The sequence below is a fragment of the Nycticebus coucang genome, chromosome 14 (assembly GCF_027406575.1).
Source record: "Nycticebus coucang isolate mNycCou1 chromosome 14, mNycCou1.pri, whole genome shotgun sequence".
Taxonomy (NCBI): Eukaryota; Metazoa; Chordata; class Mammalia; order Primates; family Lorisidae; genus Nycticebus; species Nycticebus coucang.
In genome coordinates this window covers 61,929,365-62,073,543 of record NC_069793.1, presented here as the reverse complement: position 1 = coordinate 62,073,543, position 144,179 = coordinate 61,929,365, and the positions used below count along the sequence as shown (strand labels likewise).

The window sequence follows — 144,179 nt, the reverse complement described above, 5'->3', positions numbered from 1 at the left end:
AGAAGTATTAATTTGAAGACATAAGATCTGGATTCATGATAGAGTCAAGTTATAGGGATAATTATTCAGATGTTAAATGTAAATGTAAAATAAGGATCAAAGGAATATAGACTTATTTCGTGCTATAAGATCGGCAACTTTAATTTTTTTTTTTAATTTTTTTATTAAACCATAGCTGTGTACATTAGTATGATCATGGGGCACCACACACTTGGTTCATAGATCGTTTGACACATTTTCATCACATTAGTTAACATAGCTTTTGTAGCATTTTCTTAGTTATTTTGCTAAGACCTTTACATTCCACATTTACTAGGATTCACATATACCCTTGTAAGATGCACCGCAGGTGTAGTCCCATTAATCCCCCTTCTTCCTCCTCCCTCCCCCCTTCTTCCCCTCCCTTTCCCCTTTCTCCCTATTCTTAGGTTATAACTGGGATATAGCTTTCATGTGAAGGTCCTACATTAGTTTCATAATAAGGGTGAGTACATTGGGTACTTTTTCTTCCATTCTTGAGACACTTTACTAAGAAGAATGTGTTCCAGCTCCATCCATGTAAACATGAAAGAGGTAAAGTCTCCATCTTTCTTTAAGGCTGCATAATATTCCATGGTGTACATATACCACAATTTATTGATCCATTCGTGGATCGATGGGCATTTGGGCTTTTTCCATGACTTAGCAATTATGAATAGGGCTGCAATAAATATTCTGATACAGATATCTTTGTTATGGTGTGATTTTTGGTCTTCTGGGTATATGCCCAGTAGGGGGATTACAGGATTGAATGGCAGATCTATTTTTAGATCTTTAAGTGTTCTCCATATCTCTTTCCAAAAGGAATGTATTTTAATTTTTTATACCCAGATCTGCACCGTGCCTCCATCGATAAAGATACTGAATAAATGGATTCTGATATTTACTAAATTTTGTACTAGTGGTGAATCTCATTCAAAGTGTAAGAAAAAAAGAAAACTTCTATGGGATTACAGTGGTATCGTTTAAATGAGCATTGCAAGAAAAATAATGTATAAATTGGCATATATAACCTTCTGTAGAAGAATGAGTGAAATTGAGGAACAGGAGACTGAGCTGTGTAGTAATAATATTCAAGAGTGGATGGTGTATGAAAAAATAATTTAAAGAGACAAAAAATAATAAAAATAGATGCATTATGACTATGAAAAATGACCACATTTTTATTAAAGGGAAAGTTTAAATAATTTAAATTTACTTCATTATATTAACCCATTGTGTATTATAATACACCCATTTGTGTATTATCTCACCAAGAAAACTTTATCCTTTATTCTCTGCAAAGTGGGTTAGATGAGAACTTAAAGACACTTTATCATACTCTATTGCAGTAAAAAAAAGACTTTTTGTTATGAAATGTATTAATAGGAAATATATAAAATGTGATGATTTTTCATTAAAAAATATATCCTAGGGCAGCACCTGTGGTTCAAAGGGGTAGGGTGCTGGTCCCACATGCCGAAAGTAGTGGGTTCAAACCCAACCCTGGCCAAAAACCAACAACAACAACAAAAATATATATATATATGTATATATATATATTTAGGATATATATACCCTAAAGTAAATCCCACTGAACAAACATAATTACCAATTCAATATTGTTTAAAGTATTTAAATATATTGTTCCTTGTGTTTATATTTGATGATGGATTTTATAAACTAATATTAAGAACAGTTTTTTATATGTATACATTTTAAATTAAAGATATTTATTGAACAGGTTTTTATAATAGAAATTTTTCTAGAAAAAATAAACTGAATAACAACTTTCAATTGGGGCCATTATTTTAACAAGTCAAATTTTCCCAGTACAAACTTTTCCATTCTAAATTTTCATAGAAAGATTTAAATATGTCATCATTTATTATTTACCTCTAAGATCTATAATTTCTTCCAAGTTTCCATAGAAAATTTCCTTAACATACACATTTGACAGAAAGCAGGGTTAAAACCATACGATATTGCATCTGTATGCCTCATCTGTGTGTGTGTGTGTGTGTGTGTGTGTGTGTGTGTGTATGTATATATATATATATATTTTTTTTTTGGCAGTTTTTGGACAGGGCTGGGTTTGAACCCACCTCCTCTGGCATATGGGGCCAGCACCCTGCTCCTTTGAGCCAAAGGTGCCGCCTATGATATGTATAATTTTAAAACAACACCTATAATACAACATCGCCTTTGATGGTAAGGATGGAACTTCACTATTTCCTTGGTTTTCCTTTTCTTAAAATTCAGATTAATATGAGGGTACAAATAATTAGGTTACATTGTTTGAATTTCTTATCCAATGCTGAGTATCCTGAAATAGTGAAAATCCCTTTCATTTTCTTTTCCTTGACCTGTTGATTGACTGAATAAATGCTTCTACTAAGGACACAATGTGAAGATATTAGAATATAGCAGGTAAGTATCCCTAAATTATTATCATATGAAATCAAGCTGGTGTTGTATAGGATGATTTTTAATTGATTATGCACAAACCACATGCCCTTACATTACTAGCAATGTGTCTACCGTCTAGCATGAGTGTATATACACCTTGAGGGTGTGTTTGTGTGTGTGTGTGTGTGTGTGTGTGTGTGTGTGTGTGCGTTACAGAGAGAGAGGCATAGGTACAGGTACAGAGAGAGACAGACAGAGACCGAGAGACAGAAAGAGGGAGGGAGAGAGAGAGAAAAGAATAGATACAACAGAGAACTGAAAACCGAGATAAAACATACGAAGTCGGAAGTCAGACCAGGCTCGGTAGCTCAACCTGTAATCCCAGCACTCTGAAAGGCCAAAGTGTGTTTATTTCTTGAGCTCAGGAATTCGAGAACAACCTGAAGAAGAGTGAGACCCCTAGTCTCTACTAAAAGTGGAGACACTGTCCGGGCATTGTGAAGGGGGCCTGTTGTCTCAGCTACTTGGGAGGCTGAGGAAAGAGGATCTCTTGACCCCACGCGTTTGAGGTTACTGTGAACTATGATGCCACACACTCTACTCAGGACAAGGGAGTGTGAGTGCCTCAAAAAAAAGAAAAAATTATCTATCTATCTATCTAATTTATCTAGGCATTCCTATATCTACTTAGTTAACTCAGCAGTAATTCGATATGTCTGAAAAATTCCGCATGAAACCACATTCAGTCTCTGGTTGTATAAATCTAGGTGAGAACACAAAACAGAAGAGAGGTACCAACAAATACGGCCAGACTGAATCAGAAGTTACCAGCCAAGGATCCTTAAGCCAACATGCTCAAGCAAAATGGGACAGTCTTCAGGCCTCCGGTGTTGACACTTGTTGGCATCCCTGGCTTGGAATCTGTGCAATTCTGGATTGGAATTCCTTTCTGTGCCATGTATATCATTGCTTTGTTTGGTAATTCCCTGCTCCTGGTCGTCATCAAAGCTGAGAGCAGCCTCCATGAACCCATGTACATCTTCCTGGCAATGCTTGGAGCAACAGACATTGTCCTCAGTACCTCCATCCTACCTAAAATGCTAGGAATATTCTGGTTTCATTTGGAACAGATATACTTTGATGCCTGTCTCTTGCAGATGTGGTTCATCCACACATTCCAGTGTATCGAGTCAGGTATTTTGCTGGCCATGGCTCTGGACCGCTATGTGGCAATCTGTGATCCTCTGAGACATGCAGCCATTTTTACTCACCAACTTCTCATTAATATTGGGATTGGGGTGACACTTAGAGCAGGCCTTCTTGCAGCTCCATGTGTTATCCTCATCAAATGCCGACTGAAATTCTACCTGACTACCGTGATCTCCCATTCATACTGCGAGCATATGGCCATTGTGAAGTTGGCAGCAGAAGATGTTCATATCAATAAAATCTATGGTTTGTTTGTAGCTTTCAGTATACTTGGACTGGATATAATATGTATCACTTTGTCCTACATTCGAATATTTATAACTGTCTTTAATCTTCCTCAAAAGGAAGCTAGGCTAAAGGCCTTCAACACCTGCATCGCCCACATTGTTGTCTTCCTTGAGTTTTATGCCCTGGGTTTCTTCTCCTTCTTTACACATAGGTTTAAGTTCCACATTCCATCCTACATTCATATTCTTCTGTCAAACCTTTACCTACTTGTTCCACCTTTGCTCAATCCTATCATATATGGAGTAAAGACCAAACAAATTCGCGATGGAGTATCTAAGATCTTCTTCCCTAAGAGTGTTTCTTGATTTTTCAGTATCCTGCTTAAATAACAAAATGTCACTCTGAAACACTCTTCTTCTTGATGAGAATCTGTGCTTTCCTCCAGTTCACCGTGTGCTAAAATATGAAGTTTTAGTTTTGCATTCAAGGCAATAAGACTTTAACTCCTAGATAATATCTTTTGTTTTGGCTATAAAATTAAAGCACACAGAACTAGTCGTATTTAACCAATTGATAATACCAAGGGAAAAGTTATGAATATTTGTTTACAGTTTTATGTGCTTTCAGTAATAGCCATGATTTATAAGGAAGAGTAAATATTAATGTTTTAGCCTTGGTTTTGTTAATCATAGGGGGCACAAATGTTTTATGTTGCATGGATAACTTTTGTAATGCTTGCATTTCAGTTATAAATGTGTCCATCACACAAATAGTGTTCATTTTACCCTTAGGTTAGGCTTTTTTTCCTTCTTCCCCTTCCCTTTGATTTTCATTGACTTTTACTTCCCTCTTTGTACTGTGTGTTAATTGGTTGGTTCTAAAAATATCAAGAAGTATCAGTGCCATTGCATAAGAAATGTAATCTAACCTATTATAATTCTAATGTATGTGAAACTAAATTATTTGTACTATTTTTATGGATACACTGAAGTATACTGCTTACCATACTAGTGTGCTGACAAAATTTGTTGGTCAATAGATATCATAGAAACAAAAATCCCTAAGAATATCTTTCAATTCCTGAAGACCTTTCTTAATCATTCAGTGTAAATACTTCCTTAAACATACACCAAAATTTAAGTGTTATACTCCAATTAAAAATATTTAGTGCATCAAGTACTTTAACACCACATAAATGAGTTTTAAAGCTTATAATCGCAATGATAATGAACTATCACTAATTTTTTTCTCAAATTTTGAACACTGACATCATTATTATTATCATCACCATTCACATCTTCCACTGGTCTTTGTCCTATGATGATCTGAGCACTGGGAAGTCTCTTTTGTTCTGTGACGTTTGAATGCATTTTACACACTTTATTTTTAGAACATATTTGGAATTACAATCACTTGAATGCATACATCATGTAAAGAGTTGCCATGTTACTATTCTACACGAGGGTGGCATATTGGTTACAATTAACAAATTGACTATTAATAGAATAGAATGGAATAAATTAATAGTCTATAGATTTTAAGAATATTTTCTTAGTTCTTTTCTGAATTTCCTTTTTGCCCCCAATGCAACAGTACATTTATATGAATCTCCTTAGCTTCATCTTGGCTATGAAAAAATCTCATACTTCCCTTTATTCTAATGACCTTAACACTATTGAAGAATACTATTCAAGTATTTTGTATGATTTCCTTGTAATACAATTTATCTTACACCTTTGGTAAAATCAGAGTTTGGTTATGTGTGAGTGGGGGGAAGATGAGAGTTAAAGTGCTATTTTGATCCCCTTGTTTTCAAGGGTACCTGCTATCAACATAATTTAGCACTATGTATGTTTACCTTGATTACTTGAGGGAGGTTGCACATTTTCATATTTCTTTACTGTGGAAATCTTTCCTTTGTTCTTTTTTTTGTTGTTGTTAGTCCCATTTCCAAAGGGGACTCTTTGAAGACATTATATGCAGTTCACATTGAAGGAGTACAAGTTTATGTTCCTCTTGTTTATATTTGGAATAGCTATAAATATATAATTGATAGCTTTTAATAAATAGTGTCAAATTCTTCATGTGGAGGACATTTGTTGTCCCCCTCTGATTAATTTACTTCATCATTTTTCTATCAGTATGACTTTATGGATATTTACATTACTCTTCAGATTATATGTAACAAACCAGTACTCCTCATTTATTTTCTTTTTTTTCCCTTTTTTTATTTTTATTAAATCATAGCTGTGTACATTAATATGATCATGGGGCACCATACACTTGGTTCATAGATCGTTTGACACATTTTCATCACACTAGTTAACATAGCTTTTGTAGCATTTTCTTAGTTATTTTGCTGAGACCTTTACATTCCACATTTACTAGGATTCACATATACCCTTGTAAGATGCACCGCAGGTGTAATCCCATTAATCCCCCTCCCTTCCCCTACCTCTCTCCTCCCTCCCCTCCCTTTCCCCCTTCTCCCTATTCTTAAGTTGTAACTGGGTTATAGCTTTCATGTGAAGGTCCTAAATTAGTTTCATAGTAGGGGTGAGTACATTGGATACTTTTTCTTCCATTCTCGAGATACTTTACTGAGAAGAATATGTTCCAGCTCCATCCATATAAACATGAAAGAGGTAAAGTCTCCATCTTTTTTAAGGCTGCATAATATTCCATGGTGTACATATACCACAATTTATTGATCCATTCGTGGATCGATGGGCACTTGGGCTTTTTCCATGACTTAGCAATTATGAATTGGGCTGCAATAAACATTCTGGTACAAATATGTTTGTTATGGTGTGATTTTTGGTCTTCTGGGTATATGCCCAGTAGAGGGATTACAGGATTGAATGGCAGATCTATTTTTAGATCTCTAAGTGTTCTCCATATCTCTTTCCAAAAGGAATGTATTAATTTGCATTCCCACCAGCAGTGCAAAAGTGTTCCTTTTTCTCCACATCCGCACCAACATCTCTGGTCTTGGGATTTTGTGATATAGGCTAGTCTCACTGGAGTTAGATGATATCTCAAAGTAGTTTTGATTTGCATTTCTCTGATGATTAAAGATGATGAGCATTTTTTCATATGTCTGAAGGCCGTGCACCTGTCTTCTTCAGAGAAGTTTCTCTTCAAGTCCCTTGCCCAGCCTGCGATGGGACCCCTTGTTCTTTTCTTGCCAATGCGTCTGAGTTCTCTGTGGATTCTGTTTATTAAACCTTTGTCAGAGACATAACCTGCAAATATCTTCTCCTATTCTGAGGGCTGTTTGCTTGCTTTACTTACTGTGTTCTTGGCTGTGCAGAGGCTTTTTAGTTTGATCAAGTCCCAATAGTGTATTTTTGAAGCAGCTTCAATTGCCTGGGGGGTCCTTCTCATAAAAAACTCGCCCAACACAATTTCCTCATTTATTTTCTTGCTTAAGTCGTTTCAGTTTGATCACTGGTGGCTCTTTGACTTGCCTTCTGTTCCCATGTGAGTGGTGTGGGTGTGTATGTTTGTGTGTGTATATGAGTTTGTGTGTATTAGCACTGCATACCTCATGGCTCTAAAAGATGCTCCAGGTTCATCTTGGATATTGTCTGTGTCAGTCCTAGAATAAGCCATTTCTGCTTGATAAGTTTATGAAAGAGGAACATTCAACCTACAGTTCCAACAGTGGATTTGTCTGTATCACACTGAATTTTTGTCACTTTTGCCCACATGTTATCATATGATTCTCTGTTGTTAAATTTACACACATGACTAATTTTTATTCATTTTGTGGGGCTGAACTTTTATTATTATATCATGACCATTTTATTTCTCATCATTTTCTTTTAAGTCTGCTTTGTCTAACATTAATATAGACTGTGCAACTTTCTTTTTGTTAGGTAACATTGCCTGCATTTTCTGTACTTTTAATTTTAACATTTATATATTTTTATAATTAAAGTTAATTTGTTTAATAATTTATACACAGTACACATGGGTGTAAACTGAAGTTTTTAATCCGTTACTTTGTATTTTTTTTTTTTTGAGACAGACTCTCAATCTTTTACCTCAGTGTAAACTGCTGTGGCATCAGCCTAGCTCACAGGAAACTCAAACTCCTGGGTTCACGGGATCCTCCTCCTTCATTCTCCCAAGCAACTGGAATTTTAGGCCCTTGCCATGAAGCTTGACTAATTTTTCTAGTTTTAGTGTAGAGGGGGTTTCAGCCTTGCTCAGCCTGGTCTTAAACTCTCGAGATCAAGGAATATTCCCACCTTGGTTTCCCAGAGTGCTAGGATTACAGTAATGAGCTTCCGCATCTGGCCAAAACACCTGAGTTATTAATTGGTGTATTTGGATAACTCAAAGATTAAAGTTTTATTGATATAATTCAATTACTGTATACCACATTTGTAATTGTTTCCCATTAATTGGATTTATTTGTTCTTCCCCCCACCACCCTTTTTTCCCCATTTTCTCGGGATTTAATTGAAAATATTATAAGATTCAATTTCTCTTCTCTCGATATTATCGATTACACTACTTTAAAGGGTTTGGTAGTTGCCCAGAGCTTTCAGTATACATTTAGAGTTAATCCAAACTCATTTTCTTTTTTTCTTCTTAAAATTTTTCCAAGTTTCATATTATAGAGTACTTCATTACCTACTTTTATAAACACTTTAAAGAGTTGTAGCATACATATAAAACATGATTAAACTAGTGAGTCATTATTTACTTTTTTATTACAGATTAATATGACAATATTCATGATTAAGTTACGGTGTTTGCATTTATCAGGGAAGTTCAAGTTGTAGATGAGTTCTTCACCCAGACGGGGGTGCTGTGTACCCTTACATTGTGCACCTAAAATGAGAGCTAAGCTCTATTTCAATTAATACACATACTGGACTGTTCATAGATTGTGCAGTCACCTTAAAATGAAGTTTTCCCAATTCTTTGCTTCCATCCCTTATAGTATTACTTTTCCCTCTTGTGATTTAATTATTTTTTTATTTATTTATTTGAGATACAGTCTCAATTTGCTACCCTTGGTAGAGTGCCATGGCATCATAGCACACAGCAAATAAAATTCATGGACTCAAGTGATCCTCTTGCCTCAGCCTGCCAAATAGTTGGGTCTGTAAGCACCTGCCACAACTCCCAGCTAGCCTTGGATTAAGGGTTTCACTCTTGTGCAGGCTGGTCTCCAACTCCTGAGCTCAATCAATCCAACTGCCTTGGCCTCTGAGAGTCCAAGATTACAGGTGTAAGCCAGCATTCCTGGATCTATTCCATGTTTTATTTATCCATGCCTCTTAATCACCTAGCACCATTTTACTATTATTACTTTGAGTTATCTATTGAATCAACTAATAAAAATATCAAAGTTTTTTTTATGTTTATCCAAATTTATTATTTTCCAGTGATTTTTCTTTCTTTGGTTAGATTTGAGTCTGTAACCTATATCTTTTTTTCTTGTCTCATTTTGATTTCTTCTAACATTATTGCAGAGCAGCATAATTTAAAATTATTCAAGTCATGCCACTTTCAGTTAACTGACATTGACTTTGTTGTCCTGACTTGGCTGATTTAGGGGTAGGAATTGTTCTTATAATCTCATTTCACTGATGAGTTGAAGAAAAGTCGTTAGCTTTTAGGTTTTTTCTTTTGTAATTTTTTCTTAGGTATATGAACTATAATCATGAAACTTCTGAGGATAGTGCATGAAATAATGAATACTTTTGTATTAGGAATTTACATATTTACTTAATTGGAATTAAGATCTGATTAAATGATGGGTTTAAAGGTACTCTGTCATAACCACAACTATTAGTTCAAAGGAAAAAATATTGATTCCTTATTGGACATCATTCATTTCTGAATTATGTAGATGTATGCTCACTTACTTATTGTAATGGTTATAAATTCTTAAAACTACACTATACAATAAATTTTGCATATAAATATGCAAACGCTAGATGAAAATGCTGGATGACTCTGAGTTCTCCATAGATCCTAGTTATCAAGCTTTTGTCTGATTCAAAATATGAAAATATCCTTTCTCATTGTGTAAGTTATTTGCTTTTATTTTGTGTCCTTAGCTGTACAGAAGCTTTTCAGTTTAAGTAAGTCCCATTTGTTTATTTTTGTTGTTGTTGCAATTGCCACAGATGTCTTCTTCATAAAGTTTTTCCCCAGGCCGATACCTTGCATTGTTTTTCCTATCCAACAATTCCATATATCAATGAGCAAGAGAGATGAATAGAACCTTCTCTAAAGAAGACAGACAAATGGCTAGCAAACATATGAAAAAATGCTCATCATCACTAATTATTAGACAAATGCAGATCAAAACCACCCTAATATATCATCTAACCCTAGTGAGAAGGGCTCACATCACAAAAATCTCAAAACTGCAGATGCTGGCGTGGATATGGAGAGAAGGGAACACTTTTATACTGCTGAGGGACTGCAAACTAATACAACCTTTTTGGAAGGAAGTGTGGAGAAACCTCAAAGAACTCAACCTAGACCTCCCATTTTATCCTGCAATCCCACTACTGGGCATCTACTCACAAGTAAAATAATCCTTTTACCATAAGGACACTTGAACTAGACTATTTATCACAGCTCAATTTACAATTGCAAAAATGTTGAAACAGCCTAAATGCCCACCAACCCAGGAATAGATGAACAAGCTATGGTATATAAATCCATGGAATACTATTCAGCCATTAAAAAGATGGAGATTTTATATCCTTTGTATTAACCTGGATGGAAATGGAAAACATTATTCTTAGTAAAGCATCACAAGAATGGAGAAGCATGAATCCTATGCACTCGATTTTGATATGAGGACAATTAATGACACGGTGGGGGTGAGGGAAGGGGAGAGCACAGAGAAGGAAGGAGAGAGGGGCTTGGAGAAGGTAAGAGCACAGAGAGGGAAGGAGGGAGAGGGTAGGACCTCGGTGTGTGACACACATTTTGGAGCAAGACACAGTTGTAAGAGGGACTTTAACTAACAAATGCAATTGGTGTTACCTGGTGTCATGTACCCTCAATGAATTCCCAACAATAAAAAAAATAAAAATAAAAAGGGCAAGAGACATGAATAGAACCTTCTCTAAAGATAACAGACGAATGGCTAACAAACATATGAAAAAATGTTCATCATCTCTATATATTAGAGAAATGCAAATCAAAACAACCCTGAAATATCATCTAACCCCAGTGAGAATGGCCCACATCACAAACTCTCAAAACTGCAGATGCTGGTGTGGATGTGGAGAGAAGGGAACACTTTTACACTGCTGGTGGGACTGCAAACTAGTACAACCTTTCTGGAAGGAAGTATGGAGATACCTCAAAGCACTCAAGCTAGACCTCCCATTTGATCCTGCAATCCCATTATGGGGCATCTACCCAGAAGGAAAAAAATCCTTTTATCATAAGGACACTTGTACTAGACTGTTTATTGCAGCTCAATTTACAATCGCCAAAATGTGGAAACAACCTGAATGCCCACCAACCCAGGAATGGATTAACAAGCTGTGGTACATGTATACCATTCAGCTATTAAAAAAAAATGGAGACTTTACATCCTTCATATTAATCTGGATGGAAGTAGAAGACATTATTCTTAGTAAAGCATCACAAGAATGGAGAAGCATGAATCCTATGTACTTAATTTTTATATGAGGACAATTAATGACAATTAAGGTTATGGGGAGGGGGGAGGAAAAGCAGAAAGAGGGAGAGAGGGAGGGAGGGTGGGGCCTTGGTGTGTGTCACACTTTATGGGGGCAAGACATGATTGCAAGAGGGACTTTGCCTAACAATTGCAAACAGTGTAACCTGGCTTATTGTACCCTCAATGAATCCACAACAATAAAAAAATAATAATAAAAATAAAAAGGAAATGCTTGATAATAAAGTAGAGCATTATCTTACCAAAAGTTTAGATGCAGATGTTTTTATCGATTGTATAATGTAATTATTATAAAAATTTTGATAGAACTTTTATAGTAAACAATAAAGAAAATTATACAGTGATATTAGTAACTTAGATCTTACAATGTATCCAGCTGTTGCTCTAAATTATAGATCAGCAATCTTTTTTAAATAAATCATAAACACATAGATCATATGTACATTAATGAATTTATTTGGTACAATGTACTGATTTCATGTAAAATTAGGAATGGTTACATCGCACTGGGTAATATATAGCTAATCTCATTTAATTAATTTTTTCGATATAAAAGAATAGTTGGTGAATAATATTTCAAGCTTTGTTGTCCAGGCAGTTTCTTCATAATTTTCCAAGTTTACCATGGTAGGGAAAAAGTGTTCATAGATAGCACATAAACTGGTTGATATGGCACTTCTCCAACTAGGCAGCAACCTGTTTTTGGTGTATGAGCTAGTAGATGTCATATGGGCATGAAATTCGTATTCTGTGTGGTTAACCAAATGGAATATAAGCACTATACAAAATATAGTGCTGCCATTTAATTAATAAATTCATGATTGAGGCTAGATTTATTACTTAGATCTAGAGCATCCACGAATACCATATCCTATGGGACTTTCACCATAATTATTCCACTGTCCTTTGTTTGCTTTGACCTTCACAGTGACATATGCTACACTTTTTGTTGCTTTGTTTTTTTATTAGATGTCCTCTACTGCTTTTCTAATTGTATGATTTTCTTTGAAATTTTCTTCTCTTTTTGCTTTTATTAAGTCACTCTCTTCCAGATGTTTTTTCACTTTTCTTACTATGTCTATGTATGTTCATTGTGACGTTACCTCTACTCAGACACAGTTGCTTTGTTTTCTTACCTGGTAAAAACATCATCTTTCTTCAAGACTCAGGTCAGCCTTTCCTTGACACCTCCTCCAAAAGGTCATGATTGATTTTTCCCCCTCTGGCTCATTGTTATTTTTGGTGTTCCATAATCAACTGCACCATTTTTAAGCTTCATTACATTATTTCTCTCAGCAATACCTGATATTCATCTTTTGTCTTTTTTTGTGTGTGTGTGGGTGTTTCAAATTAACTAATTTATTTTTTTACTACTTGGCTTATCGTATCATTTTAGCATGTATTTTACTCTCTTATACTTTATCACATGACAGATTACTAATTTCAGTAACTTGGGTACCTTGACATAAGAAGTTTAGCAGGGGAGTTTTGTTGGGAGAATAAGTGCAAATTGTCCAATTTTAGACACGTTAAGTTAAGGGAATAAGATTTTCTTGTAAATATATCCAGTTTCTAGCTACATTTATGCATCTGGAAATGTACCTATGATTATTGACCTTTATATTTTAATTTCTATTATATCACTAACTCCAGTATGTAGGGAGGCTGAGACGGGTGCACTCCTTGAGCATATCCTATGGGACTTTCATAATAGTAGTTCAAGACAGCTTGAGCAAGAGAGATACCCTATCTCTACTAAAAATAGAAAAACTAGCTGGGCATTGTGTTGGTTGCCTGTAATACCAGCTACCTGGGAGGCTGACTCAAGCAGATCATTTGTGCTCAAGAGTCTGAGGTTGCTGTGAGCTAGGATGCCACAGCACTTTTTTGAGGATGACAAAGTGAAACTCTGAAAGAAAGAAAGAAAGAAAGAAAGAAAGAAAGAAAGAAAGAAAGAAAGAAAGAAAGAAAGAAAGAAAGAAAGAAAGAGGGAGGGAGGGAGGGAGGGTGGGAGGGAGGGAGGGAGGGAGGGAGGGAAGGAAGGAAGGAAGGAAGGAAGGAAGAAAGGAAGAAAGTTATTGTTGACTATTGTGATATTCCTGTCCCATTCACTGCATCATTTAATCCTTACCTTGACCTTATAAAGCACATACATAATTTTTTTCCTTTGACAGATGATAAAACTAATAGTATATAAAGTTAAAAATAAATTTTATTCAAATATTTGTAATGTAATCAGTATTTGAACTTTACTTTTCTCTATTCAGAATCCTAGTTCTTAAGTACTGGATATAAGCATTCAATATACACTCATTGAATAAATGCATAGAAATACACAATTATTGTACAAAAAGAAAGATCACAACTATTTGCTGTACAATTACATACAAAAGTTAATGAAACATATTCAATGATTCAAGAAATAAGAATAAGGCTATAGGAAACAAATACAAAAATCTAATTTTAATAAATTAACTCATTTCAGAACATAAAAATGTTCATCAAATATTTTTAAAATATATAGAAACACTGAAAAAATTCAACAATTTCCATCTCAAGGCCCCTTATCCCATGAAAATGATCTACAAGGAAAAACACATTTTAAATAAAGTACAGAAATGTTTAAAGACACTTTGTGTATTTCATCTAAATTAAAATTAAGGTTCTTACCTAATGGATGATTTTATGTTTTGTCCTTCATAAAAATGCTCCGATTGTTTTATTTCCTGAAGCTAAAGAAAAGGAAACTACATGTGGAAAAGTAGAAGTATCAAACTCCTCAAGTTTTGCTTTGGTTTTGAAAGCATACTTTAAATGTTACGAGACCGCACTGATTGGACATTAGTAAAACAGGAGCAACAATCCTTGTTTGGGGTTTGCCAAAATACTGTAATAGAATTTATCAAATACTGGAGTGAGGAGGTCTCCGGAAATCTACCCCAACATCTAGAATAAGAAGAGCAGACATAGAGGTATAATATATAAAACATCAAGAGTAATAAGCTTCTTGTTCATACAATAAATAAAAAGTTCACGATTTCTGTATAGGAAATGATATTGAATAGAGATATAGATATTGAATAGGTTCCAATTCTGCATTTTTACTTTTTAGGTGAGTTTCCTTGTACAATTGTCATTACCTCTGTGTGCTTACATTTCCTAAATTGTACAAAGAGAGGGTAATAACAGCAATCTCACAGTATAGTTTTGTGGACTAAATAAGTGGATACATATGAAAGGCTTAATACATAGCCAACACACAGTAATCATCAACTGAGTGTTATGCCATTATTGTTAGCTCTATTTTCAGTACAAGGCATCTTGGAAATAATGATGTTTAGTTCAAAATTTTACACCAGGTTGCAGATTTGGAATTGTGAAAAATATGTATTATAAATTTCAGAGCCGAACATAAAATGATTTCAATACTTGGCCTAATCATTTTACATTTTTGAATATAATAGAATATTCTGAATAACATTAAACATAGAAGAAAAATAATAATAACAATATTTGCTAATATTTATCAAAAACACTCTCCAAAAGGTATTCTCTAAAAGAATAAGAAAATGTAAGAAAAAAAGAGAAAAAAAGCACAACATCAAATATTAAACTACAAAAAATTGCTAAATTGAGAAATAACATTTTGGGAGCAAGATTTTGATATTACTAATGCATCATGATTTCATGAGCCACATTGTACCAAAATAAATCTGCATTTTTGCATTTACATATTTTACTATTCATAAATTTTTTTATGTAAGAGAAAGTCACCACTCAGTCACAAATCTGCTAGGTTTTGACACCATACACCAGAGAATTGACCATGGAGGGCACTAGAAGGTACAAACTTGCACAAATTATGTGGATGCTTGGAAGTACCTTCTTACCAATGCGGCGAGTTAGGAAGCTAAACAGCGCATGTGTGTAGAAGATAGGAATACTGTACACATGGGCAGCACCGGTGCCCAGTGCCTTAGAGCGGGCATTCTGGGAAGAGAGCCAGAAGACAGCGTGGAGGAACTGTGAGGTTTTTTTTTTTGGTCCCTTTTCCTATCTATATTATGGTACCTGTCCAGTGCAATCACTCAAGAAGATCCAAGACTAATGGTGGAGATATGTCCAGGCTTGGGAAATGATGTTTGTAATGGATGAGCATGTCTTATTACCTAGACAGACCACATTCTGTTGACTTAATGAATGGTTCACTTTATGGCTATTGAAAGATTCAACCTCCATTACGAAGAATTTTCCCAAATATAAATATGGTTTATTTTCAAAATGGAAATCAACAGAGGAAATAGGTCTGGGGTTTGTCACCCCAAACATAGTCACAAAAAGATTTCCTATCATAGAAGAAAGATTCGATTGTATCTCACAGGTATTTCTGGAATATATGTACTTACTTTCAGCTCGATGGTTAAAACTCTCCTTAGAAAAATTAAAGTCGATGGAGTTTACCTCACATTATCCAAAATAGAAATAAAGATCAAAATAAAGCTAGATGTACTGTGTATGGAATTCAGTTTCTATTAATAGCAAGAGCTAGAATTTTGGAAGGTTCTTATGCTAATATTTGCTTATTGGGTTTCCTCTGTGTTTCTTTTGCTTTTTTCCTTTGTTTGTTTTTCTTCTTTTAAAGTATATATATTCATTTGAGATCAGAAATAGAGTGGTAAGGAATTCAATAGAATAGATTATTATATAAATTAAAAATAAAGCATTTGAGAGAGATACAAATGGATAGAAATGAAGGAAAAACATCAAAGCAGAGCTTCTAGTGATAGTTCATTCTTGGTAAGTAACAAATCCATGAGCCCTGTTGGACTCCATGTGTTGGAAAGGTTCTGGTTATTTCTAAAAAGAGGATTAAAAGTTTCTCAAGTCAGTTTTCACTGATCATTTAAGGATTCTACTTCCAATAGGGTTTGGGGTATAATCCCACAACATCAGCTGAGCATTTCTATGAGTGAGAAAAGCAGTGGTTGTTAGGGAGAAAGGAAAAATATAAGAAATAGAATAAAAAATACTGGGATCTTCGATTCTCAAATCAGAATTGAATTACTAAAAGTGAGATGGACATTTGGACTGTGGACAGTGATGATCGTACCATTTGAGTTGCTATCTAAGTTGGTTTGTGAGCTCACTTTCTTTGTGTGTCCTTCTGAGATTTATGTGAATACACAATTGTGTTTAACATGTAATATCCTTGATAGTTTTGAGAGAAAAATTGATAGATAATGGACATGAGAGAAAATTATATGATGAGCAAGCTCTCAATTTGTTGGTGGCAGAAATAAGGCGACAGCCCAGACACAGTCTAATACCTAGTCCAATTCTCTCTCCAGTACACCATGTGAATTTAAGGTCCCGTGCTAGATTCATTGTCTTAGTTCTTCCAAACACATAGGTTAATGTGATATATTAACCATGTCAAAAGGATTGCATTTTTCTCTCTAAATCCATTTCCTAATATTTTTCTTATGATAGTGACATCGCCCTTTTTTTCAAATAGTATTTCCTAAATAATTTATTGCTTTTTTTCATTCTCAATTAACTTATGCAAGATTCACTATTTTTGATTTATGTATTTGTCCATGTATTGTATATTTATTTATGTATACTTCTGTATTCCATTTTCACTGTTAAGGTCATTTTATCTGATTCTGTTCTGGTCTGTTGTAAAAAACTTTCTACAGCAACTGCAGCTAGCTATCTTCCTCCTTTTTAATAAATATTGCTGCCTTTTAAACCATATTAAATAAAATGTGTATATATATATGTAATATGTATATATGTATATATAGTGTACTAGATATTGAATATATACTTATGGTCATCATGGAATTTAAGATTTATTGACAAATAATAATACAAAATATGTAATTAGAAATTTTATTTGCATATAATTAAAAATAGAGAATGAAAATTAAGTGTATAGCCCATTAGTAAAGAGTTCTCTGAAAAAAGAAAGCTTACATTTTGATCATACGAAATTCTCATTTAAAAATGAGAAATTCATTTAAAATTTTGATAAATAGGGCGGTGCCTGTGGCTCAAAGGGGTAGAGCACCGGTCCCATATGCCGAAGGTGGCGGGTTCAAACCTAGCCCCGGCCAAAAAAAAAAAATTTTGATAAATATTAAAAATACAGTGAATATTTTTGATAATAAATAACCTTATATTATAGAAAACTAAATATAAAGGTTTTGATTTACTTGCAAATCTCTGAATCTTCAAATTACAGCTTACTTGTCCAGGAGTAGTTCTCATGCCCCTAAGCCCTCAATATACTAGATGACTGCTATGTACAGTGATTTACATTCCTTAGTATGAGCCTTTTATTTGTCTTGCTTGTGCTTTTCAATGTTTCTCATTTTAAAACTACCATTTTTTCCTGATAAGACTATTTAATACAACATATCTGAGAATCTTTGCTCCCTCGTCCTCATAAAAAGTGTTGTCTTCTTGGTGTTGCTAATTCCATGTGGTTGAATACCTCCCACCCTAGTCTGCTTTTAGAGGTGGTATTTGAGTCCCTACATCAGAATCCTCACAAGGTTATGACATGCTTGAAATAGAGGTTATTTATGGTTTCTATGTGATTCCTTCTGTTGCATAGTACTGTACAGAGAGTAAACTTAAAAAAACGTTCATTAAGTTATTTAATTCTTGTGTAGATGTGCAACTCATTTATTTTGTTGCTCTGCTATCGATAGGCTGCCTTTTTCCTTTGTCCTGTAATATTATTCAATTTGAGTAGCACAGGAAATGAAGAATGAAAAGAAAGAACCACTACACAAACATAAGCTAGAAGAAACAAATGAAAGAAAGAAGCAGGGTAGGCTGGAGGGAAGGGATGGGAAAACATACTGTGTGTGGATGATGACTGGACACTGTCTCCTGAGTTAGAATAATGCTACAGAAATTCTTGCTTTGCAAAGCACTGTTTTAACCAAAACATATAATACTGTAACCATATAAAATGACAGCATGGTTCAAATACAATAATTTAGTACACCCTGTACAAAGCTATTTATTTTTCTATGTACATTTCCAGAAGGAACAAAAGGCAGTTTGGTTATGAAAATCTTCACATTAAATTAATTACAGGAATAATAACAATACTGATTAAATGGTCCTGAGCTTCCATCAAGACAACAGCAGTATTCCAAACACTATGTTTCTGAACTACCAGAAAAAGAATGTGATTATTAATCAAAAATGATCAGACAAAGGAGAATGCAACGATGTATAATAGGCTACAAAATTTTAATAAGTCAATAATTATAAAGTACTGACCATAGTGCTTAAACCAAAGTATAAAATCAATAAAGTTTATTATTATATCTGGAGAATAAATTGCTTTCTTACATGGCCAATTAATCTCTTTCTTGCTCATCTTTCTTTCTCTCTTTCTTTCTTCTTTCCTTGCCTTCACTCCCTTCCTTCCCCCTCCCTACATTTCCCTCCCCTTTCTCTTCTTTTCTTTTTTTTTTTTCTTTTTCTGTGCCTTGCCTCCTTTTCTTTTCTCCTTTCCTTTCTATAGGCGAAAAGCCTATAAGTAAACCTATAAATGGTTCCATTTTGTGAAGGCAAGCTTAAAGTCTTTTGTGAGTTAGAAAGGAAAAAATCCTGAATAGAACTCCATATGTGCCTTAGAACCTAATCATGTAAAGTGATTTAGGGTGGAGCTTCATGGAGGCAGGTCTGCTGGCAGTCACCTGTATATCTCAGGATTTTCCAGACTACTCCTTAAAGATGATTTACAGCCTCCAGATAGTCAAGCATTCAAACAACTTATTTTACCCAGAATCTTGTTTTGTAGTTTTGTTTTGATTACTTAGCGTAAGAATAACTTTAGTGAAGTAGGTATTAGTTAAACCGGTAAAACTTAGCCCATAAGAAAAGCTTTAGATAATGTTAGGAAAATGGTTATCAGTTAATCTGGTTTATATGTAGGCCCCTAAGTACCAAGCAGTAAAAGTCCTGGGGCCAAGGTTTAAGTCATGTGTTTATTGATTAAGTTATGTGCCTATATAAGCTTTGGTGGAAGAAATAAAGATTGCCACTTGCCATGACAGTGTAAGTGGTCCCCCTTGTTACTCAGACTATTTCATTGTAGGACTCATTTCTCTGCGTCTTCCATCAATTGGGAGACATTCACGCAACACTTTTCCCCAGCCTTGCCTTCCTTCCTTCCTTCCTTCCATCCTTTTTCTATTCCAGTATACAGTTTGAGGATAGAGTGAAAGATGACAACCTCTTCAAATCACACTAACCTCAGAGACCTCTGGTATACCATGATTGGGATCCCAGGGATAGAACATGCCCATGCTTGGATTTCCATCCGTATCTGCTCCATGTACATAATAGCCGTTATGTACGTTATGTACGTTAAATAATAAGAGGCAATGTCCTCTTATTATTTCTAATCTTCACTGAACAAAGTCTTCATGAACCTATGAACCTTTTCTCTCCATGTTGGCCAAAAAGACCTCTTTCTCTCTACAGTCACTACACCAAAGATGCTAGCAATCTTCTGGTTTCAAGCTGGGGGCATTTCTTTCGGTAGCTGTGTATCTCAGATGTTTTTCCCACACTTCATCTTTGTGGCAGAGTCTGCCATATTTCTGGCGATAGCATTTGACCGTTATGTGGCAATATGTTATCCACTAAGATACACTGCCATTCTGACCCCCTCAGTCATTGGAAAGATGGGTGTTGCATCTGTGACTAGAAGTTTTTTTATCTGCTTCTCCTTGGTTTTTCTGGCTTATTGCTGTGGGAATAACATTACTCATCATTCATATTGTGAACATATGGGCATTGCCAAGCTAGCCTGTAACAGCATTAAAGTCAACATCTACTATGTAGTGATTGTTCCCTAAATAAGTATAAATGTAATAATTAATCTTTTGGTCATTGTCAGATTGTGATGGGCACTACAGTTTTGTCAACTTAGGGGCAACAATACTGGTGTTTCTGGCAACAATAAAATATTCTTATTAGAAAATAAAAATAGGGATTTTTTTTCAGCAAACATAATAAACTAATAATTTATAATTACCTAATAAATGGACTCTATATGTTCACTACTACAAGTATGCACATAAACTCACAAGAGTGAGTATATATGCTCACAGCATTGTTCATAGTGAAACATAAAATAATATATATGTTCAGGATAAATGTATTGTATACATCTTAAAAATAAAATACAGTGCAATTATTATACCACTTTACAACTAAGTGCTTATATGGAAATAAATGAAGAATATTTTGAAAAGAACTTGTAGGTTGCAGAATAATGCATATCATGTGATCTCAGTTGTATGGATGCACACACCCACGTTTGTATATGGAAATATACACACATATTTGCATGTAAATTAAGAAAGAATATTTATAATTCTACTAATATTATGTGAATATAACATTTTAAATAATAACAAATTTAAAATTTAAAATAAATAATATCTGTCCTCTTCTGTTCATGATGTGTTACACAGCATTAATAGTAATTTGTGTTATTTGACTTTTTCCATAGATATTTATATTGCTTTCTTTATATGACATATGTTATATCCAAATTAATATTATAGTATATAAGTGCTCATCGAATAACTAGATAAGCATGTAATAACTAGTTATTTATAATAATTAAGGCTTTATTTTTGGTTGCTTTTATTGCCCACTGATTATATTTTTAATACTTTACTCTGTTTTTCTATCACTCAAATGTAGGATATTTTAGCACATTTTGTAGAAGAATTGCAAGAGAATGGCATTATGAACATTCATGAATAATTATTATCAATTCATTGTTAAGAGTGAACAGTACACAATAATAGGAAGCAGCCTTGAATGATTTAAATAATATCATATTTCTTTTTAACAATAAATTGAATTCTGGGAAAATATCCTACTTTTTGTATGAATGTCTTATACACATGAAACATTTCATTTGTGAGGTACAGTTATAGCATTAACTACATGACATCAAGACTTAATGTTCACCATGGCAACCCTAAGTATATTACAAAAAAATACAGTATCATGTACATAAAATCTTTAATAAATATGATAGAAACAAATGTAGATTTCATTCCAGAAGGAGGTAATGAGAAATAGAAATCTAAATTGTTAATGATTTTCAAATTTTCATATTATCACAGATTAGTTTAGATCTACATGTTGCCTTGGGTTTGTTTCTGTGTTTCAATGTTCTGTTTTGGGGATGTGTAGGTACATGTTTATATAAATAATATCATTCTTTAAGTGTTGCATGTTCAACATATCTACTTAGAGTTTAGAATAATAAAATCATTATTTAAAAGATCAAGTAATTAACAAACTTAGACAAATTTTTCAGGAAAAAAATAAACACACAACTAATAGGAAAATAGCTCCAACACAAAAACTGCCAAAATCCTTACATAAAAGATCACAAATCTAAGCATATATACTAGAAAAACTACAATTATAAACATTCCAACAAGGAATTTGCAAGAACCGGATGGATTTAATAGGGGAATACAACGAAATATTTAGGAGTAAAACAATAACAATTCTATGCAAACTTTTCTCAGAAAATGGTGAAGGAGAAAATCTTTCACAAATCAGTTGTAAAGATAGCATTTCATTAATAAAAAATTGAAACTATGTTATGACAAGATAAGAAAACTACTGGCAATATTTATCACAAACAAACCCTTTCCCCATTTGTAGTAATAATTGTTCATAACCTTCTCTTTTTGAGTGCAAAATAATACTAAGAACTTTCCCTCTGATCACTAATTTGGAAAGTTTCTATGTTTCAAGTTGTGGGCAATGTCTTCCTGTGGAAATAGAAATTTATGAGGTCCAATTACTCCCTCATACAATAGGTCAGAAATTTAACTTCTACCCGGGCTTACCCGGGCTATCTGAGACACACATCAACAACTAAAATCACTTCACAAGCACAGGCCTCTGGGCGTCATGTATCAGCTTAAGTTATAGCTTTCCATGGATTTGCAATATTAACCTACATATTGATAGAAAAGTTGTAAAATTATTCCTTTTCTCCAGGAACCTGTGTCAGCAGATCCAGAATCTCCAATACCATTGCATCATAATTCCAAGACCAGAATCTTAGAGATACATGGTATCACTATCCTTAAATATCAAATTAGACAGATAAAGTATGACTCACTGCCAAACACCACATCTATCAGCACTCCCTGGGTATTAACTCTACATTTAGGAAATTCAAAGGTGATTCTTCAGTGATCCTTTGGATTTGTAAGGAAACCTGAAAATCAGCTGATTCACAAATAAGATAGTAAATTGAGAAAGGGAACTAAGAGTACTTTAGGTAAAGGTGAGAGATTCAATTTAAAGAAAAAGAAGTAGTAGCTATAAAGGCAATACTTCTTAAAAGCCTAGTTCACGATCTAATTGTATATCTTTAAAATAATTGAATTAGCATGGCAGAGGGCAAAATAACCAAGAGATACAGAAGTGAGGCTTGTGATAGCCACTGACCGAAGAGGTGAATCCGTCAGGTCTCAACCAATGTGAATCTACATGTGTATCATATTTTTCATTCCAAAAGAAAATGCCAGTCTCAGGAATGTCAGCAGACTCAGAAAACTAAAGTGCCCTACTGTAACAAGAACAGTTAATGAGTCCTGGGACTACATCAGGGTTCTTTTAGGACAAATGACTAAAATAATCTCACTTCCTTGCTTAGGAATCTCAATAAAAGATTCACTGAAACTTTTCCAGATCTCTACATACCCTGTTACTTAAACTTTAATCATTTCCCAAAGAAATTGGGGAAATTTATTTTACAAAATGGACTACTATAATTGTGAGCAGATTTTAAAAGTTATAATAGCACAGTGAGCAATTATGCAAAAACATAGTAAAAACATTAGAAAATCATAGGACTTAAAATAATTTTATTGAGTGCCATCATTGTTATATAATCAAACAGGAAATACATGTATCAGGCTTTAGGACACTATCGTAGCTTATAACTAAGAGGACAATCTCTGGAATCACACTGCCATCAAATCTCTTGTCCACTTGCTTCTAATTACAAAACTTTAGAGAGTTTATTTTATCTTTGCTCATTTTCTTTAAATTGAATAAATATAAAATGGTGCTTATAATATTGTCTGGAACACAATAAAAGTGGAGGGCGAAATTAGAAACATGTCTGTATTACTTTGTCATCAAAACAATCTAGGTTCTGTTTTTAACTGAGACAAGTTATTTAAATTAAATAAGACAAAAAATGTGGACTCAATCATTTTAATATGATTCAGATAGCTTTCAAATAGTAGTTGATATTGGCCTTATTATTTAGATAAAAAATAATCACAAACATGAATTTTTTTCTACTCTGGAAATTACTATCTATATCTCCAGCTTAATTACGTAACATTTATAGGACAAAAGCAAGGAAAGAACCATTTCATTGGTGAACAACTTAGCATCATTTTTTGTTGTTTATTTCATTATTTTGTAAGTAAAATAGTCTAATCTTCCTATGATACTTACTAAAATATATGGCCCTCTGATTAAATCAGATAGCAGGAGCCATAGATAAACAGTAAATATTTGTATTTGCTAGAGTAATAAAAGGACTAAGAGAATGGATGATCTTTTAGTAAACATTTGGAATTTAGTCAGTAAAATTTACCTTTACTCTAATAGGTGAATCTAAAAATAGCCTATGTCAACTGGCCACAACAAAAGTATGAATTCTGTTAGCTAAACTGACTCATACACCAGTATGATTCCTAGCCCACTGCGTATGCATTTTCTAATTCATAAAATTGATCAAAATTTTGCACAAGTCAATTTCACTAATTAGTAATGATTATATAAAAATGAAGAGGAAGTATATATAACATGTGAAATATGAAAATGGATGTTATTAAAATAATTTTTAATACCTTCTGAATCTTGCCTTTTATACTCAACATGTGGACTTCTAAATACATTCACGTTTGCTCTCAAGACTTAGCATCATCCCCAGTAGAACAATTTCTGGACTCTTCTTCGTATCTGTTGAGTCTTGATACTATAAATAATAGGGTTCCTCCGGGGTGGGAAAAGGATATAGATGTTGCCCATGAGGACATGAACCAGTGGTGAGAGGTGTTTTCCAAAATGATGCACCATGGTCAGACCAATAATTGGGATGTAGAAAAATAAAACAGCACAGATGTGAGACACGCAGGTCTGCAAGGACTTGAGTCTCTCCTCCCACGATGCGATGGCTAACACAGCATGCAGGATCAGGACATAAGAGATGATTATGAGCAGAGCATGGATGCTGATTGCCAGGAACAGACCATAAATGCTGTTGAAGTGGATGTCTGTGCAGACAATTCGAATCAAGTCTTGGTGCAGGCAGAAAGAGTGAGAAAGGACGTGAGGACTATAGTAACTTAAGAACTTGGGATGGATGATGACTGGAGCTGTAAGTAAAGAACTTCTATACAACATCACCACCCCAATTTTCACGATCTTGTCATTTGTTAGAATGGAGGAGTAGTGCAGTGGATTGCAAATGGCAATGTATTGGTCAAAAGCGGTAGCCAGGAGGATGGAGGACTCCCTGAAGGACAGACCATGAATGAAATAGGACTGGGCAGTGTAGGAATCCAAGTCGATCTCTCCAATGAACCCCCACAGGATCCCCAGTACTGTGTACATAGTGGACATCCCTATGCACAAGTCGGTGAGGGCAAATTGGCCAGAAAATAGAACATGGGCTGGTGCAGACTTGACTCAGTCCAGATCACATGGAGCACCATGGAACATCATAGCATAGATGGAGGAGAAAGGGATGGAGAGCCAGAGATAGTCAGCTTTGAGGCCAGGGAAGCCGGGAAGAAGAAAACTGGAACTACTGAGATTTGAGATAGAGATAGCAGACATTAAACGGGGATCAGAATTATTTTTAGAAAGGTATAAATTACATACAATTTGGGATAATCTAATTATTTACTAATGTTTATCTGCTTTGAGAAATAATGCAATACAAGTTCTGTAAGTAAACTCATAAACTTGGCACAATAGGAACCTGATTCTTTATTTTTTTAGGTAAAAAATCCTTTCTCTAGACATGAAATTTCCAGTTCTAGTGAGTAAGGATGAAAGAAGACTAGAGTTTTATACAGAAACAATAATGTTACTGGCCATAAGGGATTTAGATTTCAGGTTGAACTTCTGGGAGTCTTTGTTCATCCCTAAAGGAAGATGATGTGTGATCATAGAGGTGCACTGCTTGCATGGGTGGCTTCACTCTTGGGAAAATGTCACATTAAGTTATTTTTTTCCTGGGTTCCTACAGCCATTTCTTTCACTTTCAGAAGGTCACAATATCCTTGAAGGAATAGACTGCTAAAAGTCTGTACTTGGCAGAGCATAAAAATTAGCCATGAGAAAATATGCTCTGTAAGTGGATTCAGAACTTGTTTACACAGTTCACCTTGTTTAGCCCTTCTACAAATTATTTTCCAATTTAAATCAGACTTTCTTTTCTCCTTTTTCCCCCATGGACCTCTTCGTTATTTAGAAGATTTATTCCTTTTCTGAATCTTCATAATATTATCTTGAATGTCTTTCATATGTAAAATAACATAATTGCCATGAATTTTAAACTGAGGAGCACTAAACAAATAGTTCAATGCATTTATTTTATCTATGACTTCGATAGCTATTTATAGATAGAATAAAAACATTTACTTAAAAATACCACATATTTGTACAAACCAAAGAGTCATAAACATAGCCAGTGTGGATTTAGCCTCTTGTAGATCCATGAGTCCATGTTAAATAGATAAGGACACAGGAAGTGAGATTCTTTGATGAAAAGAGTCTATGAATTATTAGAGCCTATGGGAATAATTTTAAGGTTTCGGAGTACAAATGAAGATCTATAAAGTGCCACCAAAATAATTTGTACACTTTGATTGCAACAAACTATTTCAAAGAAGGAGTAGTTTAATGTTTTAGGAAGAAAACTATATTTAAAAATACAAATAAAACATTTAAATCATATGAGCATCTAGGCATTATGCTCAGCATAAAACTGAGTGTTTAAACAAAGCCTAGAAAAAGGGGAATTAATACAGCTAATCAAGATGAGAGAAAAATGACAGTGAGACAGATTACTTTCAAAGTTTTCTATTTCTTATTGATTAGGATTTAGTCAAAATGAATATCAGTGCCTAATGCAATGTGGCCACTTATTTTAGGTCATGTGTGCCCACTTATTTCTCTTAGCAACCAGGCTAATAGAAATAAGTGGGCACATATGCCCTAAAAGTCGCACAGTCCATAGTGCAAGAGGAAATAAATATGGCTTTCAATTTTTCCTTTTTTAAGGATTAAAATGTTCACTTCAAGATAATTGTAAATTCATATTCAATTTTACGAGACATTACGGAAAGACCCTGTGTACCTTTTACCTAGTCATATTTGTTTTTTACGCTCCAATTTCAGTTTACTGTGGTGAATCTCTTCACTTTTCATCCATAGAATTGTGTTAGTAAGACATTGTGCTGTACAACTCCTGAGAACCAGGAAATGACAGACGGTCAAAGATGGCTCATTCTGAAGGACGAGACGGAAAGCCTCTGTGTCTCCTGCTGTCCCTGCAGCTCTTTATTCAGTGGCCTTGTTGACACATTGTACTGTTCTTGACATAGAATTCTTGCAAACTGTTCTAAACCAGAAAAAATGAGATATCAAATATAGAGATAAATAAAATCTATAGTGTGTGTGTGTAAGAGAGAGAGAGATTAGTATATGAGGTATCAATTCAAGGACCAAATGAGTGCTCCTGTCGCTTTTTCTTCTGTTCTTTTTTTGTTTCCTTAGAAATATATCCATTTGGTATCTGAGAACCCCATCCAGGAGAGAACTGCTATGAATATACTAAGTCCACATTTGTTTTGAGAGCAGATGCCGGCCTTGCCAAATGGGCATTTTTTTAGAGTCGACCTTTTAAATTGCCATGATATTTGCAAATATTTTATGGGGTAGAGATATATAATGTCTTTTGATAAGATCAGAGTAATTAGCATATCTATCTTCTCAAACATTTACTATATCTTTTTTTTTTTTTTTTTTTGCAGTTTTTGTCCAGAACTGGATTTGAACCTACCACCTCCAGCATATGGAGCCAGCGCCCTACTCCTTTGAGCCACAGGTGCCGCCCATTTACTATATCTATTTGTTAGAAACATTTACTATCTTGCTTCTAGCTATTTGAATATGTATAAGATATTATTGCCAATGATAGCCATCCAATGGGGATTTATCAATAGAAATAGAATTTGTCTCTCTCAAGTAGATGTAATTTTACATCTGTTAACAAATCTCTCCCAAGATTTTCTTTCTTCCTACCTTATGTAATCTAATAGCCTCTAGTTTACTTTTTATATTTATAAGACCATTTCTTTTAGCTTCCACACACAAATAAGACCAAGTGGTGTTTGTGAGTCTTTCCTAGCCTCCAAGGACACCTTCCTGACTGAATTAATCAGCGAGTGGTACAAGTATTTTTCAATGTGTTTTTTTTGTTTGTTTGTTTTTTTAGTATTAGATCATAGCTGTGTACAGTAATATGACCATGGGGCACCATACACTGGTTTTATGTATTGTGAAGATTTTGTAGTTGTCTTGTAGTTAAGATTTTATAGTTTATATTTATATGCATCTGAATACAGTAACTAACATAAGATCTTCAATACATGTTTACCGAACACATGAAAAAAATTATAGTAAATTCTATAGCCTTTCCAATAATTATTGGCCATGTAACATATTTTGGGTTAGAAATCTTTATAAATGTATAAACCATTGCACACCACATGCATTAAAAATAATCGAGTCTCTGTAAATTTCTCTAGAATCAAGTATGGACGTGGCTCAAAACAAAAAATAAAAAATAGTAGTACCTTATGATCCAGCAATCCCACATTAGAAGTTATATGATAGAAATGAAATATGGATCTCAAAGTGACACTTTCACTCCCATGTTCATTTCAACATTATTCACTATATCCAATCTATGGAAACAACCTCAGTGACCATCAATATGTGAGAGTGTAAAGAATTTATAGTATATAGAATACCATATAATATTATTTAGCCTTAAAAAAAAAGAAATTTTGCCATTTATGACAACATGAATGAAAATGGAAGAGATTATGCTAAGTGAAATAGTCCAAAGAATGAAAGACAAATATTACCTGGTATCACTTATATGTGGACTCATACTTAGAGAAACAGAGTATAGAATAGTTAAGTCCAGGGGCTGTGGAGTAAGGGAAATGGCCAAATATTAGTCAAAGAGTAAAAATATAAGATGAATATATTCTAGATATCTAATGTACAGCATGGTAACTATGGTTACTAGTAATGAATTGTATCTTGAAAATTTGCTAACTGAGTTAATCTAAAATTTCTCACCCCCATAACTATTTAGGGTAAAGGATCTATTATATTAGCTTAATTGTGAGGATTTTTATAGAGGGTATACTTACATCAAAATAGCACTTTGCCATTTTATTTGTCAATTATACCTCAAAAATGTAGAAAATGTGCTGCTGGAAAAAGTAAACATACATAGGCAAAAAATGTGAATTAGATTGCACAAATTTTCAAAATGGATCATAAACCTAAAGGTGAATTACTGAGATAGAAAACAGAGACAAGTATGTGTGATTTTGAGCTTGTGTGATGAAGTTAGTCATGTTTATTTGTTTTTTCTGCAATTATAGGGTTATCATTTTTTACTCACTCTGTGGTGTATTATATTGACTGATATGCGAATGTTAAAATAAGTGGGGTTTTTTTGCTGAGCTTTTTATTTTATATGTTAACAAATATATTCTTGAGTAACTTTAGTTATAGTTTAATTTCATTTTAATGTATTTTCCTAACTTTAAGGATGCCTTCATAATACGTGGATGGAAAATTTTCTATACACATCAATTTTTTGGAGAACTGTAAATAGAATTGGTATTACTTTCTCTTAGAAGTATTGCTCAGTATCACAAGTGCAGCCATCTGTGCCTAAAATGTTCCTTGAAGATTTGTAACTCAAATGTAATGGCTTTAATATATTAGTTCTCTTCAGGTTATATATTTCTTCTATTGTTCAAATTCAGTATGTCTTTAATGAATTTATGTACTTTTTCCAAGTTCTCAAATATATTGACAAAACATCGCTAACAATACTCCATGATTATCCTTTTAATAGGAGTGTAATCTGTAGTGATGTTATCTAACTTTGGATATTGAAAATGTGTGTATTTTACCTTATTTATAACCAATCCTGCAGAATATATATAAACTTTATTGATAGTCTCAAAACAAGCATTTTCACTGATTGACTGCTTTCTATTTTCTGTGTTCTGTGTATGCTTGCTCTGAGATTTTTTATTACCATTGTTCTGCATATTGTGTCTTTAATTTGCTAATTTTATCATTTTTTTGTCTGTATTTAATTTGGTTCATTTTTATTTTCACATATCCAACTTCACTGATCTTCAATGTATAATCTATTTTTAATCTTATTTAGATAATACATATTTCATCTAAGACATTTTGGTTTTCAAATGCTAATACTATGAACCTGGTTTTTATATCTTCCAGGCCTTTACTCAAATACTTCAGTATATGAAATACTATTATTATTACTGTTTTAATTTTTTTTTTTTTTTTGCTATTTCTAAAAGTAGTGCTAATTCTGTTGGGTTCAACTGATAGATTTATTCCTCATGAAGTATCATATTTACTCCTTCTTTGCATACTAATTTTGATTGTAACTAGAAACTGTGGAATTTGCACTCATGGCTATTAAATAAATTTACATCCCTATACACATTTTTGCTATATGTTTTAGAAGAAATTTAGTTAAATGGGAGCAGATTGATCATTTCTTGTCTTGGATTCAAAGCTTATTAGATTGGACTGGGTACTCTTTATTCTAGTGCTAATTTTCCTCAGAAAGTACTATTTTGATGATTGTACCAAACACTATTTGAGTTGTAAGAGTTTTTTTATTCTGACATATAGGAATAAATTCTGTTCATGCTTCCATGTTGAGTATTAGTCACAGTTATTTTTACAACTCTAGGGTGATATATTTTCTCCACTTTCAAGCAATTTTAGCACATGAAAATGCCCCCAGTACTATGGTGAATAGTTAAGGAAGGACACTGCATGTCCCCATAGATCTTATGTTATAGAAAGCTCTCTCCTTTGGATATTCGTTTTTTCATAATGTATATATTTTAGGCATTTGGGCTGCTTCTATGACTTGCCAATTTTGAATTTCACTGCAATAAGAATTCTGGTGCAAATGTCTTTGTTGTAAAATGAGTTTGTTTGTTTTTTTGTAGAATGAGTTTTTTTTTTTTTTTTACATGTACATGTGTTTATTTGGTTTCCACATTTTGCCTTCACAAAATCAAAAAGGCTTCAGATTTAATAACAATAACAATGTTTAAGATAAGGACTAGAAACACAAACCTTGTAAATAATGAACAAAGATAAATACATTCAGAAAAGAAATCAGATGATTGCTGCAATGAAATATTGAGCAATAATAATAATAATGCAAAAAAAGTAATGTTTACATGTAACATGAGTTTTGATCATCTAAATACTCGTAGAAGTATTGCAAGATCGAACAGAAGTCCATATGCCCATCAACCCATAAATGGATTAACAAATTGTGGTATATGTATACCATGGAATACTATGCAACCAGAAAAGAGGATGGAGACTTTATGTGTTTTATGTTTACCTGTATGGAACTAAAACATGTTCTCTTTTTTTGTACATTTTTTAATTAAATCATAGCTGTGTACACTGATGTAAACATGGGGTACAATGTGCTGGTTTTATATACAAGTTGAAATATTTTGAAATATTTTCATCATATTCTTTTTAGTAAAGTATCTCAAGAATGGGAAAAAAGTAGCCAATGTACTCAATACTATTATGAAATCAATATATAATAACCTACACATTCATACAAATGATAAAACACAATTATAGTCCAGAAAGCAAAAGAGAAGAGGAGGGAGGGATGGAGGAGGTAGAGTATTTGGTGGGACCTCACCTACTGTGCACAAGGCAATGGTACATTTCAAATCTATTAAGAATAGAGGATAAAAGTCTTATCACAAAAAAATAAGAGAAGTAATGGTTATGTTAAATAGTTGGATGTAAGCTTTTCATAGTGTATATCAAATCAGCACACTGTACCCCATAATTATACACAGTCATGTTTAAATAAAAAATTTTGCATATTCCCTACACTCAAGCCTTTCTCAACATTTAGTGAGTTCATCAAGGTTCTTTTCAATTGTTTTTCCCCATAGCCTTCTTTTTTTTTTTTTTTTGTAGAGACAGAATCTCACTTTACCACCCTTGGTAGAGTGAGATGACATCACAGGACTCACAGCAACCTCTACCTCTTGGGCTTACACAATTCTCTTGCCTCAGCCTCCCAACAGCTGGGACTACAGGCGCCTGCCACAATGTCCGGCTGTTTTTTGGTTGCAGTTTGGCCAGGGCTGGGCTTGAACCTGCCACCCTTGGTATGTAGGGCTGGCACCCTACTCACTGAGCCACAGGCATTGCCCCCTGTAGCCTTCTTTAATGCAACACTGGAAATGGTATCTGAAAACTGGAATTGACCTCTTCCCAGAGTTGCTACATCGAATTCTAAGTCCGTCTAAACCAGAGTAAGTATTTTATGGTTTGTGATGTTACTTTTGATTTCCTCCTCAACTTTATCAAATCAAAGGTTAAAGGCATCCCAGGACTGAGATTACTCTCATTATACTTTATGGGGAGAATTGGAGTTGCTGAGATTCAGGTTAGGAATACCATAAAGACTTATAATTCATCAAGGATGTTTCCTCATAAAAACAACATAAAATAATAAGAATAAGAGGGAGTGGGTAAAAGTTTTGACCTGAGAAAACATAATTTCATTCCTTGTTCTTAAGTAAGAAGAATTATGGCATAGCCCTTGTCCAATTCTTTGTACTATGTTTTTTATTGGCCTCTGAAAATGGATTTCTTTATCTGTATGGAATGTTTCTACCTTAGCATGAGTAAGTGCATGAGACCCTTGCATAAGAAAGTTGGAATGTTAAGCTGGTGAGTACGTTTTTCCATAGGTGCCTATGAGAATTCAAGAAATATATTTAAATGAGACCCAAAGGGAGTAGAGGGAATTCAGCATGTAATGATATATTAGGAGTTGAATCTAATTAAGTGTCAACTCTTAGTAAGCATTCTAAAAAGGAGATTCATACTTTGTATGTGATTTTATCTGGAACATGAGAAGTATTAAAAAGTAATATGGATTTCCTCATGATCTAAGGGGAATTTCCTCTTTCTTTTCTTCCCTCATCAAAAATAAAATTCTTCAAATTTTCAAATAAGGAAGGTATGTATTCTTTCTGTGGTCAGCAAAACAGAAATAAAAACTGATGAAACTTAAATGTTGAGATAATTAACAATTTTAGCATTACTCTGAAATTCATTCTCTAACTTTCCTAATCTTTGTCTTTCATTCCTGCTGCAAATGTATACCTGAAAACAAGGCAAGTGGATTTGCATTTGTACTAAAATTTGTATAGTTTTGATATGTAAACTCAGAAAAAAATAAATTCTAATTGAGCCATTAATTACCAATGAGTTGTATTTATTAAATAGTCAATCTTTCATTCAGGTTGAGTCAAAAAGACAAATATCAACTTCTGTTTAAGGATATTAGTAGTTATTTCCTGGAAATGATGCTTGGGCTGAGAATTGAATGTTAAACACGGGTGCAGGAAAAAAATGAAAGAAGCAGGTGGTGAGCCATAGGAAAGTGTTCAATACAAGTTGCACTATTTAAAAATATTTTATAGAATTCCAAAGTATCATTACTAATGACCGGTAAGACGTTTGTAAAGAATGTTGAAGTAAATGACAAACAAAAAGAATAGCTAATTCTCAACTGGATCACCTTGATGTGTCTGTAAAGAATTTTACACAAACTGTCGAAAGAACAAATTCTGTGAGCATTTAACACCTGGGAAAATGGCAATCATCAAATGTGGGTGGAAAGTAAACACCTCTGTTAAGGTATGGACAGTTGAAAATGAGAACAGATGATGGAGATGTAAACTGCCAGCCAGATGTGCGGGTAACTTAGTCTCAAAAGTGCATAGTGACTGTAAAAAACACACCAAAATCAGTTAAGAAATATGGCACACATTTGATTACATACTTTTTCACATAATAATTTATGTGTCTGTGAGTGTGTGTGATGTGTGTGGTGTTGGTTTGTAATGGGATGAGAGTGGAGTTGTTGAGATTAAGGAGCCAAGAATAAGTGGGGAAATAAAGAACTGAGGATCAATTATTGTGTCTTATTGTATCAGTCTCAAGACTCCTCATAGGGTTCCTGTCCATAAAGTACCAAAGAGGATCTGAGAACTACACTGATGGCCCAGATGCTTCTCAGTGATTACAGATTTATTACAGTTCTTGATTACCCTGTAAACAAACTAAGAAAATGGTTAGATTATCAGAGAAGGAAGGTTTTCAGTTCATTCTTTTTTTTTTTGAGACACAGTCTCACTGTCACTCTCTGTTGAGTGCTGTAGTGTCCTAGCTCATCACAAACTCAAACTTTTGGGCTGAAGTGATTCTTTTGCCTCAGCCTCCCATGTAGCTGGGACTTCAGGCACTGGCTACATCACCTGGCTATTTTTAGAGACGGGTTCTCACTGTTGCTCAGGCTGGTCTCAAACTCATGAGCTCAGGCAATTCACACACCTCGGCCTTCCAGAGTACTGGGAGTGCAGATGTGAGCCACCGCATGTGCTCAGTTAATTCTTTAATGAAGATAACATTAGAGGAAACCGTATAGTGCAGTGTATGTGCAACTCTCGTCATGTCAAGGGAATATGCTTTGTGTTTACATTGAAATTCAACAAATGATTGGATAATATGTGTTGAAAGCATCATATTCTTACTGGCCCTGAGCTTGTTGGAGTAAAACTAAATTGACTGAGAAAAATTACTAGAACTAGTTATTATGAATGTGAAAAAAAAATAAGACTAGTATTATATATATGTATATATACGAGAGGCAACAGTAGTATTAATTTGAAGACATAAGATCTGGATTCATGACAGAGTGAAGTTATAGGGACAATTATTCATATATTAAATCTAAAATAAAGGACTTAAAAGAATGTAGACTTATTTTGTGCTACAAGTAAGCTCTGCAACTTTAGTTTTCTATACCCAGACCTGCACGGTTCCTCCATCTATAAAGGTACTGAATAAATGCATTCTGATATTTACTAAATTTTGTACTAGTGGTGACTCTCTTTCAATATGTAAAAAAAAAAAAAAAAAAAACTTCTATGGGATTACAATGATATCTTTTAAATGAGTATTACAAGAAAAAAATGTATAAATTGGCATATATAACCTTCCATAGAAGAATGAATGAAACTGAGGAACAGGAGACTGAGCTGTGTAGTAATATTCAAGGGTAGATGGTGTATGAAAAAATAATTTAAAGAGACAAAATCATTAATAATAGATGTATTAGAACTATGAAAATGATCACATTTTTATTAAAGAGAAAAATTTATGTAATTTAAATTTACTTCATTTTTTTTAACCCATTTGTGTATTATCTTGCCAAGGAAAACTTTATTCTTTATTCTCTCCAAAGTCGGGTTAGATGAGAATTTAAAGACACTTTAACATAATCTAGTTCGCAAAGAATAAGATTTCTTATTAAACATATTAATAGGAAATATATAAAAGTGTTTATTTTTATTTTTTTTTTTATTTTTTTTTTTTTTTTAATTTTTTTATTAAATCATAAGTGTATACAATGATATGATTATGGGGCATCATACACTCACTTCATAAACCATTTGACACATTTTTATCCCAGTGGTTAACATAGCCTTTCCGGCGTTATCTCAGTTACTGTGCCAAAACATTTATATTCTACATTTACCAAGTTTCGCAAATACCCCTGTAATACGCACCACAGGTGTGATCCCACCGATTCCCCTCCCTCTACCCACCCCCCCCTTTCCCACTTCCCCCTATTGTTAAGTTGTAGCTGGGTTATAGCTTTCATGTGAGAGTCCCAAATTAGTTTCATAGTAGGGCTGTGTACATTGGATATTTTTTAACAAAGATATTTGTACCAGAATGTTTATTGCAGCCCAATTCATAATTGCTAAGTCATGGAAAAAGCCGAAGTGCCCATCGATCCACGAATGGATTAATAAATTGTGGTATATGTATACCATGGAATACTATGCAGCCTTAAAGAAAGATGGAGACTTTACCTCTTTCATGTTTACATGGATGGAGCTGGAACATATTCTCCTTAGTAAAGTATCCCAAAAGTGTTTATTTTTAATTAAAAAACATATTCTATAGTAAATCACACTGAACAAACATAATTACCAATTCAATATTGTTTAATGTACTTAAGTATTTTTTCCTTGTGTTGATAATTTATAATGAATTTTATAAGCTAATATTGATTAAGAACTGTTGTCTGTATTTATAATTTTAAATTAAATATATTTATTAATCAGGTTTTTATAATATAAATTTTTCTAGAAAAAATAAACTACATAACAACTTTACATTTGGGGCCATTATTTTAACAAGTCAAATTTTTCCCAGTACAAAATTTTCCATTCTGAATTTTCATAGATAGTTTTAAATATGTTATTGTTTATTATTTACCTATAAGTTCTATGAATTCTTCTAATTTTCTATAGAAAATTTCCTTAACATATACCTTTGAGTTAAAACCATCCCATATTGCATCTGTATGCCTCATATGTATATTTTTTAAGTGACACTATAATACAACATTACCCTTGATAACAAGGATGCTACTTTACTATTCTTTTGTTTTTCTTTATTTTTTAATTTCAGATTAATATGAAGATACAAATGATTAGGTTACATTGTTTGCATTTCTTACCCAATGCTTAGTATAGCTCCTGAAATAGTGAAATTCCCTCTTATTTTCTTTTCCTTGACCTGTTGATTGACTGAATAAATGCTTCTAGTAAGGACACAAATGTGAAGATATTATTATAATGTACCAGTTAAGTATCTGTAACTTATTATCATATAAAACAAAGCTGGTTTTCTATAGGATGATTTTAATTAATTATACACAAACCACATGCCCTTACATTACTAACAATGTGTCTTCTCTCTAGCACGAGTGTATGTACACCTTTAGGATGTGTGTGTGTGTGTGTGTGTGTTACAGAGAGAAAGGTAAAGAAGTATAGACACAAGTACAGAGAGAGACTGAGAGATGGAGGAAGAAAGAGAGAAAAGAATAGAACAGAGAACTGAAAACTGAGATAAAATGTAAGAAGCCAGGAGTCAGATGAGGCTCGATGGCTCACACCTCTAATCCTAGTACTCTGAGAGGCCAAGACATGTGGATTTCGTGAGCTCAGGAGTTTGAGACCAACCTGAAGAAGAGTGAGACCCCTGGTCTCTACTAAAAGTAGAGACACTGTCCAGGCATTGTGAAGGGGGCCTGTGGTCTCAGCTACTGGGGGCTGAGATAAGAGGATCTCTTGAGCCCAAGCGTTTGAAGTTACTGTGAGCTATGATGCCCCACACTCCACTCAGGACAAGGGAGTGTGACTGCCTCAAAAAAAATTATCTATCTATCCAGTCTATCTAGGCATTCCTGTACCTACTTAGTTAACTCAGCAATAATTGGGTATGCCTGAAAAATTCCCCATGAAACCACATTCAGTCTCTGGTTGTATAAATCTAGGTGAGAACACAAAACAGAAGAGAGTTACCAACAAATACGGCCAGACTGAATCAGAAGTTACCAGCCAAGGATCCTTAAGCCAACATGCTCAAGCAAAATGGGACAGTCTTCAGGCCTCCGGTGATGATGCTTGTTGGCATCCCTGGCTTGGAATCTGTGCAATTCTGGATTGGAATTCCTTTCTGTGCCATGTATATCATTGCTTTGTTTGGTAATTCCCTGCTCCTGGTCGTCATCAAAGCTGAGAGCAGCCTCCATGAACCCATGTACATCTTCCTGGCAATGCTTGGAGCAACAGACATTGTCCTCAGTACCTCCATCCTACCTAAAATGCTAGGAATATTCTGGTTTCATTTGGAACAGATATACTTTGATGCCTGTCTCTTGCAGATGTGGTTCATCCACACATTCCAGTGTATCGAGTCAGGTATTTTGCTGGCCATGGCTCTGGACCGCTATGTGGCAATCTGTGATCCTCTGAGACATGTAACCATTTTTACCCATAAACTTCTTAATAAGATTGGAGTAGGGGTGACACTTAGAGCAGGGCTTCTTGTAGCTCCATGTCTCATCCTCATCAAATGCCGACTGAAATTCTACAAGACTACTGTGATCTCCCATTCATACTGCGAGCATATGGCCATTGTGAAGTTGGCAGCAGAAGATGTTCATATCAATAAAATCTATGGTTTGTTTGTAGCTTTCAGTATACTTGGACTAGACATAATATGTATCACTTTGTCCTACATTCGAATATTTATAACTGTCTTTAATCTTCCTCAAAAGGAAGCTAGGCTAAAGGCCTTCAACACCTGCATCGCCCACATTGTTGTCTTCCTTGAGTTTTATGCCCTGGGTTTCTTCTCTTTCTTTACACATAGGTTTAAATTCCACATTCCATCCTACATTCATATTCTTCTGTCAAACCTTTACCTACTTGTCCCACCTTTGCTCAATCCTATCATATATGGAGTGAAGACCAAACAAATTCGCAATGGAATGTCTAAGATATTCTTCCCTAAGGGTGTTTCTTGATTTTTCATTATCCTACTTAAATAACAAAATGTTGCTATGAAACAACCTTGTTCTTGATGAGAATCTGTGCTTTCTGTAGTTCACCGAGTGCTAAAGTATGAAGTTTTAGTTTTGCATTCAAGGCAGTAAGACTTTGACTCTTTAATATCTTTTATTTTGGCTATAGAATTGGAGCACAAAGAGCTAGTCATTTTTAACCAATTGATGACACTAAGGCAAAAATTACGAACATTTGTTTATAGTTTTATGAGCTTTCAGTAATAGACATGATTTATAAGGAAGAATAAATGTTAATGTTTTAGCCTCGGTTTTATTTATCACAGAGGGCACAAATGTTTTATGTTACATGGATCACCTTTGTAATGCTTGCATTTCAGTTATAAATGTGTCCACCACCCAAATAGTGTTCATTTTACCCTTAGGTTAGTTTTTTTTTTTTTTCCCTTCTTCCCCCCTCCCATTGATTTCCACTGACTTTTACTTCCCTCTGTGTACTGTGTGCTCATTGGTTGGTTCCAAAATATACCAAGTATTATCAATGCCATTGCATAAGAAATGTAATCTAACATATTATAATTCTAATGTATATGAAACTAAATATTTGTACTATTTTTATGGACACCCTGAAGTATACTACTTACTGTACTAATGTGCTGACAAAATTTATTCATCAATAGATACCATAAAAAAAATCACTAAGCTTGTCTTTCAATTACTGAAGAACTTTCTTCATTCAGTGTAAGAACTTCCTTAAATATACACCAAAATTTAAGTTTATCCTCCAATCAAAAATATTTAGTGTATAAAATACATTAACACCAACTAAATCTAGTCTTAAAGCTTATAATTGCAATGATAATGAACCATCACTACTTTTCTTCTCAAATTTTGATCACTGTCATTATTATTATTATATGAACATTCACATCTTACACTGGTCTTTGTCCTATGATGATCTGAGCACTGGGAAGTCTCTTATTTTCAATGATGAATGAATGTATTTTATGCACTTTTTTGGAACAGATTTGGAATTACATTAACTTGAATGTATATATCATGTAAAAAGTTGCCATGTTACCATTCTACATAAGGGTGGCATATTGGTTGCAATTAATAAATTGACTATTAATAGAATAGAATGGAATAAATTAATAGTCTATAGATTTTAAGAATATTTTCTTTGTTTTTTTCTGAATTTCCTCTTGCCCCCAGTGCAACAGTACATTTATTTGAATCTCCTTAGCTTCATCTTGGCTATGAAAATTTCTCATATTTTCCTTTATTCTAATGACCTTAACACTATTGAAGAATACTATTCAAGTATTTTGTATGATTTCCCTGTAATAGAATTTATCTTACATCTTTGGTAAGATCAGAGTTGGATTATGTGTGAATGGGTGGAAGATGAGCTTTAAAGTGCTATTTTGATCCCCTTGTTATCAAGGGTACCTGCTATCAACATAATTTATCACTGTGTATGTTTACCTTGATTACTTGGCTGAGGTAGTACATTTTCATATTTCTTTACTGTAGAGGTCTTTTCTTTTTTCTTTTTTTCTTTTTAAATCCCATTTCCATAGAATATGCTTTGAAGTCATTGTATGCAGTTCACATTGAAGGAGTACAAGTTTATGTTCCTCTTCTTCGTATATGGAATAGCTGTAAATATATAATTTAATAAATAGTGTCAAATTCTTCACCTGGAGGACTTTTGTTACCCTCTGATTAACTTACTTCATCATTTTTCTATCAGTATGGCTTTATGGATATTTACATTACTCTTCAGATTATATGTAACAATCCAGTGTCTCCTTATTTATTTTCTTGCTTAAGTTGTTTCAGTTTGATCACTGGTAGCTCTTTGACTTGCCTTCTGTTCCCCTGTAAGTAGTGTGGGTGTGTATGTTCGTGTGTGTGCATGAGTTTGTGTCTATTAGCACTGCATACCTCATGGCTCTAAAAGATGCTCCAGGTTCATCTTGGATATTGTCTGTATCAGTCCTAGAATAAGCCATTTCAGCTTGATCAGTTTATAAAAGAGGGACGTTCAACCTCCCATTCCAACAGTGGATTTGTCTGTACCCCATTGAATTTTTGTCAGTTTTGCCCACATATTATCATATGATTCTCTGTTGTTAAGTTTATACACATGACCAATTTTTATGCATTTTGTGGAGCTGAACTTTTATTATTAGATCATAACAATTTTATTTCTCATCATTTTCTTTTATCTGAAGTCTGCTTTGTCTAACATTAACATAGACTGTCCAACTTGCTTTTGGTTAGGTAGTATTGACTGCATTTTTTATACTTTTAACATTTATATATTTTTATATTTATAGTTGATTTCTTTAACAATTTATATACGATACACGTAGGTGTAAACTGGATTATTTTTTATCCATTATGATATTTTTTTTTGAGACAGAGTCTCAATCTTTTGCCCCAATCTAGACTGCTGTGGCATCAGCCTAACTCACAGCAAATGCAAACTCCTGGGCTTACGGGGTCCTCCTCCTTCATTCTCCCAAGCAACTGGGACTACAGGCTCTTGCCATGAAGCTTGACTAATTTTTCTATTTTTAGTATAGAGGGGGTTTCAGTCTTGCTCAGCCTGGTCTTAAACTCCCAAGATCAAGGCATATTCCCACCTCGGTTTCCCAGAGTGCTAGGATTACAGTAATGAGCGATGGCATCTGGCCAAAACACCTGAATTATTAATTGGTGTATTTGGATAACTCAATGATTAAAGATTTATTGATATAATTCGATTACTGTATACCACATTTGTAATTGTTTGTTCATCCCCCCCACCATCTTTTTCCCCCAGTTTTCTCTGGATTTATTGAAAACATTAAATGATTTCAGTTTCTCTTCTCTCATGTATTATCAATTACACTACTTTAAAGTGTTTGGCGGTTTCCCTGAGCTGTATACACTTACAATTAATCCAACCTCATTTTTTTTATTTCTTTTTAATTTTTTTCCAAGTTTCTTATTATAGAGGACTTACATTACCTATTTTTATAAACACTTTACTGAGTTGTAGCATACATGTAAAACATGCTTAAATTAGTGAGTCATTATTTTCTTTTTTATTACAGATTAATATGACAATATTCTTGACTAGGTTACAGTGTTTGCATTTTTAGGTAAAGTTCAGTTGTAGATGAGCCCTTCACCTGGACAGGTGTGCTGTATACCCTTACATTGTACCCCTAAAGTGAGAGCTAAGCTCTATTTAAATTAATACACATACTGGGCTGTTCATAGATAATGCAGGTACCTTAAAATGGAGTTTTTTCAATCTTTTCTCCCATTCTTTATAATATTACTGCTCTCTGGCTCTGCGCCTGTGGCTCAAGAGGCTAAGGCACCAGCCACATACACCTGAGCTGGCGGGTTTGAATCCAGCCCGGGCCCATCAAACAACAATGATGGCTGCAACCAAAGAATAGCCAGGCGTTATGGTGGGTGTCTGTAGTCCCAGTTACTTGGGAGGTGGAGGCAAGAGAATTGCTTGAGCTCAGGAGCTGGAGGTTGCTGTGAGCTGTGATGCTACAACACTCTACCCAGGGTGACAGCTTGAGGCTCTGTCTCAAAAAAAAAAAAAAAAAATTACTTCTCTCTACCAATTTGTGTATTTATTTATTTAAGATACAATCTCAATTTGTCACCCTTGGTAGAACGCTGTGGTGTGATAGCTCACAGAAACTCAAATTCTTGGGTTCAAGCGATCCTCTTGCCTCAGCCTCCCAAATAGCTGGGAATATAAGCATCTGCCACAATGCCCAGCTGACCTTGGAGTAGGGGTCCCACTCTTGCTCAGGCTGGTCTCCAACTCCTGAGCTCAAGCAATACAGTTGCCTTGGACACCCAGAGTGCTAAGATTATAGGTGTGAGCCACCACACCTGGCTCTACACTGTTTTGTTTATCCACAACCTTTAATCACCTAGCACCATTTTACTATTATTACTTTGAGTCATCTATTGAATCAACTAATAAAATATCACAGTATCTTTATGTTTATCCAAATTTATTATTTTCAAGTGATTTTTCTTTCTTTGCTTAGATTTGTGTCTGTGACCTATATATTTTTTCTTGTCTCATTTGGATTTCTTCTAACATTATTGCAGAGCAGCATAATTTAAAATCATTCAAGTACTGCCACTTTCAGTAAAATGACATTGACTTTGTTGTCCTGACTTGGCAGTTCTAGGGGTAGGAATTGCTCTTCTAATCTCATTTCGCTGATGAGTTAAACAAAAGTCATTAGCTTTGAGGTTTTTCTTTTATAATATTTTCTTTATATTTGAACTATGATCATGAAACTTCTGAGGTCAGTGCATAAAATAATGAATACTTTTGTATAATTAATTTACGTATTTACTTAATTAGAACTAAGATCTGATTAAATGAATGATTTTAAGGTACTCTGTCATAACCCCAACTATTAGTTCAAAGGAAAAAATATTAATTCCTTAAGGGAAATCCCTTATGTATATGTATGCTCACTTACTTACTCATTGTAATGGTTATGAATACCTAAGACTAAACTACACAATAAATTTTACATACAAATATATATATTTAGAAAATTCTGGATGAATTTGAGTTCTCTATAGATCCTAGTTATCAAGCTTTTGTCTGATTCAAAATATGCAAATATCATTTACCATTGTGTAGGTTGTCTATTTGCTTTGGATGTTGTCTCCTTAGCTGTACAGAAGCTTTTTAGTTTTACAGCCTAATGCCCACCAACCCAGAAATAGATTACCAATCTGTGGTATGTATATACCATGGAATACTATTCAGCTATTATAAAAGATAGAGACTCTACATCATTTGTATTAACCTGAATGGAAATGGAAGACATTATTCTTAGTAAAGCATCACAAGAATGGAGAAACATGAATCCTGTGTACTCAATGTTGATATGAGGACAATTAATGACTTAGTACGTGGTCGGGGGTGGGGAAAAGTGAGAACAGAGAGAGCAAGAAGGAGGGAGGGGTTGGGGAAAGGAAGAACAGAGAGAGGGAAGGAGGTAGTGGGTGGGAGAAGGGAGGAGTAGAGAGAGGAGGAAGGGGATGGAGTCTTTGTGTGTGACACACCTTTTGGAGGCAAGACACAATTACAAGAGAGACTTTACCTAACAAATGCAATCAGTGTTACCTGGTTTCTTGTACCCTCAATGAATTCCCAACAATAAAAAAAAAGAAAAGAAAAAGCTAGATGATAAAGTAGAGCATTATCTTACCAAAAGTTTAGCTGTAAATGTTTTTATTAGCTGTATAATGTAATTATTGTAAAATTTTTGATATAACTCTTATAGTAAAAGATAGTTAATAAAGACAATTATACAATGATATAAGTAATTTATATCTTACAATGTATCCAGCCATTGCTCTAAATTATAGATCAGCAATCTTTTCTATATAAAGGGATAATTGGTGAATAATATTTCAAGCTTTGTTGTCCATGGAGTAACATTATCCAACTTTTACCAGTTGGTAAAATTATCAATTTTACCATTACAATTACAATTATTACAATTTTACCATTGTAGGGGAAAAGCATTCACTTTTGGATATGGCACTTCTCCGATGAGGCAGCAACCTGTTTTTGGTGTATGAGCTATTAGTTATAATATGGGCTTGAAATTCATATTCTTTGTGGTTGATCAAATGGAATATAAGCACTATCAAAACAAAATATTGTGTTGCCATGTATTGATAGGTTTGTGTTCGAGGCTAGATTTGTTATTTGTATCCAGACCATCCATCTTATACCATGTTGTATGGGACTTTCACCATAATTACTCCACTGTCCTTTGTTTTCTTTGATCTTCACAGTGACACAAGCCAGACTTTATTGTTTGTTCGTTTTTTAATTAGATGTCCTCTACTGCTTTTCTAATTGTATGATTTTCTTTGAAATTTTCTTCTCTTTTTGCTTTTATTAAGTCACTCTCTTCCAAATGTGTTTTCACTTTTCTTACTATGTCTGTATATGTTCATTGTGATGTTACCGCTACTAGACACAGTTGCTTTGTTTACTTACATGGTAAAAACCTCATCTTTCTTCAAGACTCAGGTCAGCCTTTCTTTGGCACCTCCTCCAAAAGGTCATGATGGATTTTTGCCCCTCTGGCTGAGTGTTATTTTTGGTGTTCCATAATCAATTGCACAATTTTTAAGCTGTATTACCTTGAGCTTATTTCTCTCAGCAATACCTGATATTGATGTTTATTTTGTTGTTATTGTGGGTGTTTCAAATTAATTAATTTTTTTAATACTTGGCTTATCATAACATTTTAGCATGTATTTTACTCACTAATACTTTATGACATGACAGACTACTAATTTCAGCAATTTCGGTAACTTGTAACAAGATGCTTAGTTGTGTATTTTTGGGGGAAGAATAAGTGAAAATTGTCCAATTTTAGAAATGTTAAGTTAAGGGAATAAGATTTTCTTGTAAAGATATCCAGTTTCTAGCTACATTTATACATCTGGAAAAATACCTTTGATTATTGATCTTCATATTTTAATTTCTATTATATCACTAACCCCAGTATGTAGAGAGGCTGAGACGGGTGTACTGCTTAAGCTCAGTAGTTCAAGATAGCTTGAGCAAGTGTGAGACCTCATCTCTACTAAAAATAGAAAAACTATCTGGGCATTGTGGTGGTTGTCTGTAATAGCAGCTACCTGGAGGCTGAGGCAAGCAAATCACTTTTGCCCAAGAGTTTGAGGTTGCTATGAGCTAAGATGCCACAGCACTTTATTGAGGGTGACAAAATGAGACAAAGAAAGGAATGAATGAAGGAAGGAAGGAAGAAAGTTATTGTTGACTATTGTGATATTCCTGTCCCATTCACTGCATCATTTAATCCTTACCTTGACCTTATAAAGCACATACATAATTTTTTTCATTTGACAGATGATAAAACTAATAATATATAAAGTTAAAAATAAATTTTATTAAAATATTAGTGATGCAAGCAATGTTGGAACTTGACGTTTTTCTCTCTGGAATCCTAGTTCTGAAGTACTGGATATAAGCATTGCGCGTTGAATAAATGGATAGAAGTACATGATTATTGTACAAAAAGGAAGATCACAACTGTTTGCTGTGAAATTACATACAAAAGTTAATGAAACACATTCAATGATTCAACAAATAAGAATAAGGCTATAGGAAACAAATACAAAAATCAAAATTTTAATGAATTAATTCATTTCAGAACACAAAAGTGTTCATCAAATATTTTAAAAATACATAAAACTATTGAAAAAAATTAACAATTTCCAGAAAATGATCTACAAGGTAAAATATGTTTTAAATAGAGAATGTACAGAAATGTTTAAAGACGCTCTCTGTATTCCTTCTAAATTAAAAATAAGGGTCTTACCTAATGGATTGTTTTATGTTTTAGTCCTTCATAAAAATGCTCCATTTTTTTTATTTCTTGAAGCTAAAGAAAAGGAAACTACAGGTGGAAAGGTAGAAGTATCAAACTCTTCAATTTTTGCTTTGGTTTTGAAAGGATAATTTAAATGTTACGAGACCGCTCTGATTAGACATTAGTAAAACGGAATAAACAATCCTTGTTTGAGTTTTGCCAAAATATTGAAATAGAATTTATCAAGTACTAGAGTGAGCAGGTCCCTGGAAATTTACCCCAACATCTAGAATAAAAAGAGGAATAATATATAAAACATCAAAAGGAATAAGCTAGTTCATACCATAAATAAAAAGTCCACAATTTCTGTGTAGGAAATGATACTGAGTAGAGATTAACACCATGAATTATAAACCCAGCATTGGGGGGTTCAAATTCTGCGTTTTTACTTTTTAGATGAGTTTCCTTGTACAATTGTCATCAACTCTGTGTGCATAGATTTCCTAATTTGTACAAAGAAAATGGTAATAACACCAATCTCACAGTATAATTTTGTGGGCCAGACAAGTGGATACATGTGAAAGGCTTAATAAATAGCCAAACATACAGTAATCATCAACTGAGTGGTATGCCATTATTGTTAGCAATATTTTCAGTACAAAGCATCTTGGAAATAATTATTTTTACTCCATACTTATCCATCAGGATGTGCAGATTTGGAATTGGGAAAAATATATATTATAAATTTCAGAGCCCAATATATTGAGAAGATTTAAATGATTTCAATAATTTGGCCTAACCATTTTCCATTTTTGAATACTATAGAATATTCTGGAAAACATTGAATATACAATAAAAAATAATAACAATATTTGTTAATATTTATCAAAAACACTCCTCAAATGGCATTCTCTAAAAGAGAGAAGAAATGTACAAAAAAAAAGAGAGATAGAAAAAAAAGCACAACATCAAATATTACACTACAAAATATTACTAAATTGAGAAATAAAATTTTGGGAGCAAGATTTTAATATTGTTAACACCTCATGATTTCATGAGCCACATTGTACCAAAATGAATCTGCATTTTTGCATTTACATATTTTACTGTTCAGAAATTTTCTTATGTGAGAGAAAGAGACTCACCACTCGGTCACGAATCTGCTTGGTCTTGACCCCATACACCAGGGGATTGACCGCGGGGGGCACTAGAAGGTACAAACTTGCAAAAATTATGTGGACACTTGGAGGTACCTTCTTGCCAATGCGGTGAGTTAGGAAGCTAAACAGCGCAGGTGTGTAGGAGACAAGAATAGTGCAGACATGGGCAGCACAGGTGCTCAGTGCCTTAGAGCGGGCATTCTGGGAAGAGAGCCGGAAGACAGCCTGGAGGATTTTGATGTAGGATGTGGCTATAAGTCCTAGGTCCAATATCATCACTGAAAGGGCCACAGAGATTCCATAAACTCTGTTAATGAAGGTGTTGGCACTGGCCAACTTCACCACAGCCATATGCTCACAGTAAGCATGATTGATGATGTATTTGGTATAATATGGTAGCCTCTTAATGAGAAGAGGACAGGGCAAAACCATAAGGATAGCTCGGACTGCACCAACTAAAAACAGTTTAATGACCATTGGTGTTGTCAGGATGTTTGTATGACGCAGTGGGATGCAAATAGCTACATAGCGGTCAAAAGCCATGGCAACTAGAAGTGCAGACTCAATAATGCAAAATGTGTGGATGAAATACAATTGTGCCAGGCATACATTAAAGTCAATCCAATGTGCATCAAACCAGAAGATGCCAAGCATCTTGGGTGCTGTGGAAGAGGCAAGAGCCATGTCATTCATTGCCAACATGCAAAGGAAGAAATACATAGGTTGGTGAAGGCTTGGCTCTAGCTTGACAGTGACAATGATTACACTGTTCCCCAGCAAGGTCAGAGCAAACAGGAGGCAGACAGGGATGCCAATCCAGCAGTGAAAATATTCCAAACTGGGAATACCAACCAGGAAGAAAGATGAGATGTAAGATGTTGCATTGTCTCCCATGTTAAAACTTGAGAGGTTGCACGTTTAGCATGAAGTCTCTAGGAAAAGCAGGATCACAAAGTGACTTTTCCATAATCTTCCCTATTAGAGATCTAGGCACATGTATTAAAGGCTAGCTGAAAGGCTAATTCTTTTCCTGCATCTTCATAAATCACTCAACAACCCACATCATCATTCTGAGCTCCAGCATACTTTTCTGTAAAAGACAAGTACAATTTTATTTTCTGAGTTTTGCTATTTTATTGACTTATTCTACAATATTTTTATTCTCTGTAAGAGTAACAGTTAGCAAAAAAATAACTTCATCTTTATGCCAAACTCAGTATCTATGATATAAATATTCTTGATTAAAGTGAGATTTTTCTCAAGGAAATTGGGACAAAATTTGGAGATGCAAACACATGCCCAACAAATAAGAAGTATTTCAAGAAGCAATTTTTTTTATAGTACTGTTAATCTTGGCAAAGTAACTTAATCAGGAATTCAGAATAAGATCTAAAAATGCTGAGCTATAAGAATAAACATATCAAAATTAAAGACAATAAAATGTTTTATCAAAAATCATAGGTAAATTTATTCTGATTTTAAAATAACTCTTTAAGAATATTTGAAGATGGACAGAGTAGCACCACTATATAAAAATAATGGAAGATTGTATTTCTTTGTGCTTTCAAATAATTTAAAATAACTATTATACATACAATCACATTACTTGTTATTAAATCCAAACTGTTTCTTGGAATCCATTTGTAGCCTCAGCCCTGCCTCTGACTCCTACATTTATCTGCATAATTAGGACAAAGACCAAAAGTACTATGATTCAGTCTTTGGGATCTCAGCAATAAGATAGCTGCTGTGACTATGTTTCTCAGTAGTAAATTGGAAAACAAATCTATGAGTCATAAAATATTTCAGAAAAATTCAGAGGTTAAACTTTCACCAGAATATACAAAACTAGAGAGATTACTACATAGCAGAGTAATCCAATAACCGCAAACTTAATACAAAATCAACAAATAGTAAAATTTCAAGGCAGCAGTGTTTTTAAGTATTTACTAAGCTTATCTCTTTGCAAATCTTAAATGAGTGCTTTACATTTGGGAGCTTGGATAACCTTGGATATCCTTGGATAACCATTCATATAATTGTTTCTGGAGGAAGCAAATATGTAAGAGGCTGATGGAAAATGACGGGGCATAATTAAGCAGAGAGTTTTGATTTTAAAAAGTAGCTGAACCCACTTGGAGCTATATACATAAATAAACCAAGAAGCGTTGCTTAGGTTTACAAACAGGCATAATAATAATGGCAAATGAGTATAAATGCTTTAAAACAATTCTCTCCTTATTTCCAATAAACGAGCTTATAAAATGGAAAAATGTCTAATCTATACTAAAAGAAGTGAAGTGACTTCCACTTGCATAAGAGAAGCTCCAGTCAGCATCCCAGAAGGGAAACATTGAGAAATTTTCAGAGATCGCACTGAAGTTATGATCTGCATATACAGTCAACCCCTCCTTCCTAGAAAGTCTTCATCTTCTCTCAGACTTGGTTTGGAGACATCTATCTATTTCTGTAAGGTCAGTAGGTAGTTCACCAGAACATTCGGAATATCTTCCCAGACCTCTCTAACTCCCCCTTGGCACTATTATTCCATCTGTTTCTAAACCAAGTGAACAATTCATTCCTTCTGACAGGCTGGGCTTTGAAATTTTGTTTGTTTCTGGGTCAAGCAAAACCCTTTGCCTGAATCTGCCACTTTATATGGTACAACTATCAGAACACCGTGGAACCGTTTACAGCGTGTTCTTTGAATGCACTACAAATTTATATTAATATATCATGATAGCAATGTGTAAAGATCGTGATACCGATTTTAATAAATTCTTCCATTATCTTCCTTTGGACAGTATTTTATTTGATGGCAACAAGAATCATCCATCCACCCATTAAAGTTAGAAATCTCAGATCCATCCTTGCCTTCTCTCTCTGTTCAACTCTAACACTTCAGTCAAGCACTCATTCAGTCTCTTACTTACCGTGGAGCTCTTGCCATATTCTTTGCATTTGCTCGCCATCATATTGTTCTCCTTCACAACCGAATTCCAGGAAACTCACAATAAAAGTTCAGAGAATATCTGATGTTTCTTCTACAGTCCTTTAAGAATTTCAGAGATTTTTATTATTGTTAGTGAAACATTTGCCCTTTCAGAGATGATGTAGGTATTTATAACTCTTTTTACCCTTTGAACACTTCAGCTGCCTTCTTAGAATTTGTTCTTTCAAAATTGTTTCTAGCAAGAATGGCATAACTAGTAATAAACATTTAGTAGAAATTTATAATATCCTTCCATTGAAAGTATGCTACTGAATGTATATACACACACATACGTATCTATTCTCTAGGATTATTTTGCCCCTCTTTGCCACTACCAAATTATATTATTCAAATGTCTGTGTTATTAATATGTAAAATTATTTATATGTTTTCAAATCTTCTTCTACTATTTATTTCCACCAAATTTATCTTGATAATATCTTACAATTCATTATGTATTGCAGTTGATAATAAAAAATAGTTCCTTGCTCTCTGCAAATTTTTAAATGATTATTTTCAACTGCAGCATCTCAGCCAAAAAGCATATGTGCAAATCATTATAAAATATGACAATATTTGTCAGTGAAGCACTTGAGTGTCTATGTCAAGTTGGTAGTTATGGAGCTTTGTAATGGGCTATTCCAAGCTCAGGAGGTATCTCAGGTCTAGAAGGCAGAAAGGACCTTTGGGCACATAGTATCAAAGCAAAAAGGGGACTGGGCCAGGAATAAACAGAAAGTAATAGCTATAGCTATGTCCCTGTGGAACAGCCAAGTTAATATTGCAGACTCACGGGAGTGGATATGTGCTTGACATTCAAGTGTTTCTCCTCTGGAGACCATAGTTATAAAAGGCTGTCCCAGGGTGCACAGTCAAATGAGATACCTGAGATGCCAGTCAAATATAGTGGGGCCTCAGTAGCTGACCACCCAAGGGAGTGTAAGAAAGTGGTCCACAAACAGAGGTGGTTCTCAAAAGGAACTAGACTTTTATACTGAAACATACAGGTGGTACGGGTGTACAAAAATTAAGTTGACTTAAGAAGGTGGTCAATGAAGGGAAGTGGTCGACTATGGACGTTCTAAGTTGTAGTTCACTGGAGAAATCTGTAAGAACACTAAAAAGACCAAACCAAGTTAGTGTGCAATGTTTCTGAAAATTAAGAGAAGCACATTATAAACTCTAGTTCCAGAATTCAGACTATCACTGAATTCTCACTTAGTCTTCAGGAGAAAATTAAATACATCTGAAAGTGTAAAGTTGCATAGGATATTTCATAATCTCTATTCTTTTTTTTGTACAATTTTTTCTGAGATACAATTTTTATACAGCCAACAACTTTATGTTCCTTCTCCCTAATTAACATGTGCTCACATGCACTTACAAGTTCTTATGCAGAGGCAATCTGTCAAATTTTTTCTCTCTGCTATGACTGAACATGTCTATTTTCTTTCTTTTTTGTGTGTGTGTGTGATTTTTGGCCGGGGCTGGGTTTGACCCGCCACATCCGGCATATGGGACTGGCGCCCTAATCCTTGAGCCACAGGCGCCACCCAAAACATGTCTATTTTCTAAAGGAACTCAGGAAATTTCACCAAAAAATATGGTTCCTTGGTATGACTATTTTCAATTCAAGACCCCTTGAGAGCTACCTGAGTAAAACCTCAAGTACCCATAAAAAGAACAATTGTCTTTCCTCCTCAACCCAATCCTAATACATTGCAGGAAAGAAGATAAAGAATGCAACCAGACCTGGCCCAAGTCATTTAAAATGTAATATCTGTCTCTTAGGTTAATTTCATTTTCAGAAAGAATTTCTCCCAAGTCAATCTGCTTCACATTATCCATTCATTCTGCCAAGTATATATTTATCTTCCTTATTAACCACTTATTACCCTTACACAAAATTACTTATATTTCTCTTCTTCCCCTCCACTCTAAAATAAGGGCCTATAAATTTATAGACATGATTGGGGTATGTATAATTCATCCGTGATCCCTCCCATATTCACAGTAAATAAATGTATTTCTCTTTTAATCTTCCTTGTTTAGTTGATGTTATTTATTTCAAAAATAATCCATATTTTTGAAATAAAATTGAAAATATGAAAACTATATTATTTTTGAAATAAAATTGAAATAAAACATAAATAATCCATATTTTTGAAATAAAATTGAAAACTATTTATTTAACAATAATCCAGTGTCCCTACAATGATGAGGTCAGTTATTGCCTATCAACAAATGAGAGTATCACTAGATTACTGAAATTTTTGTATCCATTTATTTCCATATTTACATTATTCATGAAACTGTTAGTGTCATAAGAAATATAGTAACAAACCCAGTAACCTCTCAATAAATTTTAAAAGAACACTATATATTTTTGTATACCTGCCACAACTTAAGTATTTTATAGATTTGTTTTTGTTTTCTTTTAGAGACAGAGTCTCACTTTGTCACCCTAGGTAGAGTGCTGTGGCATCATAGCTCACAGCAACCTCCAGCTCTTGGGCTTAGGCAATTCTCTTGCCTCCCGAGTAGCTGTGACTACAGGCACTCACCTCAATGCCTATTTTTTGCTGCTGTTTGGCAGGGGCTGGGTTCGAACCCAGCACCCTCAATATATGGGGCCAGTGCCCTACTCGCTGCGCCACAGATGGCACCCTATTTTATAGATTTTTATACTCCTACTCAAGTTTTTAATCCCTCAGAGATGGTCATTATTTCCATAATGTTTTTCTTCCCTTTGTTTTCTTCAACTCTTTTTGGAAAATATTCTTTATGTTTCTATTTTGGAAAACATAGTCCCTAGAGACAATCTCATGGTGTCTAGCTTACACTAGTGAAAATAAAATGTTTAGAAAACGCTGCATTTAGTGTAGATATGCAGTCTGGAAATGGATGTTGCAAACCTTACCCTGGATCAGTAGCATTCAATTCTAATATAGGGCACAGGAAAAAGGAAGGCGTAGTTTATTCTGAACTGGTGAGTAGCTAGATGCTCTCTAGAATAGTAACACTAATCTCTTCTCCTATCATCAGTTCAAAAATCATTATATTACATCTTTGAATTTTTAATCTCTGATATTTTCTAATCTAATATGGTAAATAAATGATACTTGAGTTATTCATGTTTTAGATATTACATTTCTGCTATTATTAATGCATCCAAACATCTTGTCTTATCCTGAAGTGTCCTTTGTGATTTTTCTCTCATATAAGGTAGTTGATTTAATTGATTAAAAAAAAATATTGATCCTGAGTTTTCCTTGTTGACTTGCAGATGCCTCTCAGGCAGTTTAAACTAACACTTGTCATGGTAAACATTACCAATGACTTCTCATAACTGGATGCCTATTAATGTTTTTTCTGATGCCTTTGTTGATAAAAAACTGCCATACTGAAATCATCCAAATTTAGCCACTATTTTTTTGCTTTAGAATTTTCCCTTCCTCCTTCCCTTCTTTCCTCCCTCTTCCCTTCTTTCCCTCTCTCTCTTTTTTTTTTTTTTTTTTTTTTGTAGAGACAGAGTCTCACTTTATGGCCCTCGGTAGAGTGCCGTAGCCTCACACAGCTCACAGCAACCTCCAACTCCTGGGCTTAAGCGATTCTCTTGCCTCAGCCTCCCGAGTAGCTGGGACTACAGGCGCCCGCCACAATACCCGGCTATTTTTTTTTTTTGGTTGCCATTTGGCCGGGGCTGGGTTTGAACCCGCCACCCTCGGCATATGGGGCTGGTGCCTACTGACTGAGCCACAGGCGCCGCCCCTCTCTCTCTCTTTCATTTTAGTTTTTTTTTTTCCTTACATATATATTACAAAGTCATGTTGCTGCATTATCTTCTAACTTTATATTTTTATCTTTCTCATATTGGTCTTGTATTTATCTAGAATCCTCCTTTATATACAATGTTTGATAAAGACTCAGTTTTACTCTGTAAATAAAAACTCTTTTTTGTAGAACCATCTAAAACAAGTCTCTTCTATATTTTTGATATTATCTTAAATGTATATTAATGCCTACTATGCAATGAGTCTATCCTTGTTATCTTCAGTTGATTTTAGTGCTCTGATTACCTGTCTCCACATCCATGCATAACTCCACTTATTACTAAACTCTGCAATATGAATTAAATTAGTAGACAGTTTGATCCTGAATGTTCCTTATGTGTCTGGCATAATCCTTGCTTGATCATGATATTTTGCTGATGTGATATCTGATGATTTTTATTAACTAATACTTAAATGGTATCTTCATAATAATATTATAAAATCATGTGAATCTAAGCTTTGTTTTCTAGTATAGCCATGTTCATTAAAAAAATCTACTGGCCATATAAAATATTACATTTTTATTATAATTCATATATGTAATTTATTATAAAATATTATCTAGTTCATCTTGTGGATTTTTTGAGCCACTTATTATTTAAAAGCATTTTGTTTAACTTGCAAATGTTTGAATGATATTAAATTTTGTTATTGATTTATGATTATATTCTGTTCCAGTATGAGTAAATAGTTTAGATAATATTTATAAGTTTTAAGTCCTTTGAACTTGATGAAGTGTTTCTTTTTGGACTAGAAAATGATCTATTTTGTTAAATGCTCTTTTGTGAGTGGAATATTAATACATTTATATTCTGCACATAGTTATTTTTGTTTTCTCCAAATGTCCAATAGGCTAAGTTGTTTTTCATTGTTCAGGACTTCAATATCCTGTCTGATTTATCTGTTTAATAAATTATTGAAAGAGAAGTATTAAAATGCCAGCATGAGGCATTGATTTTTAATTCCCCCTTTATTCTTATATGTTTGACTTGCATATATTTTGACAATCTACTATTACATGTGAGTAGTTTTAGGATTATTTCATCTTCTTCATAGTATGTAGACATTTTTATCAATATAAAAATCCCTCTTTAGTACTCATATTACTCCTTTTTGAGTATCATTTGGTATTCATGTTATAACTAGCTCATCTTTCTTATGATTAATATTTGTAGGTTATAAATTTTTCTATCTTTTTATTTATCCTATCAGTATCTGTATTTTGGAATGGCTACCTTCTCTAAGTCAAAAACTGCTGTTGATTTTTCTTTTTAATTACGTGTGACAATCTGTATCTTTAAATTGAAATATTTAACTATTTTACTTTTAGTGTACTTAATATGGTTGGATTAAATTCTACCACCTTAATTTTTTTTTCTTTTACTATTCTTTTTACCCCTGTCTTACCCCTTTTGGATTAAAAAATATTTTTAATATTTCATTTTGAATTTCTTTATTGTCTTTTTACACACTTTTATTTCATATCCCTTTTTCTGCGTTGCTGGAGATTGTTCTAAAATCTCAATATTGCTCTAAAATTCTTCATTCTACCTTCTCCTTCTTAGAGGGTGGCCATGAAGTTCGTTGCACTTTAAAATAATGTGCAATTTTAAATTTCACATGAACTTTGTGGACACCCTTTGTACTATAGTCATAATTTAATTAAAAATTAACCTTCCTTAAAAAATTAAGTAATAAATTATATGTTCTATAATTCCATTTTAAAGTTCTTTATTTCCTAATATAGATTAGTATCTATCAAATTACAACCTTCAGGCCATTTATGCCTGTCTATAGCCTGTTTCTTCACTCTTAGAAGTTAAGAAATGTGTTTTGTGTGTGTGTGTGTGTGTGTGTTTTGTTTTCAAAAATGATTATCTAAAACACAAACACAAATATACACACACAAACACTGCACAAAAAGGAATATATGACAAAGGGCATATGTAACTTGCAAAGCCTGAAGTATTCACTACCTGACTCTTAACCAAAACTGCTTGCCAATCCCTGGTGCAAATAACATTGTTTCAATTTAATATTATTGGAGTTTGGGCCAAAAAATTTTTTTTGGAATTTCTTCTATTACAAGTGTCCTGTGAATAATTCAATCACCTTCATGTATATTTTAAAATTTTAATTTTAATTTTAAAATTTTAATTTTAAATTTTAATTTCACCTCCATTCTTGAAGGACATTGTGTTATATATATGTGTGTATAGAAGGTGTATATGTGGCATTCTATTACGTTTCCTTTCAGCAGCTTAAAGCTTGTCTGTTGTTATTAATTTACATTGTTTCTGATGAGCAACGAGTAGAAAATTCTTTTCATTATTGGCATATATACAAGGTACTTTTTTCCATAGGTGCTTTTAAGTTATTCTAAGTATATTTTCTTCTTAGGAATGTCAATAGTATGTACTGATATAGAGTTTTCTGTAGGTTTATCTTTAATGTAGGTCAACATTTTAAAATTAAGCATAAGACTTTTTAAATTTATTTTTTCCTTTATTTTTTCAATTTATTGATACATAATATTTTACATATTTATTCAGTACCATTATTTCTATGTGTTGAGAATATTTCAAGTTCTCTCTTCTAGTTTCTTTGAAATGCACGATACACTGTTACTAACTATAGTCACTCTCTTCTGCTATTGAACATGAGAACTTATTTCTTCTATATAACTGTATATTTGTACCTAATAATTGGTCTCTCTTCCTCCTCCTCATTTTACCCATACACACTTCACAACTTCTGGTATCTATCCTTCTATGCTTTACCTCCAGGAGATCAACTATTTTAACTTGTACATATAAGTGCAAACATATGACAGTTGTCTTGTTGTGCCTGGCTTATTTCACTTAAAATAATGACCATCAAATAGTTTTGTATGAAATTTTTCTCTCTCTGTGCCTACTGAGAATCAAATTGCGTTATAGTACTCAATATTATTCAAGAGGTCAATTAAACAATATCAAAATTTTATTTTGATTTTTCAGCCTTTTTTCTCTGTGTTTAAGTTTATAGAGTTTGAATGATCCCATGTCCCAGTTTACTAATCTTTTTCTTTAGTGTCCTGTATGATGTTAAGACTGTTAAGATTTTCATTTCAGATTTATATTATTTAGTTCTAATATTTCAATTTGTTTTCTTTTTATATTCAACATGGCTCTGCTGAGATTATCATCTGCTTTGTAAGAATACTATTTTTTTCTTTATAGTCTTGAGCATATTACTAATATATATCTATTGAGTCCCACATTTTTTGATTGCTAATTCCAATATCTTAGTTACTCTGGGAAACTTTTTAGATTGATCTTTTTTTCCCTACTATTATGAGTCTCACATCCTGGTTCTTTGCATATGTAATGATTTTTTATTATATCCTGGTTATTATTGATGTTAAACTTTGAAAGTCTGGATTTTGTTCTCTTCTTTAAAATATTATTGCCTGTTCAATGAATGTGTTGTTACATTAACAAGATGATTACCTGGATCATTTTGAGGCATGTCTTAGGTTTGTTTTAATATGCACCTAGGACTTCCATTATTCTAGTGTTTTTATAGCTTTGTTCCTAACATAAGGGCATTGTCTTGTCTCAGCTGAATGTCCAATATTTGCAATACACACTCCTCAGGCTTTTTTGATGAACAGAGCACATCTGTAACTCTTGGAGAAGGCACAATTCAAAGGCAGTTCCATGTTGCCCAGTGAAACTACGGTGCCAACTGAAGAACTCAGGAAATTTCACTCCAAAACATGACTCCTTGGTGTAAATGGCGTTTGGGTTAAATGGTTTTAGAGAACACAGGCCTTTGAAAGGGGCAGTCCTTCTACTGTATAAACCAGACAGATCAATCAAAAAGAGTTTTCGTTTTGCTTTTATCTGATGATTAAAGATGATGAGCATTTTTTCATATATCTGAAGGCCGTGCGCCTGTCTTCTTCAGAGAAGTTTCTCTTCAAATCCCTTGCCCAGCCTGCGGATGGGATCCCTTGTTCTATTCTTGCTAATGCGTTTGAGTTCTCTGTGGATTCTGGTTATTAAACCTTTGTCAGAGACATAACCTACAAATATCTTCTCCCATTCTGTGGGCTGTTTGCTTGCTTTACTTACTGTGTTCTTGGCTGTGCAGAAGCTTTTTAGTTTGATCAAGTCCCAATAGTGTATTTTTGAAGCTGCTTCAGTTGCCCGGGGGGTCCTTCTCATAAAATACTCGCCCAACCCAATTTCTTCAAGGGTTTTCCCTACACTCTCTTCTAGTATTTTTATAGTTTCATGTCTTAAGTTTAAATCTTTAATCCAGTAAGAGTCTATCTTGGTTAATGATGAAAGGTGTGGATCCACTTTCAGTCTTTTACAAGTTACCAGCCAGTTCACCCAGCACCATTTGTTAAATAGGGAATCTTTTCCCCACTGAATGTTTTTAACTGGCTTGTCAAAGATTAAATAACAGTAAGTAGCTGGATTCATCTCTTGGTTCTCTATTCTGTTCCAGACATCTACTTCTCTGTTTTTGTGCCAGTACCATGCTGTTTTGATCATGATCAATTTGTAGTATAGTCTGAGGTCTGGTAGAGTAATTCCTCCTACTTTGTTTTTATTTTTGAGTAATGTCTTGGCTATTCGAGGTTTTCTCTGATTCCATATAAAACGAAGTATTGTTTTTTCAAGATCTTTAAAGTATGACAGTGGAACTTTAATAGGGATTGCGTTGAAGTTGTATATTGCTTTGGGTAGTATGGACATGTTAACAATGTTGATTCTTCCCAGCCATGAGCATGGTATGTTTTTCCATTTATTAACTCTAGGGAGGCTAGCCTATATCACAAAATCTCAAGACCAGAGATGTTGGCGTGAATGTGGAGAAAAGGGAACACTTTTGCACTGCTGGTAGGAATGCAAATTAATACATTCCTTTTGGAAAGAGATATGGAGAACACTTTGAGATCTAAAAATAGATCTGCCATTCAATCCTGTAATCCCTCTACTGGGCATATACCCAGATGACCAAAAATCACATCATAACAAAGATATTTGTGCCAGAATGTTTATTGCAGCCCTATTCATAATTGCTGAGTCATGGAAAAAACCCAAATGCCCATCCATCCACGAATGGATTAATAAATTGTAGTATATGTACACCATGGAATACTATGCAGCCTTGAGGAAAGATGGGAAAGATGGAGACTTTACCTCTTTCATGGTTACTTGGATGGAGCTGGAACATATTCTTCTCAGTAAAGTATCTTGAGAATGGAAGAAAAAGTATCCAATATACTCACCCCTACTACGAAACTAATTTAGGACCTTCACATGAAAGCTATAACCCAGTTACAACCTAAGAATAGAGGGAAGGGGGAAAGGGTGGGGAGGGATGTGGGAGGGGGGTAGAGGGAGGGGCATTGAAAGGATCACACCTGTGGTGCATCTTACAAGGGTATATGTGAGGCTTGGTAAATGTGGAATGTAAATGTCTTAGCAAAGAAACTAAGAAAATGCCAGGAGGGCTATGTCAACTAATGTGATGAAAATGCGTCAAATGGTCTATGAACCAAGTGTATGGTGCCCCATGATCATATTTATGTACACAGCTATGATTTAATAAAAAAAAAAAAAAGAGTTTTCGACTTCCCTTCCTTACCTTGTTATCTCACTACATTTCAGGAAAGAAGATATAGAATATGACCAGACCTGGTCCAAATTATTGTAAATATTAGTATAATACGGATCTCTCAGGTTAATTTATAAGTCAGTCTGTTTCCCCTCACCCATTCATTCTCCAAGTATCATTTCATCCTCCCTGGCAACCATTTTTTGCCTGTAAGCAGACTTAATATTCCTCATCTCCACCAGCCCTTTAAAATGGGACCCCACCAGGATATTGAGTAATCACTGTGTGATTCTCCCCCATGTGGGCAGCAAACAAATCTCTTTCTATTATTAATCTGCTTTGTTGTGAATTGATCTGTCAGCAAAATTTTGGGAGAAAGGGAAATTTTCTCCTCATTCCTACATAACAAATATTGTTGAAAAAAAATTGTGAAAAATTCAAGCAAGAGAGATGAACTCTGAGCAGATTTACAGAAACTACTAACTTTAATGATACAATGACCAGTGTATTTATGGCTCAAAACATGATTGGGAACACAGAGTGGAAATTATATAGACACATTTCGGGCATTTCTTTTTCTTCTTTTCTCTGAGCACCTATTTTATCTGAATTTTGCTCTGCTTTTCTGATTTTTTTACTTTCTCTTGAGAAATTCCCTTTGCAAACACAGCCAAGTGATAGGTAGCAATGGTCTTCTTACACTTAGAATGGCCTGCTCTCAAAGTGTTTTCACTACATGTGCTATATTGGTATAAAGACAAACTGGGCTCTTTGGAAAGAACGTAGACACAGTTAAAAGTGAGAGTGACAATGTTGTTAGAAGAAAACTGGTATCACTGTCACCTTCAAGACACAATAATCATAATAAAAATAATCAGTAGTAGTAGTAATCATTATTCAGAAAACATTTTAAACATTTTATATACACTAACCTGTTTAATCTTTGCAATAGCCTTAAATCAGGTCCTATTGGTTTAATAGATAAGAACATTGATCCACACTAACACTTATGAATGACCTAAACACACATTACTAGCAAGTGATGGTGCCAGATTTTAAATAAAGACTATGTAATTTTTTTTATTGCTACCTTATGCTCTTTCTATCTGGGTATACGTATCCCTTCTGGGAATAATGTGAATGTCCTTTGAAATTAAATATATGTGTCTTTAGGATAGCAGTTCTCAACCTGTGGGTCATGACCCACAGGAACTGTATTAAGGGCCACGGCATTAGTAAGGTTGAGAACCACTGCTTTAAGAACTTCTAATTGTTTGATTGTAAATAAAAATAATTACCTAATTTTAAACACATGGCACTAACATTATTTTCTATAAGTAATATGTGATCTTATGTTTTGATAGGAATTAAGATAAATTTTGGGAGATTATCATATAATAATTGTGAAATTATTAATTGGGAAATTGCTTTTGATTATATTAAATACTGAGTCTGTTTTACATAAGACACCACGTAATTGACTTTCTTGGAAAAACCAATCATTAAAAAGTGAACTAACAAATTTTTCTAGTTAGTAGTTTTCTCAGTCTAAGGCTACAAAAAGCCATGAGACATTTTAATTATTACTATGAAGTGATTAAATATTAGCTGACAAAACCACAAAGTATAAAAAGTTTATAATAGCATTTCAATAATAATTCCCCACTGTATCTAAGTACGGGATTTCAGAATTAGTGTAAGTGATGACATAATATTTTGGTAGCATCAATATATTTATCTCTAAAAATCTTCTACTAATTTGTATCTGTATTAAAAAGCATGCAAGAGTCTCTATGGACTCAACAACACTCAATACCATTGTATACAAAATATGCAATTTTATTTGACTAATTTTTTTGAAAATTTTGATTATTTAATTTTAAATAAGGTTTAGCCTCACTTAACATCAAACATTTTACTCTCTTTTTTTGGTCTTTGCTTTGTTTATTTGTAAGAAGGATGTTTTTCCTAAGTAAACTAATTGATGTGTTGAATTGCAAGTATTTGTAGTTTGTTATTCTTTGGCCTTGTGCATGTGTGTTGTCAATGCAAAAAGCCTCACCTTATGAATTCTCATTTCCTGTGCTCATTTAGAAGGTATATCTTATGCAAAAAACAAACAAAAAAAAAAACCCTCTTATTTAAAGGAAAGTTTTTCCTTCATTTTACAGTTTAATTTGAATGCCTACAAATTCGATCAGGCTAGAAATGATTTTGGTATATTGAAATGTTCGTATTTGGGGTAAGAAGTTAGGTATACATTCTGTTTTAAAATTTCTCATATGGCTTTTAAATAATCTCTACTTTCCCAATTGATATGTCAATAAATATTCATTAAATTTATTCATCATTTTTTCTATGTATCTACTGTTATTTACGTCCATAATATTCTATTATGTTGAATTGTTTACATATTCTTTCCTCATATATGTTGCTTCAAAGACAATGCTGTTTTATGTTTTATTATTCTTAAAATACAGTCCAAGGTATTACTTTAAAAGGCTTTTAATTTTTCAAATTTTTGGTTTCTCTGATTTTTAACTTTCCTTAAGAGGCTATAAACATTTAAAATTGAGTTAAATGTTGTCATTTTTTAATGCCGTGTAATTATAGAATTGTTTTAGGGGAGTCACTATAGTAACAAGAGTAATGTGTTTCTATGTGCTCCTCTGCCAGTGTGTGCTCATGGAAACCCATTATCACAATGACAATGGTTTCTACACGTGTTATGCACATTTACATTTACATCTACAGTTGCTGTATTTTGAACAGAATTCAGCATTCTATTTTAATTTCTAATGGTATTTATAATCTCAACAAATTGTAAAAAAAATTGCATTGTAAATATGTCTATAGTAAATTCTTTTTTCTAGTAGTCTTCTTTTTTTTATTTATTTTTTCATTAAATCATAGCTGTGTACATTAATATGATCATGGGGCACCATACACTTGGTTCATAGACCGTTTGACACATTTTCATCACACTAGTTAACATAGCTTTCATGGCATTTTCTTAGTTAATTTGCTAAGACCTTTACATTCCACATTTACTAGTAAATTTGAAGTAAATAATTACATTTATTTCTTTCATCGTTTTCTTCTATCATCCCCAAATAACTTAATTTCTTAACTCATTTCATTGACTAGTAAATAAGTGTATTATATTACTATGCTATTAAGTATTTTTGAATTTTTCCTATTTAAACAAAATTATTATAGCAATCTATGAAAAAATCCATTTTTGTAAGCAAAATAATCATTACTATTTTAAACTCCATCTCTTTGATTATAAGTTAGATGGAGCTAAAACTATTTCCCTAATTAGATTCTTGTTGATGGTTATACAAGATATCTTGTAAATCAAGTTGTATACCTTAAATATACACAGTGACCTGTATTGAAAAGGATAATGATAAAAGCTTCTCTAAGAAGCAAGAAACAATGTTATCTAGTGACAGATTACTGACAAGAGAAGAATGATGATGTTTTGGAATGGCTCAAGAGTGACCTAATATTAACCAGTCTGAAGTTGAGGTTGAAGATTAACAATAGCTTCTGTGTTGATCAAGGCAAACATACCAACTAGTGATTAAAACATGTCTCCTTTGATAGGAGACACAATAAACAGTGTGTTTAGATGAATTCCTTATGGATGTTTCTTGCAAGATAAATGCTTATGGACAATAAAAACATTTTTTCTTGGCAGAAATTATGAAGACATGGGATGAATAAATCTACTATCAAAATTTTCAACACTATGTATGAATTTAAAAGCATATGTGATAAAACAATTCTTGATGCATATAAACTGTCTACCAATTGTCATGGTATATACAGTATTAATGCCTAATTGCTTTATTTTGTATTCCTTAAAAAAACTAATTTTTACTTTTTCCTATCAATTTCTTCTGCATATAAGATACTAACCTCTTTAAAGTGTTTTATTTTATCTTTATAGAGAACAACTTTTGGATCCTACTACGGATTTGCTGGGTCTTGACACTATAGATGATGGGGTTCATCAGAGGTGGGAACATGATGTAGATGTTGCCCATGAGGACATGGACCACAGGAGAGAGATGCTTCCCAAAGCGGTGCACCATGGTCAGACCGATGATTGGGATGTAGAAAACCAGGACAGCACTGATGTGGGAGACACAGGTCTGCAAAGTCTTGAGTCGCTCCTCCCGGGATGCAATAGCCAAAACAGAGCGCAGGATCAGAATGTAGGATATAAGAATTAACACAGAATCAGACAAAAGTACACAAATCACCAGAGCCAAGGCATAGAAACTGTTGAAGCGGATGTCAGAGCAGGCTAGTCTTAGTAGATCTTGGTGTAGACAGAAAGAGTGGGAGAGGACACGGGAATGGCAGTAATGAAAAAACTTTAGGCGGACTATGGGAGCAATGATGAACGCGAAACTCCTAACTAAAATCCCCAGCCCAATTTTGATGATCCTGGCACTGGTTAGTATAGATGTATACCTCAGAGGGTTACAGATTGCTGTAAAACGATCAAAAGCCATGGCGAGAAGGACTCCAGACTCCATGAGTGATAGACCATGAACAAAGAAGGTCTGAGCAATGCAGGCATCCAGACTAATCTCCTGGCTGAGGCCCCATAGGATCCCCAACACAGTGTGTACTGTGGACAGCCCCATGCACAGGTCGGTGAGAGCCAGCATGGCCAGGAAGTAGAACATGGGCTCATGCAGGCTTGGCTCTGTACGGATCACATGCAGCACTAGGCAGTTCCCAGAGAGTACAATCACATAAATGCAGGAGAAAGGGATGGAGAGCAAAGGGTACTCCTTTTCTAGGCCGGGGAAGCCTGTAAGGAGAAAGTCTGAGGAGTTGGTGTCAAGAGCAAGATAAGCAGGCATTTAAATGTCAGTTTTTATTCTATGAGTCAGAAATTATTTCCGTTTGATAGATAAGATTCATTTAACTTTAGTTCTTCATATAGACATATTTGAGGCAAGGTGTGGAATTAGGTATTTTGAAGTTCTTTTGATTAAATCAGAAAGTCACAATTGCTGTTCATTGTTCACGTCCTCTATCCAAGCACATCTGCACATTAAGAATCTTATTCTATTTCTACCTAGAAAAACATTGAAGGAAAGAATTGAAAAAGTTATTTAAGTAGATTTTCTTTTTCTAAGTAACTGAAGATTATGATAGGAGTTTATTTCCGAATGTGTATTAATATTTAAGCATCATTGTGAAAAATAATTACCCATCAGTTTCCATAGCTGCTGAAATTTAGTCTATCTCTTCTATCCAGCAATGCTGGCTCAAATCTCAACCGAGCTGCAAAACCTCAAGGATATATTCACTTCTCCAATTCTACTAAAGTAGTTTATATATTCTTAAGTCCTTTCAAAACAGGAGAGTTACAGTGCTGGGCGTTACATCCTGAGGGAGGAAAATAATGGGTATAAATTGAGACTAATGAGTAAAAATTTATTCTATGTCCTCAGGGACATTCTATTCTTATTTTGAAGAGAATTACAAAAAGAACTATTATTTCACAGAACTCAAAAATTATCTACAGGGTGTGCTTTTATATTATTTACCAAACACTTAACATACTCCATTAGATGTTCCAATTACTAGTCCAGATACATAAAATATATTAGAGTTTGTAATCCTCATGTCAACACTAAGCAATAGCTGATATTATGGGTAATGGTTTATGGAGAGTAATTTGAGTTATGACAGGTTAACACAGAGTTTTTCAACTTTTTGATCTCATAGCACACTTGAACCTGTAGTTAAAACTCCATGGGACACTTAAATTAATTTGATCAAAAAGAAGAGTAAAAAAAGAATATACTTACTGAATTTGAACTTTTGAAAATAATTTAATTAATGATACTTAAAATTTTTCATGGCACACCTAAGCTCTTCCGATGGCACTCTAGTTGGGAATCACTGGGTCAATAGCTTACCAACACTATGCAGCTAGTAAATGGTCAATATTTGAACCTGGAAAGTTTGACTGCAGTGCCTATGTTCCTAACCACTCTGATCTGGCTTAAGTTTTTATCTTCACTGACACTTTGTCAGCCCACATTAAATTCTCACATATTGAGCTTCATACTATTCCAATATTCATTTGAAAGTATTTTCCTTCTTTCTGCATCTAACACATTCTATCTTTAAAAAAAAAAATTATGGGGCGGCGCTTGTGGCTCAGTGAGTAGGGCGCCGGTCCCATATGCCGGAGGTGGTGGGTTCAAACCCAGCCCCGGCCAAAAACCACAAAAAAAAAAAAAAAAAAAAAAAAAAATTATGGAATGCTTCACGAATTTGCGTGTCATTCTTGCGAACTGGCCATGGTAATCTTCTCTGTATCGTTCCAATTTTAGTATATACGCTCCTGAAGCAAGCACACATTCTACCTTTTGTATAACAGATGTAACAGTGGTGTGTATGCAAATTTGGGTAAACAATTATTATAGACTAAAGGATGCTATAAACAAATTAAGTATTTGCTTTCTACAGATAATTATTATTAGATTTGTATATGTCTTCTTGCAATTTCCAAAGCAAGGATTTTTTCCAACCATGCAAGAGACTTGGATAATTGTCATTCTGCTTGATTTTTTTGTCTATGTGTATATAACTATCAAAATATGTTAACATCATCAAAGGCATTGAATATTACCCTACTGGAAAAAAATGTGGCATACATGGTCCTAATCTGATTATGACTTCACATTCTCTTTATTCCATACTCATAAAAACACTAAGTAAACATTAACAGTTATAATTACACAATAGTACACTTTTATGAAGAGTAATAATAAAATTATAGCAATACATATTATTGTAAATTATTCACTTTGTAGTAATTTTGCTATACAATGTCACTTCAGAATGTAATACGAAAGATAAGAATAGAAATAATCAGTAGAAAATATTTATACATTATTAAATCATAAATTCAATTCTCTCCTAAGTTTACATTACACAAAATTGAATAAAATATTACCTCGATGTTTAGTAACCAATACTAATCAGTAAATGATATCAATAAATCTCATTATGAATTTTTATTATATATATCAAAGAATAATAGAGACAACGATTGTGTTTTGCCAACTGGCAGTATTTCTAATAGTAACAAAAGTAGAAATTTTGATTTACTTTATTTTCCAGCACTTAAAAGTTCTTAAAACACAAGTTTTAAGTGCTGGAAAATGCAAGTTTTAAGCACTTAAAACACATATACAACATTAAAAATAATATAAAAGTCATGTACAATAGATTCGGATTCGGATTCAGTTAATTCAATTGATCTCCCCCTTGTTGGAAATCAATTTATTTAAAGATGCCTAGTGGATGCATCTGCTAATAGTACCTAAGTATATGTATACTCCAATTTCTCCTATACAGATGTATCTATGGGAAAATTTAATTTGAACCTAGTCACAGAAAGATATTAACTACAATAACTAATAATAAAATAAAACACATAATGACATAGTGTAATAAAAGTTAAACTATAATAAAATGTAGTTTCTCTCTCTCCCTTTGTTTCCCTATCTCTTTCTCAGAACATCTTACTGTACAAAACTCACTTATCTTTTTCACCGTAGTTGACCATTGACTAAACATGACAGAAAGCAACATTGGGGACAAATGTCTCTGCTTATCTTTGCCTACCCAACAAATAACCTGTAATATAACTTCATTTTTCCACTATTGATTCCTCCCAGTTAAAAAAAATGTCCAAAGTAGTAAAATAAGAAAATAATCCCCAATATTCATCATTCTACTTCATTTATTTATTTATTTTTTTAGTGGGGAACATCCTTCATAGACCAATGCTTTAGAAAAACAAGCAAATAACTGAACAAGCAAATGTGTATGGCTTATATAATGAATAAGGCATCTACATTGAAAACTATAAAATATTAAAAGCAATTAGAGAATACTTGAATAAATGATTGAGTATACCACACTCACAACTGAATTAAGACTCCATATGGTACATAATGCAATTCTCACCGTAAAGATGGTTAGCATCAATGAGTAGTCAACTCAATTTACAATCACCAAGACGTGGAAACAATCTGAGTGCCATCAGGTCAGTTAATTAACATGCTGTAGTGTATGTATAGCATGGAATAGTATTCAGCTATTAACATCTTTTGTATTAACCTGGATGGAGTTGAAACACATTCTTCTCAGTAAAATATCACAAGAATAGAAAAGTAAGTATCAAATGTACTCAATACTAATATGAAGTCAGTAGATGATCTAATTAATGCCCACATAGGAGAAAAACTCATTTCAATTGAAGTTGGGAAGAGGGGGAACAAAGAAAGAGGTAAAGAGAAGGGGTGCTTGGGATGCTCTTACTGAATGGGCACAATGTAGGGGTGTATGGCACACCTTTCAGGTGCATGACATAACTATAAGAGGGACTCTACCTAACGAATTCAAATATTGTGACTTTGTTGTTTGTACCCTCACATTAACCTGAAATTAAATATATATATATGAATTATATATTGAATTCATATATAATATATGTATATGTGTATATATATATATATATGTACACACAGAAAAAGTAGCTATTTAGGAAATAGTAAAAAAAAAAAGAAGAAAAGAGAAAGAAAACCTAAAAGTGATTTAGTTATTTTGTGGAAACTTACAAGTAGCTTTGAAAGTTTATTGTAAAGGTCGTAGAATAGTCAAGGCTTTCCTAAAAATTACAGAGAAAAATAAAAATAAAAATCATTAAAAGATGAATGCAACAAGTTACAAGATTAATACTTGCAAAAGTAATTTTTTTTTTTTTTTTTTTTTTTTGAGAGAGAGCCTCAAGCTGTTGCCCTGGGTAGCATGCAGTGGCATCACGGCTTACAGCAACCTCCCACTCTTGGGCTCAAGTGATTCTCCTGCCTCCATCTCCTAAGCAGCTGGGACTACAGGCACCCACCACAACACCTGGCTATTTTTTGGTTGCAGCCGTCATTGTTGTTTGGCAGCTCCGGCTGGATTTGAACCCGCCAGCTCAGGTGTATGTGGCTGGCGCCTTAGCCACTTGAGCCATAGGCGCCGAGCCATAAAATTATTTTATAATAAAATCAATTGTAGACAAAAATCAAAACGCAGATTTGTCTACTCACACATTTAAGCTATATTAATTTCTGAGTAAAATTATCAATTACACGGGGTATATTTCAAGGAAATAACTATTTTAAACTGAAAAAAACTCACTCTTCCACAAGAAGGGAACACAATCACTGTGTGTCTTTATAGACTGTCTTTCAGCTTCCTATATCTCCTCCTTAATATACAGTAACTTAAAGGCTGAAATATTTGAATGACTATTATTATCACAGCTTTCCTCTTATGGTAACACATTGACAATGAGACAAGAGAAATAGTCTATATACTGGATGACCAACATCATGGGGGCAACCACCACCACAATATCTGTGGTTTCAGTTAATCACGATCAACCACAGTGAAAAAATAGGTGAGTACCTCAAGAGAGGCATAGATGATACCTGCTTGTCTGTACTCAAGCTTCTGAACCTATAAACAGGAACTCTAAAATCGTAAACTTCATGAATTTCTGTAAGCTGAGAGAAAGAGACTTCTAGAAGCCACATCTTGGACTGATTGTGCACAATACTTTAATAAGCAGTATTTCCCGAAATCCAATCAGGTTTTCACAAGGGGTAGCTGAGAAAGATTCACTCAAAGTCCTGAAAGGCGGAGGGTAAGGATAAACATTATTCAGAGGCTTGTCCATGACAAAGTCCTATTCTGCCTGATAAAAGACTTTGCCAAACTTTTATTCCATCCAGTTGGAAAGGGGGACTTCCTTAATATCACCAGCCTTCCTAACAGACTGAACAGGGAAGAAATAAGTTAATAGGTAACAGGGCTTCAAAGAAAGAGATTGATTACAAACATTGATGTCAAGAAAGAGAACAGTGACTAGCGGGGAAAGCTATACAACTGGTGAAATCCTTATATAGGCAAAGCCTTAAGCCAAAGGGCCACAGGAAGATTACAGAATGCTTTCCTTCCTCCACATCCCACCACCCCACTGACAGTGTTACAGGGATTACAGTTAAAAGAGCAGTTAAAGAGTCTCTAGGATGCATACTGTCAAGTGTTGCTCAATGATAATGATGTTTTCTGAGATGTGTGACTTGGTGATTTCATTATTGTGCAAACACTGTAGAAGGTACTTACACAAAACTCGTCTGTACAGCATACTACACACCTATGATGTCTGGTACAGCCTTTGGATCTTAGACTATATGCCTGAACTGCATGTTACTATTCTGGACATTGGAGGCAATTGTAACAAAATAGTAAGTATTTGTGCATCTAAGTACACAAATGGTACAATAAAAGACATTATAACCAGATTGGTCTGGATGCCTCCATTGCCGAGAGCTTCTTTGTTAATGTTTTATCACTCATGGAGTCTAGAGTCCTTCTAGCCATGGCTTTTGATCATTTTATAGCAATCTATAACCCTCTGAGGTATACATCTATCAAAATTGGGCTGGGGATTTTAGTTAGGAGTTTCACGTTCATCATTGCTCCTATAGTCAGCTTAAAGTTTTTTCATTACTGTCATTCCCGTGTCCTCTCTCACTCTGTCTACACCAAGACCTTCTGAGACTAGCCTGCTCTGACATCTGCTTCAACAGTTTCTATGCCTTGGTTCTGGTGATTTGTATACTTTTGTCTGATTCTCTGTTAATTCTCATATCCTACATTCTGATCCTGCGCTCGGTTTTGGCTATTGCATCCTGGGAGGAGCAACTCCCAGACTTTGCAGACCTGTGTCTCCCTCATCAGTTCAGTCCTGGTTTTCTACATCCCAATCATTAGTTTGACCATGGTGCACCACTTTGGGAAGCACCTCTCCCCTGTGGTCCATGCCCTCATGATCAACATCTATATCATCTTCCCTCCTCTGAAGAACCCCATCATCTATAGTGTCAGGAGCCAGAAAATCCATAGTAGAATCCAAGGTTGGTTCACTAAGAAATTCTGAAGTTAATTATGGTTTAGAGAATGTTAAGTAGTAATTTGAAGAGCAATGACTAATAAATGATTTATACCAAAAATAACTTTTCCATAGTGCTTCACTGAATAAGGTATATTTACAGTCATTTTCTAATTTAGTTCTCTATGACCAGAGGAAAAGGCTGAGAAACTTTTACTTTCTTTATTTCCTTATTTTTAAATTAACTATAATATTAAACAAAGTGGATTATGTTTAATAGTGGGTTAACGAGCACTTGTCTAGGAAGTGAATACATTTGTAGTACAGTTCTTGCTTTCTGAATTCTATTTTTTTGTGTTTTTATTTTTGTACATAACCATTTTATGTGCACATTCACTACACATGAGACAAACAGTTTGTACATATTGTTATTGCATGTCATAAATTGACTCTCTTAAGGTCCTTCAGATATTTTCTACCTTTACTGAGCAAAACTACCCCTAAAGCCCATTCTGTCTTGTCTACTAGAGTAAATGATGTTGTGAGAATGAATTAAATGGTTAAGTGCAAATAATTTGGTAAATAACAACACAGAAGCTATGACATTTCTAAATTTTCTACCTCTTTCTACCAAATACACAGATTTATTCATTGTAGTGAATACAGTATAGTTTAGAACAGCAGTTCTCAACCTGTGGGTCACGGACCCTTTGTAACAATGAAAATAGATCCTGCATATCAGATATTTACATTACGATTCATAACAGTAGTAAAATTACAGTTATGAAGTAGCAATGAAAATAATTTATGGTTGGAGGTCACCACAACATGAGGAACTGTATTAAAAGATCGTGGCATTAGGAAGGTTGAGAACCACTGGTTTAGAATGTTCACAAAACTTGGCAATTGACTTTAAATCTTGGTGTCAGCATACATAAAATTTTAAGGACAGTTTTATCAATGCCTTCATTTTACAGAGAGGATGCTGAGACAAAAATATATTAAGTAAAATTCAGTAACTAAGTTGGAGATAGGATTGTGGTATGTAGAATCTTTTGAACATACATTTCGTTTAAGTCCTATCCTCTTCATGTATAACATTAGCAGGGTCAACTCAATCATCAAATCTAAGAATCTGGTTCCTGCTTTTAAAATAGATGTTGACCTCGTTATTCAAAATCAAAATTTAAAACCATTTATCAGCCTCAAGGTTTTCATATATTGTTACATCACCATGGCTATGCACTGGCCAGTTCTGACTGGGACAGAAGAGTAATCAGTTATCAGTAGAGCTTCAGTGCAGCTAAGCTTTTCAGGTAGGTGGAAATAAAGTTGTCATGCAGTAATAATAAGTATATAAGTTCTATTAGCAATAGTCCAAAGAATGTGAAAATATTTAATTTTGGATACTAATATTAGGTATATAGCCCATTAGTTTATCTTTTTTTGAGAAAACACTCAAAATATTCCTGAGCAAAAATTTATTACTATAATTTTTGATTAAAGTCTCAGAGCTCTTATTTGTGACACTTCCCTTTCTATGTTGTCACCACTCATCCCCAGGAACATTCCCACAGCTCTGTTGGACTACAAAGCTCTTCCTTTGTTTATTTTCCTTGTCTTGATTTCTTTCTTTTTAGCTCTCAGTAAGGCTATTTCCTTATTCTAGAATTTCTGTCTATCCTCTGAGAATCCTTGTCTTCACCTAGCTGACTTCTTAAAGATCTTACTTGCAAATCATCACTAATTGGCTTTTACCCACTATAGCCCTGGAGAATGTAATGCATTTTCTCTTGCTTTTAGGAGAAGTTGATAAATAAAAGCAGGAAGTATATTTCCCATCCATATATGATATTGATTAGTGACATAGGACGATCCCTGTCACATAGACACATCAATGTTTATGTTAAACATGTTTAATGTATAGCAGAACTGTGATTCTTAGGTCACAATAACTCTGAGTTATCCAAGGACAAGAGTATTGTCCTTTTTTTTTTAACACCCAAGTGAGTTTTGATAAATTTAAATTTTGTGTAAGTTTTTTTTCTTCCTATGTATTTCTTGATTTTCATTGTTATCTTTTTTCTTTTAGTTTCTCTACTTCAGTGTTTCTAAGAAAAGTGTAAGTTTCTAATATTGAAGCATATATATATAAAAAGTATCAGATTATGAGATTTTCCCTCTTAATTTTTCTATCAAAATAACTGAAAGGTACATCAGGCTGAAATGAGCTTATGTGTTATTAAGAAAAGTAAAAATTTGAATAAGTCTGACTCATAATATTCCTTGCTTTTATATTAACAATTTAATAATTTTATAATTTATTTATAACATTATTAGATATTAACTATTTTCTAATTTATTATGTTTGATGTATATGGATAATATGGATACATAGATACATATATGTATATGTGTACATGTATATTTGTTTGTATTTATATCCATATATGTATATATAGTCAATCATCATTATACACAAATTCTATAGTATAACTTTGCTTACATACTAAAATTTATACATAACACCAAAATCAATATTGACAGTGCTTTCATAACTACTCCTGGATATGCACAAAGAAGTAAAGTGTTTGAGTTGCTAAAGTGCACATTCTAAGCTGAGGAACAGCAATGAGATGCTCCACCATCTTGTTACAGTTATCATACTGTTGTAGAAGGTATTGAGTCTGGAAGTTTATCCAATCCGACTGTATATCTTCATCATCACTTATTAGAGATCACAAGCATTATAGTTATTTATTATTATTTTAACTTTGCTTTCAAAATGTTGCCAGTAGTGACTAAGAATAATACAAATAATAAACATGGCTTAGAAAGCACTGCCTTGGATGGTAGGGTCAAATGGATTAATAAATTATGGTGTATATACACTACGAAATATTATGCAGCCTTAAAATAATGGAGACTTTACCTCTTTCATGTTTGCATGGGTGGAGCTGGAACATATTCTTCTTAGTAAAGTATCTCAAGAATGGAAGAAAAAGTATCCAATGTACTCAGCCCTACTATGAAATCAATTTACAGCTTTTATATGAAAGCTATAACCCAATTATAGCTCAAAAAAATTATAGCTCAAAAAAAATGTGTTGAGAGAGGGGAGGGGAGTCGAGGATGGGTGGAGGGAAGGTAATTGGTGGGACCACACCTATGGTGCATCTTACAAGGGTACATGTGAAATTTACTAATGTAGAATATAAATGTTTTAACACAATAACTAAGAAAATGCTGTGAAAGCTATGTTAACTAGTTTGATGAAAATATTTCAAATTGTATATAAAACCAGCACATTGTACCACATGATTGCATTAATGTACATAACTGTGATTCAATAAAAAAGAAAAAAATACAGTTTTCTTCTTACTGCTGCATTTAGAACATCTACATAACATCTATACAATAATTGATATATTAAATGAAAACATTAAAATAAATTTATCCAAAATAATAAAATTCATGCAGATCCAAGAATTTTGAGGATGTAAGAGATAAATGAATTGATAAGAACATGCCTTTTATTATCAAGTTCTACTGTAAGTTTCATTTTCCATTTATTTGATTTAATTGCTTAAAATGTCCTTGGTTAATTTCCCAGCATCATACAACAGTCAGGGGGAATGCTGACATTCCAAACTACTACAGTCAAACGTGTGTTTGACTCCAAAGTTGCTTTTCTAAATTCTATATTTCTTCCTCTTATCCAGCATTTAACATTTTGACTTTTTTGTTTCTACATTAATATATACTCTTTCACATGTCCAAAGTGCCAAAATTTATAGTTTTTTTAACAAAAATGATGTATTTCTTTGTTATTCTTTGAAGCCTTGCCAGAGTTCTTACTTCAGAAATCTTCTTTAGAGAAAATATTCCTATTTTTTAAAAATCCATTATTCAAAGACCATCTCAAATACTTAATTATCTTCCCCAAACCCAGAACCTCAATATGAATGAGACCATATGCCTTGGTATTTTGCATGATTCTGGTAACATACATCAAAGTCATATTTTACACTCTTGTTATTTTGATGTATGGAATCTTTTCAAAATTACTAAAGTTACTTTATAGTATAGAGTGTGTCTTGCATTTTTTTTTTTATTGTTGGGGATTCATTGAGGGTACAATAAGCCAGGTTACACTGATTGCAATTGTTAGGTTAAGTCCCTCTTGCAATCATGTCTTGCCCCCATAAAGTGTGACACACACCAAGGCCCCACCCCCCTCCCTCCGTCCCTCTTTCTGCTCCCGCCCCATAACCTTAATTGTCATTAATTGTCCTCATATCAAAATTGAGTACATAGGATTCATGCCTCTCCATTCTTGTGATGCTTTACTAAGAATAATGTCTTCCACGTCCATCCAGGTTAATACGAAGGATGTAAAGTCTCCATTTTTTTTAATGGCTGAATAGTATTCCATGGTATACATATACCACAGCTTGTTAATCCATTCCTGGGTTAGTGGGCATTTAGGCTGTTTCCACATTTTGGCAATTGTAAATTGAGCTGCAATAAACAGTCTAGTACAAGTGTCCTTATGATAAAAGGATTTTTTTCCTTCTGGATAGATGCCCAGTAATGGGATTGCAGGATCAAATGGGAGGTCTAGCTTGAGTGCTTTGAGGTTTCTCCATACTTCCTTCCAGAAAGGTTGTACTAGTTTGCAGTCCCACCAGCAGTGTAAAAGTGTTCCCTTCTCTCCACATCCATGCCAGCATCTGCAGTTTTGAGATTTTTGTGATGGGGGCCGTTCTCACTGGGGTTAGATGATATCTCAGGGTTTTTTTTATTTGCGTTTATCTAATATATAGAGATGAACATTTTTTCATGTGTTTGTTAGCCATTCGTCTGTCATCTTTAGAGAAAGTTCTATTCATGTCTCTTGCCCATTGATATATGGGATTGTTGGCTTTTTTCATGTGGATTAATTTGAGTTCTCTATAGATCCTAGTTATCAAGCTTTTGTCTGATTCAAAATATGCAAATATCTTTTCCCATTGTGTAGGTTATCTCTTTGCTTTGGTTATTGTCTCCTTAGCTGTACAGAAGGTTTTCCGTTTAATGAAGTCCCATTTGTTAATTTTTGTTATTGTTGAAGTCTTTCCCCAGGCCAATATCTTCCAGTGTTTTTCCTATGCTTTCTTTGAGGATTTTTATTGTTTCATGCCTTAAATTAAAGTCCTTTATCCATCTTGAATCAATTTTTGTGAGTGGGGAAAGGTGTGGGTCCAGTTTCAGTCTTTTACATGTAGACAGCCAGTTCTCCCAACACCATTTATTGAATAGGGAGTCTTTTCCCCAAGGGATGTTCTTGTTTGGTTTATCAAAGATGAGGTGGTTGTAAGATGTTAGTTTCATTTCTTGGTTTTCTATTCAATTCCAAGTGTCTATGTCTCTGTTTTTGTGCTAATACCATGCTGTCTGGACCACTATGGCTTTGTAGTACAGACTAAAATCTGATATGCTGATGCATCCAGCTTTATTTTCGTTACAAAGGACTGCCTTAGCTATACGGGTTTTTTTCCGATTCCATACAAAACGCAGAATAATTTTTTTCCAAATCTTGAAAGTACGATGTTGGTATTTTGATAGGAATGGCATTGAATAGGTAGATTGCTTTGGGAAGTATAGACATTTCAACAATGTTGATTCTTCCTGTCCATGAGCATGGTATGTTCTTCCATTTGTTAATATCCTCTGCTATTTCCTTTCTGAGGATTTCATAGTTTTCTTTATGGAGTTCCTTCACCTCCTTCGTTAGGTATATTTCTAGGTATTTCATTTTCTTTGAAACTAGGGTGAAGGGAGTTGTGTCCTTCATTAGCTTCTCATCTTGACTGTTATTGGTGTATACAAAGGCTACTGACTTGTGGACATTGATTTTATATCCTGAAACATTACTGTATTTTTTGATGACTTCTAGGAGTCTTGTGGTTGAGTCTTTGGGGTTCTCTAAGTATAAGATCATGTCGTCAGCAAAGAGGGAGAGTTTGACCTCCTCTGCTCCCATTTGGATTCCCTTTATTTCCTTGTCTTGCCTAATTGTATTGGCTAGAACTTCCAGCACTATGTTGAATACTAAAGGTGACAGAGGACAACCTTGTCTGGTTCCAGTTCTAAGAGGAAAAGCTTTGAGTTTTACTCCATTCAGTAAAATATTGGCCGTGGGTTTGTCATAGAGAGCTTTAATCAGTTTTAGAAATGTGCCACTTATGCCTATACTCTTCAGTGTTCTAATTAGAAAAGGATGCTGGATTTTATCAAATGCTTTTTCTGCATCTATTGAGAGGATCATGTGATCTTTATTTTTGCCTCTGTTAATATGGTGGATAACGTTTATAGACTTGCGTATGTTAAACCAGCCTTGCATCCCTGGGATGAAGCCTACTTCATCATGATGAATGACTTTTTTGATGATAAGCTGTAATCTATTGGCTAGGATTTTGTTGAGAATTTTTGCATCTATATTCATGAGTGAGATTGGTCTGAAATTCTCCTTTTTGTTTGGGTCTTTTCCTGGTTTTGGTATCAGGGTGATGTTTGCTTCATAGAATGTGTTGGGGAAGATTCCTTCTTCCTCAATTTTTTGGAATAATTTCTGCAGTGCAGGAATAAGCTCTTCCTTGAAGGTTTGATAGAATTCTGGAGTGAAGCCATCTGGACCAGGGCATTTTTTGGTTTGAAGATTTTTTATTGTTTCTTTGATCTCAGTGCTTGAAATTAGTCTGTTCAGGAGGTCTATTTCTTCATGGCTGAGTCTAGGGAGAGGGTGTGATTCCAAATATTGATCCATTTCCTTCACATTGTCAAATTTCTGGGCATAGAGTTTCTAGTAGTATTCAGAGATGATCTCTTGTATCTCTGTGGGATCAGTTGTTATTTCCCCTTTATCATTTCTGATTGAGGTTACTAGAGATTTTACTTTTCTATTCCTTGTTATTCTGGCCAATGGTTTATCTATTTTATTTATTTTTTCAAAATACCAACTCCTTGTTTCATTAATTTTCTGAATGATCCTTTTGTTTTCAATTTCATTGATCTCTGATTTGATTTTGGATATTTCTTTTCTTCTACTGAGTTTAGGCTTAGATTGTTCTTCTTTTTCCAATTTCATAAGATCTCTTGTAAGATTGTTGCTGCGCTCTCTTTCTGTTTTTCAAATGTAGCCATCTAAAGCGATGAATTTTCCTTTCAAAACTGCTTTTGCAGTATCCCACAGGTTTGGTAGCTTGTGTCTTCATTGTTGTTATGCTCAAGGAAGTTAATGATTTCCTGTTTTATTTCTTCCTGCACCCATCTGTTATTCAACAGAAGATTGTTTAATTTCCATGCCTTTGGGTGGGGTCAAGCATTTTTGTTAGAGTTGAATTCCACCTTTAGTACCTTGGTCTGAGAAGACACAAGGTAAAATTTCAATTCTTTTGATTCTGTTGATATTTGTTTTGTGTCCTAGGATATGATCAATTTTGGAGAATGTTCCATGGGGTGATGAGAAGAATGTATATTCTTTATCTTTGGGATGGAGTGTTGTATATGCATCTATCAAGCACAGTTGTTCTAGGGTCTCATTTAAATCTCTTATATCTTTGTTTATTTTCTATTTAGAGGATCTGTCCAGCTCTGTAAGAGGATTGTTAAAGTCCCCTGTTATTACTGTGTTATCAGGTATCATATTTCTCAGACTGAGTAAGGTCTGTTTTAAGAATCTGGGGGCATTTAAATTGGGTGAATAAATATTTAGAATTGAAACATCTTCTTGTTGTATTTTTCCCTTGACCAATATAAAGTGACCATCTTTGTCTTTTTTGACTTTAGTTGCTTTAAATTCACATGAATCTGAATATAAGATTGCAACTCCTCTTTTCTTTTGAATGCCACTTGCCTGAAAAATTATCTTCCAGCCCTTGAATCGGAGCTTTAATTTGTCTTTTGAAGCCAGGTGTGTTTCTTGCAGACAGCAAATGGATGGCTTGTGTTTTTTAATCCAGTCAGCCAATCTATGTCTCTTCAGTGGGGAATTCAAGCCATTAACATTTATTGAGATAATTGATAAGTGTGGCAGTATTCTATTCATCTTATTTTGTGAGACTCCATTGCTTAGTTTTATCTTTTGCATCAGTGTGGAGGTTAGGTTCTGTCCTTTAATTTCTGAGTTCTTACTTTGCTGCTGATTCATTGTGGTGGTCAGTGTGCAGAACAGGTTGAAGTATTTCCTGTAGAGCGGGTCTTGTTGTGGCAAATTTCCTCAATGTTTGTATATCCATAAATTATTTGATTTCTCTGTCAATTTTTAAGCTTATCTTAGCAGGGTACAGAATTCTTGGCTGGAAATTGTTCTGTTTAAGTATATTAAGTTAGATTACCATTGTCTTGTTGCTTGGAAAGTTTTATTAGAGAAGTCTGCAGTAACTCTGATGGATTTGCCCCTGTAGGTCAACTGGCGCTTACTCCTGGCAGCTTGCAGAATCGTTTCTTTTGTCTTGACTTTGGACAGGTTCATCACAATGTGTGTTGGAGAAGCTCGGTTAGAGTTGAAGCAACCTGGGGTCCGATATCTCTCTGAAAGCAGTGTGTCAGAATCTTTGGTGATATTTGGGAAATTTTCTTTTATAATATCTCTAGTATGGCTTCCATTCCTCTGGAGCATTCTCTTCCCCTTCTGGGATTCCTATAACTTGTATGTTATAATGCTTCATAAAGTCCCATAATTCTGATAGTGGACGTTCTGCTTTCTCTCTCTTCTTTTCTGCCTCTTTTACTATCTGAGTTATCTCAAGAATTTGTCTCCGACCTCTGAAATTCTTTCTTCTGCATGGTCTAACCTGTTACTGATACTTTCCATTGCATGTTTACATTCCCTAATTGACTGTTTCAGTTCCTTCAGCTCTGCTATATCCTTTTTATATTCTTCATATCGTTCATCTCTTATTTGATTCTGTTTTTTGGATTTCCTTTTGGTTATTTTCCCCTTTATTAGCAGTTTCCTTCATTATTTCCATCATTTGTTTCATTGTTTTCATCATGTGTATTCTAAATTCCCTTTCTGTCATTCCTAACATTTCTTTGTAGATGTAATCCTCTGCAGTAGCTACCTCATGGTCCCTTGGCAGGGTTGTTCTGGACTGGTTCTTCATGTTGCCTGGGGTTTTCTGCTGATTCTTCCTCATGAGTGATTTCTTTTATCTGTTTCCTTGCCCTAATTTTCCTTTCACTTCCTCTTGATCTTTAAGTTCTCGTGCCTGTGGACTAAGGGTTAGATGAGTCCTTTTGGTACAGGACCAGAAGGTTGAGAAAGTTGAAGAGCAAGAAAGGGATGAAAGAAAAGAGGACCAAGTTAAAAGAAAAAAAAAAAAAAAAACTAGAGAAAGGAGAGGGGGTGGGTAAAAGGAATATTGACAAAAAGAAGAGAGGCACAGAAAGAGGGAGACAGAGCAATATAGGTGTACAGTAGGGTACTTTGACACAACCTTAAAAAAACCACCTTCTGTGGGTGCCCAGTTGGGATGTTCCCTTGAGGTCAGCAGCTCTTTGATAACCTGATCTGACACAGTTCCCCACCTCCACCAAGTAGAGAGGAGAGACAACAATGCTATAAATCAAACCAAAACAGGCAAAGAGAAAACTTTATGGGATAAAATTGGGTGAAAAAGCAAATAATAGTGGTAGAAATACTACTAATAATGAAGTTCTAGTTATTAAAAAAGGCAGCAATGGGAATTTATAATTAAACTAGAAAAATTGAGAAAGAAAAAAGATTTGTACGGAAAAAGTTGAAATTGAAAAACAAAACAACATCGACAACATCAAAATAAACAAAAATACAACGAAACCAAAAAGGAATAAAGAATTTCGCTGTATGCCATCTCACGGTGTATAGTCTGTTTCTTGACTTAATAATTACAGGAGCGAGTTTACACCCACAGCAAAGCTGCTGTTTGTTTATGTCTCCGGTCATGCAACAATAGCCACTTAGTTAAATTTACTGGATAAATGGACAGAAATATATTATTATTGTACAATTGAAACAGCACAACTATTTGCTAGATAATCTCATATAAAAGTTAATGAAACATATTCAATAATTCAAACAATTAAAATTTGGCTATAGAAGACAAATATAAAAATTCTAAGTTTTAATGAGTTAATTCATTTTATAACAAAAGCATATCTATGTAATATTTTAAAAATATGTAGCAATGTTGAACAAAAATAGACAATTTTCAACTCAACAATGCATCGTCCCATGAACATGATCTACAAGCAAAAGCATGTTTTAAATAGAGCATGTAGAGAAATACTTTTAATAAACACTTTTCTGACTCTATGCAAATTAAAGTTAAGGTTCTTAACTGTTGAATTGCTTTAGTTCTAGCACTTAATAAATATAGCCCAAATTTATTATTTACTGAAGCTAAGGAAAAGAGGACTGTAGTCTCTTCAAATTGCACTCAAAGTTTGAAAGTGTAGTCATAATATTACCAGGCTATAATGGTTGGACATTAGTAAATCAAGAGCAACAAGCTTCATTTAGGGTTCTCTCAAAATATTGTAATACAAATTATCAGGTACAGGGAATGAGGTGGACTCAAGAAATCTCCTCCAATATCTATAATAAGAAGACCAAACATGGAGGAATAAAATATAAAATATCAAGAAGAAGGGTTTACTTGATCAAAAAATAAATAAAAATCTCAAGACTTCTATACAAGAAGAAATTAACAATGTGCATTCTAAACCCAGGATTTTGTGTTCAAGTTCTGCATTGCTACCTTTTAAGTGAGTAACCTTTTCCAATTTATATAATATTTCTATGACTTGATTTCCTGATTGTTCAATTAAAATGATAATAACACCAATCACACAGTACAATTTTTTGGATTATAGAGGACTCTAGTCATTATTTGAGGGTTATGCCATTTTTATGACCTCTATGAGCATCTTAGATGTAATGATTTTTACTCCAGACATTTAAATCAATATGTGCAAAGCTGGCATTGGAAAAAATATGTATTATAAATTCCAGAGTCCAATATGTTGGAAAATTTTAAATGACTATAATAACTGACCTCGTCATTTTACACTTTTGAATATAACAACATATACTTGATAACATAGAACATAAAATAATAATAATTAATCATTGCTAATATTTATTAAAAGTACTCTAAAGGGGCATTCCATTATTACTAAAACAAAGAAAAGAAAAATATAAAAAACCAAAATAAGTAGAAAAACATCAAATATCACTGATACAAAGCATAACTAAATCAAAAGATAATATTTTGGAAACAAGGTGGTGACATTGTTCACATACCATAACTTCATGAACCACATTCTGCCAATATGAATTTCTGTTTAAGTGTTTTACTTTTCAGAAATATTCTTATGTGAGAGAAAGAGACTTACCACTCGGTCACGAATCTGCTTGGTTTTGACACCATGCACCAGGGAATTGACCGTGGGGGGCACTAGAAGGTACAAACTTGCAAAAATTATGTGGATGCTTGGAGATACCTTCTTGCCAGTGCGGTGAGTTAGGAAGCTAAAAAGTGCAGGTGTGTAGGAGACAAGACTAGTGCAGACATGGGCAGCACAGGTGCTCAGTGCCTTAGAGCAGGCATTTGGGAAGAAAGCCGGAAGGCAGTCTGGAGCATTTTGATGTAGGCTGTGGCTATGAGTCCTAGGTTCAATATCATCACTAAAAGGGCCATAGAGAGTCCATAAACCCTGTTAATGAAGGTGTTCGCACTCACCAACTTCACCACAGCCATATGCTCACAGTAGGCATGATTGATGATGTATTTGGTATAATATGGTAGCTTGTAAATGAGCATGGGACCAGGCAAAACCAAAAATATTGCTCAAATTGCAACAACCAGACCCATTTAATGACCATTGGTGTTGTCAGGATGGTTGTATGATGCAGTGGTAGCAAATAGCTACATAGTGGTCAAAAGCCATGGCAAGTAGGAGTGAAGATTCAATAATGCAAAATGTGTGGATGAAATACAATTGTGCTAGGCATACATTAAAGTCAATTCAATGTGCATCAAACCAGAAGATGCCAAGCATCTTTGGTGCTGCAGCAGAGGCAAGAGCCATGTCATTCATTGGCAACATGCAAAGGAAGAAATACATAGGCTGGTGAAGGCTTGGCTCTAGCTTGACAGTGACAATGATTACACTGTTCCCCAGCAAGGACAGAGCAAACAGGATGCAGACAGGGATGCCAATCCAGCAGTGAAAATATTCCAAATTGAGAATACCAACCAGGAAGAAAGATGAGATGTGATAGTGTGTTGCATTGTCTCCCATGTTAAAACTTGAGAGGTTGCACGTTTAACATGAAGTCACCAGGAAAAGCAGGATCACAAAGTGACTCTTCCATCATCCTGCATGTGGGGAATGTAGGCATACTGAATAATAGCCTACAGAACAGCTGACTGTTCTCCTACACCTTTGTAAGTCATCCAGTAAACCACTTTATCATTCTGAGCACCAGCATCGTTTCCTGCAAATGCAAAGTTTAAGAGCTTTTTCTGAATTTTGTTATTGTTTATATTTCTGCTATATCATTTTTGTCCCCTATAAGAGGAGCAGTTAGCAACAAGATAATCTCACCTTTGGGCCAAAGCCAGTTTCTATGATATAAACAATTTTATAAATGGTCTTAGAATAAAGATAACTTATTTTTATCAAGAAAATTCAGAAAAAGTTTGGAGACGCAAACACCCCAAAATGAGAAGTATTTCAATATGCAATAATTTTGTAAGAAACATATTCTTAAGCGTCATAACTTAATCAGAAATTCAGAGTAGGATCTCAAAATGTTAAACAATATGAATAAAGCATATCAAAATTAAAAACTTTAAAATGCTTTATCATCAGTTATAGGTACACTTACACTAGTTTCAGATTAACTCATTAAGAATATCTTAAGATGGCTAGGGTAACACAACCATACAAAAATAATGGAAGATTTTATTTCTTTTTGCTGTCAATTTAAAATAACTATATTCACATATAATCACTTCACTTGCCATTAAGTCCAATATATTTCTTGTGAGCTGGGGCTCTTTCTGTAGACTCAGCCTTGCCTCTGCCTCTTAAACCATCTGCATAATTAGCACAAAGAACAAAGGAACTATAATTCTGTCTTTTGGATCTTTGCAGTAAGGTAGCTACTATGACTTCATTGCCTAGTAATTAATTGAAAATCATGTCAAAGAGTCATGTAATATTTCAGAAAAATTCAGAGTTTAAACTCTCAGCAGAATATACAAAATTAGAGATTTGTAGATTAACACATAATAGAGGAAACCAATAATCAAATTAATACAAAATCAACAAAGAATGAAGTTTCAAAGTATAAACATTTTTAAGGATTTATTAAGCTTGATCCCTTTTCAAATCTTAATGACCACTTTTCATTTGAAAGCTTGGTTTTCCATATTCTATTCATAGGTTTCTGGACAAGCAAACTTATAAGCAGAGAGCTATAATTAAAAAAAAATCAACTGAATCCACTTGGAGCTATACACATAGATAAGTCAAGTATCATTGCTTAGGTTTGCAAACAAACATGATAGTATGGATAATTAATGTAAACATTTTTAAATATTTTTAAATTCTCTTATAATTTCCAATGAATTAGCTTGTAAGATGTAAATATGTCTAATCTATACCAAGAGAAAGGAGGTGAAGTGACTTCCACTTAAATAGAAGAAGCTCCCGTCAGCACCCTAGAAGGGAAACACTGAGAAATCTGCAGAGATCACACCCAAATTGTGATCTGCATATACAGTCACTCCTCCCGCCTAGAAAGTCTTCTCCATCTACTCTTAGGCTTGGTTTCAATAAAATTTTGGATACATTGGGGGGTGCCTGTGGCTCAAGGAATAGGGCACCGGTCCCATATGCCAGAGGTGGCGGGTTCAAACCTAGCCCCGGCCAAAAATCCAAAAAAAAAAAAAAATTTTTGGATACATTTATTTATTTCTGTAAGGTCATTCCTAACCTTATCCTCAGTAGGTTGTCTGCCAGAACAACTGGGATATTTTCCCAGATCTCTCTCACTTCCCATTGACACTATTGTTCTATCTGTAATAATTCGTTCCTCCAGAAAGCCTGGCCTTTGACAATTTGCTTGTTTCTGAGTCAGTCAGCATAGTTCCTTTCCTGAAATCTGCTACTTCAGAGGAGATGTCTATGTCAGAACACCATGCTATTTTCTATGGCGTCGTCTTCATTGACTGCATCACATATTATATATTAATGTATTGTAATAACAATTAGTAAAAGATTCCTCCAACCAAATTCAGGAAGTTGTTCCATTATCTTCCAGCATTTTTTTATTTGGTGGCAAGAAGATCCACCCAGCCACACATTAAAGAAGGAAATCGCGTATCCATCCTTGTCTCCTCTGTGTTTAACTCTTAACACTCAGTCAAGCACTCATTGCATCTCTGCCTTACTGCGGGTGCTCTTACCGCAGTCTTTGCATTTGCTCATTGTGTCAGTCTCCTTCACAAGACAGTGAGCACCAAAGGGAAGGTACTGCATTCCAGGAAAGTCATAATAAATTTCAGAGAACATCATATATGGTTGCAAGTCTTCCTTTCCTATTTATTTCCCCAAAATTTATCTTGAACACTATCTGATAATCTATTATGTATTGCATGCAGATGGTAATAAAAACAAGCTGCTTTTTTTCTGAAAAATTTTAAATGGATATTTTCAACTGCAGCATCTCAACAGAAGAGCTTATGTGGGAATCATGGTAAAATATGAAACTGTTGGTCACTGAAGCAGTGAAATCTTTGTGTCCAGCTGGTAGCTACCGATGCTTGGTTAGGGGCTATGCCAATGCTCAGGAGGCATCCCAGCTGTGAACAGTTAACAGGTTTCTTTGGACACATAGGAGCAAAGGAAAAAGAGGACTGGGCCAGAACTAAACACAAAGCTGTAGGAATGTCTCTCTAGAACAGCCAAGTTAGTATTGCAAACTCCCCAGGGTGGATTTGTACTTAATATTCACAAATTTCTCCTCTAGAGACCAAAGTCTAAAGATGCTGTCCCATGGTTCCCAGTCAAATGAGGTGCCTAAGATGACAAACAAATAAATCCAGTAGAAAGTCTGTAGCTGGCCACCCAAGGGGCTGTAGCAAACTAGTCAACATACAAAGGTGGTCAACATAAGGAACTAGATCAACATAAGGATCAGATCTGTACTGATACAGACATGTGCTGCATGTATATAAAATTAGATCAACTTAAGGGTAGTCAATGTAGGGAGGTGGTCAGCTATGGAGGTTCTACTGTATGTAGTTCAGTGGAGAAGTATGTAGTAAAACTAAAAAGAGCAAACCAATTCAGTGAGAGCAAGGTATCTGAAAATGAAGAGAAACACATTGTAAACTCTAATTCACATTGACTGTCAGTGAATTCTTCAGGAGGAGATTAAGTACATCTTTCTGAAAGTGTAGATGTGCATAGGACATTTCACAGTCACCATTCTGTTTTACTTTTTCCCTTGCACAGTTTTTCTGAAATAGAATTTTTATACATCCAGTAACTTCATGTTGCTTCTTACCAAATGAACATGTGCTCACACAACTTACAAGCTCTAAAGCATTGTTTTACAGAGATAGACAATTTTCTTTCTCTCTGCTGCGGTTAAACATCATCTATTTTCTGAAGGAAGTCAGGTGTCACAATGCCTGGCTATTCTTAGAGACAGGGTCTTGGTCTTCGGTAGGCTGGTCTTGAACTCCTGAGCTCACAGAGTCCACCTGCCTTGGCTTCCCAGAGTGTGAAGATTATAGACAGGGGTGAGCCACCATGCCCAACTGCATGCTTTATTTGTATAAGATACCTAGAAAATAAAACTCATAAGACAGAAGATAGATCAATGGATGTTAAGACTTAGGTGGAAAGGGAAACAGAGGTAGTGGGAAGAAACTACATGGGGTTTCATTTTAGGATGATAAAATTATTTTGGTGTGAGATGCTGATGAGCCTTGAGTAGACATTACAATACACTGAAAATCACAGAATTATACACTTTAAAATGACAGATTGCATGGTACATGAATTCTGAATCAAGAAAATGAATAAATGAGTAAAGGATGCAACAGTGCTCCATTGTTTCCCTTGGCAGGCTTTCCAACACGCAGCTCTGCCCAAAGTCATTGAGCTGGTCTGAGGTAGATCTGCTACACAGCTATTCTGGCCCTCTGCTGTATTTGTTTCTGCTTCTCTGAATTTGATCTTGTAATTACTTTTCTATGGACCTTAATTCTCAAAGTATGAGACTTGAGACTGCATGTTTAAAGTATGTTTGGGGAAAATCTGTGCTATGTGGTTGGTGAACATTTTGTCAGTTATTCCTCCCAGCAAATCTCTGAATCTGAAACTATGAGTCTAGTATAAGAAATAATATGTCCATTGCTATACAGGATGCTGAAGGAAGGGTATTGGAGAAATTCAGGCATGCCTTCACGATCATTGCCTTATCCTGAATTCTAATTGTAGTTCTCAAAGCATAAGTTAAACTGAAGAAATATTTGCTAAAAAGTCAAAACACATTAGAAGATATTTTTACTTATATTTATAAAAATACTGTGTATTTTCGGTGAAACTCATTTATTTCCCAAGTTCTGCATCAGAAATTTGTTCACTTATCTTTTACTCTTTTTTGCTAAATATATTTATAATAAAATTTATAAAATAAATAAAGCGTAGTGACTAAAAATTCATGTTACTTATCATTGTGTTTCCTGCAGGAGGGATCAATACAACTAAAACTTCTGCTTAGCTTAACTTTTTTCTACACTTATATAACTGTCAAAACATGCTCACATCATGAAAGATACTGAATATTATATTTCTAGAAAAAAATGGGCATATATAATTCTAATCTGATTATAACCTCCCATTCTCTTTATTAAATACTCATAAAAACACTAAAGAAATATTAACAGTTGTAATTACATAGTAGTACCACTTTTATGAAGGGGAATAAAATTTCAGAATATGTAATATTTTAAAATATTCACCTTGTAGTAATGTTATTACACAATATTCTTTTTAGAGTGTAATAAGGAAGAATGGCAATAGTCAGTAGAAAATAATATTTATACTTTGTTAAATGATAAATTCAATATGCTAAGTTTGTATTATAGAAAATTGAATAAAATATTGTAGGATACCAGCCCTCGTATGTGCCATGGGTATCTCCTGTTATTGGTGGTGATGAGAGAATGAAAGAAATAAACACAAGGGGCAAGGTAGGATTTAAAAAGAGTATGCCTAGGGGACCATTGCTGCCCAAGGCAAAAAACAGCAAAGACCCGTGTTCTGGGTTAACTCAGCATTTATTGTATGCATTCTCTTCACATCAGCAAATTGGTGATCACAATGAGAGCTGAATGCAGCGCTGTACATCATCATCTTTACCCTATTTACCCCTTTAACTTAGCTACTCTTTAACCACTTCAGCTAAGTGGCTCTTTAACTTCTTATACTCTATGTTCTTTATAAACTAAGGAATTGGGATGCAGTCAGTAGAACAAAGCTTAGAAGCAGGATGTGAGAGCAGACAGAAGGATTGACCACGTGCAGTTTCCATAATAGGCAATTAAGTGTCCAGGTCCCTGCAGAGGGACAGGCTAACGCCATACCTATATCGGGGTCAGGGGAGAAAGAAGTTCTCATCTAGCCCAAGGAGGCTGTTCCTCTTATCAGAGAGCCAGCTGTACATATGTTCCCAGTACATCTCACGATGGCTCGTTTGTCCCTAGAAACCTTTGTACAGGCTCTCTCGGGGGGAACGTCAGACCTCAGCAGGATTTATTCTTATTTTTTGTTCCAGGGATTGTGCTGCTCTTCTCCAGCAGAGTTTGGGGCTCGGATATGCATTGAGGTCTCTCTGTGTACATACTTTCTTCAATATCCAAATCTTTGATCTTCCCTTCATCTATTTCTCATAATCTGCATCCCCTAACTGATTCCTGGGAACAAAAGTTTCAGAAAAAGCCAATTTATGTAAGTACTTCAAAAGGATGCTCTCATCTGCCTCAACTCAGCCTTGTCTTCTCACATTTCCACCTACAAAATAATACCACAGTGTTGGCTCGGCACCTGTGGCTCAAGCAGCTAAGGAGCCAGCCACATACACCTGAGCTGGAGGGTTCGAATCCAGCCCAGTCTGCTAAACAACAATGATGACTGCAACCAAAAAATAAGCTGGGCCTTGTTGCTGGCACCTGTAGTCCCAGCTACTTGGGAGGCAGAGGCAGGAGAATCCCTTGAGCCCAGGAGTTGGAGGTTGCTGTGAGCTGTGACGCCAGAGCACCCTACCCAGGGCAACAGCTTGAGGCTCTGTCTCAAAAAAAAAAAAAAAAAAAACCTCAGTGTTTATTAACCAATATTAAGCAGTAAGTAGAATCAATAAATCTGAGTATCTGAGTATGAATTTGTGTTTTATATATACATATACTGATATGTATATACAAATACTGATATGTATTTTGTGTTTAATATATACACATATACTGATATGTATATGTGTATATTTAAAACACAAATTCATACTCAGATTTATTGATTCTACTTACTACTTTATATATATATAATTATATATATCAGTAACAGAGACAACAATTTGTGTTTTGCCAATTGGTAGTATTTCTAATAATAACATAAATAGATATTTTGATTTAATTTTACTTGCCAGCACTTAAAAATTAAGTTTTAAGCAATTAAAACATATATACATCATTAAAATAATATACAAGTCATATACACAATTTCAGATTCAGATTCAGTTTATGTGGAGTAAGTAGTCCTCCTTATAGGGATCAATTTATTTGAACATGTCTAGTTGATGTATGAGACTGCTAATAGGACCTAGGCATATGTATAATCCAATTTTTCTTATATTGACGTATCTATGGGAAAATTTAATTTGTACATACTCAAGAAAGATATTAACTACAATTAACTGATAATAAAATAAAACATATATTGATATTATGTAATAAAATTTAAACTATAATAAAAAGTGGATTTTCTCTCTCTCTTTCTTTTTCTCAAAACATCTTACTGTATTAAACTCACCTATTTTTTTTTCATAGTAGTTGACCATTGACCGAAATGGCAAAAAACAACACAAGGGACAAAGGGAAAGTAGTGTCTCTGCTCACCTTTGCCTACCCAGAAAATGACCTATTATATAATTTTATTTTTCCGCTGATTCATTCTCAGTGAAAAAAATATGTCCAAAGTAGTAAAATAAGAAAATAATCTGAAATAATCACCATTGCACTTTATTTATTTATTTTGGTGGGGAACATCCATTTTACAAAAAAAAATAAATAAAAACAAGTAACTGAACAAGCAATTGTGTGTGGGTTATGTAATCAATGATATAAGACATCCACACTGAAAACTACAAAATATTAGGAAAAATTAGAGAATATTTGAATAAATGATTAAACACTACACTCACAACTGAATTTGAAGACCCAATATAGTACATAATACAATTCTCACTATAAAGATGTTTCAATTCAATGCAAAATCAACTCAATTTAGAATCACCAAGATGTGAAAAGAACCTAAACGCCATCAATTCAAGAGTGGATTAACATCTATGGTATATGTATACCATGGAATGCTATTCAGCCATAAAAAATAGTGACTTTACGTATTTTGTATTAATCTGGATAGAGTTGAAACACATTCTTCTCAGTAAAGTATCACAGGAATGGAAAATAAAGTATCAATATAGTCAATACTAACATGAAGCCACTAGATGAACTAATTCATGCCCACATAGGAGAAAAACTCATTTCAATTCATGTTGGGGAGACAGGGAAAAATTAAACTCAGTTAATTCATGGCAAAAACTGCAGATAAATCCAGATTAGGTAAGATATTGCAAAATATCCCTTCCTCAAATCTGTCACTATCAGCCAAAGCTAGTCAGGTCTGAGAAAATGCCTCAGGCACAAGGAGCCTCAGGGAACATGATGATTACATAAAGTATGGCACCCTGGGCAGGATCAGGAAACCAAAAGCGGGCAGTAACTAAAAACTAAGTAAATCTCAGTAAACTATGGACTTTAGTTGGTAATAATATATCACTATTATTTCATTACTCAAGTGGAATTTACTGCACTAAAATTAGATGTTAATTTTATGGGATTAACAGGAAATGGGATACAGGAAATTTGGATATTATCTATAATTTCTTCAGATCTTTTGTTTCAAGCTGAATTTATTCTTTAATTATAAGTTAATTTAAAAGGTAAAAGCAGAAAAACTACTACCACTTCTATTTTTGCAAATGGTCCCTGGGCTCTAATTATTCCTTTAATTTCTTTCTTCATACTCTCACTTTAACTGCTTTATTTTAGTAAGTAGTGCAACATAGGACCTAGGCATATGTATAATCCAATTTTTCTTATACAGACATATCTATGGCATTCTGAAGTTTTTCAGAGAACATCCTTCCTATCCCTGTTGTGTATTAGAATCTTTCTTTTCCACTGGCCATTAGGATTGATCACTAATTATTGTTCTTTGTTGCCTCTAAGCCATGAGATTTAAAGATTTCAGAAGTTCTAATCTTTAAAATGCTAATAAAAATAACTTATTGGTCATTTCTAATTGTTTCAAGGAGATCATTGTTGTGTTCAAGATACTTTGTCATATCCCTTTCTCAACAAGTCATGCCATTTATTTATGGTCAGCTCCCACGATGTCGAAACTCTGTTTCTTCTATTGCTCCAGTCACTTTTCAATGTGAACACTTGATGCTAATTAATCACAAGCTTCCTTGGGATATTTCTTTCCCAGACAAATGTGTAGAGTATCTGACCCTGATTCTAAAACTTAACTATATGAGGGGAAAAACAAGTCCTCTATATTAAGTACTTGAAGTTTTCTTTGCTTTGCCCCTGTTTGTTCTTCTCTCACATGTTATACACCTTTTAAAAATTGCCAAGGAATAAGAAATTGGGATAATAGTGGGAGAAAAAATATAATAAAGAACTTTTTTAGCTATATTCTTTTCAAAAGCCTAGTTATTGATGTGGGCTATTCTCAGCGGGGTTAGGTGATATCTCAGGGTAGTTTTGATTTGGATTTCACTGCCAGTGATTGTGAGCATGTGGAGAGAAGGGAACACTTTTGCACTGATGGTAGGTATGCAAACTAACCAACCTCTTTGGAAGTAAGTATGGAGAATCCTCAAAGAACTCAAATTAGACCTCCTATTTGATCCTGCAATCCCATTACTAGGCAACAACGCAGAAGAAAAACAATTCCTTTATCAGAACAACATTTGCACTAGACTATTTTTTGGAGTTCAATTTACAATCGCCAAAACGTGGAAACAATCTAAATGCCCACCAATCCAGGAATGGATTAACAAGCTATGGAATACTTTCTAGCCAATAAAAAAGATGAAAACTTTACATCTTGTGTATCAACCTAGGCAGAGGTGGAACACATTCTTCTTAGTAAAGCATCACAAGAATAAAGAAGCAAGAATGTAGTGTACTTATTTCTAATATGAAGGCAATAAATGATCTAACATAAGAAGACGGCTTAGGGAAATGAACGATGGGGAGAAAGGAGGAGGGAAGGGGATGGGGCTTTATGGTTATGCCACACCTCTTGGGAGTGGGACACAATTATAAGAGGGACTTTATCTAACAACTGTAATCAGTGTAACCTAATTCTTTGAACCCTCAATGAATCCCAAACAATAAAAAGAAAAAATTCTAGTTTTTTCCCAACAAAACAGTAATTTTTTGGTATCCCTCATTTTTCTGAATTATATCCAGTCAATATTTCAGTTTTACATTGGGACTCAGTTACAATTTTTCCATCATCTTGGCTCTGTTATCTAACTGTGTGGGGGAAAAGAATTTTTTTTAGACAGAGTCTCACTTTGTCACCCTTCGTAGAGTGTCTCGGTATCATAGCTCACAGCAGCTTCACACTTCTGGGTTTAAACAATTCTCCTGCTTCAGCCTCTCAAGTAGCTGGAACTAAAGGTGCCCACCACAATGCCCAGCTATTTTTAGAGACATGGTCTCACTCTGTCTCATCTTGGTCTCAAACCTGTGAGCTCAGAAAATCCACCAACCTCAGCTTCACAGTTGCTGGAATTACAAGTGTGAGCCACTGCAATGATGGGAACGGAAAATTCTTGTACTGCCAAGATCAATCAGCAATGATATTCAAAGCAAACTCAATGTCAATTCTACCTTGTAGCCCTATGGTTTTTATTCTTCCTTTAAATCTTCACTGCTTACAATTTTAAAAAAGGTTTTTAAGAAATCTGTCCAGGGGTGATGCCTGTGGCTCAAAGGTGTACCGCACTGGCCCCATATGCTGGAGGTGGTAGGTTCAAACCCAACCCTGGCCAAAAACTGCAAAAAATAAATAGAAATAAATAAAAACATCTGTCCAGTTTTTCTAGGTATTTATAACAGATTTTCATGCCATCAATATTGAAATAACTCAAAGTTTCTCCATGGGCTTCCTAAACTATATTTCTACATACTGTGGATGATCAAGTTGAATGATTTGAATATTCTCAATAATATATACCTTGAAGTTGTTTTCTTGGATGGAGATATTTCAAAGTTGGAAGATTCAAAAAAGCATTTGGAATTATACTAATACCACTATATCTGTGTATTCTTGGAAAAATGTTCAAGCATCTATTTTCAGACCAATGCTACCTACAAGAAATGCGATCTTAGACACTCATGTTGTTTTAAAGGCTCTAAATAAAGACAAACAAGTCGAATTAATTTTAATATTTTTCTTAACCTAATACATTTAAAATAGTATGTCAAAAAGTAATCAATGTAAGCATTAATTAAGAAACATTTTAGATTTATTTTTCTCTACTAAGTCTTTGATCATGAATGTATTTTGTATTCACAAAACCCATCAATCTGGCTTGCTATATTTCAGGTGCTCAAGAATCACTTTATTACTTGTCTCATGGGGTATCATGTTGAATATGCAGATCTAAACCTTAGTTTCTACATTTTGAAAATAGAAATGATAACAATTTACTTTTATTGAGTATTTGCTATATATTCTTCGGTCTTCCAAATACTTTAACTGTCTATCTAATTTTATTTCTAGGACAGTCCTAAGAAATAGGTAATGATATTATCCTTACCTTTGATAAGAAAACTTATGTAAGGTTAAATATATTGTTCAAGGACACATTGCTTAGAATAGTTGATGAAGGGCAGCTAACTCAGAAAGTCTGACTTTATAAGCTTTATATTCTATTGCCTACCAAAATAAAAGGTATGATCTGCAAATATTTTTATTATAAAAATAGAGCATCTGATTAAAAGCAGTTTATAAGGATTGCAAATTTAATATAAAACCATATGACTTCTAAACAATGTTTTATCTTGAATAGCAGATAATTTTTTTTGTATATTTAGACTATGTATTCCAAAATTAGGAGGACTTCTTATATGTGAAATGAAGGCAAATAAAATCAAATTTCATATTAACAGCAAATAATAACTTCTATAGGATATATTTGACAACCTTCAAAGGTAATGTGAAGAATGCTCAGACAGAAGTGAACTAACAGAGGTTTCTAGATCTCTCTGTCCAAAGCTTGTTTTCTGGTGTCCTTGGATGAAGCAGTTATTTCTGCAAACATATACTTGTAGGAATATCCAAAACCTGATGTATGGAAAAGTTGACCATGAGGACACTGCCTAGGTGTTTTCTCTAATTCTCTCTAAGGAGCAGTCATCCTAAGTGTTGCATCACTTATTCTCAGCATCTCACAGGATCCAGAATTTACTCCACTGGCTACCATCGTTCTTGCATCTGCATAAATCTCACCTTTCCTACGATGTCAGAGTGGCTGTGACAAAAGAAAGAACAAGATCCATTTTCAAGATTGGTGAGAACATAACTATCATGAGTGACACTTTGTTAAGTCCCTGAAATAGATGTCAACATGATTGAAAAATGACTTCTACAAATGATTTAGTATCTTCTGTGAAACCACACATTAATTTTACACACAAAGGACCAATTTGGAATTTATTTCACCAAACTTCCGATATGAACAGCCAAATGTGATTTTCTTTTCGGCTTTGTATTCTCTAAGTTTGCTATCAGAGCATCATAAGCCAACAATCATTTTTCTCTGATATTACTAAAATGAAGCACTGAGATGAGAAGTGATGGTATTATTGGGGATATGGACACCAATTAACTGGTGAAGTCAAAGTTCTAATAACAAGGACATGTTCCTGGAAAGACGTAACTTAGTAAATGCACAAAGAAAATTTGCCTTCTAAAAAAAATACAAAGAGTGGTTTCACATCTAATAAGAAATTGTACAAACCTATAACAGTCTTGGGATAGTCATTAATTAATACTTTTCACACCTGCATCTCAATTAACTGTTATATACATTTTTCTTACAGAACATTCTATCTTTGTGGATAAATGTCTGTTCGACCTGCTTCCAAAATCAGTAACTCCACTTTTCTTCTTACGGCTTTTTCTGGTCTGGAAAAGGAGTACCCTTGGCTCTCCATCCCTTTCTCCTGTGCCTATGCGATGGTATTCTCTGGGAACTGCCTGGTGCTGCATGTGATCCGTACAGAGTCAAGCCTGCATGAGCCCATGTTCTACTTCCTGGCCATGCTGGCTCTCACAGACCTGTGCATGGGGCTGTCCACAGTATACACAGTGTTGGGAATCTTATGGGGCCTCAGCCAGGAGATTAGTCTGGATGCCTGCATTGTTCAGACTGTTTTTATTCATGGTCTATCATTCATGGAGTCTGGAGTCCTTCTCGCCATGGCTTTTGATCGTTTTACAGCAATCTGTAACCCTCTGAGGTATACATCTATACTAACCAGTGCCAGGATCATCAAAATTGGGCTGGGGATTTTAGTTAGGAGTTTCGTGTTAATCATTGCTCCTATAGTCCGCCTAAAGTTTTTTCATTACTGCCATTCCCATGTCCTCTCTCACTCTTTCTGTCTACACCAAGACCTACTGAGACTAGCCTGCTCTGACATCCGCTTCAACAGTTTCTATGCCTTAGCTCTGGTGATTTGTACACTCTTGTGTGATTCTGTGTTAATTCTCATATCCTACATTCTGATCCTGCGCTCTGTTTTGGCTATTGCTTCCCGGGAGGAGCGACTCAAGACTTTGCAGACCTGTGTCTCCCACATCAGTGCTGTCCTGGTTTTCTACATCCCAATCATTGGTCTGACCATGGTGCACCGCTTCGGGAAGCATCTCTCTCCTGTTGTTCCTGTTCTCATGGGCAACATCTACATTATCTTCCCACCTCTGATGAACCCCATCATCTATAGTGTCAAGACCCAGCAAATCCGAGGCAGAATCCAGAAGTGGTTCACTAAGAAATCCTGCAGATAAATGAATTTAGGGAAGATAAGTAGTAGTTTCAAGAGACATTCCCAATAGATAAATAATTTGTAACAATAATCACTAAAGTTATGTAAGAACTTCACTGATTAAGGCATATTTATATTCATTTTCTGATTTAGTTCTTCCAATTCAGAGAATTAGACAGAAAAACTTTCCATTACCTTATTTTCTTATTTTATAATGAAGTGTAAAGTTAAATAAAGTGAACTATGTTTAGTATTATGCCAGTGAACACTTGCATAGGAAATGACTAAATTTACATTTTAATCCATTCCTTTTGAATTCTCAATGTGTTATTTTGTTTTTGAATGAAGTGTTATAAGTCTGCATTTAGTATGTATGGACAGACAGTCTTTATATATTTTTATTTATGTCATGAATTTACTCTATTAAGGCTATAGTACTTTTCTACTTTTACAGGTCTTTTGTATGTTTACAGAGCAATACTACTCCCAAGTCCCATCCTGTCTCATCTAACAGAATGTGTGATGTTGTTAGATGAAATCAAATGTTGAATGCAAAACATTTGGTAAATAACAACACTGAACCAGTTATCACATTTCTACATATTCTACCCCTTACTTCCAAATGCACATATTTGTACACAGTAGTGAATACAGAATAATTTATAATGTCCAAAAAATCAGGCAATTGCTTTTAATCTTTCTGTCAGCATACATGAAATTTGTTAGGACAATTTGATCAACTTCTTCATTTTACAGAAAAGGATGCTGAGACAAAAAGATATTTAGTAAGACTAAGCAGCCAAATTGGGGATAAATGGCAGTATTGTGAATATTTTGAACATAAATTTCATTTTTCAGTCAAAGTATAAAAGTATACTTAATCATCAAATATCAGAATCATGTCTTTTCTTATTGAAAGTACAAAAATTAGAAAGCATTTCTCACCTTCAAGATTTTTCTTACATTGTCATGTCAGCATGGATATGTACTGGCTATTCTTGAGTGGGACAGAAGAGTTATCAGTTATCAACAGAGCCACAATGCAGTTAAGCTTTTCAGGTGAGTAGAAAAAAGTTGTTACACAATTGACTTAGCAAGGGTCAAGAATGTGAAAATATTTAATTTTGGATACCAATATTGGGTTTATTGCCTTTTGGATTATATTTTATTGATTTAATACTCAAAATATTCCTGAATACACATTTATTATTTTGTTGATTAAAGATTCAGAGCTCACATTTGTGACACGTCCCTTTCTAAGCTATCACCATGCCCATGGCTTTTGCATTTCTCTTCTCTTGTCTATTGTCCTTTGATTGATTTCTTTTTAGCTCCCTGTTAGGCTACTTCTTTATCTTAGAATGTCTGTTTCTCCAGTGAGAGTCCTTGCCTCCGCCTAACCCACTTTTTAAAGATCCTAGTTGTAAATCATTGCTAATTAGCTCTTATTAGCTATAGTCCTGGAGCATGTAATGTATTTTTTTCTTGGTGTTAGGAGAATTTGAGAAACAAAAGGTAGAAGGATGTTTCCATTCAAATGTTTTGAATTCTGAGGTGTCTATTGTTATGTCACCTTTGTCATTTCTGACTGATGAAATTAGGGATTTTAATTTTCTATTTCTGGTTAGGCTAGCCAAGGGTTTACAAATTTAAACTTTTCAAAAAACCAACTTTTTGATTCATTGATCTTTGAATAATTATTTTGTTTTTGATTCCATTCAATTCAGCTCTAATTTTGGTTATTTCTTTTCTTCTGGTGGGTTTGGGGTTGAAGTGTTCTTTCTTTTCCAGTTGCTTGAGATGTCTCATTAAGTTGCTGACTTCCTCTCTTTCCATTCTCTTAAGGAAGGCTTGGAGCAGTATAAATTTCCCTTTTAGGACTGCCTTTGCAGTATCTCAGAGGTTCTGATAATTCATGTCTTCATTATCATTCTGTTCCAAAAACTTTGTAATTTCCTTCTTAATCTCATCTTTGACCCAGCTATCTTTCTGCATAAGGTTATTTAGTTTCCATGTCTTTGTATGAGTATGCAGATTCCTGTTACTGGTGAGTTCAAATTTTATTCCATGATGATCTGAGAAAATACATAGAATAATTTCTATTCCTCTAAATTTGTTAACATTAGCCTTGTGACCTAAGATGTGATCAATTTTGGAGGATGTTCCATGGGTTGAGAAGAATGTGTATTCAATTTTGTAAGGATGAAATGTTCTATAGATGTCTATTAAATTAAACTGTTGTATGGTGAAGTTTAAGTCCAGAATTTCTTTGCTTAGTTTCTTCTTGAAGGATCTATCCAACACTGCCAAAGAGGTGTTAAAATCTCTGAGTATTATGATGCTGGAAGATATCAAATTGTTCATGTCTGTTAAGGGTCTTGGTTATAAATTGAGGATCATTTTGGTTGCATACATAAATGTTAATAATTGATATCTCATCATGTTGACTGTTTCCCTTCACAAATATGAAGTGATAATCCTTATTTTTGTGGTGGTCTTTATGGAGGATGGGTCTGAGAATATCTTGAAGAGCTGGTTTAGTTATGGCAAATTTCTTCCATGTGTGAATGTCATTAAAGAATTTGACTTCTCCATCATAAATGAAACACAGTAGAGCTGCATACAGAATCCTGAGCTGAAAGTTGTTTTGTTTTAGGAGATTGAAGGTTGATGACCATCCTCTTCTGGCTTGAAAAGTTTCAGTGGAAAGATCTTCAGTCATTCTTATATTCTTCCCCTTATAGGTTATGATTTTCTTACATCTGGCTGCTTGCATATTAACTTTGGCGAAGTTAATTACAATGTGTCTAGGGGATGCTTTATTTGGATTGAGTTTTGCTGGGGTTCTGAAAATGTCTGCCATCTGAATTTCAGAATCTCTTGCCATGTTTGGAAAGTTTTTCTCTAAAATCTCTTGAAGTATAGTATATGTGCCTTTCAGATCATTCTCATCACCTCAGGAATTCCAATAAGGCAAATGTTTGCTTTTTAGGAATGGTCTCACAACTCTCTCAGGGAATGATTCATCTTTACTCCTCATTTCTCTTCATCTTTGAGTGTTTGGGAGCATTCAAAAGCTTTATCTTCAATGTCCAAGATCCTTGAACATTATCCTGCCTGCTCCCTCCTATTACTGAGAGATTCTATTGTATTTCTCAGGTATTTGAGGGATGCAAATTCTTGCCTCAATTTGTCAAAATCTTTGGTGATTTTAGGGCAGTGCCTGTGGCTCAAAGGAGTAGGGCGCCAGCCCCATATGCTGGAGGTGGCCAGTTCAAACCCAACCCCAGCCAAAAACTGCAAAAAAAAAAAAAAAAAATCTTTGGTGATTTTATCTTTGAATTCATTGAATTCTTGAGACAACTTTTGAATTGCTTCTTGAACTTCTAATTCCAATTTTACTTCAATTCTTTTAATCTTATTTGCTATCCAAATTCTGGACTCAACTTCTGGCATCTCACCCATTTGTTTATGAATGGGATCTTCTGTTGCATTTCCTTTGTCGTACCTTGGGGGAGTTGATCTACTCTGGTTATTCATGTTGCCTGAGTTTTTCCGCTGATTCTGCCCCATCGTTATTTTTCACCATTTGTTTACAGAAGCTGGTAAGGTGGAATTAAATTGAGGGCTCCTGGAGATGTAGTTAACGAGTCCTTTACCAGAGTGCTGGGACTGGTGACTGTGGCTTTTCTCCTACAGCTTTACCAAGGTCTTGTTCAGTATTACAGCCTGAGACACTGGGGACCCCCTTGGTATGATGGGGCTAGGTGGGTCTTATCCTCTATTTAGCTAGACTTTAAGCAATTCTAGTGGATCAGTGACTTCAGGTTGAAATCTCAGCTATGAAGGAATACAAGCAATTAAGACACTCTGCCTCCCACTGGCAATAACTGGGAGAGGAGAATCAGATCTTCCCTCTACAACACAACCAGGGTATAACCTTGGAGCATCCCTGGATGATCAGCCCAGATCAAAAGTTCCAAACCAATTGTCCCAGTGAACACAAACTCAGATCAAGTGGGAGAGTTTAAAAGGTCTCCAGCAACTGGACAGCAAGGGTCCACTGGCAGCTCAAGTGTAACTCACTCTGGTGATCCATGGAGTCAGAAAGGCCCACCCAGCAACAGAATTATTCCAAGGGGGCTGGTACCACTTTTGCCACTTTGTGTCACTGTCATCCCCAGTCACTGGTTACCCCTCAGGGCTGCAGCCCAACTCTCTCTAATACTCAAGTAGACTAGGTATTTGCACCTAAGTCAAAGAGGAGATGCTGCCTCCCTGACTGGGCCATCTCACTGTGTGACCTGCAGGCGGGAGGAGTTCAGGCCTGATTCCCTCTGGTGATCATTGGAGACTGGGGAGTATTCCACCTGCGTCTGTACCCAGCTGGGGGTATGGTGGAGGATTATGGTTCTCTCCTTCAGAGATCATGCCTCTGCCTTGGCCACACTCCACCTCAGGAACCCCTGCAGGTAGGGTCAGATTCCTTCTATGTTCCACACAATTGGGGAGGTGTTTCTCTCAAATTTGATCCAGTGGGAGGAACTGTGGGGCCACCACCACTGTCAGGGTGGTGCTCCCACTGTCTGGGGTGGTGCCACAGGTCTGGAATACTACTGTGTGCAGGTTGCAGGGGCCAGCAAGGAGCCAGAGGGCAGAGTTGCTGGTCATGACCACAGGTTGCTGCAGCTGGGCAGGGAGCCAGAGGGCAGAGCCGTTGCCATGGCTGCAGGTTGCAGGAACTGGGTAGGGAGTGCCCATAGGGGAGAGTCCGAGGTCCCCAGTGTTCGGTGGTGCAGGTCCTGTGCTATGATCCTTCTAACATGGGGCAAGTCTTTCTCCCCTTGTGACTCCCCATCTCTATTAAAGTTATAGTTTCAGTGCAACTACCCCACAGTCCATGAGATGCCCTGCCCCAGCCAAAATCCTCCAGACACTCCCGATTCTGCAGAGGGTAGTCTTCCAGACCATCAGGAGAGGGGCAAGGGTGATTTGAGAGTTCAGAAAGGTAGGGAGAATATTAGATCGACTTTTTCCCCAGGCAAGAGACTGTCTGGGCTTGCATCAGTATCTCTCTGTGGAGGGAGTGCCAACCCTCAGTTGTTCTCGTTCTCTACCCTTTGATGAAATAAAGTCCTCTCTTCACTACTTGCCTCCAGCAGCTCTCATGGGAGGGGAGAAAAGGATGCCCATCCTCTTATGGATGGGTTTTGTACCTGAAATTTGTTTCCTTGGAGTCCTAGCTTGCCTCAGCAGGGGTGATGCGAACCAATTAATCCTTTCTCTCAGCTCAGTTTCCAATCTTCTGCCTTATTGGGTTGGTTGTGCCATTATTGCTCGCTCTGGACAGGAACCTCTGTTGAAAGCTAGCTTCAGTTGGCCATCTTACCTCCCTCCTCCCAAATTAATCTTCTTAATTTAATTGTCTAATTTTTTAAAGGATAAATTTTAGAACAATAAGCTTTCTATAAACTACCAATTTTTGATTGACCCTAAAATTATTATCTGCAATTAAAAATATCAAAAAAGGAATGGTGCCTGTACCTCAAAGGAGTAGGGCACTGGTCCCATATACAGGAGGTGGTGGGTTCACATCCAGCCTCAGCTAAAAACTGAAAAAAAAAAGAAAAAAAATATATATATATCAAAAAAATAAAATACTTGCTTTTTTATTATACAAAATAGTCTATGAACCTTTCATAATTAAACCAATAAAGCATAGTAACAAAAATACTCAGAAAATAAAAACAAGAGCAAACACATACAGCTCTAGTAACAAAAGTGATAAAACTGGCATAACTTGGAAAAATAATACAGTGCTTAATTCAAGATTTATTGAACAAAGAGTAAGTTGAGTAACTAAATTTTTGCACAAACCAAAAATCCATATGTATTAGAAATAACTAAAAACAAAGCCATGTGATTTAAAATAATAATATTTATTTTTTTCTCTTTAAGGTTTGATAATATAATATGGGGAAACAGGTACTTAAATTTTTCATTAAAATGTAAGCTAATGAAGTTGTCTTAAATTAAATTCAAAAATTAATAGGAAAATCCTTTTATACTGCAATTTTAGTTCTGTTTATATAGCCAGCAAAAATGCATGAACCCTATAGATAATGGGGTTGAAGGGTGCTCAAGGTTAGACAAGGTGATATGTACATTTGATGGGATATAAGATCCAGATCTGTGGAAAAAAAGGGAAGAAAAGGCGAGAAGATAGATTTGGAAGAAGACACATATAGAGAGAATACATGTATTAAATGCTTTAAACCATGCCTCTTTCTGGGGCAGATGGAAAACAGTGATAAACATAGAAGAGGATGATGAAAATGAAGTCAAGTACACCAACAATAAAAGCTCCAAGGAAAACATAGAACTTATTGATGTTTCTATTGACTTAGAAACATTTCCAATGGTAAGTGTCACCAGAGTCATGTGCTCACAGTAAGTGTGAAATATTAACATGGTTTGGTAAAATTATAAGTGGCATGTTATGAGCAATAGGCAAAGGATTGCCAGAACTGCAGACCACAATGTAACCTCAAAATCAATCCAAGTGACTACTTGTTCTGTGAATACGGTAGCATACCTCAGAGGATAGCAGTTCAAAGCCATGGCCAGCAGGACTCCTGATTCAATACCTGAATGTGTGGATGAGCCACATCTGATAGAGGCAAGCATCAAAATAGGTCTCTGGCAAGTGGAACCAAAAAATTCCAAGCATTTGGGCATAATGTTGGTGCTAAGTGCGATGTCTCTTTTTCCCAACATGTCTAGGAGGATATACATGGACTCCTGGCGGCTGGGCTCATTTGATAATAATCAAAAGTAGAGAATCTCCAATCAAACCAATGATGTACATAGCACAAAATGGAATCCCAATAAAACATTTTACAGGTTCCAGACTGGGGATCCCAATGAATGTCAGCACAGAGGGCATGAATACTGTGTTATTTCGAAGTCCACAGGTCTTATAAAGAGAAAAAAGCTTGCCAAACCATAAATATCTATACTGTTATAGGTCTTATACTAATCCAGTCACATCCAAATTTTCCAGAATTAGAAGAATCAACTTCACCAGCATATTTATTATTATCTTAAGTGAAGAAAATTTTCCAACGGACCTACATTAAGAGTATGCACCTGAACAAAATCAGCCATCCACATTCAGTAATTTCTGTAGTGAATATTGAGTATTTGAATCTCATTTCTATAATTATACTTTGATGACCACCCTACTTAAATGTGCTCTACTTCCCCTAATCCATTTTCTTGTTCATCTTCTCTATGTAAAGTAGAAAATAGTACACACACATATTCATACACACACACACACACACACACACACATTCTGAGTGATAATTTAGACCAAAAACCCCATCAAATCAAAATGTACCTTAATCCCAAGTTTTCAAACACAATTTTGCTGCAAGACTCAGACTCCACCCTGTAGACAGTAGAAAACACATGATAGATGCATAATTTTGGTGCATTGCCAATGCATTTCTGACTCAAGAGACAGAATCTTATGCAAAAATTCTTCAGTTCAGAAAAGTACCTCAAGCCCCTTGCTCCATGCTTTCCACAAACTAGAGGGTAAAGACATTAAAATTATTATTTGATAAAATTAAGATAATTTAAGAATCTCTGGTATAGGAGAAAATATTCCTAGTATGATATCACCAAAAGAGTCATAAAAATGTTGAAGTGGTCAGTGGTAAAGATAAATTAATGAGCTTGAAACCCTAAGAACATGATGATAGCAGTCATAACCCATTCTCAGAAATCAACCAATTTATTATTAAAGAAGGAAGTAGAAAATTCTATTTTTTTATTTTCTGGAAAAATTCAACTGATAAAAATATGAGGAGATTGGTATTTATTAGAATCATTTAAGAAATTCATGTGGAATAATTGACCGATAGGTACGTTCAGGTGAAAGAACATTGGGAGAAACAGAGAGAAAAGTCTCAAACACAAAAGTCTTATTGTAACATAAAAACTATGGCTGGGGACCTGTCACATTTTTCATTAACTATATGTCAGCCAAATAATACAGTTTAATTTTATACCTAACAAAAGTATGGCTCCATGAGGATTACTAAGTAAAAGCAGAGAGGTTAGCTAGTTGTCTAAATAAAGGTGATCTCTCAATTTTGCATAAGTGTTGTTTTCCTAAGCATTTCTGAATATTATTCCATAATTTAAGTCTTCACAAATACTGTTCTGGAGTTTTCCACAGTTCCTATGGATGATAATAATTACAGATGTTAAACTTAGCGTGATTTGGAGGTTATTCTACTGTTGGGCTCAGAAAATAATACCCCTAAGAATTGAGCTTTGACAAGTCAGACTAAGGTCTTTTTGGTTTCTCTTCCTCCCTTCCTGTTTTTTAATACCTCTGCCTTTCCCTAAACATGGGAGGAGGCTGCTCTATAATTTTTCCTTATCTACCTAGAAACTGCACTCACAGAGAGGAACACAATTGACTCCAATCCCTTCCTTGATATTTAGTTAACCAAAGAAATGACCATCTTTGTCTTTTTTAAATTTAATTGCTTTAAATACACTTACATTTGAAAATAAGATTGCAACCCCTTCCTCTTTCTTACTTCCATTTGCTTGAAATACTGTTTCCTATCCCTTAACCCTGTGTCTTGATTTGTCCCTCAAGGTGAGGTATGTTTTCTGAAGGCAGCATATGCATGGCCTATGCTTTTTGATCCAATCAGCCAGCCTGTGCTGCTTCAGTGGAGAATTTAAGCCATTAATATTTATTGAGATAATTGGTAACTGAGGTGGCATTTATCTTATTTTGTGAAAGTCCATTGCTTAGTTTTATCCTTTGCACCATATAGAAGAAAAAGTTAACCTTTAGCTTCTGGGTATTTACTTCGCTGTTGCTTCATTGTGATAGTCAGTGTTGAGAATAGGTCTAAGTATTTCCTGTATAGCTGGTCTTGTGGCAAATTTCCTCATTTTTTTTGAGTATCTGCAAAATATTTTATTTCTCCATCAATTTTGAAGCTTATTTTAGCAAATATAGAATTATGGTCTGAAAATTCTTTTGTTTGAGAAGGTTAAAGGTTATATAAACATTCTCTCCTGGCTTGTAAAATTTCAGTTGAAAAGTATGCTATCACCCTGATGGCTTTGCCCCTGTAGGTCAATTAGTACTTGTTCCTGGCTACTTGCAGAATTTTTTCTTGTGTCTTGACTTTGTACATGCTCATCTTAATATGTCTCAGAGAATCTCTGTTTGTGTTGAGATGACCTGGGGTGTGATATCCCTCTAAAAGGAATATGTTGGAACCTTTAGTGTCATTTCCAGGAACTTTAATACCCATTGACAGAACTATACAGATCCTCTAAACAGTTACTAAATAAACATAGAAAGGACCTAAATGAGACCCTAGAACAAATGAACTTAATATACACATACAGAGCACACCTAATAAAAAACCATGAGATGAAATGAAAATATTACAGCCCCCTGATCTTTGATAAATCAAACAAAAAATTTATTTTATCATAAGGATATTTGAGACAACTGAGAAAAGAATTCTTATTCAATAAATAGTGTTGGGACAACTGGATATCCATATGTAAAAAAATGAAACTGGACTTGCAGCATTTGACACTCACAAATATTGATATCATATGGATGAAAGAATAAAATCTAATGTATGACACACAAAAAAAATCCTCAAAGAAAGTGTGGGGAAAACATTGGAAGATATAGGCATGGGAAAGATTTTATGAAGACTTCTGTAGTAGTTGAAACAGCAACACAAATAAACAAATGGGACTTAATTAAACTAAAAAGCTTCTGTATAGCTAAGGAGGCAACAACCAAAGAAAATAGACAACCTTAAGAATGGGAAAAGATATTTGCATATTATGAATCAGACAAAGGCTCGATAGCTAGGATTTACAGAGAACTCAAATTAATCGACAGAAAAAGAACTAATAATACCATAAATCACTGGGCAAGAGATATGAATAGAACCTTCTCTAAGGAAGATATACAAAATGATTAACAAACATGAAATAATGATCATTGTCCACACTGAGATATCACCTAACCTCACTGAGATTGGCCCACATCACAGAGTTCCAAAGCTGCAAATGTTTGCTTGGATGTGGAGAGAGGGGAACATTCTTACAGTGTTGATGGGAATGCAAATTAACATAGCCTCTTTGGAAATAAGTATGGAGAATCCTCAAAGAACTCAAATTAGATCTCCCATTTGACCCTGCAATTATACTACTAGTCATCTACCCAAAAGAAAAAAATTAATTTTATCACAAGGACATTTGCACCAGATTGTATATTGCAGCTCAACATACAATCTCCAAGATGTGGAAATAGCCTAAATGCCCATCACGTCAGGAAAGGATTAACAAATTGTGGTACATGCACACTGTGGAATAATATTCAGCCATAAAAAAGATAATGACTTCACATCTTTTGTAATAGCTTGTATGGGGTTGAAACACACTCTTCTTAGTAAAAGATCACAAGAATGAACAAACAATTATTCAGTGTACCTCAATAGTAATATGAAGCCAGTAGATGATCTGATGCATCCCCACATAGGAGAAAAAATCATTTCAATTCAATTTAGGGGGAGGCATAATGACAGGTGGAGAGGGAAAGGGTAGGAGTTGGGATGATCTCACTGAATGGGTGCAGGCTGGGGGTGTTTGGCACATCTTTTGTGTGTGGGATATAACCAGAAGAGGGCCTCTACCTAACAAAATCAAACATTTTGATTGGTTGTTTGTACCCTCATATGCCCAACCTAAAATAAACTTACTTAAAAAAAATAATTAACCAAAGAAAATTAAAACTCATGTTGCAGAGGATGAGAGTGAAGAAAATTAAACACTACACCGACATAGAGATGAACATCAACTATTGCCTGTTCTCAGGTCCTATTCACCTCTACTCTGCCCTATGAAGAACAGTACATAGGGTCTGTACCCCATTTGGTATTGATTAATCACTCTCTTGTGATTCCCCATGATTGTACATGTTAATAAAATTGTATGCTTTTTATCCTGTTAATTTGTCTATTTTTTTCAATTCATCTAAAGGGGCTTAGACTGCAATCTTACACACTCATTGTCCTTCTTTCTTTCATGTAAAACATTAGCAAGATTAAATTACTTCTCCAATGACATGATGCTAACTATCTTTAATATCATGTTCTTCCAGAGAAGATTCTCCAATGTATCATTATTGTTCTTAAATTGTATTTCATAGAAATTCAAAATCAGACTCTAGGAAAAATAGATTTATACTCTTCACTTTTATGATTTGAATTTTATTTTCACATCTACTTTTATTGACTGTACTTGTTTCTGTACTTCAAGATATATCATTTGACTTTTACTTGACTTTGTACACATTCCTACCTATAACTTAGTACCCATAAGCAGCAGTGGGAAGTGACTGCCACAAGGGAAAGATTGTTCTCTGATAATTTCAGTTGTGAAAGATTTGCATTTTCTAACATGTTTTTCCCTGATGACCAAGCTACTCCCAAGGTCTAAGATGGAGGCTCAGGCCAGAAAAAGAGGTGCCCTTTCTTAGAGCTAGCTTCTTGCTCCATTCCCAGGGGAGCTGGCATATCTTGTGTGGCCAGGAGATGGCAGTGGTGTTTCTCACATAATGGGAGATTGGGTTTTATCTTGTTCTTCCTTGTGACAGAGAAAATGGACACTAAAATGGGGGGATAACATAGATCAGAAATCCATTTCTTGCTTGGAAAAAATTGGATAGTTTTATTCTACATTTTTTAAGGAATGAGAATTGAAAACAAGCAACATTGCCTCATATTTCCTCTTGATTGTCTCTTGGAAATTAAAAGGATTTTCATATAGTACTTCAGTGACTCACAGGATAAGGAATATGTTTGGCAGTGGTATGCAGAATAGGATTAATAATGCTGTGGTCATGGTAGGGAGTAAGACTTGCTAAAAACAAGGGAAGAAAATCAGCTATGCACAGATGATTTATTTCTTATTAAGAAAGAGGATGAGGATAGTCCTTCCTAGACAAGAAGATCTTGAAGAATTTCTCAAGAAATTACCTCCTGTCATATATATTTAATATAGACCTTAATTTAAGGGTATATGTGAATCCTAGTAAATGTGGAATGTAAAGGTCTTAGCAAAATAACTAAGAAAATGCTATGAAAGCTATGTTAACTAGTGTGATGAAAATGTGTCAAACGATCTATGAACCAAGTGTATGGTGCCCCATGATCATATTAAGGTATGCAGCTATGATTTAATAAAAATTAAAAAAAAGAAAAAAATAAATAAATAAAATAAAACCATCCCTGTGGAAAAAAATAAATAAATAAAATACATACATGTTTTGACTCTTACTTTCTCATTATGTAAACATAATTAATGCATAAAAGTGGGAAAAATACCTATAATCCTATCATTGAAAGTTATTCCTTTGGCCCACTACTCTTTAATAGCTTCCTATTACAAACTATAGTTACTTTTGATATATAATTTTTACTTTATATTATAATTATTTTCACAGTTTATAAAAAAATTAAAAATATATTAATTTCCTATTTTGTCAAGAAGAATGTTTAGTTAACATTGCACATATAAATGTTGGGCATACTATTACGTTAAATTAGCTTAAAAATTCTACAGAGACCATAGTTAGACACCGACTGTACACTTGATTGTAAGAATCTGGGCTGTACCATTATGGTCATTACTTTCATTGTCTGATCCTGAATTCTAATCGTAGTTCTCAAACCATAGCTTCATCTGAAGAAATACTTGCTAAAGAAATCAAAACACATTAGGAGAGATTTTTACTAAGAATATCAAAATACTATGTATCTTCTGTTAAATTAATTTATTTCTAAAGTACTACATCAGGAACTTGTTCACTTATCATTTTCTCTGGGGGGGGGTTGCAAATATATTTATAATAAAATTTTAAAAACTAAATAAAACGTAGTAGCTAAAAATTCATGCTATCTATCATTCTCTTTCCTAAGAGAAGCATCAATACAACTGAATCTCTTCTCTCTGTTTCAAGAGCATTTTCTACCTTTCCAGAAATGGTCAATATCCTATACCTGAAGACTATTGCTTCCTACATGTTTATTTATATTTTTCCTAACTCACTTTTCCTTATTCTTATAATATTCCAACAAAACTTCGATGCAATCATGTACATCTAATGTGTTGATCTCACTTTATTTCCACTAATCTTATTTGTTTGTTTGTTTGTTTTCTGGGTTTTTTTTTTTTTTTTTTGGCTGGGGTTGGGTTTGAACCTGCCACCTCTGGCATATGGGACAAGTTCCCTACTCCTGTCAGCCACGGGTACCTCCCTATTTCCACTAACCTTTATCTCTTTCATAACTCATATAGCATCTTAGTTTAATTACTTGTATTCAACTTTTTATACCATCTGATCTCATAATATCTCAGTTAATCTTTGACAGAATCCAAACGTGTATTTCGTTTATTTATTCTCCCCTACAAATAAATATGAATAAAGAAAAAAATACATACACAAGGGTAATGGGACTTATTTTAAATATATGACAAATGATATCAAGTTAGTCTTTAGTGAGGTTAGTATGTGAAAGCTAATGATATCCACTATCTAACAACTGAAGAGATAATAAAAATGTGGCACATCCATAAGATAGAATATTGTTCAGTCTTAAAAAGAAATGCATTATTTGTATAAAGTACATGATGATCCCTTAATATATTACATTAATATGAAAATCAATTGAAAATGTTTTAAGGAAGACAAAACAAGAGGTCACATATTGCATGCTTAAATTAATTAATTAATTGATTGATTTATTGAGACACAGTCTCATTCAGTCACCCTGGGGTTGAGTGTCATGGCATCACAGATCACAGCAATCTCAAACTCTTGGGCTAAGCAATCCTCTCGCCTCAGCCTCCTGAGTAGCTGGGACAACAGGCTCCTGCTTCAACACCTGGCTTTTCTTAGAGACAGGGTCTTGAGCTTGCTGAGGCTAGTCTTGAACTTCTGAGTGTAAGCAATCCACCCACCTCACCCTCCAAGAATGTTAGGACTATTGGTGTGAGCCACCATGCCTGACTGAATGCTTTATTTATATAAAATATCCAGAAAAGAAAGTTCATAAGATGCCCCCTCCCTCCAGTCCTTCCTTTCTCCTTCACTTAAAGAAAAATAAATAAATAAATAAACAACGAAAAGAGAAAAGTCATAAGATGGAAAATAGATCAACAGTTGCTAAGACTTGGTGGAAAGTGAAGCAGAAGCAGTGGGAAGAAACTTGGGTTTAATCATTTTAGGTTGATAAATTATTCTGGTATTAGATGCTGAAGAGCCTTGCATAGCCATTACAATACAAAAGAAATCACAGAATTGTACACTTTGAAAAGACAATTGAATGAATTCTGTCTCAATAAAAACTGAATAAATCGATAAAGGATAGAGGAGTGTTTCATTATTTCACTTAGCAGGCTTCCTTCCCAACGCACAGCTCTGCCCAAAGTCATTGAACTGGTCTCAGCTAGAGGATCACCAGTTATACAGTACAGCTATTCTGGCCCCCTGCTGTATTTGTTTCTGCCTCTCTGCATTTGATCCTGTGATTACTTTTCTCTGGGCCTTAATTCACAAAGTATGAGACTTGAGACTGCATGCTTAAGTTATGTTTTAGGTCAGATCTGTGTTATGTGGCTGGTGAGTACTTTGGCAGTTATTCCTCCCAGCAAGTCTCTGAATCTGAAACTATGAATCTCACACAAGACATATTGTGTCTATTGTTATACAGGATGTTGAAGGCAGGGTGCTGGAAAAATTCAGGCATGCCTTCATGATCATTGCCTTATCTTGAATTCTGATTGTAGTTCTCAAAGCATAACTTAATATGAAGAAATATTTGCTAAAATCTCAAAACACATTAGAAGATATTTTTACTAAGATGATCAAAATACTGTGTATTTTCTGTTAAATTAATTTATTTCCCAAGTAGTACATCAGGAATTTGTTAAATTATCTTTTACTCTTATTTGTAAAACAATTTAAAAAATAAAGCATAATGAAGTTTAAAAAATTCATGTTACTTACCATTCTGTTTCTTGAAGGAAGAATCAATACATTGAAACTTCTGGTTAATTTTTTGTCTATACTTATATAACCATCAAAATATGCTCATATCATCAAAGACACTAAATATTATCTTACTGGAAAAAACTTGGCATACATAGCCCTAATCTTATTGTAACCTCCCATTTTCTTTATTCCATATGCTTAAAAACACTAAATAAACATTACCAGTTATAATTACATAATAATGCTGCTGTTTTGAATGGTAATAAAATTGCAGCAATATATAATATTTCAAATTGTTCACTCTATAGTAATTTTGCTGCACAGTATTCTTTTCCAAATGTAGTATGAATATAAGAATGGCAATAATCAATAGGAAATAATATTTATACTTTATTAAATCATAAATTCCATACTCTAAGTTTGCATAAAATATTGTAGGATGCCAGCTCCTACACAACCTATGGGTATGTCCCGTGCTTGGCAGTGACAAGAGAATGAAAGAAATAAAGACAAGGGACCAGGTGGGATTTAAAAAGAACGGGCCTGGGGCACCAGAGCCACCTAATGCAAGGAACAGTGAAATCCCCATGTTCTGGGTTAACTCAGTATTTATTGTATAAATTGTCTTCAAATCAGCAAATCACAAATCACAATGAAAGCTGGAAGCAATGCTATATGTCATCGTTCTTACAGTATTTACCACTTAGCTACATTTTATTTCAGATAAGGTGCTCTTTAACTACTTACACTCTAGTGTATGTTATTTATAACTAAAGAATTAGGAAGCAATCAGTAGAACAAAGAACAAAGATTAGAATCAGGATGTGAGAGCAGACAGCAGGATTGACCATGCACGCAGTTACCACAGGAGGTGATTAAGCCTCAGGGTCTCTGTTGGCAGACAGGCTAATGCCATAACCGTATCGGGATCAGGGGAGAAAGAAGTTGTACTTCTTGTCTAGCTCCAGGAGTATGTTCCTCTTATCAAGAAGCCAGCTGAACTTATGTTCACCATACATCTCTTAACAACTCGTTTGTCCCTAGAGAACTTTGTACAGGCTCTCCGTGGGGGAAAATAAGACCTCAGCAAGACTTTTCTTGTCTTTTGTTCCAAGGACTGTGCTGCTGTTGTCCAGCATATTTTTGGGGCTCCTGACACACATTGTGGTCTGTGTACATAGACTTTTCAATATCCACGACATCTATCTTTTCTTTATCCTATTTCTCATAATCTGCATCTCCTGATTCTTCTCAAAAAAATTTTCATGAAAATCTAATTTATGTAAGTACTTCAAAAGGGTGCCCTCATCTGCCTCAACTCACTCAGCCTGTCCTTCCACATTTCCACCCACAGAATAATACCTCAATGTTTAGGAACCAATGCTAATCAGTAAATCTCAGTATGAATTTGTTTTTAAATATAACAGAGGTTTCTAGATCTCTCTGTCTAAAGCTCATTTTCTAGTGTCCTTTGATAAAACAATTATTTCTGTAAATGCGCACTTGTAAGAATATCCAAAACCTGAAGGAGTTAAGAAGTGGACTATGAGGGCACTGCCTAGGTCAGTGGTTCTCAATCTTCCTAATGCCACAGCCCTTAATGCCACAGCCCTTTAATATAGTGAAAAGGGTTCGCCACCCACAGGTTGAGAACTGCTGGCCTAGGTGTTTTCCCACGTTCTCTCTAAGGAGCAGTCATCCTAAGTGTTGAATCACTTATACTCAGCATCTCCTGGGATCCAGGATTAATTCCACTGGCTACCATAATTTTGCACCTGCATAAGTCTCACCTCTCCTACAATTTCAGAGTGACTGTGACAAAAGAAAGAAGAGCAAATCCATTTTCCAGATTGGTAAGAACATAACTATTGTGAATCACAGTTCTTTATTAAGTCCCTGAAACATAGATATCAACATGACTATGAAATGACCTCTACAAATGACTTAATGTCTTCTGTGATAACCAGGCATTGATTTTACACATACAGGCATGATTTGGAATTTATTTCACCACAATTTCAACATGAACAACCAGAATGTGATTTTCTTTTCTACCTTGTTTTCTCAAGCTTTGTTATTAGAGCATCATAAGCCAACAATCACTCTTATCTGATATTAATAATATGAAGCACTGAAGCAGAAAGTGATGGTGGTACTGTGGATATGGACACTAATGTGTCTGGTGAAGTCAAAGGTCTAATAACAAGGACACGTCCTATAAAGGCATAACTTAGTAAATGCACAGAGAAAAATTGACTTCTGAAAAAATACAAAGAGTGGTTTCACATCTAATAAGCAATTGTACTAACCTAATCAGTCTTGGGATAGTCATTACCTCAGGCTTTTCACACATGAATCTTAATTAACTGTTCCATACATCTTTCCTACAGAATGTTCTATCTTTGTAGATTGATGTCTGTTCGATCTGCTTTCAAAATGAATAACTCTACATTTCTTCTTATGGCATTTTCTGGCCTGGAAAAAGAGTACCCTTGGCTCTCCATCTCTTTCTCCTGCATTTATGTGATTGTACTCTCTGGGAACTGCCTGGTACTGCACCTAATCCGTACAGAGCCAAGCCTGCATAAGCCCATGTTCTACTTCCTGGTCATGCTGGCTCTTGCTGACCTGTGCATGGGGCTGTCCACAGTATCCACAGTGTTGGGGATCCTATGGGGCCTCAGCCAGGAGATTAGTCTAGATGCCTGCATTGCTCAGGCCTTTTTTGTTAACGGTCTGTCTGGCATGGAGTCTGGAGTACTCGCCATGGCTTTTGATCATTTTACAGCAATCTGTAACCCTCTGAGGTATGCATCTGTACTTACCGGTGCCACAGTCATCAAAATTGGGCTGGGGGTTTTAGTTGGGAGTTTTGTGTTAATCATTGCTCCCATAGTCCGCCTAAAGTTTTTTTCATTACTGCTATTCCCATGTCCTTTCCCATTCTTTCTGTCTACACCAAGATCTACTAAGACTAGCCTGCTCTGACATCCGCTTCAACAGTTTCTATGCCTTGGCTCTAGTGATTTTTACACTTTTGTGTGATTCTGTGTTGATTCTCCTACCCTGCATTCTGATCCTGCACTCTGTTTTGGCTACTGCATCCCAGGAGGAGCGACTCGAAGACTTTGCAGACCTGTGTCTTCCATATCAGTGCTGTCCTGGTTTTCTACATCCCAATCATTTGGGGGTCTGACCATGATATACTGTTTTGGGAAGCACCTCTCTCCTGTGATCCACATCCTCATGGGCAAGATCTATATCATCTTCCCACCTCTGATGAACCCCATCATCTATATTGTCAAGACCCAACAAATCCATAGCAGGATCCAGTGGTGGTTCACTAAGAATTCTGAGAGTTAATTGTGGTTTAGATAAGGTAATTAGTAATTTGAGGAAAAATGACTAATACATAAATGATTTCTACCAATAATAATTTGTTTTTCTGTAATGCTATATATGTTAAAAGCATGTATACAGTCATTTTTTTATTTAGTCCACCAAGGCCAGAGAAATAGACAGAAAAACATCTACTTTCCTATTTCCTTATTTTTAAATTGACTATAATCTTAAATAAAGTGAAGTATGTACAATGGTGAGTCAATTACCACTGCCTAGGAAGTGAATATATTTGTAGTACAGTCCTTGCTTTCTAAATTCTATTTCAGTTTGTTTTTATTTTTGGCTATAACCATTATATGTGTACATTTACTGTGCATGAGATAAGCAGTTTTTATGTATTTTTAATACATATCATAAATTGACTCTTTTGAGGTCCTTCAGATCTTTTCTACCTTTACTGAGAAAAACTACCCCTAAAGACCATTCTATCTTGTATAATAGAATAAATGATGTTATGAGACTCAATTAAATGTTTAAGTGCAAAAGATTTGGTGAATAACAACACAGCACTTATAACATTTCTACATTTTCTACCTCTTACTACCAAATACACAGATTTGTTCTTTGTAGTGAATACAGCATAGTTTAGAATGTGCATAAGACTTGGCAATTGACTTTTAATCTTGGTGTCAGCATACATAAAATTTTAAGGATAGTTTATTAACCCCTTCATTTTTACAGAATGTGTACTAAGGCAAATGATATTAAGTAAGACTCAGCTGCCATGTTGGGGATAGAATTAGAATCATTTTATGTAGAATCTTTTGAACACCCATTTCATCCTCAAGTCTTATCCTCCTGATGTATAAAATTAGCAGGGTTAACTTGATCATCAAATCTGAGAATCTGATTCTTACTTTTTGAACAGATACTGACCCAGTTATTGAAAAACAAAAATTCAAAACCATTTATCAGCCACAAGTTTTTTCTATACTGTCACATCATCATACTGTGTGCTGGCTAGTCCTGACTGGGACAGACGAGTTATCAGTTATCAGCAGAGCTTCAGTGCAGTTAAGCTTCTCAGGTAGGTGGAAATAAGTTGTACACAGTAACAATAAGTACATAAAATTTCATTAGCAATAGTCCAAAGAATGCTAACATATTTAATTTTAGATTCTAATATTAGGTGTGTAACCTGTTACTTTATCTTTTAATGAGTGAACACTCAAAATATTCATGAACACAAATTTATTATTATATTTTTTGATCAAAAGCTCAAACTCTTGTTTGATCAAACTCTTGTTTGTGATACTTCCCTTTCCATGTTGTCACCACACACACCCAGGAAGATTCCCACAGCTCAGGTGGCCTACAAAGCTCTTCCTTTATTTTGTTTATTCTCCTTGAATTGATTTCTCTCTTTCTTTCTTTCTTCCTTCCTTCCTTCCTTCCTTCCTTCCTTCCTTCCTTCCTTCCTTCCTTCCTTCCTTCCTTCCTTCCTTCCTTCCTTCCTTCCTTCCTTTCTTTCTTTCTTTCTTTCCAGCTCCCTATAAGGCTACTTTGGTTTTCTGGAATGTCTATCTCTCCTGTGAGAGTCCTTGTCCTCTCCTACCCTACTTTTAAAGATCCTACTTACAAATCATTGTCAATTCACTTTTACCTGCAATAGTTCTAGAGAATGTAATGTAGTTTCTCTTGCTGTTGAATTTGAGAAATAAAAGCAGGAAAAATATTTCCCATTCATATATGACAGTGATTAAAGACATATGAGATCCCTATCATATAAACACACTGATGTTTATGTTAAACATGTTTAATGTATAATAGAATTATGATTCCTAGGTCACAATAACTCTCTGAGTTATCCAAGGACAATAGTATTATCTTTTTTCTAACAGTCAAGTGAGTTTTGCTAAAAGTTATTTTTTATAAGTATTTCTTTTTGTATTTTTAACCTTGTTTTTTTTTTTATTTTCTCTACATCAATGTTTCTAAGTATGAGGTTTCTAACATTGAAGCCTATATATAAAAAGTATCATATTATGAGTTTCTCCCTCAATTATTTTGTTATAAAAAATAACTGGAAGATACATTAGGCCGAAATGAGTTCATATATAATTATGAAAAAGAAAATTGTTTAAATAAGTCTGATTCGTAAATTGCTTGCTCTTATATTAACCATTTAATTATTTTATAACTTAATTGATAACATAATTATAAATTAGCTTTTTCTTAAATTATTATGTGTGTATGTATGGATAATAAGGTTAAATCTATACATATATGTATATCAGTACATGTATATATATTTATAACCATATACATATATATAATCATCATTAAATAGATTCTATATTATAATTTACTTACACACTAAAACTTGTATATAGCACCAAAATCAATATTCACAGTGCTTTCATAGCTCCTACTAGACATGCACAAAGTAGTAAAATATTTGGTTTGTCAAAGTGCATGTTCTAAGCTGAGGAACAGCAATGGGACACTTCACCTTCTTGTTACAGTTACATATTGTCGAGAGGGTATTAAGCCGAGAACCCATACACAATCTGACTATATATCTTCATCATCACTTATTAGAGATCACAAACATTATAGTTATTTATTATTCTCACTTTGTTTTCAAAATGTTGGCAGTAGTGAGTAAGAACAACACAAATAATAAATTTATCTAGCTCAGAAAGCACTGACTTAGATAGTAGGGTAAAATTTAGTACAGTATTATTTACAGTTTCTTCCTTACTCTTGCAGTTAGAATATCTATGTTGATGTATTAAATGAATACATTAACAAAATAAATTCATCCAAAATAATAAAATTAACACAGATCCAAGAGTTTTGAGGATATAAGAGACAGAATAAAGGAATAGGGAGAGGGGTGGGGCCTTGGTGTGTGCCACACCTTCTGGGGGCAAGACATGATTGCAAGAGGGACTTTACGTAACAAATGCAATCAGTGCAACCTGGCTTATTGTACCCTCAATGAATCCCCAACAATAAAAAAAAAAAAAAAAAGGAATTGATGATAACATGCTGTTTAGTATCAGAGTCCACTATAAGCTTCATTTCCTATTCATTTCATTTAATTGCTTAAAATATCCTTGGTTAATAACTTTCCAGGTATATATGACAGTCCAGAGGAATTCTGGCATTCCCATTTACTATGTGTGGTTGACTCCAAAGTTGATTTATTGTATCCTATGTTTATTCCTCTTATCCAGCATTCTAAATTTTGAACGTTTTATTTGTATATTAATATGTGCTCTTTCACTCATCCCAGGTGCCAAACTGTATTGCTTTTTGTTGAACAACATGTACTTCTTGGTTATTCTTTGATGCCTTTGCCAGAATTCTTCCTTCAGAAATGCACTTCAGAGGAAATAATCCCACTCCATTTTCCAAAGACCATCTCAAATAATTATCCTACCAAATAACTGAACCTCAATATTGAATGTGAACGTATGGCCTTATGTGACCATAACTCCCTTGGTATTTTCTACAGTTCTACTGACATAAATCAAAGTCATATTTTACACTCTTCTTATTTTGATATATGACATATTTTCAAAAGTATTAAAGTTGCTTAATAATATAGAGTGTGTCTTGTATTTTGTAACAGGAGCATTGCACTGTGCAAAGACTGGCTGTTATCAGTGTGGATTGTAACTATCTTTGTTCCCATGATAAACCCTTCTCCACCTCTACCAGCCTGAACTTTAAGTTTACCTCATGTCTGCTGATCCAGAGACTATACGTGGGTCATTACAAAAATTTTGTGATATACAGAAATCACGAAATGTAAAATCCATGTGAATGGAAGGAAATAAAACCCTCCTAGTAGCAGCAATAAGCTGAGCAAATTGAAACTTGCATAGGTGAATCACAATGGACTATGTTAAGTATGGTGCTTAGAAGTGAAATAATGGACCACAATGCACTGTCTCATAGTGAGCCATATATTTCCCATTCATTTCTTTTTCTTTGTGACCATGTGACTCAATTTAGGCCAATTTGAAAAGGGATGTACATTACTTCTTATTCTTTGCAAGACTAAAACTGTTTAAATTAAATTCTGAATGTGGAATGGAAGAAATTGATAGATTGATGGAAAATACTGGAAAGAATAGGGAGCAAGTAAAATACTCAAAACCTGCTGTACTAGAACTTACTCCTTCTGTCTGTATGATTTTACCCAATAATCAACCTCTTTTTATCCCTCCCCAACACCCAAAGTTCTAGTGTTCTTTATCGTAGTAGAATGACAATAGTTAGTAAGAGTATATTGCATATTTCAAAATAGCTACTGGAGAATATTTGAAATATGCCGAACACAAAGAAATAACAAATATTGAAGGTGATGTATATCTTTAATGACCTCATTTGCTTATTTCACATTGTAAACATATATTAAAATATCGCAGTCCTCCCATGAATATCTACAAATATTATGTATCATTGAAAAAATAAAGAAAAACTATTGTAGTGCTATAAATTACTAAATAACTTTGTTCCAAAATAATTTTCAAAAATATATTTAATGAGATGTGTAATCCAATGCATCTCCTCCAATTACCAATACTATGTAAAATAATGCCCATAATACCTAGCTTCTCACAGAAAGAACATAGAATGAGTCAATGGTGGTATATATTCTCACAATTAAATACTATAACACAATAAGAAGAAAGAGCTAAAGGGGACAAACATATAGATGAGTCTCACAAACATTAAGTTGTGACAGACAAATGAATATTCAGGGAATGCAGCATATGCCTGTGATCCCAACTACTCTGGAGGTGGATCATGTGAACCCAAGAGTTTAAGACCAGTGAGTTAAGAGGATGACACCACTGACACACTGACATTGCATTAAAAAAAAAAAAAAAAAAAGATGGCCTGGCATGGTGGCTCACAACTATAATCCTAGCACTCTTGGAGGCTGAGACAAGCAGATTACTTGAGCTCATGAGTTCTAGACCAGCCTGAGCAAGAGCAAGACCTTGTCTCTAAAAATAGCCATTAGTTGTGGCTGGTGCCTGTAATCCCAGCTACTCGGAAGGCTGAGACAAGAGAATTGCTTGAGCCCAAGAGTTTGAGGTAGCTGTGAGTTGTGAAGTCACAGAACTCTATCTGGGTGATGAAGTGAGACTCTACTTCAAAAAAAAAAAAAAAAAACCTTCAGTATAATAATAATCACTCACACATATATACTACTTCAAAGAGAAGGAAAAAGGTGGAATGGTTAAAGCAAAATAGAAATTTAAATTTAAAGGTTAAAAATTAATAAAAAAATGGGCTAGATTTAAAAGTAAGAGAAAGGACGAAAATAGGAAGGGGGAACATGCAAGCACAGAAGCGCTATTATGTTAACGTAAGAAGCAGATTTGAAAGTAAAAATGAAATAGCTAGTAATTAGAAGGATATATTCTAAGGTAAACATTTTAGCTTAATTAGGAAAAAAAACAACTCCAAATGGCTTAATAATATTTATAGACTTAAAATAGAGAAAACAGGTATTGAACGTGATCAGATGTGATAATATACAAATCTATGATCACCCTTGGGAATATTTACTTATTTCTTCATAGTCGTCCTTCAATAATATGTTTGTCTTATGTACCTTATAGTAACTGTTCATTTGAAGAAATAATTATTTTGTCTGTGTATAATTGGCTGATTATTTCAAAAAATTAACACAAAATGATGTGCTGTGATCGAACATTTTAGAAGTCTTCAAATTGTATTTTGGATAATTGCTATACTTATAAAATCCATTTTCTTTCTTCTTTTTTTATTAAATCATAAAGAAGTAGATCATGTAGACATTTATGCATTTAGGGAGTACAATGTGTTGATTCTATATACAATTTAGAATGCTTACATTATACTGGTTAATATATCCTCACCTCATTTACTTACTAATTCCATGAAAATGCATATATAAATATTAACTAGAGGTTAAAGGTGCATCGTGGGGAGTACTAAATCATATTTAAATATTGGTACATAAGAGAGGGTGAGGAAAATAAAGTCAAGTCCACCAGATCAAGTAGAATGATTTTGATGTGTTTCTTCTTTTTCTATTGTCTATAATATTTAGCATGATCTGTTTTTGAAATTATCTTTTACTTTTATTTATAAATGTTAGTTGTCTATTTTTTATTACTTGAAAAAATCATAAGTTAACTGATGAGTCTATACTGAATCTCAGAGTCAAAGCATTCTATAATAGACATACTCTTATATGACAATGTGAATGTTGCTTTTTTTATTTTATGTTTTTTTAAGTCTGATAATATAACAAGTGGAAACAGGTCCTCAAATGTTGTTTATGAAAGTTTGAGCTATGAAATTATTTTAAAATAAATGACAATATCTATCAAATTTAATAAAATAATCCTTTTATACTATAATTTTATTTCTATTAATATAATTGGGAAAATGCTTGAACACTTATGAATATATATTCATTTGTGTGTGTATTTATGTGTGTATTCCTTAATTTATTCATCAGTCATGAGGATATTCAAAAGCATTAGCTGAATTTCCAGATCATGTTGGTCTAATAGAAGAACCATTACCATTATAGAAAGAACTATTTCAATCAAATGTCATGTCTGAACTTGGGAACAGAAAATTTTTACTACCTTTTCTCGAATGTACTTAGTCTTTACCCCATAGATAAAGGGGTTGAGGAATGGTGGGACTAGTAGGTAAAGGTTGGACAAGGCGATGTGTATATATGATGGGATGTAAGATCCAGCTCTGTGGGTAAAAAAGGAGAAAAAAGCGAGAAGATAGAATTGGAAAAAGACACATATATGAGAAATACATGTATTAAATGCTTTAAGCCGTGCCTCTTTCTGGGGCAGGCGGAAAACAGTAATAAATATCTGTATATAGGAGAGGGTAATGAAAATGAAGTCAAGTCCACCAACAATAAAAGCTCCAAGAAGACCATAAAACTTGTTGATGTAAACATCTCCAGTGGCAAGCTTCACAAGAGCCATGTGCTCACAGTAAGTGTGACATATTAACGTGGTTCGATAAAGTTTCAGACGGCACTTTATAAGCAATAGGCAGGGAATTACTAGAACTGCAGGCCGCAGTATCACTCCAGTTGCAATACAAGTGACTACTTGCTGTGTGAATATTGTAGCATACCTCAGAGGATAACAGATAGCTACATAGCGGTCCAGAGCCATGGCCAGCAGGACTCCTGATTCAATACCTTGAAATGTGTGGATGAGCCACATCTGAAAGAGGCAAATATCAAAATAGATCTCTGGCAAGTGGAACCAAAAAATTCCAAGCATCTTGGGCACAATGCTGGTGCTAAGTGCAATGTCTGTGGCTCCTAACATGGCTAAGAGAATATACATGGGCTCATGGAGACTGGGCTCATACTTGATAATGATCAAAAGTAGAGAATTTCCAATCAAAGCAATGATGTACATAGCACAAAATGGAATCCCAATCCAATGCTGTACAGGTTCCAGACCAGGGATCCCAGTGAATGTCAGCACAGAGGGCATGAACACCGTGTCATTTGGAATTGTCATGGCAGTCCATAGACCTTCATAGATAGGAAACAGAGCTTGCCAAACTGTGAATCTCTTACTGTTATATATGCTATCCCTATCCAGTCACAAAGTTATCAGAATGAGGAGTATCAACCTCATCAACTTATTTGTCACCACTTTAAATGAATGAGAAATGCCAAAAGAGAGGGCAACAGAAAGATTCATCAGTTTGCACTTTAGCAAAGCCATCCACCATATGCAGTGATATCCATCATTCCAGGTGGGGCCATAGGATCCACCTGCTTAGTGCTGGTCTTCTTCCTCTTCCACTTCAACTACTTTTATATCTTCTAATCCATTTGTAAAAGATAGAAAATAAGACACATAAACACACATACACCAACATGTTTGGAGTGACAATTCAGACAGAAAGACTCCAAAGTTTACCTTGAACAAAGTTTTCAAATACTATATCCCTGCAAGATTTAGGCTCTACCCAACAGATAATGGCAGATACATAATTTGGAGGCATTCTCACTGGAATTATTACTAGGGAGACAAGTCTTAGGCAAAAATTCTTCACTTCAGAAAAGTAGTCAAAGCTTCCCACCCCATGTCTTTTACCACACATTGAAGGGTAAGGATATTAAAATTATTATTTAATAACATACGAGAATGTAAGAAAAACCTGATATAGGAAAAAAGATACCTTGGGTGGTATCAGCAGGAGATGAATGATTTTGAAGTGGCCAGAAATAAAGAGAAGTGAATAAACTTAGAAGCCTCGTTTTCCATATAAACACAATGTTAGTGGTCATAACACTTTTACAGAAATCAGGCTACTTAATGATGAAAGGAAGTAGAGAATTCTTCTTTTTTTTTTAATCTTCTGAAAAACTTCCAAAACAAAATGAGAGGATTAACACCTATGAATTCATCCAAGAAATTTAATGAAGAATAATTGACAAATAGGAGCATTCAGGTGGGAGTACACTGGCAGAAACACAGAGAGAGAGCTCTCCAAAAGAAAAGAAAAAGAAAATCTCATTTCAGTGTCACAGTTTGGCACAATATTTTGTGGTTTCCATTAACTGCAGGCCATCAGAGAACTACAATTTAATGTAGGGCTGACAAGAGTATGCACCCACAAGTTTGTAAAGTGACAAAAGAGAGATTACCAAAGTGTTTAGGAGTCTAAATTAAGACAATCTGTAAGTTTTCTAAGTGGTGTTATCCTAAGCATTGCTATATATTTTTCCATAATAAAGTCATCACATCCAAATATTCTGGGTTCTTCTTTGGCCCCCAATGACAGTAATAATAACAGATGCTAAATTTGGAGTTCTATAGAGATCATTCTACTGTTGGAACACGAACAATACCCCTAGATATCATGTGGTAACTTGCTGATTTAAACCAGTAATCTCAAAGTCTTTCTGATTTCTCCTTACTCTTTTCTGTCTTGCATTTCTCTCATGTTCACTAAACATGGGATGAGCCTGTTCCATGAAGTTTCCTTTTCTACCTAGAAACTGGACCCACAAAGAAGAACCCAATTGACTTCAATCCGTTCCCTGAAATTTAATTAGCCAGAAAAAATGAACTCATATTACATAGGAAGAGATTGATAATTAAACACCACACCAAGAGACCAGGCGAACTTCAAACTACTGTCTGTTCTCGGGTCCTATTCCATATCTCCTCTCCCCTAGGAAGAAGGATACACAATACTCATTCAGTTTTGGTTAATCACTCTCTTGTGATTCCTCATGCTCATGTATGTTAATAAAGTCATTTGCTTTTTTCCTGCTAATTTGTCTATGGTCAATTCATCTAAACAGGCTTAGATATCAATCTTCAGGGGGGAAATGTGAACTTACCAATATATCCATTGTCCTTTGTCCCTTCCTGTAAAACATTAGCAAGTTCAAATTACTTCCACACTGATATCAAGCTAACTACCCTTAACGTGGTGTTCTTCCAAAGAAGATTCTCCAGTGTATCATTATTGTTCTTGAATGGTAGCTCAAAGAACTTCAGAGTCACACTCCAAGAAAAATATATTCATAGCCTTCACTTTTATGATTTCAAGTTTTTGTGAAGTCTACATTTATTGTGTGTACTTTTGTTTGTACTTCAGGATATATCATTTGACTTTCACTTGACTTTGTACACATTCCTAACTAAAAATTACTCAGTACCCAGAAACAGTAGTGGAAAGTGACTGGCATAGGCAGAAGTTCTCTGCTGATCCCAGCTGTGAAAGATTTGAATTTTGTAACATAAATTTCCCTGGTGACCAAACTCGAATCAGCCTGTATCAAATCCTGGGAGACAATTTTACTCCCAAGGCCTAGATAGAAGTTCAAGGGCAGAGGAACAGAATAACTTCTTGCTCAATTCCCAAGGGAGCTGGCATATTTTGTGTGGCCAGGAGATAGCAGTGAGGAAACATCTTCTTTTGGTGAAACAGTAGGGTAGTGCCTCTCCCAGCACCAGAGAGGGGGTTTATCTTATTCTCCCAGGTGTGACAGAGAAAGGGGATGAGAAAATGGGGGACAGATCTAGAATCCATTTCTTCCCTGAGAGAAGCTGAAAATTGAAAATGGAACCAATATTGCCTCTTATATTTACTCTTGACCATACTGTGGAGACTAAAAGGACTTTCAGAAGGCAAGTCAGTGATAGAAGGGAGAAGTATGTTCAGAAGTGGTAGGCAGGACAGAGCTTAGGGTACAATAAGACTTGTAAGGAGTAAGACTTGCTAAGGAGAAGGGATGAAAATCAGCTATGACATGATTTATTTCATATTTAGAAACACAAATAATGAACAAGATAGTCCTTTCTAGACAGAGAGATCTTATGTTTAATAATTCTTTGATCCTCAGAAGTTTCCCACTCATGAATATCTTTCATATAGAGCTTATTTTGAGATACATACGTGTGTTGACTTTTACTTTCTCATTACATAAAACTAATTAATCCCCCCAAAAAGGGAAATAACCTATAATCCTATGATCCAAAGTTAAATATTAATTTTGGCCCTCTACCCATTGGTCATTTCTTTTTTTTTTTTTTATTGTTGGGGATTCATTGAGGGTACAATAAGCCAGGTTACACTGATTGCAATTGTTAGGTAAAGTCCCACTTGCAATCATGTCTTGCCCCGATAAAGTGTGACACACACCAGGGCCCCACACCCCTCCCTCCATCCCTCTTTCTACTTCCCCCCCATAACCTTAATTGTCATTAATTGTCCTCATATCAAAATTGAGTACATAGGATTCATGCTTCTCCATTCTTGTGATGCTTTACTAAGAATAATGTCTTCCACTTCCATCCAGGTTAATACGAAGGATGTAAAGTCTCCATTTTTTTAATAGCTGAATAGTATTCCATGGCATACATATACCACAGCTTGTTAATCCATTCCTGGGTTGGTGGGCATTTAGGCTGTTTCCACATTTTGGCGATTGTAAACTGAGCTGCAATAAACAGTCTAGTACAAGTGTCCTTATGATAAAAGGATTTCTTTCCTTCTGGGTAGATGCCCAGTAATGGGATTGCAGGATCAAATGGGAGGTCTAGCTTGAGTGCTTTGAGGTTTCTCCATACTTGCTTCCAGAAAGGTTGTACTAGTTTGCAGTCCCACCAGCAGTGTAAAAGTGTTCCCTTCTCTCCACATCCACACAGCATCTGCAGTTTTGAGATTTTGTGATGTGGGCCATTCTCACTGGGGTTATATAATATCTCAGGGTTGTTTTGATTTGCATTTCTCTAATATATAGAGATGATGAACATTTTTTCATGTGTTTGTTAGCCATTCGTCTGTCGTCTTTAGAGAAAGTTCTATTCATGTCTCTTGCTCATTGATATATGGGATTGTTGGCTTTTTTCACGTGGATTAATTTGAGTTCTCTATAGATCCTAGTTATCAAGCTTTTGTCTGATTGAAAATATGCAAATATCCTTTCCATTGTGTAGGTTGTCTCTTTGCTTTGGTTATTGTCTCCTTAGCTGTACAGAAGCTTTTCAGTTTAATGAAGTCCCATTTGTTTATTTTTGTTGTTGTTGCAATTTCCATGGCAGTCTTCTTCATGAAGTCTTTCCCTAGGCCAATATCTTCCAGTGTTTTTCCTATGCTTTCTTGGAGGATTTTTACTGTTTCATGCCTTAAATTTAAGTCCTTTATCCATCTTGAATCAATTTTTGTGAGTGAGGTGTGGGTCCAGTTTCAGTCTTTTACATGTAGACATCCAGTTCTCCCAACACCATTTATTGAATAGGGAGTCTTTCCCTCAAGCTATGTTCTTGTTTGGTTTATTGAAGATTAGGTGGTTGTAAGATGTTAGTTTCATTTCTTGGTTTTCAATTCGATTCCAAGTGTCTATGTCTCTGTTTTTGTGCCAGTACCATGCTGTCTTGACCACTATGGCTTTGTAGTACAGACTAAAATCTAGTATGCTGCTGCCCCCAGCTTTATTTTTATTACTAAGAACAGCCTTAGCTATACAGAGTTTTTTCTGGTTCCATACAAAATGCAGAATCATTTTTTCCAAATCTTAAAAGTACGATGTTGGTATTTTGATAGGAATGGCATTGAATAGGTAGATTGCTTTCGGAAGTATAGATATTTTAACAATGCTGATTCTTCCCATCCATGAGCATGGTACGTTCTTCCATTTGTTAATATCCTCTGCCATTTCCTTTCCAAGGATTTCATAGTTTTCTTTACAGAGGTCCTTCACCTCCTTCATTAGGTATATCCCTAGGTATTTCATTTTCTTTGAAACTATGGTGAAGGGAGTTGTGACCTTAATTAGCTTCTCATCTTGACTGTTATTGGTGTGTACAAAGGCTACTGACTTGTGGACATTGATTTTATATCCTGAAACATTACTGTATTTTTTGATGACTTGTAGGAGTCTTGAGGTTGAGTCTTTGGGTTCTCTAAGTATAAGATCATGTCGTCAGCAAAGAGGGAGAGTTTGACCTCCTCTGTTCCCATTGGGATTCCCTTTATTTCCTTGTCTTGCCTTATTGTATTGGCTAGAACTTCCAGCACTATGTTGAATAGTAAAGGTGACAGAGGACAACCTTGTCTGGTTCCAGTTCTAAGAGGAAAAGCTTTCAGTTTTACTCCATTCAGTAAAATATTAGCTGTGGGTTTTTCATAGATAGCTTCAATCAGTTTTGGAAATGTGCCACCTATGCCTATACTCTTCAGTGACCCGGCCCGCGGGTCAGTCGACAGGGATACCTGGAGTAGGGGGTGAGAATTGGAAGGGGCAAGGGGCATGAAGAATGGAGACAAGACAGGAGTCTGATCAAGTCTCATTTATTGCAAAGTTCTTCCAGCATATATAAGGGTACGTGAAAGAGGAAGTTTGCGTCACCAGGTATCCAAGCAACCTGGCCGTGGTGGAGATAAGTTCCAAACTGCAAGCTTCCAAGTTTCGCTCACGTGATTTACGAGAAGAGGCCTGGCGTTTGCAAGGAAATAGAAACGTAGGCCTGGCGTTTGCAGGGAAATAGAAACTTAAGTCTGTTAGTACTGGAAATAGCACTTGGCCTATAAAATAAATGCTGTGGTGTCAGCCTTCCATAGGTCCCCCTTTTTTATAATATTTTTGAATGTAGATTTTACTTTTAATGTTTTGCCAGCTCTCGACCGAGGGGCGTGGTGACTGTGTCTGTCTTAGTTTGGGACCGCCTTACCATCTCAGCTGATCCTCCTTACCCGTCATGGGATACACGGTAGCTATCTGACCATGTTCCTGTCTTAGGTTGGTAGGATAAGCAAAGTCTGAGATGAGGGTCCTCATTACCCGTCCTTGACTAGCCAGTCCCCTAAGTAGTTATGGTTATGCGTTCATCTTCCATAGCAAGTCTGTGATAATGAATCTGGAGGGGCTGCATTTTAATAGCATCAATTTGTTGTTTTATAAAGGCCATGACTTTGTTAAAAAGAAAAGGTCCTAGCAACAGCAATATTAGTAAGCCAAGGAGGGGCCCTAAAAATGGAAGGAGATAAGGCAGAAAGCCATCTAGTCCACTCCAAAATGGGTTGTCCATAATTTTTCTTTTTCTTTCCTCTAGATTATTTTGTAATTTTTTTAATTTGTGTCAAACAATTCCTGATTTATTTGCACAAAAGCAGCATTTTTCCTGTAATGCTAAGCAGATGCCTCCTTGGTTGGCCGTTAGAAGATCTAAACCTCTTCTATTCTGTAGTACTACTTCAGCTAAGGAATCTAATTGATCTTGAAGATCTTTAACTGTACCTGATAGGGCTTGTATATCTTCTGCCATAAGTTGAGATAGTTCAGTATATTTATGTACAGCAATGCCCATACTGGCGGTACCAGTGGCCATGCCAGCAGTGATTCCCAGAGTGGCCAAGAGAGGGAGAAATTGGATAGCCCTTTTAGAACGGCCAGATATATAATCAAAGGATGGTATAGGTAAAGATTCATTTCCATTGACTATATCTATATCGGGTAGTAAAAGGGCGATAGTACATAATCCTGTCCAATTAGTGGGCAGAATGGTATATGCCAAGTTATTGCCACAAACAAATACCATATCATTGGGAGCACATGGGGAATAAGTAATATTGATGATGTCATTGCAATTGGTCAAAGAGAGTATGCCAATATCAATAGCATAACTGTCATCTCTATAACGGGAGACAATACAGGGTGCTTCAGAAAAGACAGGTTGTACTGGTAAAGGCATGATGGACATGCAGTTATTAGATGATAATTCAATGGAATTAATATTGATAGCAAGAGGCATAGATAGTCCTAAATGAAGGTATAACCAGCAATTTTGAGCCAAAGAAGGGTTGGATTGATTAAGTAACCTATGTGTGATGTCTAGCATTTTCAGGGTTTGGGGGTCTAGATTCGCATCCCTATTTTCGGGTAAAGCTACTGGATGGTAGTTAAATTTATGAGACATGTGGTTTACAATGTTTTCCAGTTGCTTTTGGACTATATCCTGTCTCACTTGATCTTGGGGTCCACCTCCATCAGAGACATGCACAGGTGGAGTCTTATTCCAGCAAACTGTTTTTCCTACTGTATCGGGACAGCCAGATTTGGCATATTTATTTGAGGTCCCCCAGACCTGAGGGACTGTGTCCCACTCACCTCCAAATGTCCCCAAAAAATGTCTGGTCAAGATTGCTGTAAAATAGGTATTATTATCTGTACCAGTACACAGTTGAACCTGCTCATAGCAGGTATTATGTATGGATGGAATTCTATACAAGGGCATGGTCCAGGCTTGTTATTAAAGGTGGGGATAATTTTAGCCTTTTTGCTACAGACCCATGCCTGTGCTCCATGAACATTTTGTCTCATTACTAAGTATGCTATTTTATCACCACAATCTACATTTAGGAGAGGGGTTGTCTCACCATTCCAGGTGCCACCACGGCACTCGCAAGGAGTACCAGTTAATTTTTGTAACAGTGCCCGAGTCTCATGGGGATTACCGAAACCACCTTCATTTTTTTCGTATCAGGAGAGAGATTCCCAGCAGTAGCCACATCCAGATGCTCATAGTTACCTGCAAAGAAAAGGAAAGAAAGCCTTCTCAGGGGGTCTCTTGCTCCCTGGATTTAGAGGTGATGATGTTATCTACTTGTTTGACCAATCGTTCAGGTAACCATCGTGCTGCTTCCATCTTCTGTGAATATATGCATACGGCACCTCTACCCCAAATTAAAACCGGATCGGGGCCGTGCCATTTATTATCTAATGGATCTTTCCATAGGGCAGTGGCAAAATCCCATTTAGTATCTGGGTGCCAGAAGCGGTCTGCTGCAGACCGGCTGTCTTGGTCCAGGGTAAAAAAATTTTAAATGAGTAATGAATGGGATAAGAGATTTCTTGGGGACCCCTTAACAGGGTACCATTCCCCCTTCTTTATTTTTTCTAGAGTGTTTTTAAGAGATAAATGGGCACGTTCTACTATGCCCTGCCCTTGTGGGTTAAATTGTATACCAGTGACGTGTTTGATACTGAGGTGTTTACAGAAGGCGTTAAATGCATGTCCTGTGTATCCTGGACCATTATCAGTTTTAATTTGTTTAGGGGTGCCTAGTACAGCCATGGTGGCTAGTACATGGGCAATGACATGTTTGCCAGCCTCCCCTGACTGGCCAGTGGCATAAATAAATCCACTGAAGGTATCTATGGTTACATGAACATACTTGAGTTTTCCAAATTCAGGTAGATGAGTAACATCCATTTGCCAGATGGCATTGGGTATGAGACATTGAGGATTTACTCCTAGATGGGGAGTAGGGAGTAGAATTACACAAGAAGGGCATTGCTTTACGATGTGGCGGGCTTGTTCCCGGGTAATTTGAAACATGAGTTTAAGCGTGTGAGCGTTTAGATGATGTAATTGGTGAGCAGCAGAGGCTAATGCGATTCGATCAGGCTCTGTGGTGGCTTGGGCAGTACAGAATAAGTGAGTGGCCTTGTCTGCTCTGCGATTTCCATCAGTTAGGGGGCCAGGTAAATTGGAATGAGCCTTAAGGTGTTCAATGAAAAAGGAGAGGGTCCTTTGGTGTATAAGATTTTGGAATTGTAAGAAAAAGGTAGCAGTTTCTGATACACGTTTGATTTGCACTGCTGTCTCTAATAAGGGAACTGAATGAGCTAAATAAGCACTATCAGTATAAATATTCAAAGCTCGATTGGGAAATGCGGAGAAAACTGCGATAACTGCTTGAAGTTCTACAATTTGTGCAGAATTTGATTTTACTTGAAATTGTACAATCTCTGTATTAAAGGTGTAAGCTGCATGACCAGAAGAGGATCCATCTGTGAAAACTAATAAGGCATTGGGCAATGGGGAATTCGAGGTTCTTGTGGGAAAAACAAAGTCATGTGTACTAATAAATTGTAATAATTTATTGGGTGGATAATGATTGTCAAGTTTACTTGAATAAGAAGCACAAGCAATAGGCCAATGTACTGTAGTTTGAAATAACCAATTAATTTGTGCCTGAGAATAAGGCTGTATAATGATATCTGGTTCTTTACGAAAGTATTTTTTACTATTTTCCCTTCCCATAATGAGGATATCCGCGACAGCCTGATAATAGGGATAAATAACTTTCATGGGAGAAGCAGGTAAGTGGATCCACATTATGGGGGCAGTTTGCCAAAATACTGCTGTGGGTGTAAGAGAAGTTTTACAAATGATGTAGCTCAGGAACTGAGTATAATCTATGTTGTAACAAATGGTGAATGAATAGCTTGTTGTACTAATGCTAAAGCCTGATGGACTTCTTCTGTTAATGTTCTAGGAGAATTGGGGTTGCTATCACCTTGTAAAATAGCAAATAAAGGTTTTAAATCCCCTGTGGTTAGTTTTAAGTAAGGTCTAAGCCAGTTTATATCTCCTAAGAGCTTTTGAAAATCATTTAGTGTTTTTAATTTGTCCAATCTGAGGGCAGCTTGAGTATTAGTAATTCTGGGTCCAGTTAGGTGGAAACCAAGATAAAGGTAGGGATCTTTTAGCTGAACTTATTCTGGGGCTATTTGAAGTCCCTGATTTGTGAGGGAGGATGATAAATCACTGTAACATAGTAAAACCTGCTGAGCATTCTGTCCAGCAATAAGAATATCATCCATATAATGAATGATGTACATGGAGTTCCAGGGAAGCCTAGTTTCCTGAATACCTGTGGCAACAAATTTTTGGCATAAGGTGGGGCTGTTGGCCATGCCCTGTGGTAAAACTTTCCATTGAAATCTTTTCATAGGTTCCTTGAAGTTGATAGAGGGGAGACTGAATGCAAATCTTTTTTTATCTAATGGATGGAGTGGTATAGTGAAAAAACACTTTAAGATAAATGATAATTTTATAGTAACAAAGAGGGATGGCCACAGGAGTGGGTAATCCTGGTTGCAACGCCCCCATGAGGACCATACTGGAGTTTACAGCTCTTAAATCTTGTAATAGTCTCCATCACCCTGATTTCTTTTTTATGATAAAGATTGGAGTGTTCCATGGGGAGTTGCTTTCCTCTATATGCCCAGCTTTTTGTTGTTCCTGCACTAACTGCTGAGCAGCTTCTAATTTTTCTTTTGAGAGGGGCCATTGATCAACCCATACAGGCTCGTCACTTTTCCAAGTGATCCTATCTGCATGGCATGCAGGAATGTCAATAGCCCTTAAGATAAATTTCCTAGCCCTTTTTTGTCTGTTTTTTTGGTAATTTGTAAAGGGCTGGGAATGCCTGATTCCTCTTTTCCTAATCCTTTTCCTGGTCAAAAACCCTGGGCAAGCATTTGCGCTGTCACTACATCATTAGGGCTACACATTATGAGTCCCATTTGGGACAAGAGATCTCATCCCTAAAGGTTGACAGGGATGCCAGGTTTGACAAAAGGCTGTATGGTTCCCTGATTGCCATCTTTATCTTTCCAAGTAAGTATCTTGGTGCTTTTCTCAGGGTTTTGGCTTTGACCGATTCCTGTTAAATAAGTTAAGGATGGGGAAAGGGGCCAATGGCTGGGCCATTGTTCTTTGTTAATTATAGTGACATCAGCTCCAGTGTCCACAAGGCCATGAAATTCCTTGCCATCTAGGCTAAGAGTAAGCATTGGTTTCTGGGGTGAGATAGGCTGAGCCCAGTAAACGTCAGAGGAGCCAAAGCCTCCTGCACCTCGGTGCTTTATTTTAATTTTATTATTATTTGACAAGAAGGGTAATAGTAATAACTGGGCTATTCTTTGGCCATGTGATACGGTGGAGATATTTCAGGGGGAAGCAGCCATTAATTTAATTTCCCCCTCATAATCATTGTCAATTACACCTGGGAAAATTTGGAGTCCTTAGACGGCACTACTGCTGCGTCCAATAATTAGCCCAAAGGTATTTGGGGGTAGAGGACCAAACACACCTGTGAGTAAAATTTGCACTCCCATTTCAGGGGTTAGTACTGTGTGGGAGGTGGAACAGAGGTCCAATCCTGCACTTCCTGGGGTGGCTCTGCAGAGGTCTGAAACAGATTGCTGTTGGCTGGAACAAAGCTGACTGCCCCATAAACTTGTTTGGGTTTTGGGGCCTGGGGCTGGCCCCTCTCCCCGTTTCCCTGCTGAGAGGGGAGGGGATTTCCTTGATTGTCTGTTTTAGATCTGCACTCATTAGCCCAGTGACGGCCCTTGCAGCATTTAGGGCATAAGCCAGGGGGTGGTTTTTTAGGAGTTGAAGATTTTTCCTTTTTGCAGTCTTTAGCAAAGTGCCCTGGTTCCCCACAATTAAAACATTGGCCCTTAGTTTTCTGAGCTAAAAAATCTTTGATAGTATAGCCCTGTAAGGCTGCAGCCATTGCTAGAACTTGCTGATATGCGGTGCCAATGTCAAAGCAAAGGCGAATATATCCAGACAAATCTGTCTTCTTTTTGTATGGTCAAATAGCTGTCTGGCATGCTGCATTGGCATTTTCATAAGCCAATTGTTTAACAAAGTCCATTCCAGCTTCTGTGCTACCAAAAATCATGCCTGCAGCTGTCAAAAGTCTGTGGACAAACTCTGAAAACGGCTCATCAGGGCCCTGCTTCACTGCGGTGAGGGAGGAGCTAAAATCCCCTTTCACTGGGAGTTTCCTCCAAGCCCTGGTTCCTGCGGCTTGGATTTGCACATACAGACCTGGATCATATTGCATTTGAGTATCTGTACTAGCAAAATGCCCCTCGCCAAGAAGCATATCATAAGTCCAGCCATTTCCCGCCTGAGCATTTCTTTTGGCAGTGTCTTTGCAAAATTCAGCATATTCAGATTTCCGTAATAAGTAATCTCCTCCGGATAGGGCAGCTCTGGCTAGAATATACCAGTCGCCAGGAGCGAGCCATTTCTCTGCTTCTGATTCTAATATAGCTAGTGTATAGGGAGCAGTGGCTCCATATTGGGCCACTGCCGTTTTTAATTCCTTAATCATCTGAAAATCAAATCCACTGTGATGTCTCCATGCCTGACTCTGATTGTCTGTGGTCTCTGTGACCGGAAATGCCTCTGTTCTCTCCTGGTTAACAGGGGGCTTCCTCATAACTACACCTCTAACGGAAGATTGGGATAAGGGGCCAGCGGATTCTTGTTCTCGAGTCCTCTGCTCCTTACGGTCCAATTTGCCTGTTTTAACCCTCTCTAATTCACTGATTATCTCCTGATATTCCCTCTCGAGTTTTATTTGTTCTTGTAAATGTGCAATTTTGTTCTCTAGATCCCTTTTTGGGTCTATACTGGCCACTGCCACAGACAGCACAGAGGACCCTGCGCTGTACGGGGGAGGCCGTTTTTCAAGTAGGGGCCCATCTGGATTATGATACTTGGCCACCTCCTCCTCTAACTCATTCCATTCCTCATCTGAAAGCTTATCATCAGGGTTTATTTTGAAAACTTTCAAGTCTGGGTAGAGCCTACGTTTTGGCTCTGGGGCCTTGACCTTGAGCTGCTTTGCTCTCAGTTTGTTCTCAGGCTGAACTTTCTGCCAAACAGTAGAACAGTAGGAGCCTTTTGTTCCTCTCTGTTGGGTTCCTCATCACTCTATAGTGAGATAAGATCATCTTGGTCATTAAGCTGACAGTTAGGAGGAGTGCCTCCAGCAGACGCAAAATCCTGGGATGGATCTTGGGATTTAATATCTCTTTCTTTGTCGTAATGTAACAGTTCTTCTCCCTTTTTTATGACATCCACAACCGCGGGACAAACACTGCGATAGCTAATAATATCAGTAATGACATTCCAGTACGAGGAAGCAGTGACTGGTATTTTTTCAGGTCCAAATATCTGATAAAAATCATTTAAAGCATCACCTACTCTTTTCAATCTTTTCTCATCTATGGTTCCTTCTTGAGGAAACCAAGGACAGACTTCTTTTAAGAACTCAAAAAATTGAAATAGCTGTTTAATTTTGACCTTTACTCCTTGCGTCTTGAGTGTATGTCTCAACTGTTCCACAAATAACTCATGCTGACTGACTTCTTGCCCCATGATCGCTACTACTCACCGAGATCCTCATTCCAGCACAGCAGGCTACTGCGTGGCCAGGTCCCGATGTTTCTCTGAGCCGGCCGGCTTCCTCCAGTAGCTTCTTCACCGTTTACCCTCATATCTAGGTCCCTGTTTGGGCACGACGTGACCTAGACCGCGGGTCAGTCGACAGGGATACCTGGAGGAGGGGGTGAGAACGGGAAGGGGCAAGGGGCGTGAAGAATGGAGACAAGACAGGAGTCTGATCAAGTCTCCTTTATTGAAAAGTTCTTCCAGGGTATATAAGGGTACGTGAAGGAGGAAGGTTGCGTCACCAGGTATCCAAGCAACCTCGCAGTGGAGGAGATAAGTTCCAAACCGCAAGCTTCCAAGTTTCGCTCACGTGATTTACGAGAAGAGGCCTGGCGTTTGCAGGGAAATAGAAACTTAAGTCTGTTAGTACCGGAAATAACACTTGGCATACAAAATAGATGCTGTGGTGTTTGCCTTCCACACTTCAGTGTTCTAATAGAAAAGGATGCTGGATTTTATCAAATGCTTTTTCTGCATCTATTGAGAGGATCATGTGATCTTTATTTTTGCCTCTGTTAATATGGTGGATAATGTTTATGGACCTGCGTATGTTAAACCAGACTTGCATCCCTGGGATGAAGCCTTCTTGATCATGATGAATGACTTTTTTGATGATAAGCTGTAATCTATTGGCTAGGATTTTGTTGAGAATTTTTGCATCTATATTCATGAGTGAGATTGGTCTGAAATTCTCCTTTCTGTTTGGGTCTTTTCCTGGTTTTGGTATCAGGGTGATGTTTGCTTCATAGAATGTGTTGGGGAACATTCCTTCTTCCTCAATTTTTTGGAATTATTTCTGCAGCACATGAATAAGCTCTTCCTTGAAGGCTTGATAGAATTCTGGTGTGAAGCCATCTGGACCAGGGCATTTTTTGGTTGGAAGATTTTGTATTGTTTCTTTGATCTCAGTGCTTGAAATTGGTCTGTTCAGGAGCTCTATTTCTTCCTGGCTGAGTCCAGGGAGAGGATGTGATTCCAAATATTGATCCATTTCCTTCACATTGTCAAATTTCTGGGCATAGATTTTCTCGTAGTATTCAGAGATGATCTCTTATATCTCTGTGGGATCAGTTGTTATTTCCCCTTTATCATTTCTGATTGAGGTTACTAGAGATTTTACTTTTCTAGTCCTCGTTAGTCTGGCCAATGGTTTATCTATTTTATTTATTTTTTCAAAAAAATAACTCCTATTTCATTAATTTTCTGAATGATTCTATCGTTTCCAATTTCATTGATCTCTGATTTGATTTTGGATATTTGTTTTCGTCTACTGAGTTTAGGCTAAGATTGTTCTTCTTTTTCCAATTCCATAAGATGGCTTGTGAAATTATTGATGCGCTCTTTTTCTGTTTTTCGAATCTAGGCATGTAAAGTGGTGAATTTTCCACTCAAAACTGCTTTTGCAGTATCCCACAGGTTTTGGTAGCTTGTGTCTTCATTGTTGTTATGTTCAAGGAAATTGATGATTTCCTGTTTTATTTCTTCCTGCACCCATCTGTTATTCAACAGAAGATTGTTTAATTTCCATGCCTTTGGGTGGGGTCGAGCATTTTTGTTGGAGTTCAGTTCTACCTTTAGTGCCTTATGGTCTGAGAAGATACAAGGTAAAATTTCAATTCTTTTGATTGTGTTGATATTTGTTTTGTGTCCCAGGATATGATCAATTTTGGAGAATGTTCCATGGGGTGATGAGAAGAATATATATTCTTTAACTTTGGGATGGAGTGTTCTATATGCGTCTATCAAGCACAGTTGTTCTAGGATCTCATTTAAATCTCTTATATCTTTGTTTAATTTCTGTTTAGAGGATCTGTCCAGCTCTGTAAGAGGAGTGTTAAGGTCCCCTGTTATGATGGTATTATCAGATATCATGTTGCTCAGACTGAGTAAGGTCTGTTTCAAGAATCTGGGGGCATTTAAATTGGGTGCATAAATATTTAGAATTGAAACATCTTCTTGTTTCATTTTCCCTTGACCAACATAAAGTGACCCTCTTTGTCTTTTTTGACTTTAGTTGCTTTAAATCCACATGTATCTGAAAATAAGATTGCAACTCCTCTTTTCTTCTGAATTCCATTTGCCTGAAAAATTGTCTTCCAACCCTTGACACGGAGCTTTAATTTGTCCTATGAAGCCAGGTGTGTTTCTTGCAGACAGCAAATGGATGGCTTGTGTTTTTTAATCCACTCAGCCAATCTATGTCTCTTCAGTGGGGAATTCAAGCCATTAACATTTATTCAGATAATTGATAATTGTGGTAGTATTCTATTCGTCTTATTCTGTGAGACTCCATTGCTTAGTTTTATCTTTTGCATCAGTGTGGAGGTTAGGTTCTGTCCTTTAATTTTTGAGTTCTTATTTTGCTACTGATCCATTGTGGTGGTCAGTGTGCAGAACAGGTTGAAGTATTTCCTGTAGAGCTGGTCTTGTTGTAGCGAATTTCCTCAATGTTTGTACCAGAAATGATTTGATTTCTCCATCAATTTTTAAGCTTAGCTTAGCAGGGTACAGAATACTGGGCTGGAAATTGTTCTGTTTAAGTAGATTACAGTTAGATGACCATTGTCTTCTTGCTTGGAAAGTTTCATTAGAGAAGTCTGCAGTCACTCTGATGGGTTTGCCCCTGTAGGTCAACTGGTGCTTACTCCTGGCAGCTTGCAGAATCTTTTCCTTTGTCTTGACTTTGGACAGGTTCATCACAATGTGTCTTGGAGAAGCTCAGTTAGAGTTGAGGCGACTTGGGGTGTGATATCGCTTTGAAAGCAGTGTGTCAGAATCTTTGGTGATATTTGGGAAATTTTCTTTTATAATATTCTCTAGTATGGCTTCCATTCCTCTGGGGCATTCTTCTTCCCCTTCTGGAATTACTATGACACATATGTTGGACCACTTCATAAAGTCCCATAATTCTGACAGTGAACGTTCTGCTTTCTCTCTCTTCTTTTCTGCCTTTTTACTATCTGAGTCATCTCCAGAACTTTGTCTTCTCCCTCTGCAATTCTTTCTTCTGCATGGTCTAACCTGTTGCTGATACTTTCCATTGCATCTTTAAGTTCCCTAATTGACTGTTTCAGTTCCTTCAGCTCTGCTATATCCTTTTTATATTCTTCATATCATTCATCTCTTATTTGATTCTGTTTTTGGATTTCCTTTTGGTTATTTTCCACTTTATTAGTAGTTTCCTTCATTGTTTCCATCATTCCTTTCATTGTTTCATCATGTGTATTCTAAATTCCCTTTCTGTCATTCCTAACATTTCTTTATAGGTGGAATCCTCTGCTGTAGCTACCTCATGTTCCCTTGGCGGGGTTGTTCTGGACTGGTTCTTCGTGTTGCCTGGAGTTTTCTGCTGATTCTTCCTCATGAGTGATTTTTTTTATCTGTTTACTTGCCCTAATTTTCCTTTCGTTTCCTCTTGCTCTTGAAGTTCTCGTTCCTGTGGACTAAAGGTTCGGTGAGTTCTTTTGGTACAGGACCAGAAGGGTGAGAAGGTTGAAGAGCAAGAAAGGGATGAAAGAAAGGAGGACTGAGGGATAAGAAACAAAAAAAAAAAAATTGAGAAAAGAGAGGGGGTGGGTAAAATGAATATTGACAAAAAGAAGATAGGCACAGAAAGAGGGCGACAGAGCAATATAGGTGTACAGTAGGGTACTTTGACACAACCTTAAAAAAAACCCACCTTCTGGGGGTGCAGAGTTGGGTGGTTCCCTTGAGGTCAGCAGCTCTTTGCTATCCTGATTCGACACAGTACCCCACCTCCACCAAATAGAGAGGAAAGACAAAAATGCTATAAATCAAACCAAAACAAGCAAACAGAAAACTTTATGGAATAAAATTGGGTGGAAAACCAAATAATAGCAGTAGAAACACTAGCAAAAATGAAGTTCTAGTTATTGAAAGAGGCAGCAATGGGAAATTATAATTAAACTAGAAAAATTGAGAAAGAAAAAGGATCTGTATGGAAAAGGTTGAAATTAAAAAACAAAACAACATCAACATCAAAATAAACAAAAAACAACCAAAACAAAAAATAAAAAAAAAAAACCACAACCAAAAACAAAGCAGTATGTATATGTTGTTGAATATTTTCTGGGCAACGCGTGGTCTGGGTATGAGATGTTAATCACGGTTCTGATATGACTGGAGGCTGCTGATTTCTCAAACCCCAGCAGTTAGACACCTTAAATCTCTCTTCAGCCCCCTTAAAAGGCACTTTGAACTTGTAAACTTGCTGAGCAGAAGCTTTCCCAGGAAAGTGCTTGTCACTGGAATCACTGCTGAAGTGGCTATCCACTTACCCAGTGTGCCAAACCCAGTCTCGCTCTGCCCCTGAGGGTTAGGGCTGCAAGGTGACTCAGACCCAACCCTTTAGCTACTCAGTTGCTAGGTTACCAGCTCCCACCCAGATTCTAGCTCTGGACCCTGAGGGTGGAGCTTGCTGGGGCAGATCACTCACAATGGCTCCCTGTGACCCACAGCCAAACACTATTAGCTCCGTCTGGCTCAGTGGCTCAGACTGGCACCCTAGACAACTGCCAAAGTTCTCCGCTGTCCCGCTCAGGCTCTCCCCAAGGCAGTTCAACTGAGTGCCCAGTCCAAACACACCAAAACAGCTCACAGGTAAGGCCTTTCCAGTTTGCAGTCTTGCTGCTACTGAACTTACAGTTGAGGACGGGTTTAGACCGATTGAACACACGTGACCACTTGCCATTTTTCCACTGTTTTAGTCCTCTTGGGGTCCAGAAGTCTCTCGCTGACTCCCTGTATCCTCACAGGGGTGATGATAGGCAGATCCCACCAGCCAGAGATGCCTGGAGTCCTATCTCCCCAGACTCACGGTGCCCAGATTCAAGGAAGCTGTTACTCATCTGCCATCTTGCTCCAGTCCCCCTTGGTTATTTCTTTTAAAAAATAGTTATATAAGGTATATAATTTTTATATACCTTTATAATTATTTTCTCAGTTTATGAATACATTATTCAAAATATTTTGATGTCAGCATATCAAGGGGAAGGCTTTAATTAACATTGCACGTATAAATGGTGGGCATACTATTATATTGAATTAAGTTTTAAAAATCTACAAAGACCATATTTAGAAACACACATTAAATTTGAATGTAGGAAAAAGAACTGCATCTTTATACTCATTGCTGTCATAATTATTGCCTTAATCTGAATCCTAATCATAGTTCTGAAATCATACACTAATATGAAGAAATGTTTACTATAGAAATCAAAGTGCTTTAGGAGATATTTTTACAACGAATATCAGAATGCTGTGCATCCTTTCCTAAACTAAATTGTTTGTCATGTTCTATATGAAGAATATATTCACTTACCATTTTTGGCAAATTTATCTTAAAATAAAATAAATAAAAAAAAAAATAAAGAATAATAAGTGAAAATTCAGGTTCCTAAGGAAAATTCTGTGTCCTAAGGGAAGCAGCAGTACAATTGAATCACACTTTTGCACCTCAACAGCATTTTCCACACTTTCCAGAAATACTCAATGTCCTATACCTGATGAATATTGTTCCCAACATGTATTTTATGTTTTTACTGAATCACCTTTTCTCATTCTTATAATATTTCAATAATACTTTGACACAATGAGATACATCTAATCTGTTGATCTCACCTTATTTTCACTATCCTTTATCGATATCATAATTCATGTAGCTTCAGACCTTAATTACTTGCCTTTTACTCACTTCTTTTATCTCGTCTTTTCTCATCAGACCTCAATTATCCTTTGACTGGATCCAAATATGCATTTTGTCCATACACAAGTGCTGATGGGACATATTGTAAATTTATGATAAATGATATCAAGAAGTCCTTTAGTGATGCTTTTTATATGAAAGCTAATGATATCCAAAAAGGGGAAGCATTCTGAATGTCTCTCAACTGAAAAAATAAGAAAATAATATATGGTACATGCACATAATGGAATCTTACTCATTCCTTTTAAAGAAATGTATTATTGACAGTAGTACATGGGTGAGCATTTAACATATTATTTTAATGTGATAATAAGTTGGAAATGTTTGAAAGAAACCAAAACAAGATGTCACACCTTGCATACTTTATGCATATGAAACATCCTGAAAATATAATCCATAAAGATGGAAAATAGATCAGTGGTTCTAAGAATGGCGGTGAGAAGGGGCCCTGAGGTAATGGGGAATAAATAGTATGAGTACAGGGTTTGTGTTAGGATGATAAAAACATTCTGGAACTAGATTCTGAAGAAACTTACAGAGTAATTACAGAATTGTAAAGTTTAAAAGACAGATAGTATGGCATGTGAATTATATCTCAATAAAAATAAATGGATAAAGATCACAGGAATATTCATTTTACCTTTTGTCATTGTAGTTTTCATTTCTTAACAAATATAACTCATATTTACATAAATTTTATTAAAAACCAACAGATTGTGACTCAAATTTCTTTCATTTTATTTACAAGAATTTTTCCAAAATTATATGCACTTAATCTTAGCAAAAGGGCCAGGAAGAATTTTCCAAGATTACATTAATCTACATTGTCCTCTTGAATTGTATGATTTTTTGTAGTACAATATTTTCTTGTATTACTTATTTTTTGATCATATATTTGTCCAAAATTTGTGATCCAGATGACTCTTACCATCTACTTGGTTCTTTTTTTAAGTAATCATTTCATTGGTCCTAAGCATTTAAGATGGGTTGAAGAAAATACAGACATGATCTCTATTGCTGCAGCATTCTGTCAGAGGTTGAAGATACGGGGCAGAAGAAGAGTAAGTGTCAAGAGAGATCTCAGTTTCTTGTTTTAGGGGAAAGTTTCTCATATGCCAGTTATAGGTTTGACTTATCTATTATTTCAAGATTACACATGATTCTTTAATATCTTCATCCTTCTTTTATCTTAACAATATCAGAATAAAGTCTCCAGTGTGCAGATTTTCTGTATAACAAATTTGCATACTACCTTAGAACCACTAAATTTGTTGGTTTTGAACACTATTGATTAACAGCAAAAACGTATTTAATTCATTCATCACTCAGTGCCATTTCTACTGATAAGCTTATAAGTTTCCAGCACTGTTTTCTGTTTTGCTAATAAAAAGGTAAATAAGTAACTGTTTCTATAGTCAATGTTCCTTCAGTGGGTGATGTCTAGATGCAGTATATGTTCAATTCTAGAACTTAAACCTCAAAATTTGAATAAAACCCAAATTATGAAAAAAATTGGTAAAATGTGTGCTTCTCAAAGGATATTTAATAATAAATCCAGACAATTACTTTTATTTTCCAAAAAGTATATTTGTGAATAGTCCTAATTTTTCAAATGTTTTTTGCATCCTGAATATTATGTAAATTCTTCAGTGTTTATAGTCTTTTGTTGTGCTACAAATATTATATTAATGATTTTGTATTATTTTTGTATTCTTAAATATTTAGGAAAGTATATAAAACACAGTATATCAATGACTCCAAACTTGTTAAAAGGTAGACTCAGAAGAAATATTAAAAAGTGGAAAATAGACAAAATTGCAGGCATGAGATGGATTAACAGTGTGAAAATATTTATGTGTGAAGTAGTCCTTTGAAGTTACCTGGAATCAAATGCTGTTTTCAGAATTTTTTTTCTGTACATGTGTAAGTGGTGCTGGAGAGGAAATGGATAAGCAAAAAGAAAGAACTTAATGCAACATCTCAGTATAAGATTTAAAATTTATATATATATATATATATATATGTGTGTGTACTAAGCCAAGTTTAATGAGTACTTGAAAATTGTTGACTATCTCTTTTGTTATGAACATTTGAGATGTAAAGATTGTTTTAGACACATATTTCAGGAATGTATCTTTTCAACACTTTCAGGTTGTTACTTAGAATAAATTCCAATTTCTATAGAAAGAGTCCTTATGATTAAGATACTTTAAAAAAAAATGATTTTCAGTACATGGTCATGAATTTGTTTGGTCTTCATTCCATAGGCAATAGGGTTAAGAAAAGGTGAGACTAACAGGTAAAGGTTTGACAGGAGAATATGAACATATGGTTGTATGTGAAACCCAAACATGTGTGTGAAGAAAGAGAAGAAGGCGAGAAGGTAGAACTGTAGGAAAACACAGATGTGGGTAATGCATGTATTGAGGGCCTTGAATCGTGCCTCTTTCTGAGGAAGTTGAAAGACAGTAATAAAAATATGAACACAGGACAAGGTGATAAAGATAATGTCAAACCCTAGGATTGCAAAAGCAACAAAGAGACCATACATCTTGTTGACTCGAATATCTTCAGTAGCCAGCTTCACAACTGCCATGTGCTCACAATAAGAGTGAAAGATGACTGTAGATCGGAAGAGTTTCAGACGACACTTGATAAGCACTATGGAAAATGCTACAAGGATGGAGGCTCTGAATATTACCCCAACTCCAATATGAGTTAAGAGTTGCTGGGAAAAGATGGTGGCATGTCTCAGGGGGTCACAGATGGCCACATAGCGATCCAGGGCCATTGCCAGAAGGATACCTGATTCAGTTGCCTGGAGTGAATGAATAAGCTACATTTGCAGCACACAAGCATCGAAAGAAATCTCTTGCAAATGAAACCAGAAGATGCCTAATATTCTGGGAAGAATACAGGCGCTAAGTGCAATGTCTGTGGCTGCCAACATGGCCAGAAACATGTACATGGGTAGGTGGAGGCTGTTTTCATATTTGATAATAACTAAAATCATGGAATTTCCAATCACAGCAGTAATGTACATGGCACAGAAGAGAATTCTGATCCAACATTGCATGGACTCCAGGCCAGGAATCCCAATTAATATAAATACAGAGGGCATGAAGACTGAGCCATTGAATATGAGCATGGTGATTTGCTCAGTAGAATCAAACAGTGTTATTGCTATTTCATCTTCTATTCCCTGTCAAGGCTTAATGAATTAAAAGTAAAAAGACACTACTTTATGGGAGTTAAATTAGGAGTCTATCATTTTATGTTTTCTATTCTAGCTACTCCTGTCTATCTCCTTTCCCAAAGTCACTGAGATATTTATTGCAGCCACCATCTCATTTCTTTTCTAAATGTATTCATCTTCATTCATTCTTTATGAGGTTTTTGTTTTTAG

General features: G+C 35.2%; 8 protein-coding genes, 1 non-coding gene and 5 pseudogenes across 9 annotated transcripts; 5 read left to right on the top strand and 9 right to left on the bottom strand.

Annotated features, from left to right (window-relative positions):
* The first annotated feature begins 3,278 nt into the window (after positions 1–3,278).
* On the top strand, positions 3,279–4,229 carry LOC128565610 (olfactory receptor 52A5-like). Its single transcript, XM_053562200.1, has one exon. The coding sequence runs from the start codon at positions 3,279–3,281 to the stop codon at positions 4,227–4,229; it is 951 nt and encodes a 316-aa protein (XP_053418175.1).
* A 20,351-nt stretch (positions 4,230–24,580) lies between these two features.
* Positions 24,581–25,498, bottom strand: LOC128564464 (olfactory receptor 51V1-like; annotated as a pseudogene).
* Positions 25,499–37,529: 12,031 nt separating this feature from the next.
* On the top strand, positions 37,530–38,480 carry LOC128565613 (olfactory receptor 52A5-like). Its single transcript, XM_053562203.1, has one exon. It carries the CDS (start codon positions 37,530–37,532, stop codon positions 38,478–38,480), a length of 951 nt encoding a protein of 316 aa, XP_053418178.1.
* Positions 38,481–46,992: 8,512 nt separating this feature from the next.
* Positions 46,993–47,943, bottom strand: LOC128566045 (olfactory receptor 52P1-like). The gene has a single exon (XM_053562949.1). The coding sequence runs from the start codon at positions 47,941–47,943 to the stop codon at positions 46,993–46,995; it is 951 nt and encodes a 316-aa protein (XP_053418924.1).
* Positions 47,944–63,431: 15,488 nt separating this feature from the next.
* On the bottom strand, positions 63,432–64,376 carry LOC128564463 (olfactory receptor 51V1-like). Its single transcript, XM_053559932.1, has one exon. The coding sequence runs from the start codon at positions 64,374–64,376 to the stop codon at positions 63,432–63,434; it is 945 nt and encodes a 314-aa protein (XP_053415907.1).
* Positions 64,377–65,781: 1,405 nt separating this feature from the next.
* LOC128566143 (U6 spliceosomal RNA) lies at positions 65,782–65,888 on the bottom strand. Its single transcript, XR_008374439.1, has one exon. It is a non-coding gene; the product is annotated as a U6 spliceosomal RNA (small nuclear RNA).
* Positions 65,889–67,529: 1,641 nt separating this feature from the next.
* LOC128564462 (olfactory receptor 51V1-like) lies at positions 67,530–70,537 on the top strand (annotated as a pseudogene).
* Positions 70,538–81,868: 11,331 nt separating this feature from the next.
* Positions 81,869–82,819, bottom strand: LOC128564461 (olfactory receptor 52P1-like; annotated as a pseudogene).
* Positions 82,820–95,023: 12,204 nt separating this feature from the next.
* On the top strand, positions 95,024–95,971 carry LOC128564460 (olfactory receptor 51V1-like). Its single transcript, XM_053559930.1, has one exon. It carries the CDS (start codon positions 95,024–95,026, stop codon positions 95,969–95,971), a length of 948 nt encoding a protein of 315 aa, XP_053415905.1.
* Positions 95,972–102,094: 6,123 nt separating this feature from the next.
* LOC128564459 (olfactory receptor 52A4-like) lies at positions 102,095–113,423 on the bottom strand (annotated as a pseudogene).
* An 83-nt stretch (positions 113,424–113,506) lies between these two features.
* On the top strand, positions 113,507–114,433 carry LOC128564457 (olfactory receptor 51V1-like; annotated as a pseudogene).
* Positions 114,434–121,044: 6,611 nt separating this feature from the next.
* LOC128565571 (olfactory receptor 52A1-like) lies at positions 121,045–121,995 on the bottom strand. Its single transcript, XM_053562112.1, has one exon. It carries the CDS (start codon positions 121,993–121,995, stop codon positions 121,045–121,047), a length of 951 nt encoding a protein of 316 aa, XP_053418087.1.
* A 5,311-nt stretch (positions 121,996–127,306) lies between these two features.
* On the bottom strand, positions 127,307–135,050 carry LOC128566040 (syncytin-1-like). The gene is made up of 2 exons (XM_053562944.1): positions 134,993–135,050; positions 127,307–129,531 (listed from the first exon to the last, which is right to left on the bottom strand). Exon 2 carries the CDS (start codon positions 129,235–129,237, stop codon positions 128,083–128,085), a length of 1,155 nt encoding a protein of 384 aa, XP_053418919.1. The 5' UTR covers positions 129,238–129,531; positions 134,993–135,050; the 3' UTR covers positions 127,307–128,082.
* A 7,932-nt stretch (positions 135,051–142,982) lies between these two features.
* Positions 142,983–143,921, bottom strand: LOC128565784 (olfactory receptor 52A5-like). Its single transcript, XM_053562499.1, is given in 1 exon segment — positions 142,983–143,921. A coding segment is annotated over 1 exon segment (939 nt).
* Positions 143,922–144,179: the final 258 nt, after the last annotated feature.

Bases quoted from the DNA above. Each gene is read 5' to 3' on its own strand.
- LOC128565610 (XM_053562200.1), top strand. From the start codon at position 3,279: ATGCTCAAGCAAAATGGGACAGTCTTCAGGCCTCCGGTGTTGACACTT.
- LOC128565613 (XM_053562203.1), top strand. From the start codon at position 37,530: ATGCTCAAGCAAAATGGGACAGTCTTCAGGCCTCCGGTGATGATGCTT.
- LOC128566045 (XM_053562949.1), bottom strand. From the start codon at position 47,943: ATGGGAGACAATGCAACATCTTACATCTCATCTTTCTTCCTGGTTGGT.
- LOC128564463 (XM_053559932.1), bottom strand. From the start codon at position 64,376: ATGCCTGCTTATCTTGCTCTTGACACCAACTCCTCAGACTTTCTCCTT.
- LOC128564460 (XM_053559930.1), top strand. From the start codon at position 95,024: ATGTCTGTTCGACCTGCTTCCAAAATCAGTAACTCCACTTTTCTTCTT.
- LOC128565571 (XM_053562112.1), bottom strand. From the start codon at position 121,995: ATGACAATTCCAAATGACACGGTGTTCATGCCCTCTGTGCTGACATTC.
- LOC128566040 (XM_053562944.1), bottom strand. From the start codon at position 129,237: ATGCCCTTGTATAGAATTCCATCCATACATAATACCTGCTATGAGCAG.